At 31.3% G+C, this 139,970-nt stretch overlaps 19 protein-coding genes, 1 long non-coding RNA gene and 1 other non-coding gene across 25 annotated transcripts; 9 read left to right on the top strand and 12 right to left on the bottom strand.

Annotated features, from left to right (window-relative positions):
• Positions 1-532: 532 nt before the first annotated feature.
• On the bottom strand, positions 533-604 carry TRNAE-UUC (transfer RNA glutamic acid (anticodon UUC)). Its single transcript has one exon. It is a non-coding gene; the product is annotated as a tRNA-Glu (tRNA).
• A 636-nt stretch (positions 605-1,240) lies between these two features.
• On the top strand, positions 1,241-6,971 carry LOC137824410 (translation initiation factor eIF2B subunit delta-like). The gene is made up of 7 exons (XM_068630047.1): positions 1,241-1,860; positions 3,325-3,471; positions 3,831-4,180; positions 5,164-5,908; positions 5,999-6,095; positions 6,179-6,233; positions 6,618-6,971. The coding sequence occupies exons 1-7, from the start codon at positions 1,392-1,394 to the stop codon at positions 6,678-6,680; spliced, it is 1,926 nt and encodes a 641-aa protein (XP_068486148.1). The 5' UTR covers positions 1,241-1,391; the 3' UTR covers positions 6,681-6,971.
• Positions 6,972-13,502: 6,531 nt separating this feature from the next.
• LOC137827214 (protein CROWDED NUCLEI 1) lies at positions 13,503-20,332 on the top strand. Its single transcript, XM_068633470.1, has 8 exons — positions 13,503-14,010; positions 15,536-15,745; positions 15,897-16,150; positions 16,251-16,521; positions 16,607-16,690; positions 16,994-19,092; positions 19,205-19,373; positions 19,771-20,332. The coding sequence occupies exons 1-8, from the start codon at positions 13,798-13,800 to the stop codon at positions 20,014-20,016; spliced, it is 3,546 nt and encodes a 1,181-aa protein (XP_068489571.1). The 5' UTR covers positions 13,503-13,797; the 3' UTR covers positions 20,017-20,332.
• Positions 20,333-21,748: 1,416 nt separating this feature from the next.
• On the bottom strand, positions 21,749-27,951 carry LOC137825926 (probable disease resistance protein At5g43730). The gene is made up of 5 exons (XM_068631739.1): positions 27,795-27,951; positions 27,199-27,440; positions 26,560-26,646; positions 26,245-26,304; positions 21,749-24,489 (listed from the first exon to the last, which is right to left on the bottom strand). The coding sequence occupies exons 2-5, from the start codon at positions 27,404-27,406 to the stop codon at positions 21,776-21,778; spliced, it is 3,069 nt and encodes a 1,022-aa protein (XP_068487840.1). The 5' UTR covers positions 27,407-27,440; positions 27,795-27,951; the 3' UTR covers positions 21,749-21,775.
• A 1,448-nt stretch (positions 27,952-29,399) lies between these two features.
• Positions 29,400-33,822, bottom strand: LOC137825927 (probable disease resistance protein At4g27220). Its single transcript, XM_068631740.1, has 3 exons — positions 33,707-33,822; positions 32,932-33,015; positions 29,400-32,174 (listed from the first exon to the last, which is right to left on the bottom strand). The coding sequence occupies exons 2-3, from the start codon at positions 32,999-33,001 to the stop codon at positions 29,467-29,469; spliced, it is 2,778 nt and encodes a 925-aa protein (XP_068487841.1). The 5' UTR covers positions 33,002-33,015; positions 33,707-33,822; the 3' UTR covers positions 29,400-29,466.
• Positions 33,823-36,944: 3,122 nt separating this feature from the next.
• On the bottom strand, positions 36,945-41,643 carry LOC137823465 (protein NRT1/ PTR FAMILY 7.1-like). The gene is made up of 5 exons (XM_068628610.1): positions 41,368-41,643; positions 39,263-39,353; positions 38,930-39,147; positions 38,260-38,819; positions 36,945-38,139 (listed from the first exon to the last, which is right to left on the bottom strand). Exons 1-5 carry the CDS (start codon positions 41,641-41,643, stop codon positions 37,290-37,292), a joined length of 1,995 nt encoding a protein of 664 aa, XP_068484711.1. The 3' UTR covers positions 36,945-37,289.
• LOC137825928 (disease resistance protein RFL1-like) lies at positions 41,457-44,293 on the bottom strand. Its single transcript, XM_068631741.1, has 3 exons — positions 44,171-44,293; positions 43,230-43,294; positions 41,457-42,664 (listed from the first exon to the last, which is right to left on the bottom strand). The coding sequence occupies exons 2-3, from the start codon at positions 43,273-43,275 to the stop codon at positions 41,664-41,666; spliced, it is 1,047 nt and encodes a 348-aa protein (XP_068487842.1). The 5' UTR covers positions 43,276-43,294; positions 44,171-44,293; the 3' UTR covers positions 41,457-41,663.
• Positions 44,294-44,954: 661 nt separating this feature from the next.
• Positions 44,955-50,783, bottom strand: LOC137823966 (proline-rich receptor-like protein kinase PERK8). Its single transcript, XM_068629366.1, has 8 exons — positions 48,917-50,783; positions 47,613-48,026; positions 46,967-47,053; positions 46,591-46,661; positions 46,345-46,421; positions 45,951-46,098; positions 45,495-45,656; positions 44,955-45,404 (listed from the first exon to the last, which is right to left on the bottom strand). The coding sequence occupies exons 1-8, from the start codon at positions 49,011-49,013 to the stop codon at positions 45,162-45,164; spliced, it is 1,299 nt and encodes a 432-aa protein (XP_068485467.1). The 5' UTR covers positions 49,014-50,783; the 3' UTR covers positions 44,955-45,161.
• Positions 50,784-55,845: 5,062 nt separating this feature from the next.
• On the bottom strand, positions 55,846-57,926 carry LOC137825858 (protein trichome birefringence-like 19). The gene is made up of 2 exons (XM_068631650.1): positions 57,282-57,926; positions 55,846-56,681 (listed from the first exon to the last, which is right to left on the bottom strand). The coding sequence occupies exons 1-2, from the start codon at positions 57,750-57,752 to the stop codon at positions 55,908-55,910; spliced, it is 1,245 nt and encodes a 414-aa protein (XP_068487751.1). The 5' UTR covers positions 57,753-57,926; the 3' UTR covers positions 55,846-55,907.
• A 5,540-nt stretch (positions 57,927-63,466) lies between these two features.
• LOC137824047 (protein trichome birefringence-like 19) lies at positions 63,467-68,630 on the bottom strand. The gene is made up of 2 exons (XM_068629472.1): positions 67,946-68,630; positions 63,467-64,401 (listed from the first exon to the last, which is right to left on the bottom strand). The coding sequence occupies exons 1-2, from the start codon at positions 68,447-68,449 to the stop codon at positions 63,595-63,597; spliced, it is 1,311 nt and encodes a 436-aa protein (XP_068485573.1). The 5' UTR covers positions 68,450-68,630; the 3' UTR covers positions 63,467-63,594.
• Positions 68,631-76,000: 7,370 nt separating this feature from the next.
• LOC137826869 (uncharacterized) lies at positions 76,001-76,667 on the top strand. The gene is made up of 2 exons (XR_011083600.1): positions 76,001-76,279; positions 76,376-76,667. It is a non-coding gene; the product is annotated as an uncharacterized lncRNA (long non-coding RNA).
• A 6,611-nt stretch (positions 76,668-83,278) lies between these two features.
• Positions 83,279-89,920, bottom strand: LOC137824080 (protein FLX-like 2). Its single transcript, XM_068629533.1, has 4 exons — positions 89,083-89,920; positions 85,242-85,387; positions 85,043-85,140; positions 83,279-84,017 (listed from the first exon to the last, which is right to left on the bottom strand). The coding sequence occupies exons 1-4, from the start codon at positions 89,613-89,615 to the stop codon at positions 83,559-83,561; spliced, it is 1,236 nt and encodes a 411-aa protein (XP_068485634.1). The 5' UTR covers positions 89,616-89,920; the 3' UTR covers positions 83,279-83,558.
• Positions 89,921-90,935: 1,015 nt separating this feature from the next.
• Positions 90,936-100,926, bottom strand: LOC137825555 (cell division cycle protein 27 homolog B). Of its 2 annotated transcripts, none has more exons than XM_068631247.1 (16): positions 100,702-100,926; positions 99,683-99,755; positions 99,374-99,483; positions 99,034-99,080; positions 98,627-98,724; positions 96,746-97,047; positions 96,334-96,489; positions 95,709-95,916; positions 94,932-95,158; positions 94,723-94,788; positions 93,723-93,842; positions 92,866-92,942; positions 92,255-92,374; positions 91,946-92,165; positions 91,528-91,809; positions 90,936-91,341 (listed from the first exon to the last, which is right to left on the bottom strand). In XM_068631247.1, the coding sequence occupies exons 1-16, from the start codon at positions 100,804-100,806 to the stop codon at positions 91,291-91,293; spliced, it is 2,262 nt and encodes a 753-aa protein (XP_068487348.1). In that variant the 5' UTR covers positions 100,807-100,926; the 3' UTR covers positions 90,936-91,290. The 2 variants fall into 2 exon arrangements, with proteins under 2 accessions (XP_068487348.1, XP_068487349.1); XM_068631248.1 differs by having other exon boundaries at positions 98,849-99,080; positions 100,702-100,882.
• A 1,863-nt stretch (positions 100,927-102,789) lies between these two features.
• LOC137824390 (uncharacterized) lies at positions 102,790-107,465 on the bottom strand. Its single transcript, XM_068630026.1, has 6 exons — positions 107,222-107,465; positions 105,919-106,329; positions 105,359-105,504; positions 104,810-105,086; positions 103,931-104,203; positions 102,790-103,448 (listed from the first exon to the last, which is right to left on the bottom strand). The coding sequence occupies exons 2-6, from the start codon at positions 106,225-106,227 to the stop codon at positions 102,963-102,965; spliced, it is 1,491 nt and encodes a 496-aa protein (XP_068486127.1). The 5' UTR covers positions 106,228-106,329; positions 107,222-107,465; the 3' UTR covers positions 102,790-102,962.
• A 745-nt stretch (positions 107,466-108,210) lies between these two features.
• On the top strand, positions 108,211-110,834 carry LOC137826260 (uncharacterized). Its single transcript, XM_068632159.1, has 2 exons — positions 108,211-108,326; positions 109,818-110,834. Exon 2 carries the CDS (start codon positions 109,820-109,822, stop codon positions 110,537-110,539), a length of 720 nt encoding a protein of 239 aa, XP_068488260.1. The 5' UTR covers positions 108,211-108,326; positions 109,818-109,819; the 3' UTR covers positions 110,540-110,834.
• A 1,041-nt stretch (positions 110,835-111,875) lies between these two features.
• Positions 111,876-112,860, top strand: LOC137826262 (stress-induced protein KIN2-like). Its single transcript, XM_068632160.1, has 3 exons — positions 111,876-112,122; positions 112,234-112,302; positions 112,546-112,860. Exons 1-3 carry the CDS (start codon positions 112,066-112,068, stop codon positions 112,618-112,620), a joined length of 201 nt encoding a protein of 66 aa, XP_068488261.1. The 5' UTR covers positions 111,876-112,065; the 3' UTR covers positions 112,621-112,860.
• Positions 112,861-114,694: 1,834 nt separating this feature from the next.
• Positions 114,695-117,934, top strand: LOC137825785 (uncharacterized). 4 transcript variants are annotated; one of them, XM_068631572.1, is made up of 5 exons: positions 114,695-114,879; positions 115,764-115,954; positions 116,525-116,623; positions 116,733-116,884; positions 117,432-117,934. In XM_068631572.1, exons 2-5 carry the CDS (start codon positions 115,772-115,774, stop codon positions 117,817-117,819), a joined length of 822 nt encoding a protein of 273 aa, XP_068487673.1. In that variant the 5' UTR covers positions 114,695-114,879; positions 115,764-115,771; the 3' UTR covers positions 117,820-117,934. The 4 variants fall into 4 exon arrangements, with proteins under 4 accessions (XP_068487673.1, XP_068487672.1, XP_068487674.1 ...); XM_068631571.1 differs by having other exon boundaries at positions 114,713-114,879; positions 115,767-115,954; XM_068631573.1 differs by lacking the exon at positions 114,695-114,879 and adding an exon at positions 114,880-115,028 and having other exon boundaries at positions 115,767-115,954.
• Positions 117,935-121,502: 3,568 nt separating this feature from the next.
• LOC137823357 (proline dehydrogenase 2, mitochondrial-like) lies at positions 121,503-124,512 on the top strand. The gene is made up of 4 exons (XM_068628459.1): positions 121,503-122,358; positions 123,236-123,881; positions 123,971-124,211; positions 124,328-124,512. The coding sequence occupies exons 1-4, from the start codon at positions 121,816-121,818 to the stop codon at positions 124,365-124,367; spliced, it is 1,470 nt and encodes a 489-aa protein (XP_068484560.1). The 5' UTR covers positions 121,503-121,815; the 3' UTR covers positions 124,368-124,512.
• A 4,788-nt stretch (positions 124,513-129,300) lies between these two features.
• On the top strand, positions 129,301-131,829 carry LOC137823358 (S-adenosylmethionine decarboxylase proenzyme-like). The gene is made up of 3 exons (XM_068628460.1): positions 129,301-129,480; positions 130,169-130,318; positions 130,400-131,829. Exon 3 carries the CDS (start codon positions 130,541-130,543, stop codon positions 131,609-131,611), a length of 1,071 nt encoding a protein of 356 aa, XP_068484561.1. The 5' UTR covers positions 129,301-129,480; positions 130,169-130,318; positions 130,400-130,540; the 3' UTR covers positions 131,612-131,829.
• Positions 131,830-137,016: 5,187 nt separating this feature from the next.
• LOC137825892 (stress-induced protein KIN2-like) lies at positions 137,017-138,172 on the top strand. Its single transcript, XM_068631695.1, has 3 exons — positions 137,017-137,173; positions 137,727-137,789; positions 137,878-138,172. Exons 1-3 carry the CDS (start codon positions 137,087-137,089, stop codon positions 137,953-137,955), a joined length of 228 nt encoding a protein of 75 aa, XP_068487796.1. The 5' UTR covers positions 137,017-137,086; the 3' UTR covers positions 137,956-138,172.
• Positions 138,173-138,506: 334 nt separating this feature from the next.
• Positions 138,507-139,836, bottom strand: LOC137825951 (short-chain dehydrogenase reductase ATA1). The gene is made up of 2 exons (XM_068631768.1): positions 139,703-139,836; positions 138,507-139,372 (listed from the first exon to the last, which is right to left on the bottom strand). The coding sequence occupies exons 1-2, from the start codon at positions 139,753-139,755 to the stop codon at positions 138,547-138,549; spliced, it is 879 nt and encodes a 292-aa protein (XP_068487869.1). The 5' UTR covers positions 139,756-139,836; the 3' UTR covers positions 138,507-138,546.
• Positions 139,837-139,970: the final 134 nt, after the last annotated feature.

A 139,970-nucleotide genomic window follows, 5' to 3' on the forward strand; every position in this document is an offset into this window, starting at 1 on the left:
TTGTCAGCTTCACCATTACAATTTTACAGTGAAATAAATATGTATCAATCAGGTATAATCTTTCTATAATCAAACTCAATATACCATCTATGTTTTTGTTATGAAAAAACAGTTTATTTTAGTCTTTAACTCTCCATTTTAATATTATCTTTCTGAAACAGCTATCATTTTCAATTTTGAAGCATGATTTTAAAATAATCATATAAAATGTGAAATTTCTCACATTTTCTTCTATTATATTATTTTATTGTTACTCATTATCCATGTATGTATGTGTGATAAAGGAACAATATCCTCAAAGATAAATGTTTTCAATATTAACAATAAAAAGAAAATATAAACATGTTGACATCAATAGTAAGATTGTGTTGTGATTATGTTTTTAAAATGGCTTTTAATAAAATAATCAAAATTTAGGTTTTCATGTATCTGTTTTAAATTCCTCGTAAAATGCATAGCACTTCATTCATTGGTTAAATTAAAGTAATTACCTTGAAAAAGGGAAAAATAGAAAAAAAAATTAAAAAGAGGATTCCGTTGCCGGGAATCGAACCCGGGTCTCCTGGGTGAAAGCCAGATATCCTAACCGCTGGACGACAACGGATTTGTTGATGACTTTTGTATCTAATTTTATTTAATATAATATATTAATTGAAAATCAAACTAATTAAATGTTTTAAGATAATATTTATTGCTTTGTCATAGTAATCAATAAATAAAAATTCAAGACTGATTAACTTATTTGAATTTATAAAAGATATTAAAATTATGAATTTTTCAAATAAACTTAAACACCATTTAAACAAATTAAAAAACAACATGTAAAAACACACATCCAAATAAATATATTTTTTAGTTTTTTTCCTTTGTTTATTTAGATTAAATAAGAATGAAGCACTAAATCAGCACAACACATACCCTTTGTTACATTAGTTTTTAAAAAATAAAAAATACGTTTTTTAGTTTCACATTTTATCAAATATAATCAATGTTTTTATATTTGAAAATTAATAAATTTGATTCTCCAACTGTAAAATCACGTAAATTTAGTCGTCTGTTAATTTAAAATTAAGACAGAGTAAATCCACGTATTTTACAAAGTTAAAACGTGAGATTTATCAACAAAAATTCATAAAATGTTGAAAAACGTTTGGCAAGAATTAAAAACACGTTTAGAGCTAATAAACAAACAATTTCCTTCTTTTTTTTATTATTTGTCACTTTTTGTCATCGTTTTCTTGGCTGCTTCAACTTCAACTTTCAATAAATTTCCCAAGAAAAAGAGAAGAAAATAAAAGAAATTTTTCCGTATTTACTTTCCTTGCCTCCCAAACATACCCTCCGAATATTACTAGACCCAAACAGAACCTAACCTAATCACTTCTTCCGTCATGGACGCGCGTAGAGCTCCACGCGCCGTCATTGACCCTAAGGTCCGCAGAGTTGGGTTCTTCGCCCCGCCGGATCGTTCTCAGCCGGGTCCACCCTACCCGCTCTCATTTGATGTCTCTCCCGCAGCCAACTCCCTCTCGCCGGTCATGATCCCACCGCCGCGCCATCCGTCGGAGAATCTCAGCCTCCACGCCCGTCCCGCCGTCACTTCTCCTTCCGTTGAGGAATCCGTCACAGCCGAGAGCTATTCCAGCTCGTCGGATTTCTTCCCCGCTCCGATGTCTCCGGCGCCGTCCTCTTACTCGAGCAGGATGGTTGCCGACGACGGAGACTTCTTCGACGGCGGTAAAGTGGCGTCTTCGTTTCCTCAAGGCGGGTTTGACTTGACGACGACGAAGGCCAGTGGCGTTCCGGCGAGCGAATTAACCACCGATGAGGTGGTGAATGCTGATTCCCTTGCAATTCACGGTGAGGTTTTTCTATTTTTGCTTTCTTCAGTTATTTGAATCGGCTATTCGATATGCTTTCAGCTTTAAATTGTTTGTGAAAGTAAAATGAAATTGCAATTCAATATTTAATAGCTTTGATTACGTTTTGTGTCAGCACATTGGAAGCCATGAATGTTTTATGGTTTCATGCAATTGAATGGAATGAAGGCTTGTATCGTTGCTCTTTCAGCTTCCTTGTGGTCTAGATTTAACTTTCGATAGCTTATTTAGTGCAAGTCAACTCTACCGTGCATATCAATTGCGAGAACGTTTTACAGTATAGTGTTGCTTGTATCGTTTTACAGTATAGTGTTGCTTGGTCTTTATCAGATAGGCCCTTCTGCCTACACGCTTTCAGCTTGCGTATTGTATTTCCAAAGTGAAGCTGCTGAATATCTTTTTTTATTCTAAAGATCATTTGCATGCATTGACATTAAATTCAAAAGTAGTTCAAGTAAATTCTTTGTTCTTGTTATCTACTTCTCACAACTTGGTTACATTTTGTCATTAGTATATTTGTAGTTGCTTGAAGTTTGTTTGGCTGCTTAAAAGTTGAGATATCTATCAAGGGGCTATCCTCCAACTAACTAACTAATTATTCCTATGACTAACTACGGGGGTCAACTAGCACACAACCATGTTTTAGCTTCTCTGGTTGAAACATCGATTGTGGTATATCTTGGCCTGAATAATTCCTTAAATATTTTAATGTTTTTTTCATAATTAAAGTCCACTTGATAAAAAGGAGAAAAACTACAAACTAAGTTTTAATAGAAGTATAATTCAATGTCAATGAATAGCTTGACTTTTAGATAAGTAAAAATAGCCAAAGGGAAATGACAATAATTGGCTTCATGATAGTTGCCTATTTGTTGCTATCTAAATCTAAAAGGTTTCGCAAACAAAACTAGTTATTGCTTTTGTGGTGAAATTGGATTCAAGTCATGTCCAAATGAAACCCAAAAATATAAGAGTAAAGTAGAATGTTAGATTCAAGTACTTTATGTTGACTGAAGCTACAGTCGTACCTGATGCTGTGTATACCCTGTGGCTACTTTCCAGAAGTAGCCAACACTTCTTAAGTGACTCAAATTATGTTGAAACAAATTCACAAAATTCACCTAATTTTGTGCCATGTAAATCTTAGTTTTCTGGTTTTTGATACACTGTCTCTGATATTTACTAGAATAGATAGATGTTTTTTTTAAAAAAAAAAAGAGTTTGTGTCTTTTGCCATCTGCTATATTGTCCAGTTAGAACATATGAAGAATAATTGTTTTACCTGTTTGACTTGCCTGTTGTCAATGTTAGATGTTATCGTAACATGCTCTCTCTGGTTCTCGTCATCTTTCATTTTCTTTCTGGGATGTTTTTTTAAAGGAATCTTTGACAATCAGAAGTTATTATTTGGTATTTAAGCATTTTCTCCCTTAATCCCCTTTAGAAAGAGAGAGGGAAGACAAAGGTGGAGGATCAGCAGTGGAAGTGAAAGATCAAGCTCTGAATACTAAACCTAAGAAAGAAAAGACCTCAAAAGCTGAAAGACGAGCTCTTCAAGAAGCTCAACGAGCTGCTAAGGCTGTTGCAAAAGGTGTGTATTAGCATTTAGCTTGCTCTTGTTTGATTGAGATTAGTGCAATGTTGATCTTGTTATCTTAGGCACAAAAGAATTTCAGCTAGAGCATGTGAAATGTGAAGTTTCTCTGCAAAGTCAAAATTGAAATTTGTACTTGTTAGTTTGGCTGTCTATTTTGCATTTCCAGTTGAAATGTTGCACTTTTTTATTTTTGTCCTTGGATCTAGCTTCTTCAAACCCACTGTATAAGAACTGACTCATTTTTCTAGGAAGCCTGAAGTGGGAATTTATGATGAGATTTCACAGATCTTTTTTAATATTCATTGTGACTAACACTGCTCATTAGTTCGTCCTTTTATATAATGTTTTGTTAGCTGAAGGAAATAAGGCATCTGGAACTCTGGCTTCAGTGAATGTAAAACCAGCTAAAGCTGCAAAGCCCCCACAAAAAGTTGATAATGCTTCAGTTGCAGCCTCTGAGAAGAAAGAGGGTGATCGTCCACAAGAAAAAGATAGAAAGAAAGATGTTCCTCAACCGCGGATGCAATATGATGATAAGAGCAGAGTGGAGAAAGCCAAAAGGCGTGCCGTGGTAAAACAAACTGAAGCTAAGAACAGAGTTGAACTATTCAGGCATTTGCCACAGTATGAACATGGGAGTCAGCTCCCAGATCTTGAGGCAAAGTTTTTCCACCTTGACCCTGTGCATCCTGCTGTTTATAAGGTAGCTATGTTCTTCCACTGTTCTGTTTAATCTTGTTATAATTCATGTTTCTTATGTGGTTGAGTCAGGATCCATCGTTCATAATATATGATGTTCTAATGCCATTCTCATAGCCCAGCAATTAGATAAAACCACATGATAAATGGAGTTCGTTGCCCTAAATGAAGTTGAATCATGAAAACAGAAGACTTCAGTACCAAATTAATTTAATTTTACAGAATTTAATACAGCCTAGAGTGAAAAGGTTCATAAAACAATCATTCAGCATTTTTTGTATTGAGCTGCAACATTCCATATGTTTAAATCATTAAATGGAAATGGTTTTTTATGCCTAGCCTAATGTACTATATTAAATTCTAATAGTTTCATTTATACAATTTCTGGACTTAAGTCTCTTCCAACATTTAAATTTAGAGGTTTTGTTTTCAGCTTTTCATCAATAAAAACCTCATTGCTGAAATTTGCACATTCCTCAAACACACCCTTAAGCTTATTGGCAGTGTAATGGTTGAAATTTTGCATGGGGTAAATTCTATTCTATCTCCAAGCATTTAGGTATTTTACTTGCAGTTAAAGCAATTATTTATTCCATGGTTCATATGAGAACAAAGGCTAGGCAAGATGAAGAATATGAAATAGTATGAAGAGTTACAGTCCTTAAATACGTTCCACTCCTTACAGGGCTCAGAATGATTTCACGCCTCTAATGTTTTTTGCACTACTTTGTGGATGCCACTGTACTATTTGAAAGTTAAAAGTTCATCCTTAATGACATCTAAATTGAAAATAAATTGTATCTAGGGACCTATTGTATGCATGGAGCCACTATAAGCTGAATCATGAGTTCATTAAAAAAATTCTATGGTGTTGCTGCCGATACGGCATAGGTTAGTTATTAACACCTGGTTCAATTTGTTTTGTAAATTTGGCACTTTTTATATGTATTTTCCTTTAACCGTTGTGGTCTTAATGATGATCATCAGGTAGGTTTGCAGTATCTGTCTGGAGATATAACTGGTGGCAATGCTCGTTGTATTGCTATGCTTCAAGCATTTCAAGAGGCCATTAAAGACTACAGGGTTCCATCCGAGAAGACTCTGGTGAGAGACTTAACAGCAAAATTAAGTAGTTATGTTTCTTTTCTCATTGAGTGTCGACCACTTTCTATCAGTATGGGCAATGCAATTAGATTTCTCAAAAGTCGAATTGCCAAGCTACCTTTGACGCTGTCCGAGTCAGAATCAAAAACCTCTCTTCAATCAGATGTTGAGCGTTTTATAAATGAGAAAATTATACTTGCCAACAAGGTGATAGTCAAGCATGCTATCACTAAAATAAGAGACGGTGATGTTCTTCTTACTTATGGGTCTTCATCAGCAGTTGAAATGATACTGTTACACGCACACGAGTTAGGTAAACAGTTTCGAGTTGTAGTGGTAGACTCTCGTCCAAGACTTAGAGGGAAACTTTTGCTTCGTAGGCTTGTGGAGAAAGGTCTTAGCTGTACATACACTCATATAAATGCTGTGTCCTACATAATGAATGAAGTTACTCGAGTATTTCTGGGTGCTTCATCAGTGTTGTCTAATGGAACAGTTTATTCAGGAGTTGGGACTGCTTGTGTTGCAATGGTTGCCCATGCATTTCGTGTCCCTGTTTTAGTATGCTGTGAGGCTTACAAATTTCATGAAAGGGTGCAGCATGATTCCATATGCTCAAATGAGCTTGGTATGTAAACAATGAGAGATGAGTCCATTGTACTTGATCTCTTGCCTTATGTCTGGAAAAAAAGTTGATGCTTCTATGATTTTCTTACAGGTGATCCAGACATCATTTCTAGGGTTCAGAGTAGAGAGGATGTCAACCACTTGGAAGCTTGGGCCAATACTGAAAACCTGCAACTTCTAAATCTGATGTAAGGCATTTATATTCACTTTATACAAAACCAAAATTGTCATTTCATTACTCTGACCTTGGGATTTTATATATTGATGCCAGATATGATGCAACACCTTCAGATTACGTGTCCATGATAATCACAGATTATGGCATGGTAAGTGCTACAATTAAAGAAGATTTATTTAGTTGCTGCTAGCAAATACCTAAAGTGTGCCTTATTCCGGGCACCCCAACGTTACTATGGATTCTGTCTCGCTTTTTTTAGTAGAATGACACTATCAGAATTAAGATAACAATTTGGACTAAGAAAATCCAAGAGGATAAAAGGAAAAAAAATTACTTGCATCCTTCCTCGAATATTAGATAAAAGAGGCACATTAAAACAGTAGACGGCAGAATTTAAACTAGGTTAATCCTCATAATATAGCTCTCTTTTTTGTGGTAAAGTAAATGCATTTTTTAGTCTTGAGGAGCATTTTCCCTTCATCACTATTTACTATTACGAAAAATGAAAGATTTAACAATTTAACCTTGGCAGGTCCCACCCACAAGTGTACCTGTAATTGTAAGGGAATATAGCAGAGAACAGGTGTGGATATGAATGCTTCAAATGTGGATAATCTCAATTCTTGTATGCATGCAGAGACCATAATTTAGCAATAAAAGTTCTGTGAAGGCTGTGATGATGCCATCTTTCTGTATTATTATTTTCCTATACCGGAATAATGTAACGGTCCTTTTGTTCTTTTCGAAATTTTGGACGCTTCTCTGTATTCACCTGTCGCAGTGAAGAGTGCGGTTTGTCGCCTCTCCCGACAGATTTTGGCCATGCATTCTCACTTGTAACACTTTTTTAGCGGTCTTCAAATTTTGAACAGTTTTTGGTGTTTCATTATTCTGTTCCCAATATTTTTGGTTTCTTTGATTGTAAAAGACATCACGGTCACCACGCGTTACCGCGGAAGCTGCTACTGATTTTTTTTACGTGAATGCTGTAACCGGTAAACATAGAAAATTGCATGACAACGTTAACCAAAAGAGTCATTTCATTCAACTTAATCTGTAACCATAAATTTGTCTGTAATTGTTAGATATACCTACAGCCACAGTGGAATGTGCACATGTTTGAAGCCGCTGTAAGGGGATCCAAATCTATGAGACTCAAATATGCCTCTTACCTGGTGTGTGTTGGGTTAGACATACCTATTATCAGACATCGATACAGTAAGATATTATTGATAAAATATTTAATTCAAAATATATTTGTTAAATTTTTAATATTTTAATGATTCTAATATCATTTTAAAAAATATATTTATGAAATATTAATATACGTGTTCGGGTATCATTTGCTAAATAGATCCAAACCTGTTAAATTATCATGTTGGAAAGTTAGTTGCAAATGGAATGATTGTTATCGGAAAAGAGTGCATGTCCAATCGCTCTCTATCACAAATGGTCGGAGTCGCTGCTTTTATCCATGGAGGAGTGTGTCTGTATAAAATGGTTGAAGTTAAGACAATGGTGCTTTTTGTTTAAATGCCTAACTGTCCAGTTTTTATAAAGTTCATGATCTTCCTGCATTGAAAATTGTATTTTGAATTTCTATTGTTAAACAATTTACATCTTATTTTAATAAAAAATCTTTCAAGAAATTCCAAATAGCTTATTATATATATATTTAGACTTGATTAAGATATGTAATAATATTTTAATTTAAAAATATGTCAGTTACATGACTTTTAATAAATAGGTACATATGAAAATTTAATGACATTGAGTCCTCGCTTTTAGTTAATATAGTCACTATAACTTTTGTGAACTTCACAGTAGATTTATCTAATTTAACATTTTTTATTTTCATGTTTAAGATCAACATGAAGATTGACATTTACACTTTTTTTTATTTATTTTTTTAGTTTTTTTTTGTACAATAGGCGTAGGATATTGGTGATAATGTGTCATGTTCATAAATTTTAATGGGTATTCTTTGCTTAGAAGATGATAAATTTGCACCTAAAAAATAAATATTTGATATTTTTTAAGAAGTATCAGCAAATGTTAGAGTTTTATTTTAGTTAATGTTGTCTGAAGGTTAAAATTTAATCTTTACAAAACCCAACCATTTCATCGTTTAAGAGCTTTGTTCCCCCAAACTCGAACACTCTCCCTCTCACTGAAATAACTTCTTCCTCTTGTTTCTTCTTAACTGCAAATACTCTTTCTCCCTCACACTTCATAAACTCTTTCATCCTTCTCACCACCTCACTTTGCATCACTTGCAATCTTCCATCTACCAATTTTTTAATCTCCTCCACCAGTAGGTTTCTGTTGGGCCTGGGCCTTTTACAAAACCCTTGATGACTACTTCTTCCTGCACCTGTTCTTTTCTGATCGTCATAATTTTTTGCATTATAAAAATACTTTTCTGTAATATTTTGAATTATGTAATTTGTAAGTATTTTTTCAGATTTGTAATTAGCTTCTGGTAATTTATAAGCCTTTTTTATATGTGTGATTAATTTCTAAATTACATAATCAATAAATCTTTTTTCATATGATATTAATTTTCAAATTATGTAATCTAAATTTTTTTTTTCAAATGGATGGGATTATATAATTTGGAATACTATTTTTTTTAAAAATATATTTCTAATCCAGAAGTTATTTTCAAATTATGTAATTCATAATACTATTTTTTAAAAATATATTTCAGATTATATAATTCGTAAGTTATTTATGAATTCAATATTAGTTTTCAGATTATATAATCTGAAATATATATAATTTTTTTAAATTATTTTTTAATTTTATAAATCTATGAAAATAAATAAAAAAATATTTTCATATTTTATATGGTGTGATTGATAAAAATGTGAAGGTGTTGGAATAAGCCGTCATCCCTGAGATCTGACACTTTGTTCTTTCTGTTCTCTTTGTGAGTCAAAGGTTGATGTAGTCAAGTTTTGCAGTTGTAATCGACAATCCGATTGGGACTCTCTATGCTTCATTTTATGGTTTTCTTCATTTTGTGACTTTTTGGTTTTGTTCGTTTCGTGGTTTTTGTTTCTAATCATGTTTTTGTTCATTCTGCACCGAGATCGAGTTTGAGAAATTTTTCTCGTTTTTCTGGTCTTTTTTGTTGATTTGTTCTTGTACTTGTTCTTCCTTCTCTGTTATTCTCCACGAGACACAGATAAAATATAATTTTTTTTATTTGTAAGCAATAGTTCCTTGTACATACAATTCACACAATTTTTTAAAGCAACTATCATTATCACGTCTACACCCTTCAATAAAGTAACTATATATTTTTGTGTAAACTTATCCCCTTAGATATGCTTGCATATGTCATTAAGTTCATGGTTACTAGAGATGGAAAAAATGGATCAATAATGTAATTTTATTTCAAATTATTAAGGAATTACACAAACAAAATATATTCAATCTATCTATTAATATTTTTTTAAAGATAAATATTCAATCCATTAATAAAAATAATATTTAAAAAAATGTGAATCAAATTGAAAAATATAATTTTAAATGTTTTAAAAAAGGTAAGTTTGAGAAATATCCCATGAATAATTACAATAATTAATAATATTAAACTACATCAAACATTAGATACATATAAAAATATCGATAAAGAGTTTGATAAGAAGTCCAACAATCTATTTTAACTTAGAATAAAAGTTTTCTGTAAGTACAAATGATAGATAGTTTTTATACTTCTAGATTAATATTTAAACTTTTGTTAGTTCTTATACATTTATCTATCTGATTCAGTGTATAGTTTGAATATCTTAATCAATTATTTGAATTTAACATTTACATTACTTCTGATAATACCTCGTTATTTGTAACCATTGACATCATATTAATATATCACATATATACATATGCATAACATATAATCAAACACATTTAATGATTCACAACTTTTTATCCAATCAAATACATCATATCTCACACCATTAATTAAATATTATATCTATGTATACATAATATTTATCAATTAAATAATGTCAATGAGCAAAACAATCTTTATTAATGCTTTTGATATGTAGTTGCAAATTCATGTTAATATTTCGTGAAGATACCAAAAATTAAAAGCAATATTATAAAACAATATTTAATGTTTTTGATAAGTATTTATGAATGTTCTAAAAAAGTTAAGGAATTATAAATATTTTTTTATTCAAATATATAAATATACCCCCTTACAATCTTGTAATGTAATTTCATAAAGTTTTAATAAAATATTTCTCATTTTAAGTTCTTAATTAGTACCACCCCTTAGGGTGATCTTTCACTGAACAGTGAAAGCTGGAAATTAGTATGAAGATATAAGGGTGAATTTAAGACTCATATTCCTTAATAAGAGAGCAGATATACATATATTTAATGAATGTAAGAAAACTATCAAAACAATTAATATATGATTATAAATTCGTTTCAAGATTAAAAGAAGAAACCCAAAAACATAAAGCATTAATTACAAGAAAAAAAATGTTTTTTATGACAAGTATTTGTAAATATTAATCTTGCTCCCTTTTGAGAAAAGTATTAAATAAAATTAAATATTGAATGTGTAATACTTAATATTTACTATAGATAATGCTAAGTGTTTTAAGAATTATAAATGTTTTTCTTTTTCGATTTTGGAATGCACTCTTATACAATTTTTAATGAAAATATTTTGTTTTAATTTTTTTAATTAGTTTCCTAACACTGGTTAGAGTGATTTTGTACTGGACAGAGAAACTTGGATTGTAAAAGAAAAATTAAAAAAGAAAGAAGTAATTAATGCATTAATTGTCCGGAAATTATTTCCATAACATGAATAAAGTGGAAGTATCTTTGTGGTTTTCCAGTTAGGTAAATTTAATGCTGGAGCATTTAATGTCTTAAATTAAGGTGTAATTAAAATTGAATTAGTAGAATATTTTAATTGTTGTAACAGTACAGGTGTTTTTGTGAACACAAATCATAGTAGCAGCTTTCCATTGTGATCGTTATCTAAAGTATTCCATACTGGTGCAACAAGAAACCTTTCCCAAAAGACAAAGGGTGGCTTCCTAGTAAGTGTTACCTTACCAAATACATCGTTGTTGCTCCTTTTACCCAACAACGTTGTACACTTTTCTACTTGTCCCCGTAACACTCCCTACAACCCAACAACATTAAAAAAATACACATGCACCAATCCAATACATAATGAGTTAAATATATATATATATATATATATATATATATATATATATTAGGTATTGTTTCAATCTTAAGTTTGAGAGATAATATCGTTAGAGTTAAGGGAGAAAAATGTATTTAAATTGTTATTGACCTCAACTCTTAAACGTTCTTAGACTATAATGGACATACTAAAACAAACTTCACAGTCAAGATCTAAGGAGAATGAATTCCCCTTAGTTGAAGAGTTAAGAGAACATTTTCGTTCTTATAAATGACACCTGCATCCAAGTTATTGTCCGTTTTGGAGTTCAAAATTTAGTTAGGATTTTATTCTTAAATAGCGTTTTCCTGATTTTATTCTTAAAAAGCGTTTTACTGATTTTAGGAAGAAAGAAACTTTTGGACGAGTAATATAAAACTATATTGAAAGTGAAGTTATTAAAATAAGTTTCGTATTTTCTTTTAATAACAAATCAAACAAGAATTATATTATCTAAGTGAGCTATGAGTTACCTGAAATGTTTTAACATCTTAATTTACATAATAAAAAAGTAAAAATTTATTTTAATAATTTTTTACTACAATTATAAAAAAATCTTAAATTTGTACTAAAAATAAAGAACAGTTGTGTTTCATTTGTTGTAGTTGGTCATGCATTGGCCAAAGTTCCGTTTCCCAACGTCATAATAAACTGCAAAACGACATAAAAGAGACATAATCGTTTTTAGTTTGAGGATTCGGAAGTAGAGAAGAAAAGAGTAATTGTTGTGTGAGTGGAGCAGAAGGATGAAGTGTTGTAAGAGAAAAGGCATGCCAATTGGCTCATACAGCTCTACAACACCCTGCCATTTCCAACCGCATCTTCTCTCAAACTCAATACCCATGCATTTTACCCAAACACCCCTCACCAATTATCCATCATTATTTTTTTAATTAATTATACACCAATATCCAATATATTTTTATTCTCTTTATCATGTTCAAGTTTCTCTTTAAGTTTTCTAGTTTTTTTTTCTCAACTCTCAATCTCTCTCTAATTTTTAATTTGTTATTTTTGATCCCTTAAACATTATTTAAATCATTTTTTCTTTTATGAAAATCAGATCCTGTGTTTGAGAAAATATATGTTTAAATTAGTCCTTCAAATATGAGTACACTATTTGTAATTATTTTTTTTAAATCAACTACTTGTTTATAAATGGTATCCTTTAATAAATAAATAAATAAATAATATTTATTTATTTAATAAAATAACAATTTTTTTTTCTTTAAAAATAACCTTTATATATTTTTTAATATTATTTTTATAAAATTATATATATATATATATATTAAAATATATTATTTTTTCTTTTATAATCAATTATTGATAAAAACAATTAAATTATATATTTTTTAATGTAGTGAAAACATAAACCCATATAAACGAAACTCATGTTTTCACTAGTTTTTATATATAATTTTTTTTTAATTATTTATACTTGTATATGAACATTTTAATCCAACATTTATTATCAATACATTCATTTTCAAATATTAGTTTAAGGTTTTAGTCGTTTTTAAATTAAAAACCATATTTTATCCCCCACAAAAAATTATCAAATCTTCAATCTTATTTCTTATTACTTATAAGTTGTTAAATTAAGTAAAAAATTATACCGTTTGACGCTTTTTAAATGATTTCAATTATCAATAATAAAAATACATCACACAAATTTAGAATTTTATTACATTTCGATTGATAATAAATAATGCATTAATTTAAGATGGTTAAAAACAAATAAAATTTTCTATAATTTTGAACTTGCTCAACATTATTTTTCAATCAAAACTGGAATTTTACTTTAATAGTTTGTGGATTTTTTAATATTGTCTATTTTTACAAGTTATTAATTTAAAACTTCAACTCTAATGAAAAAAACATTGACAATATATATGAACTAAAAATTTATATTAATTTTTGCATTAAATAAAGTGTGTCTTTTTTGGCAAATAATTTTTTTTTCTTTGCTGTATTTTCAGATTTTCTTAGTCTACTACCAACAACTGGCCAAGGGTAATACCGTCACGCGAAAAAATACACGAGAACCCACGTTCCAAACCAAAAGGCGTCGCTACAGAATACCGATATTACCCTTGGGGAATTGGCGCAAGCGTGACAAAGGCAAGGGTAGTTTCGTACTCTCACCCACGCTCCAGACATTAAACGAATAAAATAAAAACAAGGAACGTGAGCGATCCGCGCAAAAGCAAAAAGAGGAGAGAGAAAGGGGAAAGAAGTAGAGAGAGAGAAAGAAGAGAACCGTTTGAGAATTTTAGAGACGTTATCGGACTTCAAATCCTCAATTCGCCGGAATTTGGGAACCGCGGTTGCGTCCGGAGGCTCGCCTAGTTAGGGTTTCCTTTCTCTTTCTTCTTCTTGTCGGTTTTGAATTTTCCCGACAGCGATGGTGCAGCAAGGCTGAGGTTGAAGGTTCGGGTCGTCGCTGTAGAGTGAAGAATTCGGGTGTGCTGGTGTTTTGACGATGTTTACGCCGCAGAAGGTGTGGTCAGGCTGGTCCCTGACGCCAAACAAGAGTGGGGTTCGGGGAGGAACCGGGTCGGGTTCGGATTTGGGTCCGAATTCGGGAGATGGGGTGAGCGCGAAGGAGCAAGGTATCGTCGCGGTTGTTGAGAATGGCGGGAACAACTTGGATCGCGGGGTTTTGGTTGAGAGAGTTTCCAACCTCGAGAAGGAGGTTAGTTAGTTGATTAGTTTGTTTTTTTTTTGCTTTTTTATATTCTTTTCGTTTTAATTTTGAGGGATTCCTTTTCCTTTTGCTGGGATACTGTGATGAAGTGTGCCTTCAAGTCTTAGTTAAGGGTTACTTTTTGGTTGAGTTTGTAGTGTTATTGATAGCTTTAGGTTTTGATTTTGAATTTCTTGGGTTTGTAATTATTATTATGGTGGAAATTGAGCAATTGTTGCGTAAGTGTTTTTTTTAAAGATTTAAATTTTTTGGATAACGTCTTGGTCCTTCGTTGAATTTGGAAAATATAGTTTTGTTTAGAAGGTTTGGGTACTGAAATTTGAAGATTGACTCTGGGGCGGTAACTTGGTATTTTTTGTTCTTAGAACGTGATTTGGAGATGTCAACTGTAGGGGATTTAGTTCTTAATCATTCGTTTGGATAATTCAGTTCGCATGCCTCGCCCGCATTTTAATTATGTTTTCTCCTTGTTCAAGAAACCTTTTGGCTATTATGTAATTGTTGAAGCAAAGTCACTTTTACTAAAAGCTTGGTCGTTGGATTGTGTATACTGCTTGCTTCTGTGGCCAATTCAGAGGAACAGTTTTGTTTTGTTCTTCTAGTCCTGTGATGATTCATATCAGGGCTTGACAATTATTCTATGTCCTAGATCCTCGGTGATTTCTAGACGGAGAGAAGTGCTTGAATTTTCAGAAGTTAAATTTCAGGTTTACATGATTCGTAGTAACATTTGAAATGGCTCATTTGGCTTCTCTGGAGTGCTTAGACTCTTGAAGGGTTTATTTGCCTTGAATTCTGAGAGTTTGGGGATTTCAATTTTGTTGTGTTTTTTTTTGTTCTTGGCTTGTCTTATATTTATTTTTATGTCCTTATTTACCTATTCTTTGTTACTATTATTTTTATTGTTCTGTCAAAGAAGGAAGGGATATTTAGCATTATTATAACCACGCTTCTCTATTGATATGGAGTATTTGGAGATTCTCATCATCGAGATGTGATGTTTTGGTTGAGTGAATGTGGCTGTGAAAGTAAATATAGAAAGGAAAGAGAAGCGTTTCAATCTTTTAGTTATATTTTACTGAAGTTTAGCATTGAGCAGATATGCTGTATGCATTGTTAAGATGTCTTGTCACTAAAACTAGGGTCAGCCTTCTATGTTTGGTATAACACTAAGTTTGAGCTTATATGTTGTTTGAATCTGTGCACTTTTATTTCAGAATAAATTATCTCTCAATTTTGGTTGCTCCGGGTGTTATTCTTTTATTTTCATTCACCCTGGGTTATCCAATCTCTAGATGTTGTTGTACTATGATAATACTGTTTGGCTTTAGGATGCTACAAGATATTAGGCTGATGTTAAAATGAAAATAAAATAATTAAAAGGGGAGCTTAGTGAATAAGGACATTCATAAGCAGCGACTTAAGCATGGGTAGCTGTGCAACCTAACTGTTTTATTATTTTTGACCAATTATATAGTGGTGTTTGACCTGATTAAAAGTTTTTCTGGGCCAGCTTTATGAGTACCAATTCAATATGGGACTTCTTTTGATTGAGAAAAAAGAGTGGACTTCTAAGTATACTGAACAGAGTCAAGATTTAGTAGAGGTGAAGGATGCTCTAGAACGAGAAAAAGCTGCACATTTAATTGCTCTATCTGAGGCAGAGAAGCGAGAAGAGAATCTGAGGAAGGCCTTGGGTGTTGAGAAAGAGTGTGTTCTTGATGTAAGTTTTTTGACATACATGTTTACATATGAATCAATTTCTCCCTTATATAAAAATGTTCAATTACTGTATGATCCGTATTTGTGGATAGTCTGCATCTGTATTCTTCATTTATTTCTTACTGATATCTGGAAATTTGTGATTCAAACAGCTTGAGAAGGCTCTGCGAGAAATACGATCAGAAAATGCTAAAATTAAATTTACAGCGGAGTCAAAGTTGGCTGAAGCAAATGCTTTAGTAGCTAGTGTGGAAGAGAAATCTTTAGAAGTAGAAGCCAAATTACGTTCTGCTGATGCAAAATTTGCAGAAATCAGCAGAAAGAGTTCAGAATTCGATAGGAAATCACAAGATCTGGAGTCTCAAGAATCTTCACTTCGAAGGGATCGATTATCCTTCATTGCAGAGTACTCATTATTTTTCATCGTCTTTTTAGTTTAAATATTTTTTCCGCTCTCTTTTAATTGAAATATTTGCTGGGCAGTCATTGATTTTGATTTGTGACAGGCAAGAAGCACATGAGAGTACATTGTCTAAGCAGAGAGAAGACTTGTGGGAATGGGAGAAGAAACTACAGGAGGGTGAAGAGAGGCTGGCCAAGGGTCAAAGAATTATCAACGAAAGAGAGCAAAGGGCTAATGAGAATGACAAACTATGCCGACAGAAAGAGAAGGACCTTGAAGAGGCCCAGAAGAAGATTGATGCAACTAATATAACACTGAGAAGTAAAGAAGATGACGTGAACAATAGGCTAGCAGATATAGCTTTAAAAGAGAAGGTAAATATTTGCTATGTCATATTGGTTACCTTTATTCTGTCATTTCTGTTGGTAGGAATTTATTGGTCCATGCCCTCTGCTGCAGGAATATGATTCTCTGGGAATAAATTTGGATCTCAAAGAAAAGGAGTTATCTGCATGGGAGGAAAAGCTCAATGCTAAAGAAAAAGTATGTTCTTATGTGTGTGTATATATAAATATTCATTTCCTTAATATTTGTTCTTGGAAATTATGACAATGGGTGGTCAATGGTCCTATGTAAGTTGCTGAATTTTATTGATTTATTTTTTCTGAGTTTTTGCAACTTTTGGTCATTCAAAAGTTAGCAGTGGTTGGATGTATGTTTCTGAGTAATTGTGTAATTGGAATGTTATGAAATTGTCAAATCGGCCATGTTTTTCTATAAAATGATTTATGCCAATAGTTTTCTGCTTTTTCTTTCCTCTGCTTAATACAGCTTGGCTCTTTGCAGGTTGAGATGCAGAAGCTTCTTGATGAGCACAACGCTGTTCTTGATGTGAAGAAGCAGGAATTTGAGGTGGAATTGAATGAGAAAAGAAAATCATTCGAAGATGGATTGAAGGATAAATTGGTGGAACTGGAGAAAAAAGAAGCTGAAATCAATCACATGGAGGAGAAAGTTGGAAAACGGGAGCAAGCCTTGGAAAAGAAAGCAGAGAAGCTTAAAGAAAAAGAGAAAGAGTATGAACAAAAAGTCAAAGCTTTGAAGGAAAAGGAGAAGTCTATTAAATCTGAGGAAAGAAGCTTGGAGACCACGAAAAAGAAAATAGAAAGTGAGAGAGAGGAACTGGTCACAGATAAGGCTGAAGTTGAGAAAATAAGAAGTAACAATGAGCAAGAGTTGTTGAGGATAAATGAAGAGATTGAACGTCTTAAAGTAACTGAGGAAGAGAGGTCTGAATATCTACGATTGCAGTCACAATTGAAGCATGAAGTTGATCAGTACAGACACCAGAAAGAGCTACTTGTGAAGGAATCTGAAGATTTAAGGCAACAGAAAGAGTCTTTTGAAAGAGAGTGGGATGAGCTAGATCTGAAGAGAGCAGATGTTGAGAAAGAGCTGAAAAGTGTGATTCAACAGAAGGAAGAAATACTGAAACTACAACAATTTGAAGAAGAAAAGTTAAAGAATGAGAAGCAGGCCGCACAGGACCATATAAAAAGGGAGTTAGAAACTCTTGCATTGGCTAAAGAGTCATTCGCTGCAGAAATGGAGTTGGAGAAGTCAAGCCTAGCTGAAAAAGCACAAAGTCAAAGAAACCAAATGCTTCTGGATTTTGAGCTGCAGAAAAAGGAACTTGAAGCTGATATGCAGAATCAGTTAGAGCAGAAGGAAAAAGATTTGATTGAGAGAAAGAACTTATTTGAGGAAAAGAGAGAGAGTGAATTAAACAACATTAACTTCTTGAGAGAAGTAGCCAATAGAGAAATGGACGAAATGAAGCTTCAAAGAAGTAAGTTAGAAAAAGAGAAACAAGAGACTGATGAGAATAAAAAACATCTTGAAAGTCAAAGGATGGAAATGCAAGAGGACATAGATTTACTTGTTGATCTCAACAGGAAGCTGAAAAATCAGAGGGAACAATTTATCGTGGAAAGGCAGCGTTTTATTGAATTTGTTGAGAAACTTCGGAGTTGCCAGAACTGTGGGGAAATCATCTCTGAATTTGTACTGTCTGATTTACAATCTTCTGATGACATTGAGAACTTAGAGGTGCCTTCTCTTCCAAAATTAGCAGGTGATATTATACTGGGAGATTCCATTGAAAATTTAGCTTCTTCAAGGAAAAATATTGGAGCATCACCTGCAACAGATCAAAAGTCACCTGTTTCTGCTGGCACTATCTCTTGGCTACGGAAATGTACCTCTAAGATTTTTAAAATCTCCCCAATTAGTAAATTTGAATCTGAAGATTCTGGTACTCTAAGAGATGTTATGAATTTGTCTGTTGAGAAAACTAACATGGACTCTCGCCATGAAAATGAAGCAGAGTTGTCGTTTGCTGTTGTCAATGACTCTCTTGATGGTCGGAGGGCACGATCTGGCAATGACATCACAGAGGTTGAAGCTGTGGATCAAGATCCATCAGTTGAAAACCAGAGCAACATTGACAGTAAGACACCAGAAGAATCAAAGGCTGAGCAGCAGAAATCCCGCAGGGGAGGGGGAAGAACTAGAATAAAGCGAACACACACTGTGAAAGCTGTTCTCAAAGAGGCCAGGGGAATACTTGGGGAAGCTGCTGAATTATTACCTGGGGAATCTGTGGATAATCATGAGACTGAGTTTCCAAATGGAAATGCTGAGGATTCTGCCAATGTGAATTCTGAAAGTCAGGGACTATCCAATAGAAGAATACCAATGAATGTCAGGAAGCGTAACCGGGTTCAAACATCTCAAATGACTGTAAGTGAGCATGATGGAGAAGCCAGTGAAGGACATTCTGATAGTGTCATACCAGGGCAGCGCAAAAAAAGGCGACAGAAGGCTGCTGCTCCACCCGCTCAAACTGCTGGTGAAACAAGATACAATTTGAGACGACCCAGAACGTGAGTATTCTGATTTAGAACCAATTTCCATTTTACTATTGAATGTGAGAAAATGCTTTTCTTTTTGCTATTTGCGCACTTACTCATATGGATGTGCACTGAATTGTTGTAGTGGGGCAACGACTTCGTCTGCCAGAGCTACATCTGCTGGTGGCAAAGAAAGTCAAGGAGAGGTTCATCGTGTAAAAGATACAGAAGAGGAAATTGTGGACTCAAAAATTTCTCATTCACTTTCGGTGGGCATTACCAATGAGGATGGTGGAAGCGTACATCTTGAGCAGGTAAGCTTGGTGTAATGGAAGTATTAAATGGAAACTCTAGACATTGTGAGAAAGAGAACTATAAATCATATTTGAATAGTTCAAGATTAAAAGATAAATGTACATTATTGTTTTCAGTGGTTAAATGATTTCTAACTTGTAATCTTTGACCATCCATATATGCTGTTATGACTCAGATTCATGTTTATCATTTCTCATGATTAAGAATTCTCATTACATAATACACATTAAAAATTGGGCACACAATCACACATTATGAATCGTGGAACTATTGAAAATTGGGAATTTGATGGTAATAGGATCCGGATCTCAACAAGTTTTGGTTTTCAGTTTACTGTCCTTTTACTCCTGGCGAACACAGTATGATGCTAATGTTAGTTGCATGTCATTATTTCAGTCTATGAAAGGTGTTGAGACAAGGGACGGTTATGGTGGTGATACCACAGGGACCTTCGCAAACAATATAACCTTGAGTGAGGAGGTGAACGGAACAGCAGATGATGCAGAGGAGAATGATGCTGAATATAGGAGTGAATCCCATGGGGAAGACGCCGGTGGAGTTGAGATCGATGACGATGAAGATTACCAACATCCCGGTGAAGCTTCAATAGGAAAGAAGCTTTGGAATTTTTTTACAACATAACTCCACATGCTTCTTGAGTCTTGACCTCATCAACTTTAGGGATGATGTCGGAAATGATCTTGTATTAACAATTGGATGTAGATCTCTAAATTATAACCACGAGGGGTAGTTCTTAGGAGAGGTGATTGGATTTCTCTAGCTTTTTTTGTGTACGTTTTCATGGATGTTTGGATGGAACATATGCTATTTGTTGATAGTTTTAGGCATTCGATAGTGTAGCTAAAGTTTAGATATTGGATTTTAGCTACCTCCCCTTGGAAATTGATTGTATCCAAATGTTGTATCTCTTCTGCTAAATGTGATTGTTTGAATTTAAGGAGGGTGAAATGTCTTTTCTATTTTATGCCATTCGTTAATACAAAATTTGTAGAGATGAAAAAGAATTTGACAAACATAGCAAGCTCTTCATTTTTTTTGCAATTATTAGTGTCAATCTTCATCAGGGCCATTCCATGATAGGGTAGCAGAGAAGCATCCCCATGGATCATTGTTGATATAATATTTGATGCAGATGTTGATATAACAGCAGCAGTGTGGGGCCATTCTGATACTATTAAATATTGAATATTCACGAAACAATCACAATAGTATTAGTAATCTACTGACGGTTAACTGAACCATTAATGTTATTCACAATCATTACGAAATTGAGAAACTTGCAAAAAAAAGTAAATAAATTAAAAATATAAAAATAACCACTCAAATTTATATAATATCTAACCTAATACTTTTTTTTTAATAATAACAAAATGGCCATCTATAACTTATTTAGAATTCAAATTTTAAATAAAGATAAATCTCAAAACTCAACCACACTACTTCCTCAATTTTAAAATAATAGTATTTGAACCTTATCACCCATGGTAAAAAAATGCTCAATTAATACAAAATTAGATAAAAATATTTCAAAATTTCAATTATTTTTGTTTCTCTCTTCAATTTAAGTAGTATTGTATTGATTTTTTATAATTATAAGAAGGGTATATAGAAAGGAATATCTTAAAAAAAATACTTAAGAACTATTGTTATGGAAAAAAAATATTTTTTTTTATTAATCTCTATCTAATTTATAGTTCTCAACTTCATACTAGTAACCTCCACACTGCAATTGTCTAAGGCTAAAGCTTTTCCCAAAACTTCTGGTTCAAATTTTCATGTAATTAACAAAGCATTTAATGCTTCTCAAATAATTCCATAAAAATAAGATGTAAGCTCTCAAAAGTGATTTCCTACAAAATGCTCAGACTTAGTTTAATGTAAATATATTGTGAAACTAATCTAAATCTCGTATATAAAATCAAATATAAGCTCTTGGGTTTAGAAATTAATTTTCAGTTGTATGCATCTGTCATCAGTTTGAAGAGCAGAGGCTTGATTAACGTGAGAATTTATCAATGTTTTGATAATTGTTTTTCTTTTAATTAATTAATTGAGCTATAGTATTATTTATGCTATTATGACGAAGACGCTGAGTTTTGTGAAATGGCAATTGTTTCAAAATGCTGCATAACAACTTGAATAGTCAAAGTGTAGGAATATTTTTGTTTTGGTTTTAAATAATTAATATATTTTGTAAAGGCAACATTCTTTAATCTGGAATTTCTATACCCAGATGTATATTCTTCCACAAACCTGTTATGACTGCTGCCAATAAAAACCATTATACTTTTTCGAAAAGTAAATTATGATTTTATTTTGTCTTTACAAGAATAATGAATAAAAGGACTAAGCGTATCATAATCTGAATCAACACAATGAATCATAAAGCAACGTATTCTATTCTGGGTTGACATGAATTGGGACAATCAGTGATGTACAAGTCAAGCCCAGATTTACAGACTAAAATCTCCTTACACACCATCTTTAATTGTGGTAAATTTCTTACTTCCAAAGTGGTTAACTTGGGGAGAGTAATTTTGATACCATCATCATGACCCTCTGCAAATATCTGTTCCATTGAATTGCAGTTCCATACAGATAGAAACTCCAGGTTTTGAAGTAGTGGCACTAAGCTTGGTGTCAGCAACGTCTTTATTCCAGGGCAGTCCCTGATATCAAAGCGTTTGAGATAAGAGAAGATTCCTCTCGGAGGAGACGGAGGTGGCATTAAATTTGCAATATCTTCCTTGCAGATCGCAGTTAAACTTTCCAAATCCCAAAGATGCAAAGATTGAAAGTTTTCGATATTAGCGCATAAGGAACAAGACAAACAAAATAAGCTCTTTAGGTTTCTGCATTTACTAACGAAAATTTTCTTCAAATGCTTAGGATGATTTGATGACAGAGGAGCACAAAAGCATTCCCATTGATGATTGTCTTCTACATATAATATTGCAAGGTCTCTCGGGAGGACATATGACAATTCTTTGCAATCTCCAATCTGTATAGTTTTACAATCAAATTTGCCAAGAGTTCTAATGGGAAAAAGAGGATTCCAATGCCCTTTGTCATTACAATCCTGATATTCGATAAGATAAGTGTGAGGTCCATAACCACTGTCCATGGTTTCTCGCACATAACGGTTGAGGTTATCCCGACCCACAAACGTTCCTGAAAAATATTCAAGCATAGTCATCCCCTCTACATCTTCTGCACTTATACCTGAACAACCATAGAGACTCAGGTATTGAATATTGGTCAAACTAGGGAGAAAACTTCCTGCTACCAACTTCAACTTGGGATTCATGGACAGATCTAGCCATTCCAACTTCATTAGATTTTCCAAACCTTCCGGTGGTGCTTGGATGGAACAACCTGAAATCTGCAATCTTAACAATGACTGTAGCTCCCCCAGGGGAGGTATATATTCCAATTTTGAACATTTATTGAGCGTTAAAGAAGTGAGAGACCTCAAGTTAGACAGCGAAGGAGGCAAACATGTTAACTCTTCATTTTGTGATAAATCAAGTATTGTTAGAGCATTCATGTGTGTGAAAAAACACCATGGAATATGTTTAATGGAATTGTCAAATAAAAGCAAGGTGGACAAGCGTGGACAATTAGGAGAAGTGCCCTCTGGAATTTCTTTTATTATGTTGTTAGCCAGAGAAACTGCTTCCAAATCAATTGTCCATTCCCGTATGTGAGGTATCTTTTCCATATATTTACTACATTTTACCATCATCTTACTGCCACTCTCCTTCAAGATATTCCAAGCCATTTCCCTCACCGAACCATGCATTACTGTCAGATAATTAGCCGACAATAAAGAATGGTTTATGAGTTTATCCAGCATGACATTCCCCTCATCAAATATTTCCTTCAAACTCCTCTTTCCATTCAACAATCCCCTCTCAACAAGCTTCATAATCAAATCATCTCTTTCCAAATCATTAGGTAGCAATGCACTATACAAGAAACATTTTTGCACGTCCTTTTCAGTTAAATTATCATAGCTTCGTCTTAGTACACTTAAAACTTCTTCCTGCATCTCCACTCCCATTTCCAATGTGTCAAGTTTATTCAGTACGTATCTCCACCAATGAATGTCAGTTTTTCCTTTCATGAATCGAGCAATCACACTGATTCCAAGTGGTAAACCATCACATTTCCTTACAATGTCTCTTGCAATATTTTCCACTTCAGGGGGAAGTGTTGAAGGTGTCCCACGGTGTCCATGTTTTAGCAAAAACAACTCCCAAGCTTCATCAAAATATATACTTAAAGGGCTCACACTTATCATATTAATTGATTGGCAATCCATCTGTTCAAACACATGTTTCAAACGACTTGTGATGATCAATTTAACACCCTTTACTTCAAGAGGAATTCCCACCTTTTCTAGATCAATATATTTCCAAACATCATCCAAAATAAGTACTATTTTTTTTCTTTTTTCTAACTCTGATACTAAAATCATTGCTCTTTTTCTCTCATCATCTCCGTAAAGCTTTACCTTTATTATTTCTGCAATTTGCTGTTGCAATTTGAAAATGGTGAAATCATGGGAAACAGTGACCCATAAGACATCATTGAAAGTTTTCTTTCTTTTTATCTCACTCTGCATGTAAGTTGCTAGGAATGTTTTTCCCACTCCCCCAATTCCATATATGCCAACAGTCAAAACTCTATTATCTTCCAGAAGCTCCCGAATCTTCCTAACATTTTCCCCAAATTCTCTGCCAATAAATTCATTTGACAACACCAAAGGCTTCTCTTCCTCGTACTCTTCCACTTCTTCAGTCAAGCATTCTATTTCCTTATGTATTATTTCAGCCAAATATATTTCTTCTTCTTGCGCATAGAAAAACCCAAACTCCTCAAGTGAGTTTTTCATATCAACAGCTCTTTGTTTCATGTCCTGCAGTCCGTCCAACCATTGATCAACCTCTCTCTTGCGCTTCTTGCCATGTGACTCCAACAACTGTAATTGTGTGTGAATGTCCTCTTCTTTACTAGTCAGATTGGATATAATTACATCTAACATACTTTGCAAAGTAGTTGTCGTCAAAGTACCATTACCATCCTCATTATCTGTTTCATTGTTTTGGGGAAACTTAAATCATTTAAATAACGATATATTTAAACAAAGAAAAAAAAGTACAAATATATCCTAAAGTACAAAATCTAAAATCTAATTAAACAGTATTTTATTTGTTGGCTTTTCCTTTTATTCAAATTTCGAATCGAAGTTTGAAATATATATTACTTTATCAAAATAATACATATATATTTTTGAGCAAAACTATTTAATTAAAATTATTAAATTTTATGCTTTTCTTCAATATATTTTTTAGTTTTTATCTTTTTACTTATTAATTTTAGTCATTTTTTTATTTTTATTCATCAATATTACTTCATGAGAGACTTGAAATGAGCAAAAACACTACAAGCACTACAATAAAATCATGAAATAGAAACCAATTTTTAGAGACTAAAATAATTAGTTACAATAGGAACTAAAATAGAGACCATTTTAGAAACTAAAAAAAAAAATGGTTTCTAAATTAGTTTATATTATTTTCTATTATTGTTAAATAGTTTCTAAATTGGTATCTAATTAGCAACTAAGGTGTTTTAGATACCAATTATTTAGTTTCTAAATTTGGTCTCTAAAACCTCGGTTGCTAATTAGATACCAATTTATAAACTATTTAACAATAATAGAAACTAATTTAAAAACCAAATTTCTTTTTAGTTTTTAAAATGGTCTCTAATTTAGTTACTATTGTAACTAATTATTTTGGTTTTTAGAAATTGGTTTCTATTTCATGATTTTCTTGTAGTGAAGAAAATCATGAAATAGAAATCTACCAATTATTTCTAAATAATTGGTAGTTAAAACCTTAGTTGTTAATTAGATACCAATTTAAAAACTATTTAACAATAATAGAAAATAATAGAAACTAATTTAGAAACCAAATTTATTTTTAGTTTCTAAAATGATCTCTAATTTAGTTAGTATTGCAACTAATTATTTTAATTTCTACAAATTGATTTCTATTTCATGATTTTCTTGTATAAAACACTAGCCTCTAAGAAATACTACTATTGATATAAAATAAGCAAAAGTTTAGAAATGATAAAAAAATCTCACATGATAATTAGCCCTGATAATTAATCAAAAACTTAGTTAGCCCTGATAATTTAAAAAAAGAGTAAATAATCTCTCATGATTGTGCTTTACAATTTCAACACACACGTAAATCATGAAATAGAAACCAATTTCTAGAAACCAAAATAATTAGTTGTAATAGTAACTAAATTAGAGACCATTTTATAAACTAAAAAGAAATTTGGTTTCTAAATTAGTTTATATTATTGTTAAATAGTTTCTAAATTGATATCTAATTAGCAACCAAGGTTTTAGAGACTAAATTTAGAAACTAAATAATTGGTATCTAAAACCTTAGTTGCTAATTAGATACCAATTTAGAAACTATTTAACAATAATATAAAATAATAGAAACTAATTTAGAAACCAATTTTTTTTTTAGTTTCTAAAATTGTCTCTATTTTAGTTACTATTACAACTAATTATTTTTGTGTCTAAAAATTAGTTTCTATTTCATGATTTTCTTGTAGTGATATGTGTTCACATCAAAAAATTTAAAAAATATAATAATGTTGAAATACTAAAATCTTTATTGAGTGAAATAATAAAATTGACCATTAATAATTAAAATAAGAAAAATTATATATGCTGCGTGATTTAAATAAAATGATAAAAATACTTGTGTGAAAAAAAAAGAAAAAAAAAGACAATGAAATGGTAAGTAGAATGCATACCTTCTAATGATGCATTAGGGTTAAGTGTATTATCAATCCTTCCTAGATCACCTTCAACCACTTCAATGCAAAAAGAGATGTAGATAAAATTAAAATCTATTCATTTTTTAAAATTTCAACTAAAATCAAGACAAAATTTACAATAAGGCTAGTAATTAAGGTAAGTTTATCAAAACATGTCTCCCTCTTAACACAAACAACATTAAAATTGATAATTGAAAAATAGAAATCAAACTATCTTGTATCACATAGAAAATACAAGCCCAAGAATAAAGAAAAAGAAATAAAACAATAAATACATTTAAAGTTGCATACCTCCTAATAATGTTGATCCTGTAACTGTTTCATGGTTAATTGAACCACCACCAATATCAGTCATTTCTCCAATCCTCCTTTCAGCCACTTCAATAAGACATGAGATGATTAAAAAAATAATATATATAGACTCGAATGATTATTTTTGTTTTTTTTTATAAGTTTTTTTCTCCTAAAATATTTCATATTTGATATGGTTATCTTTTATAAAAGTAAAAATTATATTAAACACTTCTATATAAAAGAAAATGTATTTTTAATCTGAAATAATAAATTATTTAACGGCGAAAAGGATAACAAAATGCTATAAAATAGTTAATATAGGATAAAGAAAAAATAGTGTTATATAAAACTGTAGCATAAAAGTATAATATAAGTAGTATAATTTGTTTGAAATAATTAGTATTTTCAAAAAGTATGACTGTATAATGTGACACTAAATTTTTTTATTACGTTGTAATGTTTAGAGGATTTCTTTTTTACATTTTGCTGCTCTTTCAGATTTTTGATGTTACTGTATGATTTAGATTTCTTAATCTTAAAATTTATTTCTTGTATTAATTAAATAAAAAAATTAATAAATATAAGATACAGAAGAAAAAAGAGTGGGTGTGAGTGAGAAATAAAAAATAGTTGTACCTTGTGATGCAGCAGTGATGACATGATTTGATGATGTGATATGGTTAGGAGGAGAGGAGCATGTACGGATGCCTTTCCCTCCATTAATATGTGCTTTAATTCTTGAAACTCCTCCTCTGAATTTTAGTCCACAGTGTTTACACTTCAACCTACCATCTTCTTCAACAGAAACTTCATCCCAGTACTTTTCATCTTTAGGCCTACCCATTATTATTATATTTCTTCCACCCACAAAATCAAATCTAATTCAAAGTGCCAAAGAAAAATCAACAACATATTTCAATTCACATTTCAAGCATTCTTTCAACGTTCAAAATCCTAATTGGTCCTGCACATGAATAGTTTCTATTGCGGTAGGGTTGAAGGGATATCTATTTCTATGGAGTTAAATTAGTTTAAATTTCACTCCAAGTATTTAAGTAACCATTCACACCATCCATTAACTAATTTACAAGTAAGTGAGTATCCAAGTATTATGAAATGCAAAATTAGATAAATAAGGAAAAATAGTTTTGCTTGGATCGATCATGGATAAATAATGGAAGACAAAGCAATAATTTTCATTGCAAAATCAGAGAAAGAAATAAGGGAATTACCGAATGAAGTCCTTGTTCTAGGTGATCGATTACTGAAGGCAATTACAACTTACTCTCTTTTAATATATGAAATTATGTTTGAAAATGTAAGAGTGATTTGAGAAAGAAAGAGCAAAAATGAGAGAACATGCATCTCAAATTGGTATTGAATTGAGTCTATAGGTGGTTCAAGGGTGGACTGAGTCCAGGGAGAGAAATTTCGTGGAAATTTCCACTTGCAGAAAAGTGAAATTTGACACGGAAAATAAGAATATCGGAAAGAAGAAAAAATTAAGTACATATATAAGAAAGTCCCCATCTCAATTTTTCAAAATAATAGAAGACCTGGTCTTTGCATACGAATTTAATTAAGCCTCTAATTTTTGAAGTTTTTTTTCTCTTTAATTGAATTTGCATTGATTGGGGTTTAGACAATGACGACTTCAGTTAGAATTTCTTTTTTCACCCAAAATTATAATTAATATTTGTTCTTGCAAATGATAATTTCTTAAAATTTAATTTCAAAAATATAGTAAATAATGTGTTCTTACTTTTTAAACAAATTAATTTTGTTTTAAATTGTATCAATCTTAAATCTTACTTCGCGAACATAATTTTTTTTTAAATAACAAAAAACTTATTTTCTTTAAAAATATTTAAAAAATAATAAATATTACTAATTTATCGTATAATCTATTTATAAACCATGATTTTTAATTAGTATTTATAGTCAAAGTAATTAGTATTTTAATTAAAATGACAATTTAAAACCTAATTAAAAGTTAATTTTAAAATTATATACCATAAAAGACAATTTAATACGAGTAAATATTCAGTTGATATGAAGAAAGAATTTTAAATAATTTCTTATATACCTAGTTCTTAAAAATCACTAAGAAAGACTCCAATTAAGGAGAATATGTAAACGGTTCCGGTCCACTTGCTTGATTCACTGTATTCAACTTACTTATGTATGTACCATTCATTTCTGATTTTTGTAAAGTAGAAAGTGGATTATGAATTAACTCATATTTTTCAGTACCTATCAAGATAATTGCAGTTTTCCACCCTTCTTATCATTTGTGGGTGACTGTTTTTCAGTTTTATTATGTAGTTTCTTGCCTCTAAATCTTGATATAATTGCAGTTCATAAAGGCATACTATAGTTCACTGGTATTTTAAGTTTTTTTTTTTAATTCTTTTGTTAAAACTTTTTGGTTGTTTCTTTGTAATATTTCACTGAGTTCTGGTTTTCATCAATAAAAAATTTGATATTCTAAAAAAAAGGCATAGTGGAGATTGTGCATTTACATATTAAACCTATAATCACTTATAACCTATTAATTTGTGTCTTGAAACTTTCCAATCTAACTTCCTTTTTCAAGGCATTTTAGGGATGCTGCTGCATTTGCACATCTCAATTTCTTCTGTAGGAAAAGATGTTAAAAAGAATGCAGAAAACCAAGGTTATTCAAGTGCAGCATCGTCTTCGCTCAAAAATGCAGAAAACCACTATGTATTGAAAAACAAAAAACGCGTATGAAAGAAGGAAGAAACTGATGCATAAAACCACAAAACAGAAGAAGAGAAAGGATAAATAGAAAGAAGATGAAATGTAAAATCATATTACATTTCAAAAAAGTATATTGAATATAAAGACTAAGCGTATCATAATCTGAATCAACACAATGAATCATAAAGCAACGTATTCTATTCTGGGTTGACATGAATTGGGACAATCAGTGATGACCAATTTAAACCCAGATTTACAGACTAAAATCCCCTTGCACACCATCTTCAATCGTGGTAAATTATTTACATACAAAGTAGTCAACGTAGGGAGTGTAGTTTTGATACCATCATCATAACTCTCTGCAAATATCTGTTCCATTGAATTGCAGTTCCATACAGATAGAAACTCCAGGTTTTGAAGTTGTGGCACTAAGCTTGGTGTCAGCAACGTCTTTATTTCATGACAATAGCTGATATCAAAGCGTTTGAGATCAGAAAAGATGCCTATCAGGGACGGAAGTGGCATTAAATTGGCAATATCTTCCTGGCAGATCGCAATTAAACTTTCCAAATCATAAAGACTCAAATATTGAAGGCTTTCGATATTAGCGCATAAGGAACAAGACAAACAAAATAAGCTCTTTAGGTTTCTGCATCCATAAAGGGAAATATCCGTCAAATGCTTAGGACGATTTGAGGACAGAGGAGCACAAAAGCATTCCCATTGATGATTGTTTTCTACAGATAATATTGCAAGGTCTCTCGGGAGGGCATACCACAATTCTTCGCAGTCTCCAATGTTTCTAGTTCGAGAATCAAATTCGATTTGAGTTTCTTCGCGGCTAGAAGGCTCCCAATGCCCTTCGTCATTCCAATAATGGATAAGATAAGTTTGAGGTCCATAGCCCCTGTCCAGGGTTTCTCGCACATAACGGTTGAGGTTGAGGCTATCCCGGACCACAAACGTTCCTGAAAAATATTCAAGCATAGTCATCCCCTCTACATCTTCTACACCTATACCTGGACAACCCCCAAGATTCAGGTATTGAATATTGGTCAAATTAGGATGAAAACTTCCTGGTACCAACTTCAACTTGGAATTCATGGACAGATCTAGCCATTCCAAGTTCATTAGATTTTCCAAACCTTCCGGTGCTGCTTCGATGGAACAACATGAGATCTGCAATCTTAACAATGACTGTAGCTCCCCCAGTGGAGGTATATATTCCAAATTTAAACATTCATTGAGCGTTAAAGAAGTGAGAGACCTCAAGTCACACAGCGAATGAGGCAAACATGTTAAAAAAATATTTTGTGATAAATCAAGTGTTGTTAGAGCATTCATGTGTGTGAAAAAACACCCTGGAATATGTTCAATCAAATTGTCAAATAAAAGCAAGGTGGACAAGCGTGGGCAATTAGGAGAAGTGCCCTCTGGAATTTCTTTTATTCTGTTTTTAGCCAGGGAAACTGCTTCCAAATCAATTGTCCATTCCCGTATGTGAGGTATCTTCTCCATATTTTTACTACATTTTACCATCATCTTACTGCCACTCTCCTTCAAGATATTCCAAGCCATTTTCCTCACCAAACCATGCATTACTAATTCTGATTCCCTATCCAAAAATAAAGAATGGTTTATGAGTTTATCCACCATGACATTCCCCTCATCAAATATTTCATTCCAACTCCTCTTTGCATTCAACAATCCCCTCTCAACAAGCTTCATAATCAAATCATCTCTTTCCAAATCATTAGGTAGCAATGCACTATACAAGAAACATTTTTGCACGTCCTTTTCAGTTAAATTATCATAGCTTCGTCTTAGTACACTTAAAACTTCTTCCTGCATCTCCACTCCCATTTCCAATGTGTCAAGTTTATTCAGTACGTATCTCCACCAATGAATGTCAGTTTTTCCTTTCATGAATCGAGCAATCACACTGATTCCAAGTGGTAAACCATCACATTTCCTTACAATGTCTCTTGCAATATTTTCCACTTCAGGGGGAAGTGTTGAAGGTGTCCCACGGTGTCCATGTTTTAGCAAAAACAACTCCCAAGCTTCATCAAAATATCTACTTAAAGGGCTCACACTTATCATATTAATTGATTGGCAATCCATCTGTTCAAACACATGTTTCAAACGACTTGTGATGATCAATTTAATACCCTTTACTTCAAGAGGAATTCCCACCTTTTCTAGATCAATATATTTCCAAACATCATCCAAAATAAGTACTATTTTTTTTCTTTTTTCTAACTCTGATACTAAAATCATTGCTCTTTTTCTCTCATCATCTCCGTAAAGCTTTACCTTTATTATTTCTGCAATTTGCTGTTGCAATTTGAAAATGGTGAAATCATGGGAAACAGTGACCCATAAGACATCATTGAAAGTTTTCTTTCTTTTTATCTCACTCTGCATGTAAGTTGCTAGGAATGTTTTTCCCACTCCCCCAATTCCATATATGCCAACAGTCAAAACTCTATTATCTTCCAGAAGCTCCCGAATCTTCCTAACATTTTCCCCAAATTCTCTGCCAATAAATTCATTTGACAACACCAAAGGCTTCTCTTCCTCGTACTCTTCCACTTCTTCAGTCAAGCATTCTATTTCCTTATGTATTATTTCAGCCAAATATATTTCTTCTTCTTGCACATAAAAAGACCCAAACTGATTCAGTGAGTTTTTTATATCAATAGCTCTTTGTTTCATGTCCTGCAGTCCGTCCAACCATTCATCAACCTCTCTCTTTCGCTTCTTGCCATGTGAAGCCAACAACTGTAATCGTGTGTGAATGTCTTCTTCTTTACTTGTCAGATCGGATATAATCACATCTAACTTCCTTTGCAAAGTAGTCAAAGTACCATTAACAGCTTCATGATCTGTTTCATTGTTTTGGTGAAACTTCATTTAGAGTAATGACATATTTAAAGAAAAAAAAATACAAATACATTTTTAAATACAAAATCTAATTAAACAGTATTTTTTTTGTTGACTTTTCCTTTTATTTAATTGTTGGATCGAAGTTTGAAATATATATTACTTTATCAAAATAATATATATATTTTTTCAGCAAAAATATTTAATTAAAATTATTAAATTTTATGCTTTTCCTCGATATTTTTTTTTAATTTTATTATCAATATTACTTGAGAGACTTGAAATAAACAAAAACTAGCCCCTAAGAAATACTAGTATTTGATATAAAATAAACAAAAGTTTAGAAATGATTAAAAAAAATATAGGAACTAAAATAAAAAATTTAATCAAAAAATTAATTTGCCCTGATAATTTAAAAATAAAAAACCTCAAATAGTTGTGCTGTATAACTTCAACACACATAAAAAAAATGTGTGGTTAATTTAAATATATATATATATATATATGTTCACATTAAAAAATTTAAAAAATATAATTAGTTTAAAATACATATGTTGAAACACCAAATTCTTCATTGAGTGAAATAATAAAATTGACCACTAATTAAGAATTAAAATAAGAAAAGGTAACATATCTCTAGAGACAAATAACATTAAAATTGATGATTGAAAAATAGAAATCAAACTACCTTGTAATAATACAAGCCCAAGAATGAAGGAAAGAACATAAAGACAATAAATTTGTAACAAAGTTACATACCTCCTAATAATGATGTTGATCCTGTAACCATTTCATGGTTAATTGAACAACCACCAACAGTATCAGTCATTTCCTCAGCCTTCTCTGACAGATTATAAAACATGATTAAAAGAAAAAAAATACATATTATATAATAAAATTGTAGTATAAAAGTACAATATAAATAGTATAATTTGTTTGAAATAATTAGTATTCTCAAAAACTATGACTGTATAATGTGACACTAAAAATACGTTGTTTAGAGGATTTTAGTTTATTCCTTCGGTTAAGTAAAAAAATTTATTCATGTGCTTTAACTCTTGAAACTCGTCTCTGAATTTCAGTCCACAGTGCTCGCACTTCAAGCGATCATCTTCTTCTTCAAAAACTTGATTCCATTACTCTTCATCTTTAGGTCTACCCATTGTTATTATATTTTCCTCTACCCAAAAAATCAAAGCTAATTCTTGCTCACCACCTCAATGACTGAGAGTTTAATCAAAATGTCAATGAAAATTCAACAACATGGTATTTCAATTCACATTTCAAATTCAAAACACTCAAAACTCAGTTGTAAAATCCTAATTGGTCAAGCCAAATGATACTTAGGGACATGATGATCCTGCACATAAATCGTTTATACTGCGGTAGGTTGTACGGTAGGGTTGTAGGTAACCATTCACAGCATTATGAAATACAAAATTAGATAAATAAGGAAAAATAGTTTTGCTGGGATGATGGATAAATAATGGAAGACAAATTTTCATTGGAAAAACAGAGGAAAAAAAAGAATTACCGAGCCCTTCTTCCAGGTGGTGGTTGATTACTGAATGCAGCAACTTATTCTCTTCTAATATATGAAATTATGTTAGAAAATGTAGGAGTGATTTGAGAAAGAAAGAGCAAAAATGTGAGAAATGCATTTGAAGTTGGGTATTATATAGGTCGTTTAGGGTTTAGAGGGTTCGACTCGCTTATCGTGTTTCATAATTTAATTTTTTTTTAAATAACAAAAATATTTTTAACTTTAATCATATTTAAAAATTAATAAATATTATTAATTTATTGTACAATCTATTTTTAATTCAATTTATCTAGAATATTTCATATATATTTTTAATATATTAAACTTGATTTAAGATGAGTTTCTTTTTTTATAAAAAAAGTTAGTTTTAATTCTTAAGCTTTATTTATGATTTTTTTTAAATAATACAAAATTATTATTTTAAAAAAATAAGAACATATTCTTTACTATAATTTTTTAAAGAATATATATTCCAATTACAAATAAATAAATATATATATATACTATTATCTTAAACCATGATTTTTATAGTCAAAGTAATTAGTATTGTAATTGAAATGATAATTTAAAACTTAATTAAAAGTTAATATTAAAATTATATATCATAAAAGAAAATTTAATACAAGTAAATATTCAGTTGATATGAAGCAAGAATTTTAAATAATTTTTATATACATATTTAAAAAAAATATTAATGATCATTTTTGGTAGAAGAGAATTCAAGTGACTAAAATAGGAAGGACTTTTCATATATCTAATTTTTTGCTGCGTTTGCCCATCTATGTATTTTTAATGTCAAAGCACCATTTTTGTAATTTTTACTTGTGTAAAGTGTCCACTCATTTTGATGCTCAATACAAAAAGGTTGCATAAACTGTGATTTTATGCGGTGAAGTATTACAACTTATACATGGTAACATGAATAAATACATTGAATAACATAATTTACATGAATAATTTTGTAATTTCAAAGTCCTCTTTATCAACTGCTTCACTCAACAAAGGCCGAGCCTACAAACAAGTTTTTCTTAATTATTAAACTCAGCAGTTGATTTATATTTGCATTCCCTTGCCTTGTTCCTTTTTTATAATCCATACAAAATGCATGTGATTTACAAACGTTCCTAAAAAAACATTCAATTATCCGAAGCTTGGCACATTACACAAGTTAAGGGCATTACCACTCCTCTTCTAAATAAGCTTGTTCTTGTAGGCATTCTATTCAAGATTATTCTCCAAGTTGTTGTCAGTACATTTGGAAAAGTTTTGGTCTGCCATAGGTTCTTGAAAATACTATTATGGGAACAACTAGCATACTTAGCTAGGCACTCATAAGCAGATTTTACGGAGAACTCCCATGATGCATCACTTACCCATGTCTGGATATCCTTAACCTCCTTATTAAATCGAACCTTAGAAATATACTCTAACATTTTCTCTTCTTGTGATGCTTTCCATTGAAACTTAACCCTCCTCCACCTAAGCCTCCATCTCCACTCAGAATCCTCCCACCCTCCTACCTCTTCCACATTCTTCCCTTGATCCAACGAAAGAGAAAAGAGCCCAGGATACTTGGAGATGAGTGTGACACCACCACACCAAGCATCCTCCCAAAATCTAGCCTTATCCCCACCTCCCACTTTCCACTCTATCGCTCCTCGAAACCAACCCTTTTCTTCATCCTCTTCGTAGATTTTACATAAATCTCTCCACCATCGTGACTGGTACTTCAAGTTAATCTTACTACAACTATACTCCACACCATATTTAGATATGAGGATATTTCTCCACTTCCCCTTTTCATCGCTCAAGAGTCTCCACTTCCACTTTGTCAAGTTCGAAGCCACCCATCAAAGACAAACACTCTATCCAGTATACTTTTTGATGAGTCGTTCGCTTTGAACCAAGTAAACTTCCTATCCACAATCGACAACTCTACCAAAAAGTTCTTATCAATAAAATTATTGAAGTCTCTGATCTCTTTGGTATGACTTCCTCTTTCACTAGTACCTTTCCTTTCATTAACACTTCTAACTACATTGAATTCGCCGCAAAAACACTAAGCCGTGTTTTGATTTGTACTTCTAATATTTGACAAATCCTCCCACAAAACGACCTTCTCATTCATATTACATAGTGCATAAACATTAAACATCAAACATCGCGCATTTCATTTTAGTTTTGAGATGTTGCCCGTACATAACAATAAAACTCCTTCCCTCCACATGACTATCACAACAAAAAGCTTCTTTATATATATAATCAACGTACTTTCAACTCCTTTTGTACATTCATATTACATTGTTATTGTTGGATAATTAGCCGACAATAAAGAATGGTTTATGAGTTTATCCAACATGACATTCCCCTCATCAAATACTTCCTTCAAACTCTTCTTTCCATTCAACAATCTTTGTCAATAAGATTCATGATCAAATCAATTTTCAAATAATTAGGTAGCAATGCACTATACAAGAAACATTTTTGCACGTTCTTTTCAGTTAAATTATCATAGCTACGTCCTAGTACACTTAAAACTTCTTCCTGCATCTCTACCCTCATTTCCAATGTGTCAAGTTTATTCAGTGCATGTCTCCACCAATAGATGTCAGTTTTTCCTTTCATGATTCGAGCAATCACACTGATTCCAAGCGGTAAACCATCACATTTCACTACAACATATCTTGCAATATTTTCCACTTCAGGGGAGTGTTGAAGGTGTCCCATGGTGTCCGTGTTTTAGCAAAAACAAGTCTCAAACTTCACCAAAATCATCAAAATATTCACGGAAAGGGCTCACACTTATCATATTAATTGGCTGGCAATACATTTGTTCAAAACACATGTTTCAAACAACTTGTCATGATCAATTTGATACCTTTACTCCAAGAAGAATTCCCACCTTTTTTAGATCAATATATTTCCAAACATCATCCAAAATAAGTACTATTTTTTCTCTTGTTACTAACTCTGATGCCAAAATCATTGCTCATTTCTCTTTTTCTCTCGTACAAACTATCATTAATTTTAATTAGTTATAGTCGCTCAATCATCAGTTTTAACCATAGTCATTGTATCATTAGTTATAAGTTATAATCAAACCAGTTATAGTCGTTCTATCATTAGTTATAAGTTATAACCAAATCAGTTATAGTCGTTCTATCATCGGTTATAACTAGTTATAATTGCTCTATCATCCTTTAAAGAATAGTATAAGAATGATGGAATTGAAAAGTGACTTTTGAATTTATAGTTTGATCCTGTCACATGTGGATTGACTTCTAAGTTGGGGACGATTACATAGAAACAAAGTTGTATTGATTTATATTCTATAGAACACTTTCAGTGGTTCATAGAATAGCTCAAATCCAAATGCCAAATTTTAACTGTCCAAACCAAAGCTGTAACGATTATGAAGAAAGCAATCATCCCACATACATTTTGTGAATTCTCTCCCAAATTGAGATGGTCATGCTTTGTGTCACTCTAGGGATCATCCTTGAAAAGCCTTATTACAATTACCTAGATAAAGAAATGCCTAGCAAAAAAATGAAAATGAAAAACAACTGAATCATCAAACCTTACTAACAATTTCCTTGTCTTGGTTTTCCGTGTCACCTTCTTCAATGTTCATACTCTTGTACCAGCGAGCACAGAAGAAGTAGAGCACAAAGTCAAGAGCAGTTAGTATTGCAATGAGGAAGAAAAACCTATCCAGGTGCCCCACATTCAAGTTATTGGGAATCCATCCTGGATTATCACCTCTTTCAGTGATTCCCGCGACCATGTACACCAGTGTGCTACTCACATAGTTTCCAAGGGAAATTGATGCCATGCAAAGTGAGCTCCCAAAGCTTTTTATGCCATCTGGTGCTTGCCCGTTAAAAAACTCCAACTGACCCACATACACTAAAACTTCTGAAGCACCAACCAGAACATACTGCGGAATTTGCCAAAATATAGTCAAAGAACTAGCCTTTTTCCCAGGTATAACGTGCTTGAGCCTTTCAATCTCTGTGACACCAGCTGCAATCATAGATAGCATTCCAATAATTAGGCCAACTCCCATTCTTTGAAGCTCAGTTAGTCCCCTAGGATTGCCAGTGAAACGTCGTGCCACAGGAACAATGATATAGCGATAAATTCCAGTGTTTAAAAGGACACTGCAGATATCAAACACTGACATGCTGGCTGCTGGCAAGTGAAAATTTCCAATCCTGTTGTCCATCACATCCCCTTGCTCCACAAAAAGAGAAGCCATTTGCGTAAACACCACCGAATAAATTATAGTACATAGCCAAACTGGTAACATTCTCAATACACACTTGGCTTCTTCAACTTGAGTTACGGTACAAAGCCGCCACTGATTATTCTTGAGATCATCTCCATCTTTCTCCGTTATCGTTGCTGCCTTGTCCATGAATCTGCTCAACATCAACCAACATGAGCTAAGGATGTTAGTTTGTTAGTTTCAATTCCACACAACCAAAAGTACTGTAAAGAACACAATCAAAATAGTTAGTTGTTTTACTCAATGACATCACCTCAAATCATTGCTGTGCATAATCTTTCTACTGCCTTTTATGGCAGATTCTGGACCATCAACCTCATAAAGTTGGTCTTCCGTGCTGTATTGAACCTTACACTTTCTAAAAGCAGCCACAAAAACCTGAGCTACCCTTATCACCGGATTCCCGTATGCCTTTACATATCTATATTTCTTATATCCTGCCAAGTACGAAACTAAAGCAATAATAGCTGAGGCCAAGGATACCAAGAAACCCATTGTCCACATCCCTGAATCCTCATAGTATACTAATATAGTATTGGAGAACAAAGATCCAACGTTGAGGGCAAAGTAAAAGTAAGAGAAGAAAGCTTCTCTCGAGTCCTTATGTTTTTCGTTCTTCTCATCGAATTGATCTGCGCCAAAGGTTGCTAAGGTGGGTTGGTGCCCTCCGTATCCAAATGCCACTAGATAAATGGACAAGTAGAACACACCAACACCCACCGATGATGGTTCCCTGCATTTTGTCTCTTCATTGCCACAACCAGCTGGGTTGATCAAAAATCGCCAAGAAGTCAGGGACAACAGCCCCAAGCCCTGTTCATTCATGTTCAACGAGCATATTTAAAATTTTGTAGTATTATTAATTTGTTGGTAATGGCAAAACAAGTGTTATATAGGAAGATGAATTCAAAAGAATGCAGTACCACAACAAAAATGATCTGAAAGATTGAGCAGGTTAAGTATCGACCCCAGTAAGAATCACTGAGAAAGGCTCCAACTAAGGAGAATATGTAAACGGTTCCGGTCCACTTGCTCACATTGTTGGCAGCCTCAGCACTATCTTGGTGAAGGACTCGTGTCAGAAACAAAACCAAGTTCACTCCAACTCCAAAGAAAGCTAGTGTGGCCAATGCTTGATTCACTGCATTTGTATTCAGTGCAATGTTAAAGTATTCAACTTACTTATGTTTTGCCATTCATTTCTGATTTTTCTAAAGTAGAAAGTGGATTACAATTAACTCATCATTTTTCAGTACCTAGCAAGATAATTGTAGTTTTCCACCCTCCTTTACACTTCTTATCATTTGTGGGTGACTGTCCTATGTAGCCATCATTTTCTCCACTCACCTGTTTTTATTTAGAAAGAAAGAAAACATTATAAATAACAAATTTAGCTCATAACCCTTTTGCCATTCATCAAAAGAAATCTACCTATCTATCTATGATATTATTGGTATGTGTATTCAGTTGTGACATGAAATATTTATGCAGAGAACCCTTCCCTTTGTTTTTTATGAAAAAAGAAACTAAACTTGATCGACTAAGAATAACTGACCTTGATTGGCTTGGCAGTGTGTGAATTGGCGATTCCCGGTTCCATCTGCGTCATGAAAAACTCTGTTTAATTCTTCAATAAAGCTAAGATTTCTCTCAAACACCTTATCTTTCAATAAGTTCTTCAGTTTTAAGACTTTCAAGTATGAAAATCCACTATCCTTGGTGTAGTTTGTTTCTAGTAGTTTTTAGAATCCTAAAACAAGATTTATTAGTTCGCTTAGCTAATTTGTTTATCTCCATAATCTTCGTGTTTGTAGATAAGAAACCAAGTGAATTATTAAGGATAAGAGAATCATTTCTCTTCAATTATGAATAAGCATAACAAAACAGGTGCTATATATGCTACTCTTCTTTAGAGTCACAAAGAAGGAAAATACATATACAACACCACGATCTGCATATGGAAACAAACAAGTGTTAGTGTTGTTGGCTGCCTTATACATCAAACAAACCGAAACATACAAAAAAAAAACTTCAATAAGAGCGTTTTACTTTAGAAAAAAAATTGAGTGCTAGAAATACTAACAATAACATAAAGTTGTATTGTGGTGTGATGAATAGTAATAAATAAGTAGAAAGTGTAACCTTTTACGGAACTTGGTGACAGAAAGAATGAACTGTTTAGGAATAGTGTCAAATTCTGGTGAAGGGGAAGAGCAATAAGTAACAACTACAAAGGAAAATGTTCCCGGAGAGTATGCCAGATTCAAATTCTTTGTCATTTATGGATCACAATCAAGGATGTCAGCACTTCCTTCTCTCAATCTAAACACTCATACACACAATGTTTATCAACACTGCAACTCTAGTGACCAAGAGATAGAGGGAATTAACACTGCACTATGGTCAGTAATGCTGTATTTAAACTGTATAGTCCTAGCATGTGTGGTGAACGCCAAAGATGTTAGATATACTGAATTACTATAAGCCAGGACAAATGATATGGTGGATTTGTTATTGTAACTGAATTACTAATTCAGGGACCAATTTTCTCTCCTCCTACCTCATTTTCATACAATTTCTGTTAAGATTTTTTTATTGGACTTGTTGATTGCTTAAATTGTTAAATGAATATCTAAAATTGGATTTATAATTTCTAATATCACTTATAACAATATTGTGCTAAAAGTAAGCAAACTGGTTATGCTAGAAGTGATTCAAAAGGGTGAATAATTTAAACCACTTGAATAAAATAGTGCTTTAAATAAAATTTATTTATCAGCATATTCTAGATGTTATAAATTTCCAGAAAAAGTTGTTAAGGACATCAAATATCTACCACCCTTGAAATATTAATTAATTAAAATCTTACTATTTTTTTTGTTGTTGTTTTTAATAATTCTGTTACAAGTTTGATTAAATTTCAATTTTGAATATGAAAAGTGTTTGATGGGATAAAAGTGAAGATGAACTTGAGGAAAAGATCCAATGAAGATGAACTGGAGGAAAAGATCCAATCACTTTGCAATATTTAGTTTTGAATTTAAAAATATTTTTATGTCTGTATTCCTTTTGAAATATAAAATTAAAACATTTACAAATATCTCCTCTCATATATTTGAATTTTTGGGATTTTTATTATTGATTATCTCTCTTCGCTCTTCCTCATTTTATCTTTCTTCTTTCTCAAATCTCGAAACTTCACTCACATGACTATCATGTTATATCTCACATACATACTCTTTCATTCCACACATTTCTTTATCCGTCCCAAAATACACTTCTAAGCACAGCAGATTCCTTATCACTCACTTCACTTTCTTATTTTTCTCTTCACGTTAGTATTGTAAGCCATTTTCCTCACCAAACCATGCATTGTTACGGTCAGATAATTAGCCGACAATAAAGAATGGTTTATGAGTTTATCCAGCATGACATTCCCCTCATCAAATATTTCCTTCAAACTCCTCTTTCCATTCAACAATCCCATGTCAACAAGCTTCATAATCAAATCATCTTTTTCCAAATCATTAGGTAGCAATGCACTATACAAGAAACATTTTTGCCCGTCCTTTTCAATTAAATTATCATAACTACGTCGTAATACACTTAAAACTTCTTCCTGCATCTCCACTCCCATTTCCAATGTCTCAAGTTTATTCAGCACGTATCTCCACCAATGAATGTCAGTTTTTCTCGAGCAATCACACTGATTCCAAGTGGTAAACCATCACATTCCCTTACAACATCTCTTGCAATATTTTCCACTTCAGGGGAAAGTGTTGAAGGTGTCCAACCTTGTCCATGTTTTAGCAAAAACAACTCCCAAGCTTCATCACAAAAATAGTGAGGGAAAGGGTTCACACTTATCATATTAATTGGCTGGCAATCCATCTGTTCAAACACATGTTTCAAACGACTTGTGATGATCAATTTAATACCCTTTACTCCAAGAGGAATTCCCACCTTTTTTAGATCAATATATGTCCAAACATCATCCAAAATAACTACTATTTTTTTTCTTTTTTCTAACTCTCTTGCCAAAATCTTTGTTCTTTTTCTCTCATCATCTCCATAAAGTTCTACCTTTATTTTTTCTGCAATGAGATTTTGTAATTTGAAAATGGTGAAACCATAGGAAACAGTAACCCATAAGACATCATTGAAAGTTTTGTTTCTTTTTATCTCACTCTGCATGTAAGTTGCTAGGAATGTTTTTCCCACTCCCCCAATTCCGTGTATGGCAACAATCGAAACTCTATCATCTTTCAAAAGTTTCCGAATCTTCCTAACATTTTTCCCAAATTCTCTGCCAACAAATTCATTTGACAACACCGAAGGCTTCTCTTTCTCGTGCTTTTCCACTTCTTTGGTCAACCATTTTATTTGCTTACGTTTTTCTGATATGTCAGCCAAATATATTTCTTCTTCTTGCACATAGGAAGACCCAAACTGATTCAGTGAGTTTTTTATATCAATAGCTCTTTGTTTCATGTCCTGCAGTCCATTCAACCAATCATCAACCTCTCTCTTGCGCTTCTTGCCATGTGACTGCAACTGTAATCGTATGTGAATGTCCTCTTCTTTACTTGTCAGATCGGATATAATCACATCTAACTTACTTTGCAAAGTAGTCAAAGTACCATTACCAGCTTCATGATCTGTTTCATTGTTTTGGTGAAACTTCATTTAGAGTAATGATGTATTTAAAGAAAAAAAATACAAATACATTTTTAAATACAAAATCTAATTAAACAGTATTTTATTTGTTGACTTTTCCTTTTCCTTTTATTTTCAGCAAAAATATTTAATTAAAATTATTAAATTTTTTCGATACTTTTTTTAGTTTTTATCTTTTTACTTATTAATTTTAGTCATTTTTTTTATTTTTATTATCAATATTACTTCATGAGATACTTGAAATAAGCAAAAACTAAGACCCTAAGAAATACTACTATTTGATATAAAAAAAAATTCGTAGAAATGATTACAAAAACTATAGGAACTAAAATAAAAAATTTAATCAAAAAGTTATTAGCCCTGATAATTTAAAATAAAAAAAGAGTAAATAACTTCGGTTATGCTTTACAATTTCAACACACATTAAAAAAAAGTGTGGTTAATTTAAATATATATATATATATATATATATATGCATATGCGTTCATATATTCCAAGAATGAAGGAAAGGACAAAAAGACAATAAATTTGTAACAAGTTGCATACCTCCTGTTGATCCTGTATTTGAACCACCACCAACAGTAAGAGTCATTTCCTTAGCTTTTCAGTCACTTCAATAAAACATGAGATTATAAAACATGAGAGGATTAAAAAAAAACAATACATATTATATATATATATATATATATATATATATATATATATATATAAACTCTGAGTGGCTATTTATGTTTTTCTTATAAGTTTTTTCTCCTAAAATTTGTCATATTTGATATGGTTATCATTTAGAAAAGTCTAAATTATATTAAACACTTCTATATAAGAAAAATGTATTTTTAATCTGAAATAATAAATTATTTAATGGTGAAAAGGATAAAAACAATGCCATAAAATAGTTAATATATGATAAAGAAATAATAGTGTTATATAAAATTGTAGCATAGAAGTATAATATAAATAGTATAATTTGTTTGAGAGGATTTTAGTTTATTCTTTGGGCAAGTAAGTAAAAGAATTTATTCGATCTGAAACTCATCTCTGAATTTCAGTCACAGTGCTCAGTTCAAATTCAAAACACTCAAAACCAGTTGTAAAATCCTAATTGGTCAAGCCAGATGATTAGAACATGATCCTGCACATCAATAGTTTATACTGAGGTAGGGTTGTAGGTAAACCATTCACATCATTATGAAACGCAAAATGTAAAAGAAGGAACAAAAATGTAGGAGTGATTTGAGAAAGAAAGAGCAAAAATGAGAGAAGATGCATCTGAAGTTGGGTATTGAAATGCACCCTATGCTATTATTATATAGGTTGGAATAACCAGCATCCATTAACTTTGATTTACAAGTAAGTGAGTTCCAAAGTATTATGAAATGCAAAATTAGATAAATAAGGAAAAATAGTTTTGCTTGGATCATGAATAAATAATGGAAGACAAAACAATAATTTTCATTGGAAAATCAGAGAAAGAAAAAAATAGTTACCCAATGGAGCCCTCTTCCAGGTTTGAGAATGTAAGAGTGATTTGAGAAAGAGAGCAAAAAATGAAAGAAATGCATCTGAAGTTGGGTATTATATAGGTCGTTTAGGGTTTAGAGGGCTGAACTCGGTTCAATATCGTGTTTCATAATTTAATTTTTTTTAAATAATAAAAATATTTTTAACTTTAATCATATTTAAAAAATAATAAATATTATTAATTTGTTGTATAATTTATTTAGAATATTTCATATATATTTTTAATATATTAAACTTGATTTAAAATAAGTTTGTTTTTTATAAAAAAAAGTTAATTTTAATTCTTAAGCTTTATTTATGATTTTTTTAAATAATACAAAATTAAATTTTTAAAAAAATAAAAACACATTGTTTACTATAATTTTTTAAAGAATATATATTCCAATTACAAATATATATATATATACTATTATCTTAAACCATGATTTTTATAGTGAAAGTAATTAGTATTTTAATTGAAATGATAATTTAAAACTTAATTAAAAGTTAATTTTAAAATTATATATCATAAAATAAAATTTAATACAAGTAAATATTCAGTTGATATGAAGCAAGAATTTTAAATAATTTCTTATATACATATTTTTTTAAAATATTAATTATCATTTTGTGTAGAAGAGAATTCAACTGACTAAAATAGGAAGGACTTTTCATATATCTAGTTTTTCTTGAGTTTGCCCATTTATGTATTTTTTATATCAAAGCACATTTTTTAAATTTTTTTTGAAAGTGTTACAAATCATACATGGGTTACATGAATAAATACATTGAATATCATAATTTACAAAGAATAGAAAGGGCCTCTGCAAGCAACGTGATGTTAGGAAAATGAGAACAAAAAGAGTAAAAATGAGATTTACACTATAGGACATGCTCCACCAGCAAACTTGTCTGTGTTGTGTGCATCAATCAAAATTTGTGCAATCCATGAAGAGTGAGTGAATCATGTGATGTGACTCAAACGTTCCAAGGTCCAGTTTTGTTTTGGGAAAACATTGTTGTTGAGTCCTGATCTCTACTCCTCCAGCTACTCTGAGACTCATTGAAGATACTTGAACTATCTTGGCTTCCAAAAGCCATTCTCCTAAACATTCTGATTTGTGCAGATTGCTGTGCAGAATCGAACACCGAACTCTGCCCAGGTTTCATTCCATTATTCAGATCCGTAAACTCGTCCAAAGAATCTAAAGCTCTCACCACCTGGGAAGCAGCAATGTGCAAACCATACACACTTAGCATCTTCAAAATCACAACAAATATACGTCTACATGCTGACCTGCATAAAATTACCTGACTCATGCGTGGCCTCTTCACCGACGAGTGGCGTACACAGGCGGCGGCAGCCTCAATCATCCGGAACATTTCGTTTCTATCATAGTTCTTTCCCAGTCTTGAATCCACCAAGATTTCAAAGTCCTCTTTATCAACTGCTTCACTCAACAAAGGCCGAGCCTACAAACAAGTTTCTTAATTATTAAACTCAGCAGTTTGTTTATATTTGCATTCCCTTGCCTTGTTCCTTTTTTATAATCCATACAAAATGAATGTGATTTGCTACTATTATGTGAAAAATAAAGTAAGTACAAGCTCTTATAATTCATCACTGCACAAAGAAACACAAGAAAAAATTGGGCTGTTTGGTTTGCTCTGTGTTTACATTCCCAGAATAGATATGAACCTTTCAGGCTTCAGTAAATTAAAAAACCTATGCATAATAACAATAACCAAAGCAATTATGTGACTCACCCATTCAACCAGGCTCTCATCACCAATTGGTTGAGATGCATCTACAGGCTTCCGACCTGTAATTAACTCCAACAGCACAACGCCGTAGGAATATACATCAGACTTTTCCGTTAATTTCCCACTTGTTGCATATTCTGGTGCCATGTACCTGTCAATTCAGACCATTATTCCCCTTAGGTATACTCACAATAGGCACAGTTCATACTTAACCAATATCCAAAAGACTAAAGATTTATATGTCATAAACACCCTAAAACAAAGGCATAATAGATCAAAGATCAATAAATAATATCCACACAAGATACAGTCTGAGAGAAAAAATTTAAGGGCTAATAATAGGATAAGATTCCACTGATAAACACTAAATTATAATATAGACAAAGATGTAACCTACCCAAAGGTTCCCATTACTCGTGTTGTCACGTGTGTATTTGAATCTAGTGCCAATTTTGCAAGCCCAAAGTCCGAAACCTGATGATCAAATCATACAATAAAAATGTCACAACAATGAAAATAGTCTAAGAAGCTGATGTAGCACAAGCTGACATTTAAGTGTGAATCAATTTATTTAACTAACTTCATAAAAAAAAAAATTCAAAATGTACTCCCATCAGAGGTACAGGTTAAAGAAGTAGCTTACTCGAGCTTCATAGTTGAGATCAAGAAGGATGTTTGACGACTTAATATCTCGATGAATAATGCGTGGATGGCCTGATAAATTAATTAAATTGAAATAAGAAGATAAACAATTTATTATGCTAAAAAAATCAGACACATAAAGTGTAAAGAACGTAAGTATTTATGAATGTGCAATCAACAATAATGCAACCATGTCTGATGAATAGTGGTAGCAAAATTTCTAAAGATTCAACGTACTTCTTTTAAAGAAAAATATATATTTTAAAGTAAAGACTCCAAGCATTGAAGGAGCATGCAGTATCATGGAAAGAAACACCTTGTGTTCCATGGATGATAACTGTATACTCGAGAATACTATGAAAAAAGAAGGAACTTACAGTCTTCATGCAGGTAAGCTATTCCTCTAGCTGCACCAGCAGCAACCTTCATTCTGGTAGGCCAATCCATAACTGGTCTATTTTCATCTGAAAAAAGAAATTAAATTTACTGGTCAAGTTTTTTATCAAAATTTAGGTGAACTATAGACCACATGATGATGGGAACTTACTCAACAACCTAATTGAATTGTAAATTCAGGTGCAACCACAATGGTGATAATAATAAATTCATGGAAAAACAATATATTAAACGTTTCTACTGGCACAGTAAATACTTAGATTAGATATATTATCCAATATTTTTCAGCATTTTTTAACTTTGCTACTAAGCAAATTAAAAATAATATCAAAAAAGGATTTAAATCATTTGTCATCAAACAAATAAATGATACTTATCTCATAGCCCATCAAAAGGGATATCAAACATGTAAACTTCACAAGGCAGGGAAACACAAGTAGAAATTTGTTTATAATATAGTAATCAAGGACTTTTTTCTTTAAAACTTTTGAATTATGTGTGGGCTGTCTATGTTGTACAAATTTAAGAAACAACTCTAATTGTTCACACCTTGTTTTCTACACCCCTTTCTAAAAAGGGGTGTCAAACACTCATTCAAACTATGCACTCAATATGTATTTATCTTACCATGGAGATGGTAATCAAGAGTATTGTTGGGAACATAGTCATATACAAGCAATCTCTGATGCTCAGATATACAGTAACCAACCAAGGAAACCAGATGACGATGATGTACACGGCTAATAATCTCAACTTCTGCCCTGAATTCACGTTCCCCTTGCCCACCACCAATTTTGAGCTGTTTCACAGCTACTTCTCTTCCATCTACGAGCAAACCTTTATAGACACAACCAAATCCACCTTCTCCCAGCAAATTTTGTGCCGAAAATCCATTTGTAGCTTGGATAAGTTCTTCATACGTGAACCATGATCTTGAGCTACTTACTCCACCTGGTTCTGATGGAGAATACACAAAATCACTACCAGAGCCACTACCTGCTACAAAGTTGGCTGGAGAATGTGGCCTCAAGAATAAGGTACCTAAAAGAGAATACCAATGATTTAATACGTAAAATTGTAGCTGAATTAGGAAGTTATTAGAAACAAATACAATTGCTAAGTGCCATGCAATTTAAACATAATGCAACTAAGCAAAACTTTTCAGAACAAAGTCAAACATCAAATATCCTGCTTAATTATCTTGATCAGCTAAAATTTGTTAAAAATAATGTAGAAACCAAACTTGCCCAGACAGCATGGAAGTTTGAACCAATAAAAGGCTTCAAACCTCCCAAAACTGTCAGTCTGTTGCCACTACCCAATTCTTGTGTCATGCAACTGAGTTTACGGTTCAATTAATGAAAAATAAAGACATTGTTAGTGTCATTGATTTCATTTGAACTGGCAACAGAGCAAAAATGGAACAGTATAAAGGATTGCAGGGTAAAAATGGCTGCTATATAGATCAAGATGCAATTTCACCTTTATAGACAATTGAAAAACCGTAAACTAAAACCACCCCTTTTCAAGCATCAGATTAATCGTATTTCCCTGAAGATGGAAAGCTACAGTATAATACGTAAAATTATTGATACATAGATTTGCAAAATCAAATAAATGAACTCCACTGTGAATTAAGAGAAATTGGTACATGGTAATGAATATTGATACATTAACATCGGAGTTGAGGTTTTGAGTCTATGATGAATATTTTAAGAACCAGAGTTTGGGACTTCTCTAATTCATTATTGAAGTATCCAGGAACCAGAATCCATTATATCTGAATTATCTGATTCAAGTTTAACGAATATTGGGGAAATCCTTTCGTATTTATCTCAATAAAAACAATCAAGGTAAACAACAAACAACATGCAAGAACCAACAAGATTATATTCCCAAACCCTAACAGTTTGTAATACATAATGCAATACCTGAATTGTGGGATGAGGTAAATGGAGAAGGAGCAGCATAACCACCTCTTGATCCTTTTTCTTTCTTCTTTTTCTTCTGTACAAACCACACGGCCATAACAAGAAGGCTGAGGACAAAAAAGCCAACTACAATTCCAATGGCGACGGATGCTCCAGCATTTAACCCTCCTGAATCTGAAGGTGTGTTAGTTGTAGCTATATTGTTAGAACCATCATTAGTTGGTCTAGCAGTAGGTTTCTCAGTTGGAAGAGACGGCAGTGGTACCGGTGGACCCCCAGAGGCTGTTCCATTGGTTGGGGGGTCAGGCAAAGAAGCTGGAGGTGAAGATCCTGAAGGGAGTGAAGGAGGAGTTGATGGCAATGTGGATGGAGGGGGAACATCAGAAGAAGGAGGCTTAGGAGGAGATTGAGAAACTGGTGGAGGGGGTGCATGTGAAGGAGTAGTTTTTGGAGGACTTTCTTTCTGTGGAGGAGTACCGGTGGATGGTGGCCTTGGAACATTTGCTGGAGGAGGAGGAGATTGTGAAATTGGTTGAGAAGGAGGGGAAATTGTAGCGGGAGGAGATTGGGGAGGGGGGGAACAGTTGGTGAAGCTGGTGGAGACGAAACTGGAGGGGAAGGTGGAAGCTCAGCTGGAGGAGGAGCAGTGGTGGTGGCTGGTGGTGGGGGGGAAGATGTTACAACTGGTGGCGTTGGAGATGCTGGTGGTAATGGTGGTGGAGAATCTGGTGGGGAAGGAGGGGGCAGAGTTGGTGGTGATGGAGAAGATGGTGGAGGAGAGAGTGAAATGGAAGGAGGAGGGGTTACAGGCACTGCCTGAGGAGGTGAAGGAGGTGGAGCTGAAGGGTCAGAGGGGGATGAAGGAGCAGGGGAATCAGGTGTTTGATTGGGCTGGGAAGAATTGGGAGGTGATGGAGGGGTGGAGGAATTGGTTGGAGAAGATGAAGAAGGTGGTGGTGATACAATACCACCAAGTACTGGAGGCACTGCAACAGGGGAAGCATTTGGAGAAGGGTTGGTTGAAGACATCACTGCACAAATCTTCCCTCAAAAACAAAATGCACTAGCTAAACACTTCCATCACCCTAACATTCCAAATTCCTAACCTTTCCAGAAACAAATTCCAGATCAAGCACCAACTTAAGATCTCAATTTTCAGAACAACCCTTCACAAGCAATGCTCAAATTTCTTCAGAGAGAGAAAAAAAAAAACATAACCACCAAACCCAAACCCTTAAAAAAAAACACTTAACTTAGGCAAAGAACAAAAAGTCAATACCCTCAAACAACTTTCAAGAAAGCTACACTTTAGTGAGGTACAACAGCTGACAAAAAGCAAATTCACAGTGGGGAAAAAGAAGTCCAGCGCATGAAACAAAACCTTTTTGCAAATCAAGGAGCATCTTCCTGCATTATGACCCAGATGGGTCACTGGTCTAACCCACTTGAGAGAGGCCAAAATACAGCATACCCATCTCAGCAATGAACTAAAGATGCAACCTTCAGCGATATCTGGAAAGAGGGTGCTTGCAAATTGCACGTATGGTTGGACATGCGCAACGAAGGGAAGGTTCAGAACTTCATAGGAAAAAGTTTATTTTGTGGAATATGAGAATAGTGGCACACATAAACAGACACAGAAAGAACACCCCCACAATAAGTGCAAAGGAGAACGTGGAGACGACTTTCAGAATTGGCTCCGTTTCACACACTCTCTATGTCACTCCTTCACTCACCTCACATGCACTGCAAATGGGAAAATGTGGTGTCCCAATAGAAAATTCACAAAACGCAATCATTAAACCATGTGATGTTATTTTGTTTTCACTTTTTTGAATTCGAGGGACCAAAGTGCTTCTGACGTTGTACGCTGTCACTTTATTTTATTAAAGAGAAACCCCACTAACTCATTGAATTGGTCAAATTTATTAAACCTATTACATCAATTTACATTCCCTTTTTATTTTTAAAGTTTCTTTTGTAATTTATATTTTAATAAATTTTAAACAATAATAAAAATATACTAATAGCATTGTTTTAACACTTTTGATACTTTTTTTAATTGCACTCCTTTATTAACAAAAATCATCATAAATTATAAAATAAAAGATCAAACTTACAAAACTTGTGACTTTTAATAATCAACAGTTGAATGAACATTAGACTTTGTAAGAAAGAACTTGTAAACTCTTCTCTTGATATCATATTATAAAAAGTTTCCCTTTTTAGGTGGAGTTTCTCATTGAACAGTTCTAAGATTCTTTACTATTTTGGTGAAGACAAAATGTCCTCTTATGCTTAGATTTTTTCACTATGTTGGTTCTAAGAATAATACTTCAACCATATCTCTTTTGATGGACTGAAAAATTGAAAGAGTATCTCTAAAAGCTTTTATCTATAATCATGAACTAATCAATAATTTTATTTTTTTTGTAATTATTAATTTTCCCTTTCAGCACTATTGTAACTTTTTCATTAAAAATTTTCATCAGAAAAATGATTTGATTATATATAGTTGGAGAGTAGTGGCATGGAATGTTGCAGTTATTGGGTGTGATTGAGTTATGGTTGGCATTAAATATTAAATATTAAATATAAATTATAGTAAGGGAAAAGAAGAAGCAAAGCAAAAGTATTTATTATTGTTGGAATAGTCAGAAGCTGAAGTTTATTGTATTGAAATGTGGTTGTTTGTTGGATCACATTGTTGTGAAGCTCATCATTTCTACCAAAATCCATAGACACTGCAAGAGTGGAAATAGTCTTAACAAAGCACAAAATTCTTCAAAGCTAAGTTTATAGTTTGTTGAGCTGAAATATTTTAAATATATGAATTTCTTGCTTCTTGTCCCATTAAAAAGATGGTTAATGGCTTAGACTTAGTTGCTCTTTTGCCAACTTTTCAATGTGTATAGAGAAAATAAAGGAAATAAATATATTATTACTTAATCTATAGTACAGTTTTTTTTTTCATTGGATTATAATTATTGTGTAAATAGATAGTCAGATTTTTAATCAGTGAGATAAATTAATTGGATTATAATTTTTTTTTCTTGTGGACTAAAACACACACCCAGTCCAATTTGGGCTACACCACCAAAACTGAATTTTAATACAATTTATCAATTTAGGATATTTCTTCCTGCACTCCATTAATTTCTCAAAAAATATTATTTTACTTTTTAAAAATGTTTTTGGATTATTTTTTCAGAAATTTATAGAATATCTCTCTCCAAAATTCATGAAATGTATTTTGAAAAATGATTTTAAAAAAGGAACATAATATTTGGAAAAGATTTTCCAAAAAGATTTTCAAAATAAATTTTTTGAAACATAGGTGATATAGAATATTTTTTTATCCTTTTGTTTCTTGATTAAGGGAACATGGATCTTGTTCATTAATTTTGGATATTCTAATTTTCTTTCTGATATCATATTACGAAATGAACTTTAAGCCTAACTTAATCCTATAAAATTGGCTCATGAGGTGGTTTGCACCCACTTATATACAATGAAATATCCTAATCTCTAATAGATGTGAATCTCCAACATTGTTTATTATTTTTAATTAATTTTTATAGAAAATTATATATTTAATTAAAACATCTTTAGTTTTTATGTGTTTATGCAATTTTTTTGGTTTGTTTGCTTTCTAAGTTTTTTATGATTAAATGATGTGACTTTGTATAGTATGAGATGTGAATTGTAAAGTTAAAATCAAGACATGGTATTTTCAAGAAAGGAAATACTGTTAAGAAGTGCATTGACTAGTAATGCATTTAGAAAGAGGTATAGTGACTCGATTGATATAATGAAATCATATCATATTCAGGTGTTAAGTGTTGAAGGAGGTTCATGCGATTCTATCTAGGGCTTGAAAAAGAACTTGTTCTTTCCTAGATTAATTTTGTCATAGGAGGTGAGTTGAGATATTGAGATTTTTATGTGCATAAATGTGTGAATTCACAATGAGGTAATATGACATGTGCAAATATTTGTTTTTAAGTTAATACACGAGTCTTCAAAAAAAGTAAAATTGGGTGAGGGAAAGTCTGATGTTGATTATGAAATTTAATAGACCAATTGATTTCTTTATATGAGTATTCATGAATTTATGTGTTTTAATTGAAGTTCTATTTATATTAGAAGTTTTAAAAATATTTAGGTTATCATTTAATCAATATGATCCGTACAAAACAAATAATCATCGTACAAAATAAAATATGATTCGTTATTAATTAAGATTTTATTAGTCTTAAATTATTTACCGTTAGTATTGCATTAGAAATCAGTTTAAAGGACATTTAGTATTAATAGTTTATAGCTTACAATAATTATAATTTTATTATATATATTATTGAGATAAATTAAAATGTACATATCAAATTAACAGTTTTGCAATATTATTCAATTACGTTCAATCACTTTCTCTTATATTATTTCCTTCCATTAGTTTCTACATCCAGTTTCGGGAAGGCATGCAGAAGACAAGTGACTTTTCTTTATCATACCCTCTTTTCCCTTCTTTTCACACTAAGCTTGTCCCAGACTTTAACGTTTTTCCTTTTGACTCACCTCTCTCACCAATTCCTCTTATTACTACCAAATCATGTTTTCGGTTGTTCAATTGTATAAATTAAATTAATAATTTAATCAATGTGATTATCGTACAAAATAAAAGGTAAAAAGTAATTAAAATTAATATGATTCAACTAATATGGTCATCATACAAAATAAAATATTATCATACTCCTATAATGAATAGAAAAAAAAAATAGTTTAAAGATCATATGATTTTTGAAAACTAACCATAGCATTAAAATATACTAATTTTGAAGAAAAACTATTCTTCTTAAAACGTGGAGATAAAATTACAATCTAAAAAAATTCAAAATAAAATTATAAAGAAGTTTATCCTAAAATATTTATGAAATTTATTTAAACAAAAATAGTTGGTAATATCTCATCACATCTATATGGTTCTCACCAACTTTGATATAGTATATTAAGTTTTTAAAGTTATTAAAAATTAATAATATTTAATTACCTGTTAAATTAGTCAAGAATTTACATATATTTTAAACACCTTGCAATTTATTCCTACAAAGTTGACTTTACTAAAAAGATATTTTTCATTAAAACATGAGAATATTCCAACCAATCTCATTTTAAATTTAAGCAATATTCTAATATCCAAAAATAAAAAATAATATATATATATTTTTTTTTGTGAGTTAAATTTACAGAGTGTTGCTAAATTGTGAGTTAAATAATAATTTGATAGAATAATTCTATTAATAAATAAATTTATAATCGTCGAATACATGTGTAAGCCTGCTTGCGAGTTTTGTTTTATTCTCGCAATTTGACATTTCCTATTCGCATTTATCTTATCTCATTTACTTTACATTCTTTAAAAATAAGTTGACAAGAATAAATCATGAACTTTTACTTTCATTTCAAATTTGGTATTAACTTTATAAAATATCTTAAAATATTTATGACTTTTACTTAAAGATTATTTACTGGAATGAAGTTCTAAATATTCTGTAACGACAAGTTTTGCTATTTTTTTAAAATGGAATGGATAGCTATCATTATCAATTCTTCCCCATAATACAGCCATTATAAAAATATCTTATTTGTTTAACCCACGTGTTTAGCTATTCCAATTTAAGTACTGTGATGTTAAGTTTGAGTACACATAAAATTAATTGTAAGAATATCTTGTTAAAAGAGTTTTTTTTAATATAATACTGATAAAAAAAATTATAATTGAAAAGTATTACTTATATAGTCGAGTATTCAGAGCACATATATATATATATTAAATGAATATTTATTTTTTAATACTTCATTTCATATTTAAAACAATATAATTAAAATTGAAATCTGGAACTACTATCTCTTTTCTTAAATAGTTACATTCCCTTATAGCTTTTCTTTGGAACTTCACATTATTTTGGATGCCAAACAATATTTTTCAATTTTTTAATTTGAGAAGAGGAAAAAGGAGTTTGGGAAAATCGCAGCCCTTATTCAGACCAAGATGGGCCGGCCCAGGATCCTGGTTTGCGCTTCTGAAGTGAAAATTTCAGGACATTTGCGCTATATAATTTGGGCTGTTTCTTCCTGCACCCTAATAAATGTCTTCCTGCACCCCATTTTGAAGAAGATTGTTTTATTCCTTTTAAAAATGACTTCCATAGTGTTATAGAAATCCAGAAATAAAAAAAATGTGTTATAAAAAAAAATATTCTGGAATAATTTTTTGTCTTTCGAATTTCTTATTTGAGAAACACCCCTTATGAAATCTATATTCCACAATCATTCCAAAAGAGTAATTTTGATATTTCAAAAAATGTAAAGTTATAGAGAAGAGACTCCCTATTATTTGGGACCTGCCCTACACAAATGTTTTAAATGCTCAAAAATTGAAATTTTGATTTGAAATGGAGTGTGAAGATTGGTTTTAGAAATCTCAAAATGATTTTAAAATGGAAAGCAGGTTGGAGATTCCAAATCGGTTAGAGATTACGATATTTCATTCTTTATAAGTGAGTGCAAACTTTATCTTAAGCCGATTTTGTGAGGTTGAATTAGGTTCAAAGTTTACTTCTTAACCTGATATCAGAGTTATTTAAAGTCTATCACTACGAAAGCTTGTTAGATCTATTGTATCACCCGCTAAAGATTCTTATTGAACCATCCATAATATATATTTTCATGACACGACGAGTTAGTGAGTTAGTAGTCTCAAACGTGAGAGGGTAAAGATTAGGACATGAGAATTTGGCTCACAAATTTGGATTTCTAGGAGAATTTTTTTGAAAAGACTTATGAAGGTTTCTGTCATTTTATCAACGTTATATAGTGTATGTTGCAAAGTGATATTGTGCAGGAAGCAAAACCCGAATTCGAGACATCCATGGTCGAAGGCTATGAGAAATAATATACCTTTTTGTAAATCTAATGTATCCTACACAAATCCCTACGATGAAATAAAAGATTTGTGATGAGTTTTCAACTGATAGAACAAAAGCTCATTCCATGTGTCAATAGGACCAGGCAAGCACCAATGAACACAATCACTGTGCGTGTTCTTCATTTCATGTCCCCACACATGGTTATTGGGATGTCCATCAGGTCTACGCAGCATCATTTCAGTTGTGTTCAACATCAAAAACTTCAAACCCCTCTTCCTTCCTTCCCTTCTCGCTCCTCTAAACTCCTCCACTTGAACCTTGTACGTCTCAAAAATGTAACCATCAAACTTCATTTCCTCCTTCCCATAAGGCTTTCTCCTCTCACAACTCCCTCCTTTGTTCCACTCAGAATTCTCGAAGTGTGCAGGGGAGAATGTTCTCAAAAAGGTCACCCCCTTGTACCCTTTCATCTTTACCATGGTTCTCAGTGCAGTTCGGAATGCTTTTCTGTATCCATAGTAGTGACTCAGCTCTGTGATGTTGCGTTGCTCACACTTGTGGCACCCTACAACTTGTCCTTTTTCGTAGAACAATGCTGGCCGAAAGAACCACTGCCCAGCTGAGATAATGACAAAATCGAAGTTTTTCACCTCTCCACTCCACGATTCATCTGCCTTATCTAGATACAGATTCGTGAGGCTGCTGTGGACATCGCTGCTTCTAACCAAAAATGGGGACCATAGTGTTACAACTGTAAAGTTGTAATCCGCATAGAACCACCTTCTGAAATATATGGGATCTGTAGCATATCTACTTGAAATATCCTCAGGACGAGCAACCTGAAAGAGTGAATAAATCTTATGGAATCAAATTCTGATGAGGATTGTGACTTTTCTTTGCTTCAGATATGCACGTTTTGTGTGGTGAAATATGTACAACAAATATGTTACGTGGGTTATAACAAGTGAAAGAGAGTAAAAGTGGATTTGCCCAAAGGAGACACAAAAGCCTCTTTCTCTGGTTTTTGTTCCTCAAAAGCAACTAGTACTTTTCTTGTTCGTTAGGAAGTAGTTTTCATGCACTGGTCACACAGTAACAAGTATAATTTGTTAGTAGATTGTGATTGGAGAGATAGAGTTATTATGATATAATAGAAACGGTTTTAAGGATTTTATCTTTACTTCTTTATATAAAGAAGGTTATCAATGTCATTACGAGCTATAGAGTTACTATTAAACTTTTCAAGTCACCTGTTCTGAAGTTGTTATCGAACCATCACAATAAAAGGTTTAAGCAGCTATCGAGTTAGTATTAGACTTATAAAATCATTCGTTGTCGAGTTGTTATCAATCATCCATAACATAAAGGTTTAAACAATGACTAGATATAAAAAATCAGCAGAATTTAACATGTGGCATTGATTGATTGGTGATACTTACAGGATTTAGGAGGCACAACAAAGAATTCATTTGATTTCTTCCCACGGAGTCTCCAACAAAGGCCATGGACTTTCCTCTGACAATCTCTAAGAAAAGGGTTGCATCGAAGAGTGGAAGCTCGCATTCATCAGGTTTCCACCTCCATTTGAGGAACTCTCTGTCAGGTCTCCCAAACTTCATGCAGTTTTGCTGGTCTATTATCAAATCACAGGTCTCATTGTCATAATAAGCTCCTTTACTGTACGGAACCCACTCCCCAGAAAACACGTTGCATCGTTTTATCTCTGTCACGTTAAAATCATAGCTGCTTCTACTAACATACACCTCATTAGGAGAGGAAAAACTAGAGTTTATCGTAAGAGAAAACGGCAACATGAGAATGAGCAGGGTGAATGGAAGAAGGATAACAACACTCTTGAGAAGGTTTAGGTTTCCTTGTGCATACTTCCCCTTCCCATTCAGAACTTTCATGGCTGAGATAAAATCTGCATTCGAAGCTTTGTGAGATGGTTTATATATATGTGTTCATCTCTTGTATTTTGATGTGTGGTTAGCGTAAAGATAAAGAAACTGAGTAGCAACTATAGTGGCTTGGAATGTTCATATTGTGGATTTTATGATAGGTCATAGTTTTTGGGATAGAGTGATTATTACACATAGTGATAAACCCTTTAATTAAATAAATCTTTTTTTTTGTTAATTTTTTTTAATTCATTTAGGATAAGGTAGTAATATTTATTAAAAACATAAACAATAATTGTTGGGTTGGGTGACTTTTATCATTTAGGAAATATTTAATTATTTTCTTGGCTCCATTGAATATATATTTAATATTTACAGAGTTTAATGAATTGAATGGATATTTTTATGGTAGTAAAATACAGGTCCAAAACCTCAACAATAAAGTATTAGTTATTTTATTGACTTTTTTTAAGGTGGATATGAGAAGTTTTGATTAATCTAGGGAAAACTTGTCAACTATTTATCAAAATATAAATACTAATTATTATTTTGGATAATTTTTTACCATATAGTAAATATATTACTTTAATAGGTTCAATTCTCTTGAAGGAATAATTCAAAGCTTCAAAACCTAAGAGTGGTGATATTTATTAGAAGCAGAGCTGGCATGACATATTGAAGTTGTAGAGTAAATTGAAAAAATACCAGGTTCTTGTTTTCTTATTAAGGTAGGTGTGAATTGAATTTTTAATTAATGCAGTAATTATTTAATTAATTTTTTTCCTCTACCAAGGTTAGACTAGTTCTTATTATTTTATTTATTTATTGCAAAGTTTTGATTTTATTATCACCATTTTAAATTATTAAATTTTATCTCTTAATTTTCTAAAAAAATCAGCATTGACCTTCTATCTACAAAAAAATGGGAAATTACAAAGTCTTCATTTATTTATATATACTATATTTTTAGAAAATAGCATTAATATTTACTTTATATTATGTTAAGTAGTTCTGTTATATTAAAGTTAATTAGTACATTACATTAAATTAATGGTAATGAAGTAATTAAGTTCAAATGATCATTATTGTTAATATACTTTATCAACATAATATAATTTAATAATTTTATTGCCACTACTATTAGTAAGTATATTTCTTTTCCGTTAAATTTTTTATTTACTTTTAAATAAAAATTACTAAACTCAACACCAGCACTGAAATTTTTATTTTTTTTATCTTTAAAAAAAATGTAATTGTAGATTAAATTAGCTTTTCACTCTTCCTATTTATTTAGTCTTTTTTTTTAAATTGTTCAAAATTATAACGGCGTAAATTTAATTTAAACAAGTGAGTATATAGAAATTTTAAAAAATCAATTAAAGACCAAATTGAGTTGTTTAAAAATGGAAGGACAACAAAATAATTTTACCTTGCATTTAAATTATATATGCATTTTTTGTACTCTATAAGAGATGAAACATGCAAATGTGTTTGATGATTGAAAATGTGTTCTTAACATTTCCTATGATGTTTATAATTATTAATTACAATATACCTTTATCTTATTTTTTATACGGTTAATATAGTATTACATCATTTAGAAATCTATATAAAAAACAATTTAAATATTATTTTTTTCAATTTATTAAAAAGTAAAATCGTAATAAAACAAGTTTCAAAACAAACCATACTTCAAATTCAATAACTGATTTTAACATAGAGTCAAAACAATTTTATGTGTTTTTTTATAAGCTCGAAATATAATTTATAAAACACATCAAATTATTAATATGAAAGTTAAGTGATAGAACATCCCAAATCTCATAAAAATATTTATGTCTATAAAAAAAGGGTTCCATTTTTTAAAGGTTAGTTACTTTCTTTTGCAAGTCTTTGTCGTTGTAATGGTAGGACATGGCTGGTAATTCTGGAAGCAAAAATTAAAACAAAAAAGAAATGGACATAAAAGAATAACCATGTGACACTAGACATCACCATTGAAAATGAAACATTAAAGCAAAATAATAATTTTTATATATTCACATGACAACTACTTGATAACAAAATGTTAAACTAAATAATAATTATAATACAAATAATTAACAAACATACTACAAAAAATAGTTATAAAATACTTGTATTGAATAATAAGTTGTCAATATAATAATTCAACATTAAAAAAGATGGCTGAAGAATTAAAGGAGTGTGGGTTCCAAAATTTCGACATTCATATAATTAAAAAAACTATGAAGACATATATAATATAAACAAGATATTAGCCTTAATAATTTGTGCACTCATTGAAATGAAATGTTATAAATAATAAACATAATGATTGGACCACATGAATAATTGGAAAATATTATGAAAAATAATTTGATTTACCATAGTTGAAAGTGTGTGGGTTCCTCTTGCAGACAGTAGTCAATTTATTGAGTTTCAATTTCCATATGGCATTAGTATGAAAGGAGTGGGTGCTTAAAAAGTTGAAAGAGATATTTAAAATATTATTATTTATAAAATTATTGTTTAACTAATTGAGAAGAAGGTGATGGAGTTGCCAGCTAAGGAAGAATAATGTGCAAATCAAGCCAAAATCCTAAACACAACTTAAGTGGTCCTCCATGCACAACAAAAACTATATCTTTATTTCACAAAAACTTCCAAAATGACAACCTAATTTCATTTAATTTATGTTTTTAAGAACAAATATGGTCGGATTTTGAAGGTGGAATTCGATTCAATCTTTTTAAATTGTCGTTTTTCGATGTTTAAATATGATAATGAGAGACGTTTCACCTATTGATAAGACTCTGACGATCAAGTTAGTGAGAACATTTAAAAGTATGAGTGTAGTGTCTATTGCGTGAAATCATGCTTACCTTTTGTTCGGGGTTTGAAAACCCTTTTATAAAACTTGTAGATCCCCTTTAACAACGACATAATAATTTGTTAATATATTCTCTTTATTGTAGAATTGTTGATATACAAAGTATTGTCTCCGATTATTTATATTTTTATTAAACTTGTGCCGATAAAAAACTTAAGTTATGCAGTTATATTAAATATTTAAGTTATTCTTTATTTCTTGTTATTTTAGCATGTGACATTAATATCTTCATTATCTGTTAAAAACGATTTCTTTAAAAATTAAAATTATCGGATTTGGTCTTGTTTGGGTCGAATCATGTTAATTGAGATCAAGTTTAGTAGACCGAAGGATCAGCACTAAACAATACAATTTACTTCAAAAAAAAATATTTCAAAATTAATGTTGTTGCATATAATTTAAATTAAGCCATAGTTTTTTTATTAGTTTAATCAGGATTAGTATGAGATCTTAGAAAAGTATACTAAACTTTACAACAAAATATTATTTTTCTTATTTAAACTAGTTCAATGTTTATAAAATGCGATAATTATTTTTGTGGTGTTAAAGGAGACACCTAAATTAATATTCAAAATAAAAAGTAATTAATTAACATAGTACCTGCAAAAAGAAAAAGTGATGGTTACTCCACATTTGCTTAGTGTGGCACATTAATTCTTCTCATATATAGCAATTGATATGATAAAAGTATTTGTGATGGATGCATTTGAAGGGGTTCAATCGATTACATAAAAGAAAGTGCCACGTTTTTGTTGTGGGTCTTCTTCTGTTATTATCAACCCAAAATGCAATCATGCAAAACTTGAACATTAGCCACTTGCTTTGCTTGATTTTATTGCACATCTACCACTCAATTTATGGTCCCCGTATTATTAATATTTAATATCCCACTTTATACTAAAACGCTATTAATATTGCTTTATTTTACAAAATATAAGTTTAACATCAAGTATTTATCTAACTAACCATATTCAATGACATGGAAAATTACTAGAAAATTATGAAATAAAAACTAAATTTAGAATTAGTTGTTATAGTGACTAAATTAGATACTATTTTCATATACTAAAAAAATGTTTAGTTTCTAAATTTGTTTCTAATTTAATCTCTATAACAACTAATTACTTTTTGTTTTTAAAATTAGTTTCTATTTTATGATTTTTTTAGTGATAGTTTTTTACCCTTTTATTCAAATTGGTATACGACATACAATAATTATATAAACAATTTTTTTTCCATTCTTGTAAAGTTTCAAATCATTTTAGTTTCTATAGTTTTTTATATCTATGTTTAATCCCCGTTTATGTTCCTTCATCAATATTAGATTATGTGAGTTTTTTTTTTTTTTTTTTCCTTTTATCATCCATTTTTGGTTTTCCGATTAATATGGATAAATAAATAAAATAATGTATTGACACTATAAGAAAATCATGAAATATAAATCAATTTTAAGACGCCAAAATAATTAGTTACAATAGAAACTAAAATAGAGACCATTTTGGAAACTTAAAAAAAAAAATTGGTTTCTGAATTATTTTCTATTATTGTTAAATAGTTTCTAAATTGGTATCTAATTAACAACTAAAGTTTTAACTACCAATTATTTAGTTTCTAAATTTGGTATAAAAAACATTGGTCGCTAATTAGATACCAATTTAGAAACTATTTAACAATAGTATAAATTAATTTAAAAATCAAATTTCTTTTTAGTTTCTAAAATGGTCTCTAATTTAGTTACTATTGCAACTAATTATTTTGGTTTCTATTTCATGATTTTCTTGTAGTGTGAGAAATAGATTTTTAAAAAAAAATATAGACCAGTAATTTAATAAATAAAAACATTTTTAAACTAATAGTATTTTTTAAAAATATGTTGACTCAGCTTGTACTTTCTAATAATTTCTCATGAATTTGTGAGGTTTGACAACTTAGTCTCGTAAAATATTTCAAATAGCTATGCTTGGCTTTTTTTTGGCCGTGCTATACAATTTTGAATTTCATATTTATTGTAATGCTATATATTAATCTGGTACCATGAAGTTCTCTCATTATGTTATCATGCTAGAAAACATTATGTAGTTCATTAAGAAGTTAACAAAGTGAATGATAGTTAAGTTTTTTAAACTAAAAAAATTGTGTGTACAGAAGATTTTATTGAAAACATAAAATTACTTTGGTGATCTATGTTTGATATCTAACTATTAATCATGCAATTGAAACATATATCAATATAATAAATAATGTTTAAGTAGTTGGATGTGCCAACTACCAAAGACTTCTTTAATTTGGGATCAAATTTAATCTCTTAAAAATATAAATTTAAATATAATTCATTCTTATAACATATTAAGAATTAAGTTAGGAACGTAACTCATCTTATTAAATTAGCTTGTAAGTGAGAATTATTTTTAGTTATATATTATCAATTGATGTTATCTTTAATTTATGTAAAATCTTTAACATAAAATAATTGATTGGTAGAGATGAATCTAGAATAAACTTTTTTACATTTACGAACAAGTATAAACTTTTTTAGTTCTACACTTTAAGCCAATTTTAATCATTTCTAATATATATCCTTTATTGTTTACACTGATTTGTTGCTTTTTTTTACATAAATACTGTGCATTATTCTTCATGGCAAGTATATATTTGCTTATTGAGGATCAAAAGAAACTAAGAAACAACTAAAACTACAAGGCAACATCTTTGAGTTTGTTCAAGTGGTCCTTCATTCTGAATTGTGCGTTCTGTCATTCAAATGGTCCTTACATTCTGAATTGTGTAAAGAATATTTCACTCATTTATGATAAACACCAAAAACATATATCAATGAACAAAAGGGGTGATCAAATTTGATCTTAATTTAAAAAGATTTACAATACATGTGCGCAATGAAGTTTACAATTACAAGCAAGGTTGCATAAATATCTGATAAATGTATGAGATAAAATTCATTTGTCAATGTGAACGCATATGAAGCCTCTGTTCTGCTGATCTCACACCCTCCATCTTCAACATTCCTAGCAGAAAATCACTCCATGTGTCTATAGGACCAGGCAAACACCAATGAACACAATCATTGTACAGTGTCACATTTTCATTAGGCAAATGACCATATCTACTTGGGTGACCATCTGGTCTCAACAATGATGCTTGTGTGATATCAAATAGCCTATATTTCAAGCCCTTCTTTCTGGCATCCTTTTCAGCAATCTTGAACTCCTCTAATTGAATCATATAAAACTCCAAATTGAGGCCCTCTAATTGTGTCTCATTGCTCCTAAATGGCTTGGTTCTGATGCAATTCCCACCCTGATTCCACAAGCCATTCTCAAAATGAGATGGGGCAAATGTCCTAAGAAACACTGTTCCTTTGAAGTTCTCTAATCTATTGATGGCCTTAAATGCAGTCCTGAAGGCCTTTCTGTAGCCATAGTACATGGTTAAGTCAGGGACATTTTCCAAGAGGCAGTAATGGCATCCAACAATTTTTTGATTCTCATAGAACACCATTGAACGTGTAAACCAATGTCCTCCATTGAGAATCACATAGTCAAAATCTTCAATTTGGGTTATCCATTTCTCATCTGGTTCATCAAGGTAAAGGTTGCATAGGCCAGTTGGGCCTGGCCCCTTTGAATCTGCTTCTGTGGATCTCACCAAATGAGTTGTCCAAAAAGAAGCCATGGTGAAGTTGTAACTTGGGTACCTCCACCTCATAAAATAATCATCTCTTTTATATGATACATCAATGGGCCATTCAACCTAAGAAGTTCAAAGAAAATGGTTGGAGAATGCTTGCACTAACAACCAAAGGAATATGTGCTACTTTGCCAAACAAAATAAAAGCAAACAACAAAGTGGTGAATGAGATAGCTTGTCAAATATACGTCATTGGCTACCAAACAAACATCAAGTGTCGTTTCTTTGAAATTTTACTATTATTTTACAATAATGCATGACGTGATGCGTACTTAATTCATATGTATTTTTTATTCATGTGGTAATCATAAAAACAGCAATGTATATATTCTTCTTTTATCAGCTTAAATCATGTACTCTGTCTACAAACAAAATTTTCAAACCAGAATAACTGTTATTTATTCAGATGCATTAACTAAGTGTAACGCTGTTTTTATTCTGAGAAGAAAAAGGTTTGTATTCTGAGAAACTATTGCAATATTGTTTGAAGTCGAGCCACATGCACTGCAGAAAGTTTTCACTAGCAGAAAAACTTAAAAACGACGGCTATTTCAAATGTAAAATGACAACTTTTTAAATGTTTTTTACCAACGTGTAATTTTATGTCCAAAAGTAAAGAAAAGTGCTATTGAACTGCATAACAAAGAGGATGATTATGGTAACTTTTACACTTCCTTATATTAATTTATCTCTTTGTGACATCTTGGAACTATATATGTACTACTAATTTTAAACTCCCAAGCAATTGCCAAATTCTGAAATTATTCTGTGTAACATCACCTTTAGAGGCATTCCTTTTAGCCTCCTTTATTATCCTAAGTCATGTTTTGGTGTTCCCAGTGAAAAGAAAGAACCCTGCATGTTACAAACTGGGAGGATCCAGCTCATAGGTGTGTTGTTTACATGTGAACTTTTCCGCAAAAGACACACAAATCGATGGCTAATCTCATTAATAATGCATTATGATATATTCACTTTTGTATTTGGGGTAAATAAAATAATTGAGTGGTCCCATCTGGTCTCTCATCTTAGATTCCCTTCAAACGCAAACTAATATGAAATTTTGTCCATGCATGAATATATGGATTTGGTTGGCCAAGCTTTAATTTGCCATTAATTTCATATTCAACCAACGACTTAGCCCAATGCCAAGTCTTAATGTTATCAAAGAGTATTTGACGTGCACCAAAACATCACTAGTTTTTCTAATTTCAGAAATGTGACCTCCCAACAAGATCTATTATTTTGGTTCAGCTTCAACAATTATTGAACTCTGCAGAACTTCTCCTCTCTCTCTTTTCTCCCTATCTTTCTTTCTAATAGTGGATAGAGTTTGGTGTTACAACTTTAACCTATAATAGCAACTCTTAATTGATTCATTTTGTTCATTTGTTCGGTAGAGGTTAAAGAATGATTATGTTGTTTTGTATAAGAGTTGGAACACTTTGAAACATCATAAATGATGAGTTAGGATACCGAAGTGTCCTTTTTACTTTATTTATTTTTTGAAAAAAAACTGCTCATTTTGTTACTTCTGTAACTACACTACACACAAGACCTCCATTTGCTAGAAACTTTTCAGAATTGTAGTACATCTCTACTTAAAAGTATTGTAAAAAGAAGAAGGAATATTATAAAAGAGGATCAAGACAAACTGAAAAGATTTTTTTTATAAAAACAACCAAAGGTAGTATAATAGTTATACTGATTCAAACCACCACATAGCTAATAGCCCTATGCAGATTGGTTGGAATGTCAAAAGACAATCTGACATAAAACAACAAGGAGATGGGGCACCTTGTGTTTTCCTTTTCCCTGTGTCACACAGGAGAAACGCAAGCAGATAGTACCCTTTAACACACACTCACCATAATTAGGTACATTCTATGTGTCATACACCAAGTTACAAGTTCTTATGTATTCTTCATTTGGTTTTCTTTCACAACCTAATAATTAGGTGTTAATTAACACCATCTTATAATTAAACGTGAAAGCTCAATTCTCAACCATTTCTACTTTTGGGTTTGGCAGGACGTGGAACAATTATTGCAGTCTGAAGTGCAACTTGACATAATACTGGTGTGTATATCTCAATGCAGAAGCAGATAGAATGTAAAGTACTGCTACCATCAACAGTGACTTAAGTCTTTTCTTGTTGAAAGTGTGTGACCAAGTTATAGCTTCCCACATAGGGTTATGGGGTGAGTACTGTTGAGTATCACAAGTATATCTGAGACGTCAAAATTTTCTATAGTGATTATACCGACACTTTGTTTCTGTATACAATGCTTAGTCTTAGAAAAACGAATTGCTATGAGTTGGACTGATAAACTTGGATGATTTTGGAGAATTTAGCAACACTAATCTAAGGTTATTATACATTTTTTTTATGTGGTAGCTAGAGCAGAAGTGGAGGAGTTGAATTGAATGTGATTGGCACAGTTTCCCGGGAAAAGATTCGATTCCTCGGCATGCATGCTCGTTGTTTTCACGCATGTTACTTTCCTTTGATCATTTACCTAATCCTTGAATTTCGTAATGGCTTAGGTGAACTAACCAGGGACAAGTAAAAAGTACAAGGTATGTATAATACAAATAGTATAAAAATGTGTACTATAAAAAAGAGAGAAGATGAAAAAAGAAAAAGATATTTGACAATTGTGATAAAAATGGTAATAAAAAGTGTTGCAAAATATTGTTATATGGATAACAACTCATCGCAGTGAGGCTGGGATAGAGACATTTGGAGAAAGAAAACCAAATACGAGCTGATTAATTGTATTACACAGCTTTCAAAAATAGTTTATAATTATTTGAGAAATAATTAAGATGAAGATAAAGTTAAGATAGTGATTTATTTGACTAAAAACTTTATTGATGTCTAATCTTCACGAGTCTGCAGACATTAGAAGAACAGTAGTAATTATGTCTGCTCATAGATTTGAAATCTCACCTTCTCCACTTCAAATTTTTTTAACTTAAAATATCACAAAGTTTAGATTTCCATAAAGGAAAGGAAAAGGCTACTATTATTTACTAATTATTAAGATATTTATTATTTGTGGCTCTGAATTTTAGGTAAGGATAAAGGCTTGCAATGTAATCAGATCCAAAACTATTTTTAAACTCTAGCTTTTCTTTTTAAGTATTATTTTGTCTGGTAGAAAAGTAGTCTCTCAAACTAGGGTCAAACGTTAAAATGTGATCCTTTCCACTAATATTTTAGTTCTTATTTTCAATTACTTATATAAGAAGTTATGAAAACACCAAGATAATAAAAATATATAATATCTTTATAAATTTAAATTAAAAAATTCATATTAAAAAGACTAACTAGCTGACAGGCTAAAACTTGCATCAGAATACTCTTGCAAAAGCTTAAAAGTTATTAATTATGAACCAATACTAAAGCATATATTTAGCAGAATACTCTTGCAGAAGGTTAAGAGTTGTTAATTATGAAGCAATTTAAAGCATATATTTGTGTATATATATGTATATAATCGGTTTAAAATGGTGGAGAAAACAAAAAATAGAAAATGGAAAAGAAAAGTAGTTGTAGATAGAAAGAAGCAGCTAATGTTCATCTGAGTAAAGAGAGACTTACCCTTGATAGGAGGCAAATCATGGACTGCATCTGGTTTCTGCCAACTGAGTCTCCAATAAAAGCCATGGATTTTCCCCTCATAATCTCAAGAAACTGGAAAGGGTTGAAGACAGGTAGTTCACATCCATTTGGCTTCCACTTCCACTTCAAGAAGTCAGAGTCTGGTCTACCATACTTCATGCAGTTTTGGTGCTCATGAATGGCCCAGCATGTTTTGTTTGTGTAATATGGAGCCTTTGGGTTTGGGAGCCATTCTCCAGTGAAAATGTCACACTTCTTGATGGAAGTTGAGGGTAAGCTTGCAGACTCATTCAGATCATCAAATGCTGAGGATGGCTTGGATTCTTTGTTCTTCAGTGATGATGAAGAGTATCTGAACAAAGGGTAGGACAGTGGTGTGACAGTGAATAGCAGTATGGCAAACACTGCAAGTAAAGTCACTTTTGGTATCATTTGTTTTGGGGTGCTTTTGCCAAAGAGAAGCTCTATAACTTGGAACTTCATTTTGGAAGGAGGGAGAAAGAGATGAGAAGAGAAGGGTAGGTAACAAACACATACAAACTATAGAAGAATGGAGAAGTTTTGCTTATATATAAAATATCTGTCTCTCCAAATTAACTTAGCTAGAGAACTTTATTTTATTCTTTTATATTTGGATTATGAAGTAAGAGGCTCGTATACTCCTCCCGTATAATTCTTGTAAATAGGGTAAATACTCTCTTTCTGTAGAATACACGTATCAAACATATAACACTTATAAGATATGTATGGTTAAAATATCAATTCAAAAATACTTATTGAATTTTTGATAATTTTAGAACAATTTTATAATTTAAAAAGAAAAATATATTAATTTTTAAAAAAATCAAATTTATTATATAAATTTTTATTATAATTATAAAAATAAAAAATAAATAATTTTAAACATATTTTTCTGATAAAATAAATTTAACTTATGTACATAAATATTTATTTTTAATTTATATATGTATCACGGGTGATTATGCAACTCAAGAAAGTTTCTCCATGATTAAGACTTTCTAATTACACTTAATTAAATTTTTCTATAGTTAAATACTTATTTTTCACATATGCATGAGATGTGTTTTGACAAAAAAGTTTTTGGATTTTTGGTTGTCCTAATGTATCATCCCATGCGCTATGCGCAATGGTATATAATATTTGGAATTGTCTTTTTCTTTGTCCTACTATAAAACGTTATTAATTACCCAAAAACTGTTTATGGTAATTAATTTTTATAAACAGATAGTGTTTCTCTTCAATCAAACCATACCCCTTATTTCTAAAACAAAATATAATAGACATATTGAAATGTGTTCTACGTCCGTACCAAACCAAATAATAATTAGATGAGCAGGTAAATAATATCATTATAATATGTTCCAGTGTTGACTTATTGTGCTTTGCTTAGCTAATAAAAATCTGAAATCCGTAAAAGTGGGTGGAGAAAACAAGAGAAATAATTAATTAAATTAATTAATAATAAGCAACATGTAGTAAACAAAATATGAAAAATAAAAATAACTAACATAACTCTAAAAGAAAAAAATTAATTTCTCTGTAGGGTTAATTAATTTGCATTTACAAATTAATTACATAACTAAACTACATCGAGATTCATCATTCATCAAATCCCATACTTTCATCAAGGGTAAATTAGATAATTTAGTTTCTTAATTTGTTCTAGACATTCGAAGCATTTGACAAGTGACAATATATTCATCAGGAATATAATCAAGCTTGCAGATCAGAGTTTTAGATCCAGATCTGTATTTTTTTTTACATAATGAATTATAAATTCTCTTAATTTTATTCCATTGATTTTTTTTTATAAATATTGAATGGATTTTGTATTTGTTGGAGATCTCACATCGATTAGAAATTATGACATTTCATTGTATATAAGTGGGTACAAACCTCATCCTATCCTATGATCTGGTTTTATGAAATTGAGTCAGTCTTAAAGTACACTTTATAATATAGTATAAGAGTTATTTTTGAGTCTATACTCATTAACTTTATCAGGTTATCAGTTATTGAACTATTATTTACGTAAAATTAAATATATTTACTTTTGAATTTGATTTTTTTATTTTATTAAATAGAGGAAGATCACAGATTTTCTTTGGAAATTATGCAGGAAATCTTCTGCAATTTTTGCTGTAAATGTTATTATTAATGTTATTCTTTTTTGTATTTCTCCTAATTAATAATTTACACGACAAAGGTCAAATAGACAACCATAGATGATGAATGAGTTAAGAAATAATGGGTTCGTTAATCTTTGTCCATGCAATCATAACATATCAGAACACATGCACGAATCACAGGTCATGACCATAAACAATTATGCATAAGCTTGTATAGATGATAAAAATTTAATTTAATTAAAATTAAATGTTGATACTTTTCATATACGATCCTGAATGATAAATTTATTAATCAGTTTTACAATAACTATTTTAGAAACTTTCTGTATAAAAAAAATCACACAACTTTTCATTTAAAATCAAACTGTGAAAAGATATTAAAAAATATTATTCTCCAATCATTTTCCCTATTTTTTGTAAAATTAAGTGGGGACTAATTAATTCATAACTGATTTCATATTTAATTAATTGAACAATAACCTAATCAAAGCCAATTCCCCTTTATAAGCAGATCCAGTCATATAATTAATGTTTTATTAATTTGTCTATTTTTTTTATTAGAAGATGGAAATATAAGTAAAAACAGGTTTAATTAAATATTTGAAAATAGGATTGAAGACACAAGATTAAAAATATAGTGATAACTTTTGTAGTTTTGTAATATATTACAAATATTCTTCATTTAAGATACTGTGTTTAAACTAAACAAGATTATTATGAAGTCAAAAACAACTTTTTAATGGACTTAGACAAACAATTGAATTTTTTTGGTAATATTTTTTCTCTTTCTCTTACTTTCTTAACATTTAAATTTTAACTTTAATTGAGACTACATCTATAAAAGATTTTTTGACGTTCAAAAAATATTTAATATTTAAATGCAGTTAATATTGTAATAATGACGTATATTTATAACACATAATGAATTAAATCTAAACTAAGACACATGTGTAGCAATTAACATTTATATTATTTCATTTTCATACGATTTAATTATTCTTAATACATATTTTAATTAATACGTTTAAATCCATATTATTCATTATCAGTACCGACATATTTTAGCACCATTCGGTGATGATAATATAAACAAAACATATGCTTAAGAATATGAGTAATTTAATTTGGGAGTTTTGGAGTAGCAAAGTTGAAATAAGATAGTAATGGATATAAAAGAAAAGGAATGCACAATTACCTTCAATTCAATTTCCTCTGTAATTGATTATTCCCTTTGAAGTTTGTGTTCATCAATGGTGCCCAAGTCGTGTACAATTTATTACACCCAAACAAAATGGAAATTGGAAAGAACATGATTTGGATGGAAGAAGACATGAGTGTTTGGTTAGGTACTAGGACTAATCACAACACAATGTTTTACTCCTTTTTGTGACAACATTAATTCAAACAATAATTGGTGTTAGTAATAGCATAATCCAGGTTTAACGAACGTAGCTAGCTAGACAAGTACACTTGAGTTCAGTGCATGCACTTTCCAAATATTTACTTATTCAACTCTTTTTTTAATTATATTACAAATTTAAAAGTATAAGAACATTGCATGAGAGATAACTAAGCTATATCACAAAAATTAATACTTGAACTTTGTAAAAAAAAATTCAATCACTACAAGAAAATCATGAAATAGAAACCAATTTTTAGAGACCAAAATAATTAGTTGCAATAGTAACTAAATTAGAGACTATTTTAAAAACTATATAAAAAATTAGTTTCTAAATTAGTTTTTTGTTAAATAGTTTCTAAATTGGTATCTAATTAGCAACCAAGGTTTTAACTACCAATTATTTAGTTTTTAAATTTGGTCTTTAGAACTTTGGTTGCTAATTAGATATCAATTTAGAAACTATTTAACAATAATAGGAACTAATATAGAAACTAATTTTTTTTAGTTTCTAAAATTGTCTCTAATTTTGTTACTATTGTAACTAATTATTTTTGTCTCTAAAAATTGGTTTCTATTTCATGATTTTTTTTAAGTGAATCAAATATAACATGAAAAATAAGATTGTATGACTTTTCATATATATATATATATATTTAGTAACAATTAAATAAAATATTATCAAATATTGAGTATGATAAAACTTTTGTATTGAAATAAAAACTATAAAAAGGTTTTAAAAGTAAAATTTAAAAAATTTAAATTAAGACATGTAAGTTAACACTACAAGAAAATCATCAAATAAAAACCAATTTTAGAAATGAAAAATAATTAGTTGTTATATTGACTAAAGTAGATATCAGAGACTAAAAAAAAATTGGTTTCTAAATTAGTTTTCATTGTTGATAAATAGTTTCTAAATTGATATATAATTAACTACCAAAGTTTTGCTACAAATAACTAATTTAGAAACCAATAATTTTGTTAATCTCTAAAATGATTCTTAATTTAGTCACTATAGCAATTAATTTTTTTTCTTCTTTAAAATTAGTTTATATTTAATGATTTTCTTGTAGTGGAGTTTTAAAAGTAATTAAAAAAAAATCAAATTTAACATTCACATTATTACAATACAGGTAATTGAATTTTTTTTGTGAAGACTTTTATGTATTTCTACAAAATTTATATTTAAATTTTTTTGTCCTGAAATTAATGTGGAGAAGGGTAGCAATAATTGAGTTGAGAAGGAACATGGTAATGAAGCTAATAATTAATGTGAGAAAGTTTAGCTTTAGACTTAAACTAAAGTACATGTTACCTCTTTCATTTCATGTCTTCTTTTTAGAGCCTTTTACGTTGGAACTCTTCAATATTCCATTGCATTACTCCTTTTTTTCTCACATCTTACCATAATCATTGTACCACCTTTTTCTTTTTGGTTTAGCTAGGAAGAAAGGATAAGGAAAGATACTGAAAAATAAATGACAAATAAAATATAAAAAAATTAGATGACTTTTAGGTTATTTAATTCTATAACATTTAAGAAAATTTTACTATTGTAGATGTTATTTTGTTGCTTGTATTGTAAAAGGATAAAAGGATCCTGAAGTATCCTATATGTTAATTTATTATGTTGCAGATGATTTTTTTTTACTAATATATTTCAAATAAAATTACATAATAAATACATTTTTTTTTATTTTTACACTCAATTAGCTTAAAATGAAACAAAAATTCATTTATTTATCATCCATTTATTTTACCTATAAATCAATTCATGTAATAGATTTATTACTAAGAATCATATTCATCCATTTAATTTTGTAAAAAAAATTATTCTTATATTATTTTTCAATATTTAATAAACTTTGTTGTCAATAATTGACAGATTAAAATTAACCCATCAAATTTTCATGATATTATATCTTGAAAAAATTAAAAATATATATATTTTCAAAATTTTTAAAAAGAATTATTTGTAAAACTTGTTTCAGAGTTTTTTTTTTAAATAATCCTAATCAAATATTTAATGTGTTGTTCTCTTTCTCACAAAGTCTATAGAACTATTTCTATCACCTTTTTTTTCATTCACTTTCTTCAATTTTTCCTTCTTTACTTTTTTTACTATAGCCAAAAATTTTATTTCCAAAGATTTTGAACCAATATTCATCCCTTTTTCATTTTCCCAATCAGCAGTAAGGGCTTATGTTTCGAACATTTTTGTCAATCTTAAAGTGATTTTTTGAACAATTTTACCACCATTCAAGTCTTATATTTATCTACGTGTTTTTATAGAACAATGTTTAGTAAATTTGTGTGTATTCCTAAACTCATGGAATAAAAATAGAATAAGAGAAAGAGGATGAAAAGAAGAGAAATTCATTAATCTATTAAAACATATTATTTTTTGATCCTGTGCATGAAAATCAAATCATAGCATCTTTATATTATACTCTAATGATATTTGAGTCACTTTATCTTAAAGTTGGCCTAAATATCATATTATCTTAATGGAAAGAAATAAGGATACACAAACTTTAAATAAAAGAAAAGTGGTGAAAGAACTTTAATTGCAGTAATTTAAAAATTGAAAATGGATTTAATTTGAGAAAAACGTTCTGAGCAATAGAAAACCATATAAACTGGTTCATCTATTTCAGTCCACATATTACACATACTAGGCCCAATTGTTTTTCAAATGGGCTTCATTTCATAAGGTCACCATCCACATGGATCACAAGTGAATCTTAACTCTATAAAATTCTTAATTACCTCTCATTCATTTTTTAATTGATTTATTTTACATTTTATAAAGTTTATTTATATACCAAAAATGTTTATTTGATTTATCTATAATCTGTAATATTAAAAATACCTCCATTTTTTCCATCATCATTAGAAAAAAAAATCATATCGTGATTAAGTTTTTTCTCTACAAACATGTAAATAAAAATTCCCCCTCCTGTGATACTATCATTATAATAAAATTCAAATTTGAATACTAATCATGTGATCACTATATTTTTTTTTTATGCAAATTATGCAAATTTCATATAAGATAAGTTTTTATGAGATTAAATTAGACTTAAAATAGAGTTTTTAATATGATATCAAAGTTATTTCGAGCTAACATTTATAAAGAATGCAAAACAGTTATACTTAAAGTGCATTTTTTTTATATGATTTGATATATATATATATTATTATGACATAAATTTTCATTTGATACTATGATTAATATATAAAGTGTAAGAATCCTCTTTAGAGATTGGGTGGTTGTAGGTCAATAACTCATCCTTATCTTTGATTATTCAAACTAATTAACCTATAAAATACTGAATTTATGATGGTGACTTAACTACAAATCACACCGAATTTAATCTCCTATTTATAATTATGAATAATTGCCCACACTTTATAAAATTAAGAGCTTAATTTATGTATTAATCTGTTATTGTAAAATAATTTCATATAACAAATTTTTTATCATCATGCTGTATTTTAATGAATAAAATAAAATAGTTAATTTTTAATACATATATTTACAAAAATCTGTCACACTGATAGTATATATAAATTAAATTCTAAAACTAACGATTTTTTAAGAATTTGATAGTTAACCTTAATCTTTAAGATGTAGACAAGCAAACAAATGCCTTTTTTGGTACATATATAAATTTTAGGATTAAAACCACATATTTAAAGTATAGGAATATCCTTTCTACACAAACCAACACAGTCGCCTTTTTGACCACTTAATTGAGAGAGTTTAATAACTTAGATAATTATTTAAAAATACATTTATTTGATAATTTAATTATATAATAGAAATAAAATAAAGCAAATAAGAGATTGTTCATGTATTAAGAGACATTTTATTTTCAATTAAATTTTGTATTCTATCTTATTCTTTATCCACCTCACAACCTTTCCATCTACTTCTCCATGTATTTTTATATTAATTGTAGAAAATTTAGTTTTAACCTATTTAAAAATTTGAAATAATAGTAAAAAAAATATAATTTTACTTTTTTAAATAATTTTAGCTGCACTCTACTCTCGTATCTCTTTTTAATCCTATTATTTGTGTTCTTATAAAATCGTAATTTTTATAGAGTAATTCCATCATTTAAAATATATGAAAAGATTAATAAGAATATTCTTTATATTTGACATACAAAAATAAATTGTTTATGTGACTTAAAAAAACAAAAAATATCTCAATTTATCTTAATCACCAAAATTCAACATAAATCATCACACTTTCTAACATAATTAGAAAAATATTATTAAAATTAAAAAAAAAAGTATGAAGTTGCAATATTTGTCTCATCATCTTTTTAGGAACTTATTTGCATCATTTAAATATTACAAATTTTGGTAAAAAGAAGACTACTAATCAATTAAAACTTTTTTTAAGGTTCTGAATAATGATTAGTTAAATTATTATGCAGAACTTGAATCCATATATATATATATATATCTTGACTGCTATATGCGTGGTTGGCCTTTCATGCTCTTAATGCTTAGCATTCCACACCAATTCTCACATTCACAACCAACCCCTTCAATTCATTCATTTTCCTTTTCCTCACTTCTTTCCTTTCCCCTCCAACACACAAACACACACTGTTTCTTCATTATTCCATATACCCTTTTATTCTTCTTTCTACAATAACTCTACTTTTCTCTTTTCAATCTTTTTCTGCATTCTCCACCAAGTGGGGTGGAAGTGTTCTGATATAAAACAAACAAGGCCACAAGGTTTGTTTCTCTTCCTCACCCTCTTGTTTTTTTTCACTTTTTCTTTGTGTTTATCAGCAGTGCTTAGTGTTTTTACATTTCACTGTTTTTGAGCAGAATTAATCAGCAAAGATGGTGATGATGGGTCTGGGAAGGTTGGTAGGGACTCTAAAATCCAAAATAAGGTCTTTGAAACTGAAGAAACCTTATGATAAGATGGAGAAAAGTGAGAGCATGAGAGTGGAGATAAGAAGCAGAAAGGCAAAAAAGCTTATTGAAGAGACTCTCAAAATTGCTGATTCACCAAAGTCCAGAACCTTCACCCTATGATGCTATGCTGCTACACTTTGTATTATTGTTCAGTGTATGTAATGGTAAAACTCTTCAATAATTAAGGTTCTTCTCTTCATATACATGTCTTTAACTCTTAGCCTTTTTTCCTTCATGCATCCACTAATTAGAACTAATCATGTTATGCATACAACTCTAGAACCTTTTTCTTGTCTTAGACTGGTACGAAGCATGCAAAGACTTTGCAGAATTAGTATGAGTTTGTTTTCTGAGGCACTTAGATAAAAATGGAAGGTGGAAAAGCAACAGCAAAATGGATTAGTATGAGTTTTTTAGGTCCATTTGCATAGATAAAAATGGAAGGGGAAAACACAGCAACAAAATGAAAATAAAGGTAAAAACTTAGGAGAAAAATATCTGTATTTATGCACTGTGTAGAAGATTTTCACTGAAGCTCCTTTCGTTTTCAAATTTATTGCTTATTAACATCAGGTCTGTTTTTAGGTGGCCCATCCTATAGATGAGTGCAGGCCAATTATGTCACCTTCACTTTTTTCCCTCTTGTTTTAAATGAACTCAGAAATTTTAAAGTATTTTACAAATAAATTTAAGAAAATATATATTTTCCATTGTGATCCAATTAGTGATTCACATGTTTGATATGCAAGTGTTTACATGGTTCAATCAAAAGCAAAATTTATATACAACTTTATGGGTTTTAATTATGTATTTGATGTAAAAGTTAAAAGATAAAAACACTATCAATCAAAATTCAAACGCAAGAAAATCATGAAATAGAAATCAATTTTTAGAGACTAAAATAATTAGTTACAATAGTAACTAAATCAGAGACCATTTTAGAAACTAAAACAAAATTTGGTTTCTAAATTAGTTTCTATTATTGTTAAATAATTTCTAAATTGGTATCTAATTAGCAACCAAAGTTTTAGAGACCAAATTTAGAAACTAAATAATTGGTAGTTAAAACTTTGCTAATTAGATATCAATTTAGAAACTATTTGACAATAATATAAACTAATTTAGAAACCAATTTTTGTTCTAGTTTCTAAAATAGTCTCTAATTTAGTTACTATTGTAACTAATTATTTTGATCTCTAAAAATTGATTTTTATTTCATGATTGTCTTGTAGTGAGAGTAAATTTACATGTTAGTTTTTTTATAGTATTTACCTTAAAAACCACACATATCATGAATTTTGACTGGTGAAATTTTTTCATCAACTTATGTTCAAAATGTAATTTAACATATATAGGTAAGCTTTAATTTCTTTAAATAGAAAGAGTATATATTGGGAATAAAAAGCAGTCATGATTGTTAATTAAAAAGTTATATAATTATGATAAAATTAAATAAAAATGTTTAAATGATAAACTTTTTAATATTAAATAAGCATTAATGTTTTATTGAATTTATCCTCTAAAATAAAAGAGCCAAATCCGTGCACGTATATGGACTTTCTAAATTTAATGGCTGAAAATTTAGTTTCTTAAAAAGTATGGTGAGATTGATAGATAACGTGTAGCCATTCATTGAATATCCTACAAAGGATATATCATCTCGGCAGTTTTGTTAGTTAAGTGGATTTTTTTTTTCAAGAGATAAGGTAATAAATTTAGTGTAAATATTTAAACCATTGAATCCATTTTATATTTGATAAATAACTAATTATTTTTAGAAAATTTGTTTGAGAAGTTAAAATAACAAGAGTTTAATATATATGCAGAGTAAAAGTTTTCAATGGTAGTTTTATTTTTCCAAGAGATTTGTAGAGTGTGCTTCTGAAATCTATGCATAATAAAAAAGTTTAATGGGAGAACCCTTGATGTAGCTAACGTCCAACTAATAGATAAGATAACCCATCAAACTCAACCACCAATTCCCAAAAGGAAAACTCAAAAATAATTGTATATATAAGTAGACCCAATAGTTCTATAACATAGAGTGTTACAAAGTGAACTTTAAGTCTAAGTCAATCCCATACAACCTGTTCATAAGGTTAAGGATTGCAACCACTTATATACAATGAAATGTCTTTATCTCTAATCGATGTGGGATTTCCATCAATAAAAAATTAAGAAGTCAAGATTAATAAGAGTTTATATAGATATTTTTTTAACCCATCTTTTTAGAGATAAATTTAGAGATAAAACTGTCACTGAACTCTGAATTTTAAAATACACAATACTCTATTTCAACGAACTTTCGGTCTGAATCATATATATATATATGACCTATACACTGAAATATTTAAAGGACACCAAAGCATGCATTTTAACTTTAAAAAAATGGAGAATATGTCACAACTAAACACATAAGAAGTGTTTTATGAATATATAAACACAGAAGTTGAGTCAGCTAAAACGGTTTATTTTGACTGTAAATTGAAGTTGAAACTAAAAAAAGTGTTGAAGTAGTGTTTGTCAGTGTCTGGAATAAAATAGTTCTGAGATTTGTGGCGAGAAATAGTATATTAAATCTGTAAGTAAAACTGTTTATTGAAATGGTGATGTTAGAAAATTAAATAGCCGTGTTAGTAAGTGCAGTGGGTAGCCACCAAGAATAAAGTTGAAGGGTTTGTGATGTGGAATTTGGCTGCACGTGAATCATGAGATGTTGGTGTGACGAAGGAGAATGGATAGTAATTGAATTGCTTATGATTTGGCAAATGCTTGCCCATTAAAATGCCCTCTACAAGGACACCTTCCAAAGGAAAATGACTAAGCATATACTTCTTTTTTCCAAAGACTAACTCCAAATTTATACCAACCACAATCTTTTGCATTTACTTCCACCACTCCACCTCAACCCCTTCTACTTTTCTCCACTCTAATCTTATTCACACCTTCCCTTATAACAAGCCAAATAGTGTCAAGTCATGCTTTGTACAACATATTAAGGTTTCTTAAGTTGTGAATTTCTCCTTAATTTATGGAACGACCAATGAATCTTGATAACTGATTTATTGAATATATTTAATGATGGTCATTCCAAAAGTCTTGAAATTGTAACTCTCTTTTGAAAATGTGATAAACGTTAATTATCCACTATATTTTTTTAAAGAAGTCTTTTTCTCATTCTCTATATAAATGAGCAAGAGCAACATAGAGAGAAATGATATAATAGATATTCACTGTAGTGTGAGATTCGAAATCCTAGTGAGATGCAAGAGAGACATTGTATTACATCCTTGTTAGGTGAGATTAAGTGTTATCCTCACAGACTAAGAGAAACCAGCGTTGTAATCTTACTTTCATAGTGAAGACATTTTTTGTACTAGGTTCCGTAGGTTTTACTTCTCAAATTAAGAAAGTTTTTTACCTTAAAAATTATCGATGTTATTTTCTATTTTGCTATATTTTCTTCTATTTGTTTATTGTTTTTGTAAGTACCCATTTTGTATCTACATTAAAAAAGGAAGAATTAGTTCTGATGACTTCACTTTTCTAATTCTAGGACTTCTCAATGAGTGTGTTTTTCTGCCTTTCTTCTTCAACTTCTTTCTCTCTTGTGCCATTGTAATTATGAACCCTGAAGAAACAAACAGTTATAGCAAAACAATCAGCAAAGAAACAGAAAAACCCAAATCAGGAACCAGCAGTGAACTAGCTAATAAATGACAGGGAAAGAAAACTCATTTTCATTGTGAATGTTCTCTTGGGATAGTGGGGGCCATGAGACCCAACCAACATGTTCTCTTGGTTGGAATTTGGATCATGAAAGCACAGCTCATGAAACAACGTTGGATGTGATGTAACTAAAAGGGATATATATATGGATATGATCACACAGGAATTCACACTGCTCCAACCTCAATGCATTGAGATCACACACTGAGATTAGTAATCAGACTCAAAACTAGCAACAAAAATATGCGACAAACATATACATCAAGTAGGAAGATTCAAACATTGAACATTTGGTTACTCCTTGTAACTTTCCTAATGCACCTTAGTTCTAACACTTTCATATGAGTAGTGATGTTAACATATATATTCACCAAAATATTACCTAACATTTTGTAAATATCAATTCAATCTTATAAAATCGACTTATAAGATGTTATTTGTACCTATCTATAAAATATTTTTATTTGTTTTTATCTTTAATCGATGTAAATCTCCTAACTCTATAATTGTGATTCATATTTGCATGCATCAGATTCAGACACGTTGGATTAAGTTATCCATAAAGATATTTGATAGATTTGACAATGACAGAACATTAAAAACTCTTTAGTGAGAATCTGTGCAGTCTGAATGTATATTCTGTGCCTGTTATATATGGGCATGTACTTGAACTGAATAACAATCACAATCAATTGGAAGAAATCCTTATCGTAGTGCTCAAATGAAATTCAGTTTAACAACTCTTCCATTCATGTCATGATTTGCTTAATCTCATAACTCGAATACTCCAAACTGAGTTTCACAACAAATTAGAGCATCAGATTAATTAGGTACATCATGAGAGAAGCATAATGATGCTGCACACTTGTGCATTCATCATCTCTCATCAGCAAAACACATTTTCTCCTTAATGGATGACAATAACATTGCTGCTGTAGGAAAAGAGAAATCCAAACAACATATTTTGTTATGGATTAAACTTTAAGTAAAGTTGACCAAATTACAGTTTTAGTCCTTTTATAAGAACTTCACCAAATAATAAAAGAATATTAAAGGAACTATGTTGCTGTGATGAAAGAAAATATAATATGTTGTTGAAGTATCTTTTCTAGATTCTTCCATGTTAATTGCTAACAAATGTAATAAAGCTTATAACCTACTATATATCAATTCAGGGACCATACCTTACCTAAAATACAGCGTATATTTAAAGTGACAGATGCCATATATCATATCATGCCCAAGGTACAACACTGTTCATGTTGGGTTTATTTATGATTATATGCTAATTTTTTGGTTTCGCATTTAGGAGTTGATTCTAAATTTAAAACTTATTTTGGTGTGTTTATATGGCTGTTTAACATCTCCTATTCGCCACCATAAATGTCTCTGTTGGAAGCTTCAATCAAATGCATGCATATGCAACTTGCATCTAAACATGTGGTAGCTTTGTTAATAATATAGAGAAATTATGATAGATTTTACAAAGGCTCTTCCAAATCCACTCATAACGTTGAATGAAATGTCATAATCAGAAGTTGCCAACAACACATGTATAACTAAGTTATGAACATGCTAAGAACACCTATAAAGTAGGTGCTTGAGTTAGATGGTATTCTGCAGAACCGGATGCAAAGTGGCGTTCCTCCTCTCGATCTTCGGTGTCTCGGTCTTGCGATAAAGGTAATTACAATTATATTTTGATGTATGGGTCGAATAAAGAGTATATATAAGAGTAAAATGTCACAAATTCAGTATCCTTTAACCTTAGAGCGTATACCGATTTGTAAAGATTGTATTGGGCTCCTGGATTATTAAGCTAGATGATGTAGGTTCAAATATCAATCATAACTTTCTGGAATGTTTACTGTTTTATTAATTACGTTTTTTTTATTGAAAATGAAAATTAATTTTGGAGTCTAATTCGACATGCACAAGATGTTTTCAGAAAATAAGCTTTTGAGTTAATTTTCTATGGGAGTTAGAAGTCAACCTGAAAATGACTCTCTGATACTTAAGTAAGTAAGAAGACAAAGATGATAAATTCTTTATTAGATAATAGTTAAGAGTATGAGATAAAATATATTGTATTTCTTAAAGAGTTAGTATTTATAGATTGATCAGGTATGAACTATTATGAGTCTTTTGAATTAACTATATAACTATTATTTAAGATTAATTGATTAAAATTTATAACAATTATTAATGGAAAGTAAAGACTCGGTTAGATCACCCAAACTATTGATCATTACCAATTTATAGGCGAGCAAGTACAACACTACTTTTATTAATTACGCTACTGAATCATTAGTCATGAATTAGTCACGGAATTGGCCGAACACCGAAGAGATTTGGTAATTTCAGGAACCTCGGTGGGACAAATGTGTTTCATAAAAATTAAACTAATGATTAAGAAGAATCATACAGGTGAAACATCTTATGCTTATTGTGGTGCTAAAGTTGTTTAGTCTCATCGGTATTTAAAAAAAAAGTAATGAAAAAATACTTTATGAAAAATTACTGTATATATTATATAATGGTAAAACCTACTCGAAATATATAAAAAAATTAATGAAAATAAATATCACTATTTATTTATATTTACACGCAAGGAAGTTATATTAATAATAAATGGGCATAAATATGAGCAACGTTAAATAAGTCCAAATTATTCGAGAATCTATTGATATTGTTACGTAGTTATTTTGATAACCTGTTACGTAGTACGAAACGAAATGGTTCTGATCTATAAATAACTCTGTTGACCATAACTCTGGAAATGTTCTTTGGACCAATAATTATATACACAACATCCAACTCGGGATGTCAAGCTCCCTATTAATATAAAAAAATCCATATTAGACATTCTAGAGCTGTATTGCAATCTTAACAAAACATTCAAGTAAAAAAATTACACAAAATTCCCCAACCCAAGCATTGTAACTTTTTTTAAGGCAATTAGCTAAAATATAAAAAAGTATAATTTAAAAGGTAAAAAAAGGCTTGAAAATTGAACAAAAGTAGACAGGAATATGCATGAAGTAGATTGAAAAAAAAAAATTGAAATCATTTAATCGAAGGTTAAGGCAAGAAGTTAATAAAATTAAACCATCCCAAATAAATATATAGGCAAGTTAGATTGGTACTCTGTTACCAATTTCATGTACAGCAATTATACGCTGTGAGAATGCATTCCCAATAATGACGAACATTTGTTTCCCCTCTCGTCCACTATGCACATTACAATAAGATAGGACAAAACCAAACGTTCATGAGACAGACAGATGTTCCAACCATTCAGATTTGAATGACACTTTATAATTTTGAGTGCCATGAATGGCGTCTCCCAGACTCAAGGTCATCATCTCCTACCAGGGTTTACACCTCGAGTAGCTTCATATCCACCTCCACTACGAGCAGGCGGTGTTGCGGATCCATAGGGCATATTGTTCACCGGTGGAGCATGGCCATGAGGACCACCAACCCCTCTTGACTGTGCATCATAGCCAGATGCTCTCGATGAATCGTAAGCAGGTCCTCTCTGCATATCATATCCTGAACCTCTCTGTGGATCATAGGAAGTTCTTTGAGCATCAAAAATTGCCCCCCTCTTGGAATCATAGGTAGATCCTCTAAACGCGTCGTAACCAGTCAGCCTCTGTGTGTCGTAAGTAGGCCCTGCAGATGAACCATAACCAGGTCCTCTGGGAGCATCATAACCAGTCCCTGCAGGAGCTGGACCAGGTTGAGCTCCAGCAGAAGCAAGTGTAGTAGCACTGCCACCACCACCCCCACTGGCAACAGGGAGGGGACCACGTCCCTGTAAAACAAAAGCATTCGAATTCAAAAACAGAATCAACCTAAGAAAATGGCCCTCCTAATTAGTAAATCTTACATTATCAGCCACGTTTTTTGATACACAACACAGACATTTCAGATCAGTATTGGAACCGGAGTTTTATTTTTTGGCAACTCTATCTATAATTATCCCCAATTCAGGGCACAAATGCAAATGACCCTTCACCATAAATATGGATGCCTAATGCAAGATTAGGAGCTACAATATATTTATTTTAATAACTGGTTGTAATATAGAATTTGCATTCATGATTTTGAATCTACATCAGATTTTAATATCAATTTGAAATTCTAGTTTTATACCCATTGCTTGTGCCCAATCTAAATGCAAATTAAATCTTTCAATAGTTACACTATATTTAGCACTGTTTTTAGAGGAGCAGATGTTAGAATGTAGCAGTTGAACACAAAGCATCTATTGCTACCACTATATTATTCCAATTTTGTCTGCACACAAATAATACACTAATACATTCCCAATTGTTATCATGCAAAGCACCTACAGGCATGACAACGAGCATGATAATCCTATAGATTTTGAATTTCTTTATCATGGTAACAAAAGCTACTGTTTATGTTAATTCGGTACCATCAGAAAGGTGATTATCATAGATTAATGAGTAACAAAAGCATAGAGAAATCAGATAAAAGTTTTTGAATTCAGGTTTCTCCGTAATGTAGGAGACAAAATTAAACTCTAGCTAGGCATTTAGTTCAAAAAGTTCATCACACAGGTAGTGTAATAAACCCAGGAACACCTCATTACTTCCTGATACAAGAGGCAGATACTAATCAATTACCATTTGCAAGCATTATTTTGTTTACTATATTTAAGAACAAAGAGTTTAAAAAATAAATAAAAACAAGAAAAATCCACAGATTAATTTTATTAAAAGATTTGAAAATTAATAATATTAGAGAATGAACAAAATTACTGCACTCCCCCAAGAAACCCAAAGCAGCGTAACACAGGGAGGCATCACACACCTGCATAACAGAATAACCATCTTCATAAGCATTTTGTCCCACAGGAAGACCAGAAGCCTCGTTCTCATTAGTTCCAGAGGTGCCACCATATGGCCCACCTGAATTTTTATTACCAGTGATCAATCCACAAATCATGAAAAATTGAGGGCCAGGGGCTCTATTCTAACACAGAAAACAGGTATGAAAAGGAGATACGTACTAGTTCTCCGATCCACATTAGCAGTGTTTGTAAGCTCGGCTCGAAGTTTTTCCACTTCCCTACTCATAGAAACATAGTTCTTTTCCATCACCTGAAGTGACTCAAGGTGATCATTGTATAATTTTTTTTCATAGTCAAAAGTGGCCCTGCATGACCAGAACAAAAGATTATCAAGGGCACTAAACATAGCGGTCTGACACTATGCCAACATGCTGTAAGGAGAGAGTGGGAACAGAAATCAAATTGGTTGGCTTTGAAGTTGTCTTGAGAGAATTATGGTAAAAAGAGGCAGATTGAAAGTTCAGAGTAAATCTATGGTAAGAATCGACTGGAAATGATAAATGGGTTGCTGTTGGGATTCCAAATAGAAAGGCATGAGAATGGAAGCTTCACGATCAACCAAAACAGGAACCTACAGCTGCCAAACCCGTTTTTAACATGTATGTATGCCTACCACATCCTAATCACACTACCTGAACCAAGCCGGCCTAAAAGGTTAAGTATGGCTAGGTGACTCAGTATCTCTTGGTTGAGTAAATGCCCTGGCTAGTAGGTTGCTAGGCAAATCCATGGATATTGCTATTGAAGAGACTCCCAAGAGTGTCAATCAAAAAAGACAAGGGAAAAGACCTCAAGATTCAAGTTCAAACACTCAGTTCAAAACGAAATAAAACAAGCATTGTCTTCATTCATAATATACAGATTCCAACTACGGAAGTCATGCCATCAGAATCTATACTCAAGAAATTAGGATTTTCAGTAAAACAGTCTCCCGGATAAATTCAAACTAAAGAAATGTAAGGTATTAATATTGACTTTAATGAGATCCAAAGTACTCAGCTTCGATTAACAAAAAAGAAAATTTACCAGAGATATAAATTACACTGAGGAAAACTTGGGGAGAACTTTAGTGACTGATTAAGTTAGATAAAACAGACTGCAAAAAGGATGCTCAGTGACCAAGTCTCCACCATCATATGGATAAATGAAATGGAAACAGAAGGTAGATCAAAAGCAAGAAATTAGGTATCAACCTAGGGTTTGATTGTAATATACAACCAAGATTTATGGCAGATAAATAATACAACACATCTTGGAATAAAGTATTGCACCCTACTAAAATAAATCCTAATCTTATAAGAATTGAGTGAGTTTGTTTTACAAAACCACATTAAATTCCCAGGAATCATATTTCCTAGGAATATTATAGCTAGGAATGTTTTCTAAAATTCAGAATAATTTAAATTAAAATTCAGAATAATTTAAATTTAAAATAAGAAAAGAATGAAAGTTATAAGTATAATAGCAAATAAATTACCATATTCCCATGAGAATATCACTTTCCCAACCCCTTTATCATAGGAATAAAAACTACTAAAAACATGGAAATACAGGTTTCCTGAGAATAAATAAATTCCTAAGAATCACTTTATAACCTACTAACAAATATGGGAATAAATATTCTCACATTCTTATTCCTGGGAATAAAAGAAGCAGTAAAACAAACCCCCAAAGAGTAGCAGGGAACCCATTTCTAAAAGGTTGGATTCTTTAAACAAGAAATTTTATTATAATCCCAGCTGATGTGCAATCCACAGACATGAATCGAATCAGTTAGATTGGAAAGAACACAGCAATAATAAACAAACCAGGCTCAAAATTAAGGGGACACACTCGATGTTATTAAAAAAATATAAACTCCAGTTTTAAAAAAGAAAGGCGTACTACAGTTTATGAGGAGCTCAATGTAGCACAATTTATGGATAAATAAAACTATAAGAGAAAATGACTGTCATGGGCACATCTTAATCACGGGGAAATGGAGGAGATGAAGGATGACATGAAAGGAACACTATAAGATACACATACTACAAGATTACCTTATAAAAACAACAGAAAGGAAAACAATAATAGCAATACACACTCATTGGAGTGCATGAGCTGTCAAAGCTCATTCAAAGTCTGCGGAAGCCAAAGACAGATGACAGAGCAAAATCCATGAAAATATTTAGTTAATCATAACAACTGTAAGGGTAACAGCCCCATGAAAAACATAAGCAGGCATCGTAAGGTTTTTCTGTGCATTCATTTTTCTTTTTGATAGAACAAATTTCGCAAAGAAAAGAATCCCTCTAAAACTGATAAGAGACAAGGTTAAATATAAAAACAAAACTCTTAAATTAGTCAACATAATTACTCCAGAGTAAGGGGACAAACAATAGATTAATAACAATATAAACACATGTTCAAAAAAATAAAAAAAAATAAAAAATGAGCTATAGCACAATATATAGGAGCAGGGAGCAAGTGTTAGCTGGCATACTAAACACACATTTCAGGATAGAGGCTTTAGGAAGTCTACAAGCCTCTTTAATATTACTAGTACTAATCCCATATTCTTATTATGTACCACAGTTCAAGCAAAAAAGACTGCACCCTTGAAAAGTGAGAATTGATTCCTGAATGTGGTACAAGCTACAAATACGTTCTCTAGACAAATACATAATAACATTTTCAGAAACCATGTTAAAAAGACCCGAGGCTCTATCCACCTTTGTGTTGGATCTTCAAAGGGGAAACACCAAGGAGAGTCGCATCAATGAGCTATGAGTCAACCCATAAAGATACTGTAACATCACTTCCTACCCAAAACCGTAAGACAATGAGTTTGTGGGTCTTCTTTATATATTGCTCAACTTTGCATTTCATCTCAATGTAGAACTCAAACTTTGGTTCCCTAATACTTTGGACTACCACCTACAATGAATCTTCCAAACATGTACGTGGCCAGATGTAAATATCGAGAACAAAATCTCTATTGCTTTGGGGCAGGAAGCTTAATGATAAGTTATAATAATAGAGTTCTAAACATTTGACAGAGCACAAAGCTTCAATCATAACACGAGGACCACTATTGCATGTGGCCTTTCACTTATCTCTGATTTCAAACATGGAAAACCCATCATGAGTTAGCAAAAACCCTCAGACATCAAAGAAATGTTTCTATCCTTGTAAACACAGGCAAAACAAGATTTTGGAGGAAGGAGAACCTTTTATAACTGTTAGAATAGGTACTAAATGTAGTTAGTAATTGTATTGGAAAACAGCTATTTGATGTACCTATAAGTTATTTACTTATTAGCATTAATTACCTAGATATTGCTGATGTAATTTTTTCTACAAATAACAAAGATCAGCTGAATGATAATCAATCTCTTAAGCTCTTCTTCTCGTATTTTAAGTCTTAAGTATAACATTTTGGTGTAACAAAACCTGTCCAGTTCATTGGTTCCTTATATTATTACCCATCTATCAAATAATTTAAATGATATTCACTTTCTCTAATAATCCCAATTCCTCCATTTGCTACCACTCTTCACAATATTTTCCACTAAAGAAAGTTCACACAAGGAATTTCCCATTTTAACTACCTTATTTGTTTTTTTTTTCACTACTCCAAAGATATGTTATGTTATCAGGTTATATCTCCATCAAATGTTTATAAATGTTAAACAAATAGACACAACTACCTCTAAACTTACCAATTGCCACATCTCTACAATATCCCACCCTCCGCCACGACTAACAAAGAAACAAAAAACCACATCGTGAATTTTACAGGCATAATTGCATCGCATCCCTTATAGAGACAGCTAGCATTCCAAACCACCTAGTCCGCAACACAAGAAGAGATGTCTGTATAGAAAACAACATTTAACCAATGCTTTCATATACGTAGTCGCTTCTACACCATCATCACAACACTTTTTCTAAGAAGACCCGTTACACACCACAGCATAACTACACATCTAACCCTAAAAAAGAGGCAGAAGAAGGATACCTGCAATGCTGATACTCCTGTCTGAGGCATTCAAGTTCAGAGATAAGCGCAGGGATCTGAACAACATCAGCATGAACCCTCTGCAGTTCCTGAGTCAAGTGCTGCGCTTTTGAAACAAGCTCATCCCTCGACACAACAAGGTTCTGCGCCTCCCCACGGGCCTGTTGCAGCTCCAGTTTCACGCCCTCTGCGCTCTGCGCCTCGCTCTCCATCTTCGAGATCTTCTCCAACTGCGCGCGCACCTGCTGCTCGCGCTCCCCCTTCATCGCCGCTACGTGCGCGTGGAGCATCTGCAGCTCGTGCTGCGCGGCCGCTAGCTCCTGCCGCAGTGCGCCGTGCGTCGCTGCGAGCCGCTGGTTCTCCGTCGCCAGGCGCTGCATCTCCGCGTGCTGCGACGCAAGCTTCTGCTCCATCACCTGTGGCGGCGGGAGTAGATCGAACGGCGACGCAAGCGGGTGCGGCATCAGGGCAGGACCCGTCGGGATCGATCGCCGCAGATGCGGGGGCGGCGGCATGCGGCCTTTGCTTCCCATTGCTGAAGATTACGGAGTGATCGTGAAATTAGGGCACAGAGAAAATCGAATATGAAGAACTAGGAAATTGAGGTGATGAAGAATTGAAAAAAGGGAAATGGGAATAATGAAGAAAGATATAGAGTGAGAATAGGGGCAGAGAGAATGTGAATCGAAGAGGGTTTCGAAATGAAAGAACCGCAAAAACCCTAATCCAATTACGACAAAGGTATTAAGCAAGATGGTTTGGTCACAACAACCGGCCTCTACGGTGTGGCATGGTTCCAAATTTTCGCTTTCATAATCCACATTTTATTTCTCAATATTTAACTGATTAAAATTTTGTTTTTAATTTATAAATAAAAAATTATTTAAATTTTAAAAAAAATATATAATTTAACTCTAAGTTAAATTTGAGAGATTAAAATAATTTTTAAAAATGATTTTTTATCCTTCAAATTTTCTCTATAAAATTAATGAAAGAGATTTTTTTCTTTAATGTACATAAATTCTTTCCGTTGTAACATTTGAGTAACTGCATTTTAAATTAAAATAGTTGTCTTTAAAAAAACAACAACTTACAAAAAAAAATTGTCTAAAAACTATAAAATATATTTAATATTATTTTCACAAAATTATATATTAAATTATATTATTCTTAAATTAATTATTTATAAAATTAATATAATTATATTTTTTAATATAATAAAAATGTAAATACACTAGCAGTGCACGTATTTTCCCTAAAATTTAGAAAATAAATTATATTATTGTTAATTTAGTCAACTAAAATCATATTTTCCTATTTAAAAGACTGAAGATTATAATTAAATAAAAATAATAATTATTTTTAAATTTTTATATGAATCAATTAACTCAAATTTTCCCATAAACCGAAACCAAAATTACTTATTTATTGTCTGTGGATGATTAATCAATCCTTAAACCACTTGGTCAACCTAAGGCCTGTGTCACTAATAAAGTAAAAAATCTATCATAATGTACATAATAACATAAATAATGTACATTTAACAAAGTTACATTATAATTATTGACTATAACTAAAACATAAGATATTATAACATAAATTTCTACGTGTAAAATCTAAAATGAAGAGTGTCAATGACTGAATAAGTAGCACGCTTTTTTGTTCAAGTTTAGTTTAGAATGTGTGCTAATAATAGGACATTCTGTATGTAAATATGTTAAGAAATATCATTTTCTGTCTTGGAAAATGTACCCATTGAAAGCGATTACTTAACTGATATACTTTACCCTACATTTTGCAATTTTTAAAAATGAAGAAAAAAAAACTACTGAATTTGCTGAGAAGTAACAAAATGGCAGTCCAAAATGAACATTGATTTATTAACAAATGAATGGATTGACTAAAGATACATGTAGATTTCTTTAACACAACTATTCGTACACGTTAAATAGGAGCTTCTTGGCACCTCTGTTACATCATGTCATCTCCTTTTAGTATGTGAATCTCGCACAAAACTCTGATCACTTAGAGAGATCCTTCTTTTGGATGGGCGAGATGGCTGCATTTATAAATACTTCTCAAGTAGCTGTACTGCTTCAACGAACAATCTTGCCGAAAGCACAAGCACAGCCAGCCAATTCCTTGTATCCAAGGATTCAAATGCAGGGTAATTTACACAAGCTAGCATTATGCACTTCATACATCTAGCTACAAGTTGTCTTCCATCTCGTCTGGTACATGTAATTTCTCAATGGCAGCCTGTTAAAGATGAAGTTTCCAGTTGCATAAGAAAATGTGACAGCAAGTTCCAACAGTGTAAGAAAAGAATACAGACATAACTGAATTTTCGCCCAACCAATCAGAAAGCATAAAGATAAGTTAATGCAAATGTAGAAGCTGTTGACCGGTTTACAGCAAAACTATTGATATTAGAAGCTAAATCACCTTGATTGAAGCAGCATCTGTTGCAGATGGTTTCAAATCCAGAGATATACCGTAATGAAGCATAGCTCTCTCATGCATGTTACGCCTTTTGTAGATCCTGCCCATCAAAGCATAAACACTGCTTTCACGAGGTGCGTACTCTTTAAGCTCCTCTAGGACTTCCAATGCCTCCTCAAACTTTTCCAAGCTCAAGAGTATATTGGCCTTCTGATACATTGGAAGGGGATTCTTTTTATCCGCTAAAATAGCCTTCTCCATTATCATCAGTGCTTCTTCGCTTCTCTGTCGAGCATACAAACAGAACATAATTTCAGAGTTCTCGAGATACTACAAGATACAAGCCAAGGACAAACGGAGTTTTTATTTTTGTATGTACTAAACCCTAAACCCTAAGATCAGTAGAATAAGAGGCACTTACCTTCAAAGCATGCAAAGCAGTACCAAGGTATGACATTATTACAGACGAACGTTGATTGATTTGAAAAGCCATTCGAAAATGATGTTCGGAGAACTCAAACTTTTCTTGGCGTAGATATACCATTCCAAGTCCATACCAAGCATTATAATGCCTTGCATCAACCCTGAGCGCACTCTGGTAGCATTTGATTCCATTCTCAAAATCTTCTAGTGCAACATACCTGTAAGTAGCGATGAATTAGAAGACCACAAAGAGTTGCAGAAGTTACTCAGACTTGGGATATAATGTAAACAAAAGCACTGGTCATACTCGTGTCCACAAAGGGTGTGTGCATACGCAAATCTGGGATTCAGTTGAACAGCTCGCTGAAAATTCTTCAGTGCAGTTTCATGATCCTTTTGCAGGCTGTAGCAATTACCCATTGCACACCTGCCAAAGCATTCAACCACAATTATAAACCCAGATAAAATGATAATAATCATAATAGAAAATCCCAAAAAAGCAGAAACATCTACACACTCACGGTTGTCAAATAGCAGGCAATGACAATAAGTATACTTCATGAAAAGGTTTAGAAAAAACATAGGTCAGGTAAGAAAAATAGTGATGTACACAATTGGGCTAGATATGGAAGAACTCGTATGTCAAATGGAAGTAGGTAAGAATATAGATGCTAAAGTTATCATATATGTCTGAAATGTGGCATAAGCCGACAACAAATGCACTTGCAAACATACAGCAAAGTTTTCACTCACCTCACATGGACATTTGCCTACACAAAACCATGCAATTTAAAGCATTCTGATAAAGTAAACATGGATGATAGCAAGTAGAAATGACTTCTAAAGGAAATAATTTAAAAAAGAAAAATATATAAACCAGTACATTTTGAATAATCAGCAAAAACATATGAAGCCTACCAAGACTGAGGAGCTAAACGATCAGTGGATATCAGTTCCTGAGCCAGGTAACTTAACTTCATATCCTCCTTTAGGTGCTGCACCGGAAATAACTTAGTCACTTGGTCAAGCAATAGGCATAACAATTAGACATTAAATAGAAGCATGAAGCTAAGGAAAGACAATAAAACAAAATAGCTCTAGCAGGCTGGCTATGTCACACAGTAATTTCCATGGTGCTTTTGTAGCTCCTAGATGAGTGCCATTAAAACAAGGAATTGTTTATATAAATAGCCCATAACATCAGAGAAGCGTTAGACTAAAAAATTCGCAGCATAATTTTACTGCAGGCTGATATTATTAAATATAATACTTTTCTCCAAATGGTGCATCAGACTAGTAAGCAAAATTATCTCTCTTTGGATTTCATCCTCAGCTCCCTAGTATCGTGAATTTGCTATCACTAATAGTGGCATATTTTTCTACCAAGAGGCTCTATTAATTGAACCACCTACTAATCCAAGTCCCAAAGGCAAGAGAGGAAATCAAATCACATGCTTTATTCATACTAGAAACTTAGAAACTGAAAAAACGTCTCATTGTATAATTATTGTACCTTGGTATATTTTAGATATATCAGATAATCTCTCAAGAGTGATTTTCATATCTATCTTCCTTATTTAAGGATTGGGATAATTAGCATAAATATGGGTTAGTATATTACGTTTTGAAACACACCACCATCATTCAGATTTTGTTCTGGCTTTTCATTCTTCTCCTCCTAAATCCCTCCAGGTTCATCAATTCAAAGAACATCTATTATTATTATTATACAATATATGATATTACAGAAACTAATGAATGTAATATAAACTCACATAAAGAACTGTTGAGTATACATCCATTCCTTCCAAACTATAAGGCATAATCTGACGAGCAAGGCCAAAGGCCTGCTCAGCTTCTAAGTAATCAACCAACTCAAAGTACACTTTTCCAACCTGGTTAAAACATCCAAGCATCATATTAGGAATAGTTAGTAATGTGCACCGTAATAAAATATGAAAAAAAGAATATGATAAATCCCTTGTGTATATTGAACACAAACGGTTATATTTATATAGAAAAAGAAACATATGGGCTAAACCCATTACATAAATAGAAATATCTAACAATATCTATAATATCTCCTAATATCTAATAATAAGAACCTCTAGATCAAAAACCATCAAGAATAGAGCAGGTCTGGGCTTATGTTTCTGAAATAGATGTGTTTGGTTTGCAGATGTCAACTGAAAATTATGCATCTTGTTGAATTATCTCAAACTGCCGTTTCATCATTTTCAAGATAAAAAGAATGTGTTTGAGTTTGTATTTATCAATACATCCAATCTCATTATTTATCCCTTTTCCTATTCTCTTACTTTTTTTCCAACTAGACCCCAATTTCAACATTATTTAACAACCTTGAAAATATCAAATAGTTCAAGTGCAATGAAGAACTACGCCAGTAAAGAAATTGATTGGAACAAAGAATTTAAAAGATGCTACAGAGCACAATCAGAAGGAAAACGAAAATAACTATGAAGAGAGTATAACTTTAGCCAAAATTTTACTCTATTTGAAACCTAATTTCCGGTATATTCTACAATATGTCAGAAAGATTACAATCTCAACGACTGTGGATGAGAATATAAGGAATCTAGAAAAAAAAAATTAGTTGGAAAATGGAAGTAACTCCATGAAGGAAAAATCTTTCTTTTCTAGGTACAGCCAACAAAACATTGGAATATAGCTTCATAAATCTGAATGTTGTATAATGCTAAATCAATACACAACCTATAAAAGACCAGCATTTGCTAGCAGAGCAACCAAAATTACCTGGGAAAGAACCCACCCAGTATTGTAATGCTTATGTGGAAGTTTCATGTAGGTATCCAGTGCATCCTGTTTCACATACAAATGAACATGCATTAGAAAACTAGTTCTTCTATCATTATTCCTTTCTTTGTAAAACCTAATAAAAAAATTAACAAATAGATAAATACAAATTTATATATCTTTTAACCAAAATGATAATGAATTAATACCTGACAACTATATGAGTAGGCAAGTCTACAGCCTTCACCAAAAATTCTGAGAAGGGTCAGAATTTCTGAAGCACCAGAAATGACTTTTGAACCACTCACTGTTTGTCCACCAATTGGAACATTTGTTGCTTCTTGTTCATAAGATTTAGCATCCATGGTAGGAGTAGAACTAGGTGTTGATGATGTGACATTTAAACGAGAATCATCAAGAACATCGTTTCGAGTTCCTAAAGATAAAAAGGAGGATATGTTAATATTAGCAGTTCAAAAATATTTTATATATAAGAAAATTGGAATTAACATTATGTAAGAACTTGGGAGTCATACATTAGGAGAGCAAGTATAACCAGTACAGCATCAGTACTAGTAGAATAAATAGTATTGTTACCATTTTATAATAGATATAGCATATAATACCTGAATGTCACGATCAATATCATTATTTAATTATCTATATCTATACTAATTCAAATTTGGTAATTATTAATTATTGCACAGTATACTGGTATGTCTGGTATTTGGTGTAGCCAGTGACCAACTATAGCCCTTTTGGGTTAGCCACTCTGAACTGCTACCAAGGATTGCCAGCTATGCTTATAAATTTTTGAAAAGGCAATAGCATAGAAGAAAATTGCATAAACAAACACAAAATCTTTAGCCGGGTTGCATTTCTTCATGAAAAAATAAGTTCCACAGTTTCAAAACAATCATCTTCACAAAGGAAAACGTAAATACAATAGAAAAAGTTGTCTTCTATATATAGAGGCTCATCATTACCTTCGTCAGCATTTTCGTTGGCCCATGACTGCCCTTTACGAACTGCCATAGAACGAAAGGCCATACTGCTAAGCTTTGACCCTCCAAGATACTTAGAAGAATTACCAGTTCCATTTCCAGATACAACTGTCGCATTAGCATTTAAACTTGCATCACTGGATAGTCTTGAGCTACGTCGACCAGAATCATTAAACAATCTTCCCGAAATCTGAAACAATTAAAAACAGAAGAACAAAAAATAAAGTACTAGGAACAGAACAAAATGGAAAAAAAAATAAAATGCAATCTATAAAACTACAGCAAACAACTGAGAGTTTTTTTTCTAGCAAACATAAAAATTTCTTTAACACCAACAAAATTATTTATTCCATTAACTCACATCATGTCAAATATACTTAGAAGTCTACTATTACATAAAAACTAGAATGTATAATATAAACAATAGAAAACATAGATACTGAGGAGTTGCAGATAATTTAAGCAACCAAATCACGTGCATGCTTGGTTTTTATTATGTCAGACTGGGGGTGGGAAGTGTTTTGGTCAAGATCTCTTAACATGTTCTCAGTCAAGTGATGCACAGGAAGCAGACAGCAGAAATCTGTGTAGCAATAAGGTCCCCAACCTTACGTAGTTTTCCTTCATCCACAACCTTTCTTCGAGGGACTTGAATGATAGAGTTCACCAATGACTTAGGAGAACTGTCAGTATTAAGTGTGCTCAGATTTTGGCCATTGGGCTGCATATTCCTACACAAAGGGGGTGGAGCAACACCTGACAACTACAGAAGAGGTGAAAAAAAATATCAAATGTTGTAAAGAAAATTGGGCATGAAACACATTCAATAAACCAAGAAACATCCATTCATATTTACAGAATAACAGGGCACGTTTTTACCAATGTTTCTGATTCTGACTTATTAACTAACCATTTTCAAAAATCAAAATTACAACAATGACTCAAAAAATTGGCAGTTTATCCAAAATATTGAATAAAAATTAATATGTATATATGATATGAAATTAGATGCAATTTACCTGTGTTGCCATTGGAGATGGGGTGTTATAAAATGATATGTTGGACAGACCACTATTTATTGGTTGAGAAGTTCCTCCTAAAATAGATGCCCCATGATGATTTCCAGGAATATCCTTCAGGCCCTGCATAAGTTTCAGATGCCTAGGACTTGTGTCTTCTGAGGCAGAGTGTTTAGTGTCAACTACATTACAATCCTCGGCTGATGACTGCAACTTAGGGGTGGTCAAGCAATGTAGGTATTGCTTTTGTACACAAAGAGCAGCTGCTTCACCAAAAACTGCAGTCGCATCTTCAGCAGCACCTAAATATTCAGAAAACAGTATAGTGATAATTGATGAGGACAATAACATAATTAAGGACAAAAAAAGACTAGAAGTCTACAACTCAGATATATTAAAAATTTAATATAAACAGACATTAAGTCTAGTTTTGGCTTTTAATTAGATACAATCAACCTTTACAATTATCCATTTGTAGTATTTTGCATCATCACATAGAAACTGTGCAGTTTTTAGAAAGTTATAGCTATTCCAAACTAGTCCAGAGTGATAGGTAATTTGGTAGCAACATAAACATTAGTCAACTTGAAAAACAACCTTTTATGTGAAGTTGTGAAGTCACATTCATCACTAAAAAAAGTTTAAGAAAAAACAGAGAGATTCATTAAATTTCAAAGTAAAAAAAATCAATCCATCTAACAAATTATAGTAGCCAGCAATTTGCAAAAACAAACACTTCCAGACCTGGCAAAAGAAAGGTAAAAGTAAACTTAAGTTTGGCCCAAAAAAAGCAATTAAAAACACAAGTAAATGCATTTGATCAGAAAAGTGGAAAATTTATTCATTTGCTAAGTTTAAAATGAAAATCAGAGTGTTATTTATTTTAGAAACATATTCATGCTTGCTATGCATATATTGTGAAAAGTTGAATAATGTGTTAGTACCAACCTCACACAATCTAGAATTCCTAGGCAAGGCAGTGGGGTATAGATACGCTCATAAAATCAATTATAGCTATCAGAAATCAAATAATGAATAGTAATCATTTCAATGCAAAGCTATACTATTGCAATCTTTACAGCAAAAGAACTCTAGAAAAACATTAAAACTTCAGTTTGAATATCAACATAATATTATCTTTATGATTATTGGATATCACTTGCACACAAAAACTCAAATTTGAAAATTTAAGTTTATATATACACACATGCACACAGATTAGTCCACAAATGTACAAAAGGACGCAGGCAATTTTTTTTCTCACAATTATTTAAATATCTAATCTAACAATAAAGTTTAACAAAAATATTTACCACTAATTTTAGGGGTAAAACGAGATATTGAACCACCACCAGAAGGAAATTAAGCAAACATCAGCTCAAAATTCTATTTTTTAGTTTTTGTTTTCTTCAAATTTATATATATATATATATAGGTCTTGATGAAGGGAGACAAGGTCCACACCTGCCCCCCCCCCCTTCCTTGGATCCATCCATATATATAAATATAGATATATAACCCGGAAATCTTCCAAAAAGTAATCACAAGCAGTTCTGCCCATCAGAAACATCTATATATTAGAAAGTGCATAAAATTGACAGATCTCAAGAGTCAAAACAAAGAGCATCAAGGTGGCACTAAAGAACATAAATACATTTTTAAGTGGTTATGTTGGAAAAAATCAAGAGTTAAAAGCAAAGTGGGATATAATGATTTCTAAAGCATTAAGATTCCAAGGCCACTTTTTCTAGGTTTCCAGATCATCACATGAACAGAATGCTTAAATGATAAGCATTGCGTTATTCTGATACCATATCATTGCCTATTTAAAGGAGGGTGGCAAGCTTTCCCAGAGAGCAATTTGAATATAATAATACAGACCTAATATGCACAACTCCTCATAAGCGGCCCACATTAGAGGATCCATTGATAGTGCCTGCTTAAAATGATGAATGGCACTTTTCCTTCTGTCAGTGTATCTGAAAAGAAGAGTACCAAAGAGAATTTAGAAGGGTGAACATATCAAATGTGGCATGCTTGCACATACAGAGATATGTGAATCATACACACAACTATATAGATATGCTTGCACTAATCTTGTACCTTTTGCATAAGCCACAAAGAGGCAAGATGTGAATATAAATTTCAATTATGTCTGCTTTAATGTTAAGGATGTACAATTATAATCTGCTTTAGCCAGGATCAGACCATTCCCTTTTAAATAATATAAAAAGAAAATTTCAGGTAAACTGATAAAAACTATATGGTAAGTAAGACTGGTTAGCAACCTGTAAATCAACCCTAACAGATAATGACCAGCTGCCCCATTTGGAACCTACAAAGAAAGCAACATAACATAAGAGTCATTCTACTTCTCCTAGCAAATGTATTATTGACAAATTATAAATAATAAACAACTTAAAGCCAAGCAGCATGCTATAACTAACTCATACACGAATAAAGAATTCAAGAAAAGTAAATTTGATAAGGAATACACAAAAATAAAAAAGATAAAAACATAACCAGTGATTTGAGACAAAAAAAAAATGCTAAGACCTCAAAGACACCATTAAAAAAGTTTGGAAAATCATTCTCAATTTAAAATATATTCTGAATAATGTTTTGTACCTCTACACTGGGCTCGCTAGCAGGACATAATGCTGTTTCAGCTTCACTAAGAAGATCCATTTGAAAGCAAGATATTGCAAACAAGTACCGGGATTGAGCCATTTGTGCCCCTTCAAGCATTAAGACAAAATGAATAACAAGAGATACATAATGAGAAGCACAACTATGAGGTGATAGCAAAATGAGGTAAGAAAACATTAGCTATTAAAAAAATCGGGAGAAAGACAAGGAATGATTATATTTCAACCTAACAGGATTAGGAATGAGATTCCAAAACTGGTCAGTGCATATATATTGAAAGAAACATACCCTTTAAGATGTGATATGCAGAATAAGCTTGATTATTCTGCAAGTAACATCCCGCCAACAACTGGAGATTTGTCTGTACAGTATCCAAAAAAGATAGTTATCAAACAAAACTATGAAGAGTAACAATATCCTTCCGAAAGCAACTTTGAATATATACGCACACATATTTCTAAAGAAAGGACCACAAGTAAACAAGAAGAAACACTTAACAAAGTTAAAAAGATAAAAAAAAACTTCAGTTGAGCATGCCCTATGATTCTTGGGCACAAAAAATAAGAATACACATCAATTCAAAGTGAACAAAGTCTAAACATCGCACTGGGACATACATAGATATAAATATAATATAACACATAACAAGAACCAAGTCCAAACTTCATAATGACTTTTTTCTATTTAACTAATTTCTGCTTCAGAGTTATTGTAAGGTAAGCAATTCAAGGAACAGGTCTCAGTTCGTAAGGGCAGCACAAAATATCTCCTCACCCTTAACCCTTTCCTAAAACAGCTACACGTAGTAAACAGTCCTCACACGAAAAGAAACCCTTTCACTGTTACCAAACAGAGCGAGCACACACGCAACTTCAAACTTTGGAAAAGGGAAAGCCATCATGTATAAATACACCACTCTCACAAAAAAACATCAAGTATAAAGTATAACGAAGAGCCAGATAAACTATAAGCTTAGAATTACCAACGCGAACCCAATTTAATCGTACTAGTGCACTGTGAACAAGGAGGGAAAATTTTTGCAGTCCACATAGATCGTGAAGCTAAAAGAGGAAGTCGAATCCAAATCCAAATTCCACCAAAAAGAACCAAAAAACCAACTACCACTACATAAACTACAAAATGGACTTGAATCAAATAAATAGCTAGGCATGAAACCAAGAGTCACCGATCTCGGAGATTACAACGGTGAAGTTTTCGGAGCTTATAACAGAAGTAGAGAATCTTCCATTTCCCTTTTCTGGAATTTTGCGAGGAAATTTGAAGGAAAATGAATAGGGGAAAGGTACCTCGGTGGGGAACTCGGCGCAGAGACGGTGGCAGAGGAAGATGGCGTTGGCGGGTATGAAATGCCGAAGACTCTTCTGCACGCAATCAACTAGTATCGCTTCCATGGCAGCTTCCGAATTCGATTCAGAGAGAAAATGGAGGAAACTAAAGGGAAAAAAGAGAGGGTTTTGGTTTCGGTTCAAAATGAAACGAAATGAAAATACGAAATTGGTAAGGCACGTGCCTTGTCTCCGATTTCAAAATAGGTCACGTGACGTTGTTGATTTCAAATGTTCCGTTGCTAACAGAAAAAAAAAAAACAAAAAAAAAATGAATATAGAAAAAATAAATAAATAGGAAATAGAATGTTAACGTTTGAATGGATGGGTGTGTGATGTTCACAACCCAATTAATTAATTATTAAAGGTTGGCACCACAAAAGATAATTTTGGACTGCACTAAATATATATAAATAAAAAATCAAAATATTCTTAATGAAATGAAAATTAGGATTTAAGTAAAATGTGCACTCAACTCACACCCAATCCAGCAGTATTACATCTTTTTTTCTGTGATTATTGTGAGAAGGCAGCGCGCAGAGAAGGAGACTAAGCCACCGGAAAAGGATTGAAGCGAGCACGCGCTCCCTCCTAATAGTGATCACACAAAAAAAAGGTGCAATATTGTCGGGTTGGATGTGGGTTGGATGTGAGTTGGGTGCACATTTTACTAAACCCTAATTTTCATTTCATTAAAGGTATTTTGGTTTTTTTTTTATGTATAGTGGGTGCAATCCAAAATGATCTGGTGCAGATAGAATTTGCCTTAATGATTTACTTTGCAGTTGCTTTAAAAATAAATTTGGTGACATTAAAAAAATAAAACAAAAAATAAGCTCATTATGTTGATTATTCAAAGCTGATAAAAAAAATTAAAAAATGTTGTTTATTCAGTAAAATAGTGCAGTTTCATTTGTTTATTACCGCAATATACAAATAAATATTATTTCTTCTGCTGCCTTAAATATGATTTTCACAACTTTATCAAAATGATTTCAATTTAAATACTAAAATATATATTAAAGTTGTATTATAATTGAACAACATATAAATGTCACCATCACAACATACAACTATTTTGTTTTTCTCACTCACCCACTTTTTTTTTCTGTATACAAAGAATAAACTTCAAGAGTAAGAAGTCTAAATCATAAAATCCCAAAGAGTAGAAAAATGTTATTGTTTTTTTTAATCATCTCTTTCAGCCACTTCAATTGATCATGGCTTCATCAAAATCATAAAGAATCATCAAAATCATGGCTCACATTTATAATCATGGTTCACACTTATAATCATGGCTCACATTCATTTATTAATCAAAGTTAACAAAAAAATAGTATATACTATTACATTAAAATCAACATTTTAACAATGGATTGGATAGTATCAGAATCACAAAATTGTGTTAATTAAAACTTAATGTATAATGTAATAAGTTAAATAAAATAATATTTTATTTTAAATTTGTTTATAACAATTAAAGAAATTGATAATTTCACATTAAGTCTTTAAAACAGTTTGCTAATTAATGTTTTATTTACTGAGAATTGTTTCCAATTTTATTTTGACCAGGGTTTGTACTAATTCGAACCAAAACACTCATTGCATTTTTAGTACTTTTCAAACCCTGCACTTAAAACAACAATTATGTATCACCTAACTAAATAATTCTTTAAGGAAAGTTTCTTCATGCATTTGAAATATCAAAATTATTCTTTCACAGTTTTAAGTGATTCTAGAATAGGAGTTACATAAGTAAAAAAATATTTCCAGAATAGATGTTAGAGTGTTTCCAGAATCTGGAAGACAAAAAAACCATTCCGGAATATCCTTTCCGGAACAGATTTTTTTGAATTCTAGATTGGTAAATCCAGAATTAATAAAATGTGTTTTAGAAAATATGTTCCAGAAATATCCCCAAAAAAACAATCCGAAAAATATTTTTAAAAGGGATAAAATAGTCTTCTTGAAAAATGATGGGTGCAGGAAGAAATTTGTTAGGATACAGGAAGAAACAACCTTCTCTGAGTCATCCAAGGGCTAAACCTCTAATTCTTAACCCAATATACTCATTTATAAAGTCCACACCCTTTAAATAAATAAATAAAACTGTTTATGCTGAGTTTACATTGTTTTCAAAACAAAACTTCTTATTCTACATAGCATAAAAGTTTCTGAAATCACTAGATGTCAGTGAGAGAATAACACTCCTAAGTTCATGGCTAAACAGTTTCCTCATCTAAGCTGATGAATTTCTTTATGATTCCCATCATTTCTCCCCCAGGGAATCGCCCCAGACACCCTCTTGCAGCTGCCACTTCATTTAGCTCATAAACTGAATCACCACTGTGAGGTTCACAACATTTGTCTCTTCTCTCCTTTGTGTCTAGATCATTAAGCAAGTCTTCACCAGACCTGACACTGGGAATGGGAAATGGGTCAAGAGAAGTTTTCTGAATAGTTGATTCCCCAATAGCACCAACAAAATCTTTCAGCCGACATATGGTGAATGGAACTGATTCAAAGCTGTGATCACCATATTCTACTGGAGTAGAGTGATCTCCTGTGACACAAAGGGAAAACTGATATTCTCCAGATTTTTCTGTTTCCCAGAGAAGCCTTGCCAGCTGCCCCACTGCTGTATCCACAGCTTCTAATGCTTTGACCTTGAGGATGCTTGCCTTGTCGTGGCCAGCATCATCTATTGCCTACAATAACACATAAAGTCTCATCGCATAATCCAAAAAGCTAGAACTAACTATGGCTCACAACAGTATAAGAACAAGGAGAAATGAAGGAGCAATGGCAAAAGATAGAAGATTTAACTCTGATATTGAATTGCTGTGTGATGTAGTCTAAGAGTCTAGGAATGCTTAATATTTGTATTTTCACTTAAATTTTCCTGGTTTCAACACCATCTTTCGATAGTTTTAGCCTTCATCCTTCAAGAGGAGAGCATGCAGCAGCAGCAGCACTAAACAGGAGGTATTTTGTTTGCAATATGCATCATACCCTTTACATTAAGCTGGAGATTCAATTACAATAAACACTTCTTAATTTCTTTCTGCATCGCAGCAAAAAGATGGTATACAAAACTCCCCATCTATAAAGTGGGATTCTGGAACAGATAGGAGGAAAATTGCTGAAAAGTAAAAGCAGATAATAAAAACAAAACTAGAAAATTTATGACCTTAATATGAAGAAATCCAAAGTCATAGCCATCAGAGCGACCTGCTTTAAACTCATCCTCCCCAGGTACAAACACTTTGGGGCAGGACTGCAGAGGAGCCGAGAGTGCCTTAGCTATTGCAGATGCTTTTGATGTTAGTAAAGTTCTATAGTCCCCAGTTGCTCCAGGGGCATCTAGAATATCAATTCCGAGTGATAAGCCCAGGCCAGCGATTATTTTCGTCGGAGCTACCATGCATGGCCGCAGACCATGTTTGTTTAAAAATGGTGTAACCTGTAATATATAATTTAAACTGGTAAATGCATACAAATGGACACACATTAGCATTTATGACCTGGATCCAAGCTCATCGTTTTTTTATCAACAAGAAATAATAAATAAATATGATTTACTTAAGGGGTGACCCAACCCTGTAATATATACGATGATCCAAGCTCATTGTATTATAGTTTCTGCTTATTGTCTCAGACAGGATATAATCAACAGACCAACTGTCATTTAACTTTTTGTCCAAGTAATAATGAAGACTGTAGCACATTCAAGGAATTGAATAGAGCACTAGAGTTAAAGAAAAAACCCACTTTAGTGGCCAAACTCAAAAAACATCACAATTGCCTCCTTCAGAAAGTCAACAATATTTAAAGACTGAAAAGGCAACATACTACAAAAATAAAAAATGAAGGAAACTCAAAACATACAAGTCAATATTGTTATTTATTTTATTTCTAATGATTCTTTAATGATTGCCACATATTTGATGGGCTTTCCTTTAAAGAAGCAGAATATTTAAATGGATTTAGATGTACCGCTTTTTCTATGCATCACTTTAATGATTGAAAGATAAATGAATCAACTATGAAATAAACTGAAAGAGCAGACCTCAATTCGAATGCCACAACCTCTTAAAAGGACTACATTTGCTATATTCTTCCCTTCTGCAAAACGTTTAGCATTCACAGGATGAGAAACCAGAATTTTTGTTATTTCCTTGGACAATTCATTAACAACAGCAGCAGTATTCCTTGCTTCATGAGAATCATCTAAAGCTTCTGCTTTCAAAAGTAAGCGGTTGTCTTTTAATGGGTCCGTTCCTGATATATTTCCACTCAAATTTGGTCCTTTAACAACTACTCCACATCTATGTTCTGTTGCATACCTAATAAAGGAATAGCCAACACAAATACAGAACTGTTAATTCTTTTGGTAGATAAGAATCATTAAGTTAACTATGCAAAAATCTTGAGTTCCCCAACTTGTAAACATTTAGTAGCCAATTTTACTTGGAGTTTTTAAATTTGGGAAGAAATCTTCAAGTCAAATAAATTAGAGCGCAACAACTAACCCTTGAAAACTTAATTACCCAAGATAAGTGGTAACCTACATTAACAATTAACCATTAAATGCTAAAGCAACCTTAGGCATCTTCACCTGACTCTGACTTCATATTGAGGGAAAGATGGCAATTTCAATCCATCCAGGGCAGCACAAAGTACGGGGCCTTCTTCTTCAAAGTGCCTGTCAGCTCTTCTACTGGTGACTATTCCAGTTTTCTCATCAAGAGTAGCAAAGTTTGACTGCAGGAAAATGTTGTATGAGTGATTAACACGAAATAATGCAAAACAAAATCACTTTTAGATAAGGTTAAGAATTAACAACTTCAACATAACATAGAAAGAAAGCACAATCTATGAAACAAATTTATCAGTAATTTTAGAAACTTGATCAGAATACTGATGCCAACAAACATTGTATGGTAAAGCATTTTGATAAAGCTGCAAAACTTCAGACTATTAAGGTCTCTCCTACATTATCTTTGAAAAGACATGAAGTACCACCTTGTACCAAAAAATAGATTTTGAAGTAGAATGTCAATATGAAAAGTTAGGTTTCCTAGCTTTCCTAAGAATTTAGAGGACTGCACCCACCATTATATTCCAAAAGAAACCATGATTAACTTAGAAAAAAGTGAAATAGGGTTCTTAACCAACCTTAAAAGCAATATCACCAGGTGACATGGCCAATCCTGCCCCCATGGATTCAAACGCTCCTCGACCGCGATAATAAACCCTAGGATCATAACCTAACAAGGACAGATGAGCAGTGTCACTTCCACAAGCTAAGCCAACCTCAACAGGGTCCATTAGTCCATTAACTCCAGCAGATGCTATGGCATCCAAGTTCGGTAGTTTTGCGGACTGAAGAGGAGTCTTGAATCCAAGCCTTGGCAGTGACACATCAGCCAACCCATCAATCAGCACAAATGCCACTCTTTTCTTTGGCACCTGTGGACTGCTCATTCTGCTCCTTTTTTCCTTGCTTCCCTCAGGTTATAAATAAGTAGGGTTAAACAGCAAATAACAAATCACTCCAATGATGTCTTCACTGCCAATGCCAAATCCCTGCGACAATAGTAAGTACCATATACACAAACATTTAATTTTTCAGCAACTTGGCTTGACAACTCAACCAATAACATTCAACCATGAGTCTTTTCTTTCTCTCAAAAGGGGAAGAACAAACTTTGTGATCTGCTATAGAAAAACAGGAATAAAACCCGAGACAAAAAGAGAAAAAGAAAAATCCAGCAACAAAATTGAAACTTTATTTCAGTTTTGTGTTCAATGTTCAAATTGGAAACTTGGACGCATTCCCTATTCGTTTCAAACATTAATAAGTACAACTGCATCAATATCACACTTATGAACTTGTCGTGGTGGACATGCAGAGAAATGAAATTCAATCACTGAATTTTTATTAACTCAAATTAATCTTAATTTATAAAGAACATCTTTTACAAATATTCAAAAATTCGTCCCAACATTATAATAACAAAATAAGGGGTTCAAGTGTCAACAGTTTCCATAACAAATTTAACTAATTAGAATATGAGTATTAGAAGTATATAAGCAAACTAAAATATCATTTTACTGTTTATGTTTTTAGTAATTTCTATGTTTAAAATTTTTGTTTTGATTTTTTAAAAATTAAAAGAGAGTTAATTTTATGTTCATCCAATCCAACTAAAATGAGTCCTGATCCAGTAGCATTAAATGCATTCCCAACAAATTAGGTTGTGAGCATCCAGCGTAGGGTTGAAGAAGCCCAGATAAAGAGAAGAAGAAAAGGTAGCGAGATATTGGAGGTGGCACAAATCAGGGGCAACCCAATAGCAAAGAGGCATAACAGAGTGGAAATTTGTAAGCTTTGGAGCAAACAAAGGCGCAGATAGGAAGAGAGTGATCTACGATTGAAATGCGAAAAAGAATAATAAGGAAGGAAAGAAGAAGGAACCTGAATACAAAGAGAAAAGTGGGCAGAATCAACAGGAGAAACGCTTTTGGGAGATGAATTGAAGAAAGAAGACGGAGACGAAGATCTGACAGTGAAAGCCTAAACCTTAAGCAACTGAACCGAATCAATCAAATTCAAAGTTTTTCTTCCCTTTCTGATTACGCACCGTTTTGATGCCTCCTTCTGAATCTTCTTACCCAAGATACTAGTAGTTCTATCTACTGTTATTTTTTTTATTTTTTTTGAATAATAATAATAATGTATAACAACTGAATTATAGAAAATTGGTTTAATAGAAAACAAATAATGATTTTAATGAAGATGATAGCAACATTAATTGCATTCTTTTAGTAATTTGCATGTCACAGCCTTAAAAACGAGAGGTAATAATAGAAAATTGTGAAAACTATATTATATTAATAATTAATTATATATAATTGACTATTGTTAATCTGTTTTTGTTTAAATAAAAAATAATTGTTTTAACAAAACAAAAGATAAATGTTTTTTTTATGTTTTTGTTTACTTCCTACCAAACATACTTGGTTAAATTATGTTGTCTTTAATTGACGTTATTATGTAACAAGTAAGTTAATTTCAGTATGTAAAAAAATTAGATATTCCAGATTTTCGGATAAATGATTATTTTCCTAGATATAATATTTTATTGAAATTTAAATTAAATAAATCTTATCATCGTTTTTTTCATCAAATTGTAATACATGAATGCTATTTTAAGTTAAAACATTCACTTGTTATTATTTTATTAATAAACTTGATAATAAATTTTTAAATGAAACTATTTTAATTTTATTCTTTTCGTATCGACTATATAATTTTTTAAGAATTTTATTACAAAATTTTAAAAATTATGAGATTTAAATAAATTGTTCCATTTAGTAAAGATAAAATTGCTAATATACAACACAACCAGTCATAAAAATATATTAAAAATAGTTTTTCATTTTTTTTGGATAAAATCAAAAAGGAATTTTTTGGGTGAGTTGTTATAAACATAAAAAAAAATATAAAGCTTGAATATCTTTTTCTGCACTTTCATTCTCCATTGATGCAGAGTAGCAACCTTATTCGTCCAACCAAGCAGGTAATGAATCAAAACCACCTTAACCAACCATACTTCACTATTACTGTCTCTACCCACTTGCTCCTTGCTGACGAATTTCTTAAAAATCTCTACTTTTTAATGTTTTTCTTCTTATTCTGTAGTTTCATGAGCTGCAAGAGCCCAAAAGATAAACCCCAATTTTTTCATCTGCTGAATTCCTTAAACTTCCAGGGTTATCTTCATTCTTGTCTGTGTATCATTAACTTAGATTATGTTAGATAGTTAGAATAGGAAACAATTGTTTGTGCTGCCTAACACTCTCAATCACTGGGCTCTTTTTTCATCCTCAATTGAGCCAATGAACTATCCGCACCTAACTAGACTTGGACTTGGTATTTTTTCCTTTATGTAACCCTTTATGAATTATAATTGGATTTGGACTATTTCATTCTCAGTATAAGGTGTTCATTTTCTAGCTGAAGAATGTGGGAGGTGTAATGATTCGCAATTAGGCATATTCTGAGATACATCCTGAGTGTGATTAGTCCAGCAAAATTGTTGCTTCGAAGTTATAACAGGCAAACATTTCTTTTTCATTTCACCATGATTTACAGGCACTGGTGTTTTTAGATAAAAAAGATTTCTAGTCATACTGTCAGTTTCAGTATTGCCTGGAAAATGAAAACTGCTTGACAGATGCCTTATTATGAATTTATTCTGCTGCTTGGAGTTGTAACTGTGTTAGATGTTATTGGAGATCTCATAATAACTAGGGATATGATCAAAATGGTGAGTAATTGTGTATAAGTAAGGGAAGGGAAATCTTCTCTTCAAGAGCTAGCTTATGGGATTGAGTTAGGTTCAAACTCAAATTTTATGATAGTATGAAAGTCTTTCTTAGTGATTATTGTTAGGCTTATTGGGTCACTTGTTATTTGACCATCATAAGTCCATTTACACATGTCTGGTCTTGTAAAGTTTATGCTCGAGATGCTTAATCTTTGATGTGAGGGGAGATAGTAAAAATAATGTATATAAGTGAGGGATAACCCTCACCCGAAGAGCTATTTTTTTGGATTGAGTTAGATTGAAACTCGAATTCCAAGGAGATGTCATTTTGGCTGCAAATTTTATATTGATTTTCCTGCCGTGCTTATTAACTTTTTACTATTTTTGGAAACTGATGGTGCGAAGTGCTGCATTAAAAGTCCAGGTTCATGGTTTTCTTGATTCAGGACTAGTGTTTACACTTAGGGAATTGCATATGTATTTACTCTTAATTGCAGCGTGTGTGTGTGAAATCTGCTGAGTGCTTTCTTACTGAAGCAATTCATCAAATCTCTAGTCTTTAACTGTTATGTTCAAAAATTTAATAAGATCCTCTACCACGATCCATGCAACTTTTTTAATTTTCAATTTGCTCTTCTGAAAAGTATTATTCATTTCAAAATGTGAAGTACTTTCATTTTTCAATGAACCGTTTGAGTAATATAATTACTGACATTGTACTTGCTAATTTTCTGTTATAAGGAATGAGTCAATTGCAAGAATCTTCTTCACTTAAACGCAAACGACAAGACTTGGCTTTGGTGTCGGGATCTATGACAGATGGTGAACGTGTACTGTATAATCTCATACATAGCAAGAAAGACATGGGAATCTGGACAGGAGACATGAAAAGAGAAACGAATCTACCTGACAGCATAGTAAAAAAATCCTTAAAGTTGCTTCAATCCAAGAATCTGATAAAGGAGGTTGTTAACATTCAAAACAAAGGTAGAAAACACTACATGGCAGCAGAGTTTGAACCTTCCAAGGAAATCACTGGTGGGGATTGGTATACTCAAGGAAGTCTTGATACTGATTTCATAAACCTTGTAAAGGAGGTGTGCTTGAAGTGCATTTTCAGGCAGAAAGTTGCCACACACGATGGAGTTTTGGAGTGGAGCAGAAAGAGTGGTGTCTTCACGGTTGAAGTCACAGCACAGCAAATAGATGAGATTTTGCGAGCTTTGGTTTTGGATGATGAGATTGAAGAAGTGAAGAGCACTGGATTAGGGGATTTTTCATCTGTTCCTGTTGGCAGAATTTGTTACAGATGCAAAAGTAAAGGTGGCAACAGAGGGGAACAGAAACCTGGTGCCATGGCTTCCATTCCATGTGGAGTTTGTCCACGAATAAATTTCTGTACCCCAGATGGCATTATCTCCCCAAGAACTTGTGTCTATTATCAGAAATGGTTGGATTTCTAAAGGATTCAAACAACAATTCTTAGGTTAGATATGACCCTCCAAGCTTTCACTCTCATCTTGCAGCTGTTGTATTTGTATTGTAAACTTGTATCAAAGCTCCTGCATCAAAATCAAAGCCTTCAGTGAGGGTTAAAAAGTTCTGCATATAAGGAGTGTATTGGTTCCTACAATTTTCTGAACTCATGAAAAACAAAACAGAGAATGAAAATTTGATCATTAAACCTGTTTGTACCAATTTGTAAGCATGTTATAGTTCCCCCAAGCAAAAGGGTGTGTTTTGTTTTGTCCACTATAATTTTGATTCATCTTTCTCTCTGTTTTTATTTGTTAATAGTTGTTCAGAAGAAAATACATGGTGTTTGTTGGTTCAAGTAATAAGGAGTTTTTTTTTTCTTGTAAGCCTAACATCAAGTTCAAACTTTGGCAGGATGTGTCTGAAATAGTTGCTGAGAATTAGATTATTACGATCGACAATAATCCTTGTCAATTTTCTTTAGGTAATTTTGTTGAAAATTATTAATTATGTTTAGATGCAATAAAAAATCTTTTTTCACCTGAGAAGAAAGTATACATTAAACTAAAAGAAAAAAAGGTTAAAAAATAATCATAAATTATAAAATAAAAGGTTTAGATTAAAAAAATTATTTAAGAATTTAATAAAACTTTATGCAGTAATGGAATCTTTAAAGAAATCATTAAACAAACAAAAATCTACAAGATTTCAATTATAACATCTTAAAATATCTTTTTCTATTTTAATTAAGCAGTCATGCCAGATTGAGATGATTTTATTTTGATGTTTATATATAGTGCACCCATTCATATATATTAATGTGTTCATGATAAATCAGAACAACAATGATTGTTACTAAAAAAAATACATACAAACAATAATTGGAGGAAAAAGAAATAGCACAATATACATAACATAACCCTTGGTTGGTGTATTATATCTTCATGCATAAACCCATAACTTCCATTGAACGGCAACAAAAAACTTCCACATTTTAACTAGAGAGAGTGAAGAAAATAAAGTGAAAACAAGGAGATTTTGTTATGCACTTCTATAAAAAAATTCCCACATGCACCCAAATTTTGATTTGAGACAGTTTAATCCTTAATATTTGTACCAAGTTTCTTCAGCTAATTGAATGTTTTCTATTTGCTTGATTAAATTGCATTTTATCAGGAGAAGGTACGTTTAAACTTTGTCCTTGAAGTTCATGTACCTTTGCACATTCAACAGTTATATGCTTTCTATTTAGCACCATGGATCCATTCCAATTAGCCTAAGTTTTAGGTTCCTGACTAATTATGGTTTAACTGTCAATTTCAGAAGCAAATGAAGTGCCTGGTCTTGAGCCAAATGTTTCTCACCTAAATGGTGCATGTCATTACATGTGTTAGTTTGAGCCACTATATATACATGCACCCCACCATTGTAAGTTACATCTCATATTAAGAAGTATTTGCTAAATTACCTTCTGCTTTTTCAAGACCAAAACTCAACACAAGCAAACTGAAAAATGGATCAATCTCAGAACTTGAGCCATCAAGCTGGTCAAGCCGTGGGACAAGCTAAGGTGAGTTTTGCACTTATACCATGTGTTCAATATATTCATATCCTTAAATTTTTGCAGTACTTTCTCAATATAGTGGCATGACAACTGGGAATAATGTTATTGATGATTCAGGAGAAGGCAGGTAACATGATGGACAGTGCAAGCAATGCTGCTCAATCTGCCAAAGAATCATGCCAAGAGGTGAGAACATTTGTTTGAACAATTCAGTTTTGTTGTCTGTTTATAATAAAGTATAATCAGAACCACTCTTGAAAAGCAGGATTGAGGTAATTTTATGTTGGTGCAGTCAAATTTATTTTACAAACAGTTTGGTTTTTTATAGAAATAACTGAAGTTTAAGAAAAAAGTTTTCCATGATGTTGGATTCTTTAGAACAAGCTCAAAATTATGGAGGATTTTGATGAAACTGTTATGGTGTTGTAGACTGGCCAACAAATGCAGGCAAAGGCACAAGGAGCTGCTGATGCTGCAAAAAACGCAGTTGGGGCTAACAAATGAATCTAATGAAGATCTCTCCAAGTGGCTATTTATGTCTTTCAAAATGTGGTTTTTTGGCTTTATGTATTTATTTTCTTTTGCTATCTTTTGCTTTTAGCATTTTTTTTTCACTTTGTAGAGGGAGGAATAAGATTGTTTGTGTATCAGCCACTTGAATGAAGGCCTTTTTGTTTAGAATAATATTTTATGGTTTATAGACAACCATTTTTCAATAAAAAAAATGCAGGTTAATGCTGTTTCTGTCCCATTTTTTCCTTCAAAATTCTGTTCTGTCTAACTCTATTCCAATGCTATTAAGATGAGATAGCAGATTTTATCCCAAATACATGTAAGAAAATCAAAGAGTTGGTATTGAGATAAAGTCAAATAACATAAATAAATTTAAACCTCATCTCACATACCAATTTTGTATTTCATTTCCTAACATGATATTTTTTAATCATTGAAAATAGATATTAAAATAGACCAATAAATTACTTAAAAAACCCATATTATAAGTCAAGTTAGAAAAACAAATTAAACAATGTAATTCCTTATGGGAAAATAGTTTCAAAAATAAAAGTACTTTATATATGTGTAAAAATGACATTTATTCATTATACAAATTCTTAAACTTCTCAAAAATGAAAATGCATTATATTTTTGGTAATTTCCCACGGATTTATTTTGTGAAAAACATTATAGTCTTTCCCAGGATGTTTCCCACGGATTTGGCCTAATAAATTCTCACTTTGCCAAAAACAAATCCATGGTAAACATATATATTTTTAAAATAAATCAAATAATAAAGTTGCTAAATTAAGAGAGAATATCTTCAAATACATAACACCATTGAAACATTTGACAGTAACATATTAATAAAACTAAATTATCAAATCACTATTTTTTTTCTATATGTCACCACAAAAATTTATATATTATAGGTATGTTGGATCTAGACCGTATTTATAACCGATTTAACAACTTAATTATTTTTTTTAGTCACGCTTTTTTTTTTTTTTTTTTTCTCTTTAGATTTCGATTGATAATGTATTTCGATTGACAATGTATCGGTAAAAGGTTTTCCAACAATCAAACAAGTGTTCCGTATTTGAGTGTGATTAATTTATTGACTAGAACATACCTTATTTGAGTGTAGTATAATAAAGTTTATAATGGACTCTATTGTTAATGGACCGTATTAAATTTAATACGTATCATAACTTATCAAACAGTTTCCGTTAACAAGTGACGGTGATCCAACCTATATATATATATTGTTTAGTATTAATATTGTTGTGGTTTTTGGTTGCATGTAAATGCAAATAATAAGTATGCATTATTTCTGGTATCTACTTCTCCTTGGAGTTATAAGAAGGGTTCGATGAACCAAATTAATATCAATTGCTGGAGTGAAAAATGAAAATTACAAAACAATTCACCATAAAACATTGACATGTATATTAATCACCAAATTTACAATAATACCAAACTCAGCATAACATAACCGATTTTACGCAGGAATAAAAGAACATGAAATGATATGTGAAACCAAAATAAAAAATGAAAAAATAAGTAAGTTTTATGAGTATTTTTCATTTCACTTTATTTTTCTTTTTAACCAAATACTCTTGGGAGTACGCAGTGAATTAATATTTCAGTTTTTGTCATGAAAAAGACCTTTTAATTTTACAGCTCATTTATTTTTAAAATTATAATGTTCTCTAAAAAATATATAAGATCCTTTCAAATTCTATAAATTTTTAAAGACTTTCAAGAATTTTTACTATATAAAATGTTAAAATTCAACCAACGATATTATAATTTTTTTCAAATAAAAACAGATTAACAATTATCAATTATATATAATTAATTATTAATATAATATAATTTTCACATTTTTTTATTATTACCTCTCGTTTTTAAGCTGTGACATGAAAATTACTAAAGGAATGCAATCAATGTTGTTATCATCTTCATTAAAATCATTATTTGTTTTCTATTAAACCAATTTTCTATAATTCATTTGTTATATATTATTATTATTATTATTATTCCGAATAAGAAAAGACGGTAGAATACTAGTAGCTTGGGTAAGAAGATTGGAGAAGAGATCAAAACGGTGCGTATTAAGAAAGGAAAGAAAAACTTTGAATTTGATTGATTCGGTTCAGTTGCTTAAGGCTTTCACTGTCAGATCTTCGACTCTGTCTTCTTTCTTCAATTCGTCTCCCAAACGCGTTTCTCTTGTTGACTCTGCCCCTTTCTCTTTCTATTCAGGTTTCTTCTTCTTTCCCCTTATGATTTTTCATTATTCTTCTTTTTCGCATTTCAATCGTGGATCACTCTCTTTCTCTCTGCGCCTTTGTTTGCTCTAAAGCTTACAAATTTCCACTCTGTTATACCTCTTTGCAATTGGGTTGTCCCTGGTTTGTGCCACCTCCAATATCTCACTACTTTTTCTTCTTCTCTTTATCTGGGCTTCTTCAACCCTACGCTATCATAAAAATAAAACGACCCTTTCCTCCTTCGTTTTATGTTCATCTCATTGTTCAGGATTGTTTAACGTGCTACTGATTTAAATCCATTATTTTCAAACGGGTATTACTAATCCCCATTTCTCTACCTTGTTTGTGTTTGTCAATGTTAGGGAAGTCACTAGAAGTTCATGCTGTTCTTTCTTAAACCCCCGTGGAGCACTGCGATAATAAAATAAATGAAATTGTTGTGTTATGTTTATTCATGTTTCAAACATCGGTATTTATTTGTGATGCTAGCTAGGGTGGGACAGGGTTTGCGGTATCAACAAATTGGGAACTTGGATAGGTTGGGAGAGTGAGGTTTTGGTTACCCCATGATTTAGCAGACTGTTGTCTTTACATCTGAACTGGAATGGATCTTGGCATTGGCTTGGCTTGTTATTTTTTAGTTGGATGTTTTCTTCATGTCATGAGACGTTACTCTTTTGTACTTATTTGATTTATTGCATCAAGTGGTTATTTATCTTCTACTTTTTGGCGGCTATGGTTGTGTGGCCTATGTAACCACAATTGCAGCTGGAGAGTCTAAAAATATTGTTGATGAGGCTGATATTGCAGCTGTAGACTCCATAGAATCTAGAAAAAAGATATTTCTGAGTTCTGATTGTATGCTTTTTTATGTAGCAGCAAGAATGTATAATAATGTTGGGATGCCACCGGGGGCACCTCAACTGCATCCTCAACCTCCAACGAGCTCACAACCTAATTTGTTTGGGAATGCATTTAATTCTGCTGGATCAGGACTCATTCGAGGTGGATTGGGTGCATATGGAGAAAAAATATTAGGGTCAAGTTCTGAGTACGTCCAAAGCAATGTATGTATCGTTCTATAATTTTTTTATTGAATCATTTAATTTGACATTCTAATTCGCGGTTGGCAAAATTATATTTGATTTTGTTTCTCTGTCATTTCAGCTTTTTGTATGTTTAGTTTCTTTCTTGTTTTGCATCGTCTTCCTTGCATCTAAATTGTGTGTGGAAAACTGCTTTTTGTTAGTAAACTTAGAATACCTCTTTAATACAGTGTTTCTAAGCTGTTTGGTATATCATGTGAACAATGCTTATCTGCTGATGATCAGAAACATTTGTACCATACAACTTTGCATCTTAATATTTGTATTCCCTTTTAATCTTTTTGTAGAAAATTTCAAATGTTCTGCATTATTGCAATTCAATTTTGAATCTATTTCATATATGGCATATCCTCTCAGTGCAATAATGCTTACATTTCAATCAAGTCAGGTTCCTTTGATTTTGGAGAAGAAACCCATGCAGCTGAAAGATAATTTGAAATATCCTTAGTTAGCATGTTAACTTAATTATAGATATTATATGTAGTTGTGAATTCAAAGGTTTTTTTAATATATTTATTTGTTTAACTACAGATAAGCCGGTATTTCTCTGATCCCCAGTACTACTTTCAAGTGAATGATCACTATGTTAAGAACAAATTAAAGGTTGTTTTGTTCCCATTCCTGCACCGGGTAAGCTGCAATAGTGTCACCCTTTTTCACATATATCTAGTTGAATTTTCATTTCATTATCTTATTCTATCTTCTTGCTTGCCCTTATCTTTTTTTTTCTTGTGTTCAGGGTCATTGGACTAGAATTACTGAACCGGTGGGAGGTAGGCTCTCTTATAAACCACCAATTTATGACATAAATGCTCCTGACTTGTACATTCCATTAATGGCATTTGGTACCTATGTTGTTCTTGCTGGCATCTCACTTGGTTTACGTGGAAAGTAAGTATAATATCTCCTTAATCTTAATTGCTGAAGTGATCAAATGTATTTTCCCTCAAACTCAAATTTAGCTACCTGGCCCCTGCGTGAGCTTATTTTTGCCTGTATATACTATCTCACTGTTCTTTAAAAGGGATTTTTGCTTGTTGGTGGTGACGCCATGGGAAATACAAATGGTTATTTACCTTGTGCAATAAAAAAATGATACTGTATATTATCAGAGTTGAACATTGGCACCTCCCTTTTTGTCTGCGGTTGTAATAATGAGTCTTTTTCCTTAAAGAAATTCAAATCCAAAAATTATCTTTTATTCTTGTGTTCCAAACTAAAACATAAAATTTGATTACAACTCAGACAAGTAATTATCTTCTATGGTATGAAGATTACTAATTTAATTTTCTTGATTTTTATTTTAATAATTACATAGACGGATATTGAAAACTTTCACTGAGAATTTAGTTTGGTTTGTAGTGCTGAGTTTGTTCCATCTCCACATGCTTTCTAGTTTGTCATAGTTTTTCAAACATGCTTTTTTCTTTGTGGGCAGGTTTAGTCCTGAAGCTTTGAATTGGCTATTTATCAAGGGACTGGTTGGTTGGTTTATGCAAACAGGGCTGCTTAAAGTTACTTTACTTTCATTGGGCACTGGAGAAGCACCTCTATTGGACATTATAGCATATGCTGGGTACACTTTCACTGGCTTGTGTTTGGCTGTTTGTGGAAGAATGGTGTGGAGTTACTCCTACTACTTTCTGATGCTGTCAACCTGCTTGTGTATGGCAGTGTTCTTGGTTAAAACAATGAAGAGAGTCCTTTTTGCTGAAGTAAGGAGTTATGATTCAAGCAAACACCACTATCTCTTGCTCTTGATTGCTTTGGCTCAGTTCCCATTATTCATATGGCTTGGAAACATTACTGTCAATTGGGTAATATAGTGATATCATTTACAATGTACTTAGGAGTTAAGAAAGAAGTACTTGGTGATTGTTTTGACTGTTAACTTTGGAGAATAGTAATACAAAGTCTTTTCTCTCTTTATTGGATATCAAAGATGCATAATTATGGCATTCCCCTTCTTCAGATGTATTATATGATTTCTAGTACCTTTTAAATTTTTATTTTATAATTTTTTTTAAATATATTAATAAATAACTAAATTTATTCTACTGCTTCGATTGAAACAACTACAAACTTTCTTTCTTCACATTTTTCACTTACTTTCATTCAATTCAAACAATCTTTCTTTAATTATAATCATATTTATTATTAAATAAAAAATAAAGTGAAATGAAGATTACCCTTTTAAAAGTTCTTTTTATAAAACTTTTCATTAGTGTATATTTTAGTTGAATAATATGACAAATTGTGATTTTTTTTTGTAATTATTTATAAATAACAATAAAAGATGGTGCATTATGATTTGGAAGGAAAAGAATGAGAGAAAAAAAATATATTAGTTCTTTTTCAGATTTTATAAGTTATTATAATAGTATAATAATAAATAACAAGGTGATATAATGTCTGTCTCTTAAAACGCTGATGAGATAACTGTGATAGTTTGTTAAGAATCATATATTTTCAAGTAAGAAGCTGATTATATATGTCATAAAAGCAATATTTTATAACATAGTAAATTAGAGTACAAATTTTTTATTATTTATAAATAATTGACAAAGTTTAAATTATGTGATATTAAAATGTTCCTAGAACCTAACCTGATTGTGTTAAAAGGTTGTTTTTGTAAATAAATGATGGTCTGTGAAATCAAATTTTATATTAAATTAAATTATTGACAAGTTAGAATTGATTACAACTACATTATTTTTTAGTGAATCATTGTGATATTTGTTTTTACAAAATAAAATATTGCATAAACTTCTTAATATAAGAAAATAATTATTTTAAATTAATATTTAATCAATATTTATTAGATTTTACTTATTTATTATTATATATTTTAAATTAGTTTTTTAAAGCCTAATTTAAATATCAATTTAAGAATTATTTTATAAATTTTTATTAATAATAAAAATCTACTCTAAATATAAATATTTTTATTAATAATAAAAAACCACTCTAAATATAAATAAAAAATATTATGAACTTCATTTATCCAACTAATAATTTAGAGTTTTAATTTTTTCCATTATTTAATTATACATTATTTATTATTAAATTGCATCATTAGATTCTAAAATATACCGTTGACCATATATTATTTATTACTGTTTTTATTAGCAAGACAATAATCTTAACAGAAGAGTGTAATTAATATCATTATTTATTTTTAAAAGTTAACAAAATCAATTTTAAAATCCACTTCGTCCCAATAAATTTATTAAATAGACAATAATTTAAATATAAAAATATCAATAAAATAATTTATAAATGTAAAAGCTTCTGTAAAACATTTGTAATTCTAATTACAGTGTATACCTTCAATAAAAAAAATAAGAGATAGTGAGGTTAAGGCGTTTTTATATTAATATAAATTCATGTATGTTCTATTAATTTTTTATTTAATTTGAAATATATATTATTTACTTTTATTCTTTCATATTTCTATTATTTAGTTTAATTATGGTTTTTATTTATATATATTTATTGCATTTAATTTATACCCAGTTACTTATTATGTTTATTAATTTATAATTATATGATTTACTTTACAGTTACACATTAGTTCTGATTTTATTTATATTTATATAATTTAAATTATTTCCAATCAATATTGTTTTTTTAATTTTTTAATTATGTTATTTAATTTTTTATCTATGACATTAATTTTTTTTATTAAATTTATAATTATATGATTTAATTTATTTATATACTATGATCCTCTTTATTAAAACCATAATTGAATTATTTAATTTATCTTATCATTATGTTATTTATTATGTTACTCAATTTATCTCCATTTACGTCCTATTAATTTGTATTTTTGTTATTTTGTTTATTTGAGATGTACTTACTCATATATCATTATTTATTCAAAGTTTTTTTTATCAGCATTTATTAAAGGTCTTAATTTAAATTTTATTTAATTTTGTATAATTTAAACATCATTTTTTATCATTTGAAGAAAAAAAATAAAGTAATTTTTTTTATTTAATGAACTTGGATAAAAAAAAGTTAATTATATATTCTATTATTAATTTTATATTTTTTATTTGTTTGAATGATGTTATAGAATATTAATTAATACATCCCATATTTTATATAGTTATCATAATTTGTTAGACTAAAGAATGAAATGAATAGATCATATTAGAGGGTAAAAAAGTATTTATTACGTAGGTGAATATTTTGATAATGCATAATAACATTTTGAACTAAAATATTGATACATTAAATTTGAGATTATCTAAAACATCATTAAGGCTAGGTGAATATTTTGATAGTTGATAATAACATTTTGAACTAAAATATTCATAAACTAAACTTGAGATTATCTAACATTTGTTCAACATCATTAAGATTAGGTAATGATTATATATATTTTATGGACTGATAAATGACCAATATTTTTTAAAAGATAATTATATTTTTTAAATATTTTTAATAAAAAATATTTAACTATTTAATCATCTTGAAATAATTTTTTTATATTTATAGTGGATCATTAAAAAGTGAAATATGAATCAAATGTTTAATAAATTGAGATTCAGTTTTATGATTGTAGGTCAAGTTTCAATTATCTATATTCTATAATTATCTATATTCTATGTTAATTTTACTAAAATTAATATTTAAGGCTTACCAAAGTTTTCATGCATAAAGAAATAATAGTAAGAGTTGGTTGAATTTTTGTGGAAATTCTTCACTAAAATATTGTCAGACTCCTGAAAAACTTGTTTTAATGCTCTTAAAATATATTAAATATATAGATAACCCTTTATCCAACACCATGTGTTATTTTCTGCCAATAACTACATAAAAAAAAGTGCGATTAGTTAATGGAAAAGATTTTGTTGACATCTAAAATGTAAAATACATACAAATCATTATAATAATATAATAATATTTTAAATTAAAAAATAAATTAAATATAATTAAAATATTAATTTATTTGTTTGTTAAGTGTATGTTTATTATTTTATATAGTTTCAATATATCACCACTTTTAATTAATAGGTTAAGTTTAAATTTAAGTAGTAAATTGATAAGAAAAAAAAAGAGAAAAGTTTCTTTAACCTTATCAAACATACATTTAACAAACATTTATAATAATATTTTGAATTAAAAAAAAACAAAAACTAAATAAAATATTAATTTATTAAAGTATGTTTTCAAATTGTTGAGAAATGATATTTGACCACCATAAAATTATATACATTTTTATGTGATGAATTTAAATATAAATATAAATATATATATATATATAGTAAAGATTAAATTTATAATTAAATAATATAGAAAAATATTAAAATAATAATATTAAAATTTATAATATGTTCGTATCAAATATATATGGATTGTGAATAATATATATTTTAATTTTAAGAAAAATTGGTGAGAAATGAAGAGATGAGAACAGATGGCAGAGTACGTGTTGAGTGATGAGAAAGAAGAGATAATGAAGATTGGTATAAGGTGGATCTGTGTCAGCACCGAATGTGTCTGAAATATTTGAGGCTTTCGTTTCGTTCCTACAGTTACGGTCACTTCAGAAGACTAAGAAAAACACAAACACAAACGTGTGTGGTTTTACGAAAAATAGGTACTATGAAGGGAGGAAGAGAAAGAGCACGTTGCATGGTGAGAGTCCTATAAAAAGGAAGAGAAAGAAGAGGAAGAGCAGAAGTAACATTTAGCATCTCACAGGGCTTAGGAGTCCCAAAGAAAGAGAGAGAGAGAGGAACCAAACACAGGGAGGAACAACCCAACACCAACACCAGCCCCAACAAACACCGTCTAACGTTGTTTGTTACATGGCCACCCGTGTTATTCCACCAAGAATCCTAAGGAACCTCCGCTACAACACTGCCACAAAACCCCTCAAATCCGTTCAACCTCCTCTCTCCCCGTCTCTCTCTCCTTCTCCTTGTCTCCCACCCCCGACCTCCACCGTCCTCCGCCCAGCCGCCACCCCTGACCTTAACTTCCACGACGTTGAAAAGCTCTTTTCCCACGTCCGCACCACCGCGCTCCTCCGCTCCGCCGCCGTCCTCCACGCTACCGCCGTCGAGCCCTTAGTCGACTTCGGCTCCTGGCTTCTGCGATCCAACCTCGTGAACGTCCCCGGCCTCCGTGAACTCATATTCGCCACCGTCCGCGCCACCTTCTACGACCACTTCTGCGCCGGAGAAGACGCCCCCACCGCCGCCTCCAAGATCCAAGAACTCAACCACGCTGGCCTCCGCGGCATGCTCGTTTACGGGGTCGAGGACGCCCTCGACAATGACGCCTGTGACCGCAACTTCAGAGGGTTTCTCCGCACCATCGACGTCAGCCGATCTCTTCCCCCTTCTTCGGTAACCCCTTCTTCGTTTTTCTCATCCTTCGCCTCTACTTTTATTCATTGAAAATGTTTTTCACTAGACCAAAAATTATACGAATCAGCATCAATGCATACCCGTGATCTTGATCTATCTTTATACAGAAGCCCCTGCAATGTATGTAATGTTCTACCATTTCTGATGCATTCAACACTTAACATGGTCTTTAGCTTTTATTTCTGTCATGTGTCACGTTGAGATCATAAAATGTTCTGGTTACTTATCGTATAAACAGGACACCGTTTTCATTACACCAATTTCATGCAATAGATTGTTTGACAGATTGCATAAAATCTATAAGAGCAATGTTTTTTCTTCTGTTGTTGTTTGTTTGTTTGCTTGTTTGTTTTTGGGTTTTTGCATGTAACAGATGGGCAAGAATGGTGTGATCTGGAAGTGACTGACAAATGTACTAAATGGCATTGTTGAAATGAGAAATGGAAACGGTTGCTTGATTGGGGTCCTATCTTTGCTCGTGAGCTAGCTAGCCTTGATGTGATGACGTACATGGAATAGGAGTGAAATCTAGTAGCACTACTGTTAGATATGATGTTATTGGAGAGGGAGAAAAGATTGGTGATTTCACTGGTGTCACAGTTGCGCGGTGCTTGAAATGGGGTAGAGCGGAGTGTTGGTTTTTCTTCAACAACAGCGTTGATCGACTTGACTACTAAGCTACTGTCTAGAACCATCGGATTTCCTTGTCAATTTCCTTTTGGTACCACCGAACAAGTAGACCACGCAAATCATGTGGCTGCTTGTGCTTTTTCCTTTCTTTTCACGTGGAATGTGGTGTGTTTTAGATGTTGAGTGGGGATGATGATGATTCTAATGAATTTGTTTGATGTGACAGGTGAGCTTTGTGATCGTGAAGATCACTGCAATATGTCCAATGAGTCTTTTGGAAAGAATGAGTGACCTGCTTAGATGGCAGCACAAGGATCCTTCTTTCAGTTTGCCATGGAAGCAAGATTGCTTCCCCATTTTCTCTGAGTCAAGCCCTTTGTACCACACAAGGACTAGACCCGAGCCTCTCACCCCTGAGGAAGAGAGGGACCTCGAACTTGCAATGCAGAGATTCCTCGAGCTCTGCCAAAAGTGTGCACAATCCAACATTCCTTTATTGGTTGATGCTGAACACACTTCTGTTCAACCTGCCATTGACTACTTCACCTACTCCTCCGCCATCGTGAACAACAAAGATGATAACGCCATTGTATATGGCACCATTCAGACCTACCTGAAGGATGCCAAAGAGAGGCTGCTGCTGACAGTAACGGCTGCAGAGAAGATGGGAATCCCAATGGGGTTCAAATTAGTGAGGGGTGCTTATATGTCAAGCGAAACAAAATTGGCTGAGTCTTTGGGGTATCAATCCCCAATTCACGACACCATCGATGACACACACGAGTGCTTCAATGCCTGCTCATCTTACATGCTCGAGAAGGTTGCTAATGGCCCGGGTGGAGTTGTTCTTGCAACTCACAATGTTGAGTCAGGTACAATACATCATCAGTTATCATTCATTGAGTTTAATGTATATATGTCTTTTTGAAGAAAATTGTTATAAAAAATAATAAATGTGTAGGGAAACTGGCTGCTGCGAAAGCTCATGAGCTTGGGATTGGAAAGGTGAACCACAAGGTTGAATTTGCGCAGCTGCATGGCATGTCTGAGGCTCTTTCCTTTGGTCTAAGCAATGCAGGGTTTCAAGTGAGTAAGTATATGCCATTTGGACCTGTGGAAACTGTTATGCCATATCTCCTCAGAAGAGCTGAAGAGAATAGAGGATTGTTGGCTGCTTCAGGCTTTGATAGGCAACTGATGAGGTGAGCAGAAACTAAAATAAGAGTACTTTATTTTAACCACTCTCCATTGTGGCATATACACAAATATTTGGTTGGTGTTCTTCTGATCTGGCATTCATGTTTTGCTTTATCTGCAGGAAGGAGCTGGGAAGGAGACTAAAATCTGCTGTCTTTTAATTTCAATTTGATGGGACGAATACTTGGGATGTTATAATGTATTGCTTTTAGACAATAGGATTTGTTACATTTGTGTACAAATTACAGAATCCTGTTATCCTTTTTGAAATGTTACTTCAAATCAATGAAAAGTACATTTAACTTTGATTTTGTATTTTAACTATATTCCACTAGTGTGCCAAGACTGAAGTTATTTTTCTTAAAGAAAACACTAATAATTCAACAACTTGACAACAAAACCATAAACACATCAGTAATATGAAAATAAGATAGCAGTTACAGCCTGAATTCACCAAATGGCAGCTATAACAGCCTAGTGTTTAAAGATTTAAATTGATATGAACATCAAGTAAACAAAAAGTTACTCCACCAGCAATGATTCCAACACCAAGACAAGTTGCATATTCAATTTGTGTGCTGTTCTTGTCACTTTCAAATCAAATTGGTCCATTTCATTTGGGAAAAAAATGAAGGGGAGATAATAATTTGTTTCATTTGCTAGGAAGAGTCCAAAGGTGCTTTCTCAAACCATAATAATTACAACTTGTTCACTATCATAATCTGATAGGTAGCTATAGACAACCATTTAACCAATCAATTGGGCAAGTGTCAAAATCAAATTCAAGGAAAATGACACAAGCTCAAAAGTAACCAATGATAAATTTAAAATTGAATTATAAGTTAAAGATTTCATGGCCGCTATTATGAGTTGGAATCCATGGATGGGTTTAGGGTTTAAGATTAAAAAAATGATGAGTTTAGAGTTTAGAAATAAACAAAAAAACCAATGTTTAAAATTTGAGTTTGCTATTTTTTTTTCTTCCGTGATGGAACTTCAAGATCCTAATTAATTTTGCTGTTTTTTTTTCTTACTATATTTTCTTTATTTGTTAAAAAATGATTATTCTTGACATATTTGAACATTTTGATAGTTTTAATATAATAAATATTGTTTGAATAGTGTTATTAAGAATTACTATTGAATTAAAACATGACTTGTGCAAAAAAATTAAAATAGTAATATAATATTAAGTAAAAATATATATTTTTATTGATGCATGTGTATGAATGAAGTTTTACTCAAATAAAAAAATGAAATCTTTACTCTCTGCTTAAAAGAGTTAAAACCAAGTTTAGAACTCAATTTTTGTGGACTATTTTTTCAATTGAAATCCTGAAGTTGTATTTATTTTTTAATTGGTCTATCGATATTCGTTAAGGAAAATTAATGATGAAAACTTAATTTAAAAAAACAAAGGAAAATTAATGATTAAAACTTAATTTAAAAAAACAAATACATATTTGAAAACTCAATTTAAAGTGTTATTTAGAGACTAAATTAATATTTTAAAAATAGTTTATAAATCTAAGTAATTTTCAAATTCTTGTAGGACATTTTCAGAAAATTTCTTAAATATTTTATAAAATCTCTAGAATTTGAAGACTATTAGTTAAACTTAAAAATATATATAATGTACATACATAAGAGTGTATAAAAAAAACCGGGTCAATATATTTTTTTTTAAAGATTTTTTCTTTTAAAAAATCTTATATTTAAACTGTTTAGTTTGAGGCAATTTCTTACTGCAACTTCATAGTTTCTTCCTGCACCTCCATAGGTTCACATAGCACTTGAAAACGAACCCCAACGAGCAAAAAAGAAAACCAAAACGAAGAAAACCATAAAACCCTAATTTTTGCAGCAGAAGATGATGAATCGGTTCACATGAAAACCAAAAGCGAAGAAAACCATAGAAAATCTAATTTTTCCAGCAAATGAAGAAGAATGAATCGGTTCACAGCACTTGAAAACGAAACCCGTCGAGCAAAAAAGAAAATCAAAACGAAGAAAACCATAGAAACCATAAAACCCTATTTTTTTTTCCAGCAAAAGAAGATGACTCGGTTCACATAGCACTTGAAAACGAAACCAACCAAGCAAAAAAGAAAATCAAAACGAAGAAAACCATAGAAACCATAAAATCCTAATTTTTACAACAAATGCAGAAGAAGAAGATGAATACACACATAGAAGTTGAAAATGAAAAAGAAAACCAAAGCGAAGCGAAGAAGATGAAACGAAAGAACAAAACAGAAAAAAAGAAAGAAAAAAAGAGAAAACATTGCGGAGAAGAGCCATGGAGTTTCCACAGCCATAGAAGCCCTAATGCAGAAGAAGATGAATAGATTGGGCCGAACTCTGGCCCAACCCACCAGAATGAAAATGCATCAAATGATACCACGTGTCCAAGCATGAATACATGACACGTGTCCAAATTTCCACTTTAAGTAAATACGATTTTAGGTTTTTATAGATATAGATAGATTTATTTTAATAAAATTAACTATTTATAATAATTTAAATTATTTTATTATTATTAGTTAAATTTGGACAAAATTTAGGTGTTGGGTGACAAGTCAGCAAAAATAAGTAGTTATTTGAATTTTAAAGCATAGTTACCTAAAACATAAAATAGTGAGAATTTGTCTACGAGTTAAAAAGAAATAGTTAATCTGTCCCTTATTAATATTAACTAAAATTAAAATTTATTAAAATTATAAGAGAATTTCATAAATCTATAATAACTTAAATATTAACAATAAATTAAAATAATTATTATTATAAATTTATAATATAATAATATTATATCAATATTTAAAAAATGAGAGGAGTATAGTCTTCTCTTTACATTAGTTTCTTTACTTGTTCCACTCCTCAAACAATTTTTTTTTTATATTTGACCATTTAGATTACACATTAAATTAAAATAAAATTCATTAAAAAATTATAATTTTTAATAAATTGAAATCAATAACAAAATGTTAAAAATAGTAGTATTGAAGTATATGAAGAGAAGGTCTAGAATAGAAGAATGATCATGACTATAACTTACACATTTATTTCTCTACAATCTCATTTTTCTTTGTAACACCCCTCCATAAGTTCTAAAAGATACTTTATTTTGAATTATATAATTTAATTTTTTTTTCTAACATTAGTAATCCAAAAGTAAATTATGGTGGTGTAACAAGAAATATATAGAGTATTAAAAGAAATAGACGAACTTAGACATACAATAAAATGAACGGCCCAAAAGGGACTAGGCCCACGCCCACCTAAACAATGAACACGTGCTTTTGCTTTTCCTAGTTAAATGTTAAAAGGGGAATAAAGGAAATGTATATCACACAACAAACTAAGTGCTCTATAATTAAATATTTCTTTTATGCAAGGCATATTCCTTCTATATATTTTTATTACTGTAACAACTTTCTAAATAAGATTTATCTTATTATAGAAGGTGAATCCCAAAAATTTAATTTTATCTGTTTTCTAAATGGTACCCAAAAAGAATATAATAAAACTTTTAAAGTAGATGTTTAGATAGAATAAGTTGACTTAGACAATGGTGAAATTTTATCTGTTGATTAGTCAGATTAGAAGAAATGAATTGAGAGAGAAGGAATGGTGAAAAATATATAGAGAAATGATATGAAGAGAATGGAATATTAAGTGATGTGGGACATGTAGATGCAGACTGTGGCAGGGATAAAGGATTCAATCGAATTTAGAAGTGAGAAAGAAGAAACAAAGGCGATTCGATGTGGGGCAAATGGCAGTGAAATTTGAACGGAGGGGAGGTAGCAGAGGCAGAATAAAACATCCAATTCCCGCACAAGAATATGAATATCAAAAACCAAAACCACTTTTCTTCATTCTTTTTATGTGACTTGCGTTTCGAACATCCTTACGCACACGTACCCGCCCATCATCCTCTTTTCAAATCGCATCTTTCCTCTCTTTTTCTTCTTTCCATTTAACTCCCTATCATCTAATTAATATTCCTTACCCTATTTTTCTAAAACATATGTATAGAAATTATTGAAGAGGTCAAAAATAAATACCATAGTGACCTTTTTCTTTTTGAATAACAATGTTTTACTATTATTGTTTTTTTTTCTTTATTTCATTTTAAACCTAAAACATTTAAAGTATATTCAATAATTGCAAGGTACAATGGGTAAAAATTCAATTAAGTCAAAAGGCCAACAAGTGAACACTATAATTAGGTGATCTACTTAAGAGGTAGGTAGAGTGATTTTTATCTGATAACTAAACAAATTGTTTCTGACTTTATCACTAAAGTTCCTTGCAGGTACACACCCACCCAAGAATAATCACGAGCCTAAAAATCGAAAGTTGAAACTGACCAAGCACACAAGTGAGAGTCCATATCCAGCAACTAAGAACCAGTCCAAGCCTAAACCATTAGATTCAGTAGCTGAAGGACCAGTACAGTAGCGAGTGCCTGACAGACCAAAAAGAGAAGAAGAAGATCCCAAGCCCAAACCAGTGAATTTAGTAGCCAAAAACCCAGTATAGCAGCGAAAGTCTGAGAGACCGAGAAAAAGAAGAAAAATTGTTTCTAAGATTCTCTAAGAACATTTTAGTATCCACGTGAAGTCGAGAAGCAAGTTATTTAAAGAATAATAATTCTTTCTAAGGCCCGATATATATATATATAAAATAACTTATTATATATTTTTAATGCAATTATTTTAATTGAAATATTATCATTTAGCATACCTTAAGTATAATATAATTTATATATTATTATAATCTTCATTTGTATTGAATGTAAAATACTGGGTGAATTATATTTTAAAAGGAAAGAATAAAATTACATATTATAATGTGAATTTACTAAAATTTAAGATTAATAAGGCCTCTAAAAAGCAATGTATATATTCTATAATTAATGAACGATAGAATTAAACGCAGTATTACTTGTTTAGCACGTAAGCTGAGATTCTTTGCCAAAATTGACGGAGGAGGATAAGCGAAATAGAGAAATAGAAAATTGAGAGGGCATTATCGTAGTTTCCTATTCCCCTCGGCTCCTATATAAGTTTCATCTCTTCTCTCCGTAACAACCCAAGGATTTTCAGCATCTCAAGAACCAAAACCCTCTCTCTCTCTCCAAATTAACCTCAGCATAATCGTTTCCCTTCCTTGAAATTGTTCTGAGATTATTTCAATCGGATTAATTTAGATTCGAAGTTCAATTTCGGGAGGGGGATATAAGACAACTTCACTCGCGTATATATAAATGTAAGCACCAAGTTTTTGTATTCTTTTTTTTTAAGATTCTTGTTTATGTGTCGAGGTATACACCTGAATATGGTTCCATTTTTATATGAAGTAGTGAATTGAAAGAGAGAATTCGCAATTAGATTTCTGTTCTTGGTGTTGTGTTATTGTTTCCAAACTTTTTCCGGTTTGAAATTTCAGGTAAACCTTTTGTTTTAATCTGAATGTGTGTTTTTGCTCATGTTCTTCAATTATGTTATGGGGACTGGGACGAACATTTTTGGGTTTCTGGTTTTTAACAGTGTTAATGATTTTTTATTTATTTATATTCTCTCCAGCTTTATAACCTTTCCAGAATGATCAATGCTCTTGTGTTTTTTAAATTTGTTTTTGAATAAAAAAGATTAATGATCTAAAAGAATATCTCAGATCATTGTTCTTGTGTTTTTTTACACACAGTCTAGGCATGATAACATACCTCATTTTTCCCTTGTATGAACTGATTATTGAATTTGTATCATCATTTGTATTTATTTGTTCAAGATATTGAGAGGTTTCGCCACCTACATGGTGAATTTGTTCAAGATTGCAATTTTCCCTTCGTCGTTTATATATAATCATGTTCTTCTCACACAAAAAAATCTAGGATTCATGTTTGTATAGCGATTGCTAACATTCTGTCATTGATTTTGCTTTCTTCTTTTTGCAGAAAGGTCTGAATGATCTGATGGAGTCAAAAGGTGGCAAGAAGTCGTCTAGTAGTAAATCCTTTTCGTACGAAACTCCTCTCGGTTACATCATTGAAGACGTTCGCCCACACGGTGGAATCAAGAAATTCAGATCCGCTGCTTACTCCAACGTAAGTTTTTATGTTTTGATGATTAAATTAAGACATTTAGTATCCAAAATTGTGTTTGACACTGGAACTTGTCTATTGCAGTGCATCCGCAAGCCATCCTGAGATTCCCCTGGTTGTGTGACATAGCCCCCGTCTTCATTTTGTCTCCTCTTTTTCTTTTTCTCTCCCTTGTGTTTTTGTTCTCTTCCTACACAGCAAAACTTTCGTTCATTTCTAGTCAAGATGGCAGGCTCAGCCATTGGTTTTGAAGGTTATGAAAAAAGACTTGAGATATCATTTTCTGAAGATGGTGTGCTTGCTGGAGGATTGGGTCTGCGAGCATTGTCCAGGGACCAATTGGATGAGATTCTGAACCCAGCGGAGTGTACTATTGTTTCGTCGCTTTCAAACGATTATGTTGACTCATATGTTCTGTCGGAGTCAAGCTTGTTTGTCTATCCTTACAAAATTATCATTAAAACTTGTGGGACTACCAAATTGCTTCTGTCCATCCCCGTCATTCTCAAGTTAGCTGATGCTATTGACATTTCTGTGAAATCTGTGAGGTACACCCGCGGAAGCTTCATTTTTCCTGGTGCACAGACTTTTCCTCATCGTAGCTTTTCGGAAGAGGTCTCTGTTCTCGATAGCTATTTCGGGAACCTTGGTAATGGCAGCAAAGCTTACGCAATGGGCGACCCTTCAAAGTCACAGTTATGGCACATCTACTCTGCAAGTGCACAGGCAAAAGAATCACTAGACTCGGTCTATGGCCTTGAGATGTGTATGACTGGTTTAGACAAGGATTGCGCTTCTGTATTTTTCAAAGAAAATACATCTTCAGCAGCTTCGATGACTGAGAATTCTGGAATTAGATACATCCTTCCACAGTCTGATATATGTGACTTTGAATTTGACCCTTGTGGATATTCAATGAATGGTATAGAAGGGAATGCAATATCCACTATCCATGTCACTCCAGAAGATGGTTTCAGTTATGCAAGTTTCGAAGCTGTTGGCTATGACTATGATGACAAGACTTTATGCGAACTTGTGGATAGGGTTTTAGCATGCTTCCGTCCAGCAGAGTTTTCTGTTGCTCTGCACATTGACATGCATGGTGAAATGCTTGACAAATTTCCCTTGGACATCAAAGGTTACTGCTGTGGAGAGAGGAGCTTTGAAGAGCTTGGAGTGGGTGGTGCAGTTGTGTACCAAACATTTGTCCAAGGCGATGGTAGTGCGTCTCCCAGGTCTATTCTGAGATGCTGCTGGAGTGAGGATGAAAACGAAGATGAAGCAAGGGAGATATAATTATTTTTGGTTTTTATGTTTATCTTTACTGTGTGTTTTCATCTAAATAAACTTGGGGGTTATGATGTGAAAGTGAAGCAATAATCGTGCTGTGCTGCTTCACTTTCTACTTTGTTTTGTTTCTGTGATTTTCTCTTTACAACAGCCAACTCATATGATGCTGTTGCAGCTGTTTATTATTAAAATATAATAAATAAATAAATATATTTTTATTGTAACTATAGTTATTGTAGTTATTAGTGAGACGTGCTCAAATCTGTTAAATTAATGTACTTTAGTATGTTTTTATTTGGATTTGCGATTTTAATTTATACCATTTCCTGATAAATAATAACGCTAAAAAAAAACAAAGTTTGAAAGAACTTGGAGTATTTTATTAAGGTCATATTAATCTCCGATAAAATGCTAAAATATTTTTTTTTTTAGTGATATAATGGTGAAAAGAAATGAAGAAAATTTGAAAATATATTGTTTGATTATGTTATGATGTAAAATTAAAAATTATTTTAAATTCAGTAAACTAATATTTTAATAATACTAAATTAATATTTTAATAATACTAAATTAAGGTTGTATTAAAAGTAGATACATATTTCTAGTTAATATGGTGCAACGTACTAAGATTTAATATTAAAAATGTTTTAAGTAATAAATTTTAGAATGTTAAAATAAACTAGATTTAAGTAATAATATTAGTAAAAGACAATGAAACCAGCTAATAGAAAAATTACTCCGATAAATATTATTTTTTGTTTAAAAGAGTATTTAAATTTATATTTTATGATGAATGAGTAAAAATAAAAAATGAATTTGAAACTAGTCTAATTATCTTCCCCTTCTACTCTGTATTTCCATAGGCAAATTCTTTGGTGCCATTATATTTTAAGGGATACAGGATTTTTTCTTCTCATCTCTTATTTTTTTTTAAATATATAAAATTAAAATTTATTTAAAACCATGTGTGCCGACGACAACATTCCTTTTTTAGTTAAAACATTATAGAAAGTACGAATATCCATGTAAAAGAAATTTGAAATTTATGTACGTAAATATATTTTATATATATTGAAATTAAAGACAGTTTATATATATATATATATATTTTTTTTACTCATCCAATTTATTAAAATATTTTTTAAAAATAAAATCATAACCAAAAAGAAAAAGTAAAAGGACAATACATTAAAGATGTAGATATCAAAAGTTTGACATGGTTTGATTTGGTCTTAGAATATGTTGGTTGTTGGTTAACAAGTGTTGAATCTTTAATTTTATTCCTCTTATGACATGACATGTGTCAAAGAAACCATGGAAATTAAGAAAAATTCAATCTGAAATAGATCCCAAGAAATAGGGTAAAACACGTGTTAGGCAATGTAGTGTTTTGAGAAACTGTATAAATCTGAACAGAGTTTGCAAAGTTATCTGCATCTCAAACTCAACAATTCTTCATTTTTTTAGTTCATTCACTCACAGTTTAGAGAAGAAGATATGGATTCCCAGAATGCGAGTTACAATGCTGGAGTGACCAAAGGCCAAACTCAGGTTTTCTTTCCTCTCAGTCTCCACAAATTTCTGCATAACATCTTTTCAAGTTTTACAATTTATAAGAAAAATATCTATTTTATTGCATGTTCAAGTTTTCTGAACTGTATATCAGGACTAGTTAATAAGATGTTGTATAATTCTTATGGCATAAGATTTTTGTTGTTGTTTTTAGTGCTTCCAAATTGTATGTGGTTACAGGAAAAGTGCAGCAACATGATGGACAGGGCTTCCAATACTGCTCAGTCAGCACAAGACTCCTTGCAAGAGGTATTATAAATTTTGATTTTTAGATTGTTAATGTAAGTTAAAGATTGAATATTTCCTGCTTTTTTATGTTTTAATTTTTTCATTCTTTCGGTGATTCTTTTGATATCTATGTGAGAGTAAAATATTTGTAAAGACACTTCAACGTTCAAGTCAATCGAATTGTTTATCTAGTTTGTAAGTTTATGATTAAAACAATCATTACTTCTTATCATATAGTCTCCTCTTATTTATATTTTTCTAATCATTACTTGTAAGGACGAGCACAAACTCAATTATTCCTTAATAATTTTTTATTTCTTAATTAGATTTAATCAATTTAATTTGCAAATTAACATGGAACTCAGTATGGTCAAAAGGTCGTGTTGCCGCACAAGGTGATAGACCTTTCGGATTCTTGATTTCTGCCACCACTAATAAAGAATAGAATTAAAAACATTTTATAATATATAAAAAACATAAAAATCTTATTTTATAAAGTTGAATCAAAATTATATTTTTTTTATATAGATGGAGAATAAAATAAAACAAGTTTTCAGTAAAATGTATTTCATAGTGATTGAACCTTAAAATGGATATGAACAATTATGGATTTTATTTGATATTTTGCAGAGTGGTCAACAGATGAAAGCTAGGGCAGAAGGAGCTGTTGATGCCGTGAAGAATGCAGTGAAAAAGTAAGGAGCAGTGGCTGATTTTGGTGGATTTGGTTTTCCTTGACATTGCTACTTCAATTGTAGATTTATACATTTCAAGTATTTCATTTCATACCAAATGTAATGAGGACAAAGTTTCAAATTCCAATTACATAAATTATCATATTAGTCCCTGCTTATGAGTTATATGAATCTTCTACAAGAAGAAAAGAGACAATTTTCATTTGGTTTTGTTTTGCATGGTCTTGAAGAAGGTAAACATAGAAATAGTTAAAAAAAGTATTAGTGATTATGAAAACTAAAAATTTGAAAAAAAGGAACACTATCAACTCCATAAGTAATTTGAAAACTATAGCTTCTAAACAAAGATAAACAAATCATTACAGAAAAATTATACTATAAAATTTATATAAGACAAAATACTTCCATTTTAAATTTATTCTATCAATATAATAATATATTAATAATTTATATTAAAATATAAAAGATATAATTAAAATAATAATATATTAAATCTTAAAGTGGAAGTAATTTTTCCATCAATGCGCTCATCATTAAAATGGTGACCAGAATTTAAGTTAAAATTGGATGTTATAGCATAAAATTAGCAAGCAAATAAATATTTAAAATATTTTTTTTTGCTTATAGAGAACACTAAAAGAAGTAAAAATCAGTTAATATTTCTATTATAGGAGTTTAATCTTATAATCTTCTACTAGAGAAACATTTTTCTTTCAACAAAAGAAAAAATTAACTCATAAATTAAAGTGAAAAAGTCTTCTAATACTAACAAAACAAAAATCATGAACAAATTTTGAAAATATTCATTTTAAAATACTACTTTACTCTCTTTTTATTGCTAGAAGATACAAATAAGAACAAAAACATCATTAGTTATTGGACTGAAAAAGGTTTAAATAGTTTTTTTAATCATTTAAAAAGTTTCTTTAAAATTGACCGAATTATTGTTATATAATTTATATTTTTTAAATATATATAATTACAAAAAAATTAATTTTTAGAAATTAAAATAATTAGTTGCAATAATAACTAAATTAAAAATCATTTTAGAAACTAAAAAAAAATTAGCTTTTAAATTTGGTCTCTAAAACCTTAGTAAGATATCAATTATTAGAAACTATTTAACAATAATAAAAATTAATTTAGAAACTAAATTTTGTTTTAGTTTCTAAAATGGTCTCTAATTTAATTACTATTGCAACTAATTATTTTGGTTTCTAAAAATTAATTTTTATCTCATGATTTTTTTTAGTATATATATATATATATATATATATATATCGTTACAATTCAAAAAGTTTTATTTTATTTATAAGAATATATTTATCATGTTAATGTGACATTAAAAGTGACGTATTAATCTTTCATATATCTTTATTCGTAGACATTAAACAAGATAAATCCTATAAAAAAAATACTAAATATATATGAAAAATAAATACAGAATTTCCTTTTAACCACGAATTAATTTGCTTCCGTTTTTACCAAGAATTAAATCATGCTAAATAATGTATGAGAACAAGGTTCGACACATAAAAAAGGGAGAAAATATAAGAAATTGGAAAAACAAGACAAACACTTAAGTGTGTCAAGTGTGTTTTACTGGGTGTTAAAAAAAAAAATTTCCAACACTTAATTAGTTTACACTGTTTTTTCATCTTCGGATCTCAGATCAATTTATACAACGGAAAAAAAATATTTCACACCCTTTATTAAATAAAAAACCTGATAATTTATTTTAATAATATAAAAAAAAAATATTAATAATATTTAATTTAAAAAACAAAAAAATGATTAAAATACATTGATGTATTTATTCGTCTTTTTTTTATTATGGGTTATGAAAGTAGCAATACTCTTGTAGAAATTGAAAACAAACATATTTAAGTATTCTGCTAATCAATAATTTTTAAATTTTTCATTTTTAAGATATAGAATTAAGTGCTAGTATTTTTTTAGTGATCATACTTTTATTTTTCGGATCATTAGATTTATTTTCAGAAAAAAAATTAAATCTATAATTTTATAAGATCTAAGTACTTTTTTTTTATATCTAAACACTTATTAATACTTGATTGTGCCACATGTTTTTAAGATATATTACGTGATTTAAAATATGATATTCATTATTACATATATTTAACAGTAATTAATCAATCCCATCTACTTTATAAAACTGTTAAACTGTGCGATAAGAAAATCATTAAATAAAAATTAATTTTAAAGATGAAAAATAATTAGTCACTATTAGCTAAATTAGATATTATTTTAGAAATTAAAAAAAATAGTAGTATCTAAATTAGTTTCTATAGTTAATAAAATTTATAAACTAGTTTCTAGCAACCAAGACAAGAATCTAAAATAATTAGTAGTTAATAAGATATCAATTTAAAAATTAATTTATAAATTTTATTTTAATAGAAACTACTTTAGATACCAATAATTTTTTTAGTTTCTAAAAATAATATCTAATTTAGTTAATACAGTGATTAATTATTTTTTTTCTCTAAAATTAGTCTCTATTTAATGATTTTCTTATAATGTATATCTCCATCATCTGGTATGTAATATAGTTTTATAAAATAACTTTTGCTTATTTTAATTCAAGACTCACTTCATTTCACTTATCTTAATTAACTACGTATGCATGGATTCCAAAAATGCATGCAATATCACACTTTGAATCATTCTCTTGTTATGAGAATTTGTCCATGCATCAATTCAGCAACCACCTTCTGAAAATGGCACTGAATAATTCTCCACAACTCCTGAAAAATAGCACAACCCAAGAATCCTTCTAACATAAGCAAATGTTAGGAATAATCCACGTGGCATTAGACAAACCTCGTGAATAACGCAATTCTCAACCAAACTTGCATATAAATATGAAGAGTGTAGGAACTAATCTTCATCTCAAACTATAATCATTCTTCATCTTCATTCATTACATTCAATTCATTCGTTAAAGTTCATTACAGTTCAAAAGATGGATCCTCAGAAGAGGAACTACCAGGCTGGAGAGGCTGAGGCCCAACAAGCTCAAGCTCAAGCTCAAGCCCAAGGCCAAGCTCAGGTTTTCTTACTCCTCATGTAAATTTAGTCTTTTGGACTGTTTCTTAATGCACCTCCATATCTTCTTTTCCCACCCCATATTTCGAATTACATAATCCAGAAGTTAATCTCAGTTTTGGAAATAGCTTACAGATTATGTAATCCATAATATATTTTTAAAAAATGGTATTCTGGATTATATAATTCGGAAGTCTGGATTTGAGAGTAGCTTCCAGATTATGTAATCCAAACACACATTTAAAATAAGGTTTATATGGATTACATAATCCAGAAGTTAATCTCATATTAGAAAAGACTTCTGGATTGTGTAATACAAAAACTAATCATGCATCTGAAAAAAGATTTTCAGATTTTGTGATCCAGAAAACGAATTACAAATTTAGGAAAACTACTTTCAGATTACGTAGTCTAAAATATTGTATAAGGACATTTTTAGAAATATTAAAATTTATGGAGTGCAGGAATAAACAATAAACAGTTGTCTTTTTGGATGTGCTCTAATTTTGTATTATGTAATTTAAAAACCATATTTTTTGAATGTACAATGGGAAAAGGCTAACAACTTGATGGACATGGCTGGCAATGCTGCTCAATCTGCTAAGGAAACCATGCAAGAGGTTCCAATTTTGAACTCATAAAATTGAATGCTTTGTTATAAACTACTCAATACATTAATGTACATGTTTTTCTTAATTGTATATGCAGGCTGGTCAGCAGATGATGGCATCAGCACAAGGAGCAGCTGAAGCTGTGAAGAATGCAACTGGAATGAACAAAAATTGAATTAATTAAGAGGGAAATGCACGGATCCTGATCATCCAGTTTCACTTAGATTTTGTTTTTCTGTATTGCTTGTTTCTTCTTGCTGTGAGAGAGCATTGTTTAAGAAATGCTGTAGTTTGGTTTTTGTTTTCAGTGTACTCCTTTTTATGAGAACTCTATGATGTAGCTCTCATTTCATTATTCAATAAATCTTTTAGCATAATTTAATACTTCTAAATTTCCCTCATGATTAATGAGAAATTACACATATGGTTATTCCAATAGTTGATTATATAGCAAAAATCAACATAGTGTTGTTAGCACAGCTTGTCTGAATTAAGTAAGTCAGAATTTAGCATCAGTGGTACAATAACGTTCGAGAACGAGTGACCTGATAAGTCCAACAATATCATATTAAGAAGTGAACTTTAAATTTAACTTAACCTCATAAATCGACTTATAAGATGAGGTTTGCATCAACTTATATATTATGAAATGTCCTAATATGTAATCGATGTGACGTGAGATCTCCAATAAATATAGAATAAAAGTAAAATTTGATAAGAGGCTAATTCAGTTCATTGCATTTTCTTCTTAAAAATGACTATTAGATTAATTGGTAATTATGTTCTCTTCTGGCTTATGTTGGTACATGTAACACATTCTACTATCAGCAGATGTGTATCCTCCATCTACACGAAGATTGTGTGCTGTTATGAAGCCAGACTCATCACTAGCCAAAAACAGAGCAGCATGTGCCACATCTTCAATGGTTGCACCTCTCCCCTTAAGTAAACTTGCCCTTGTCCCAATATATTCATTCAAACATTCAGGGGTAATGTCAACATTAGCAAACCTTTTAAAGGCAGTGATAAGCATCTGAGAGGGAATCCCATGTGGGGAGATGCAGTTAACACGGATCAAATGCTCTCCCAGCTCACAAGCAGCACTTCTCACCAATCCATCTATTGCTGCTTTTGTCATGGTATAGCCATGCAAGGCCAAACCACCCATGACAGCTGCAACACTAGAAGTGCATATGATGGATCCTCCTCTTTGGCCTTTGATCATTGCCCTTGCAGCATGTTTGATTCCATGCACTGTTCCATGAAGGTTGATGGAAAATAAATGCCTCACTTGCTCCATGTCAATGGTTGTGATGCTTCTTCCCTCAGGGCCTCCAATTCCAGCATTGCTCAGCATGATGTCCAGATGGCCCTTCCACGACACTGCAAGGTTAATGGCTGATTCAACATCATCTTCCTTTGAGACATCACAGTGTATGTAGCGTCCCCCTATGGACTCTGCCACATTGGCTCCTAGATCATCAAGCACATCAGCAATCACCACATGTGCTCCATTTTCTGCAAACAGTTTAGCTGCAGTTGCACCAATTCCTCTTGCACCACCAGTTACTACTGCCACCTTATCAGCTAGCCTTAACAACAAATTAAAAACATGGTTAAATTACAAACATATTAAGTGGACCGAATGACACGATAACTGATAGTCTGATAAGTTTAACAAATAGTTATTAGGATAAAGTCGAAAATGACTCTGATAGCATATTAAGAAATGAATATCTGATATCATATTAAGAAGTTGACTTTATGCCTAATTCAACCTCGTAAAACTGGTTTGCACCTGTTTATATACTATGAAATACTTTTATCGCTAGTCTCTAACATAACAAATCTTATATTTAGTTTAACATTATTATCGATTTTCTGAAAAAAATGTACGATGTACAAGATAACAGTGTGCTAACCTTTTTGCAGATGGTTTGGGAGTTTCTATGTTCTGAGTCATGTGTGGTTCCATTTCATTGATGTATTGTTTTGTGGATCTTTGTATGATCAACACTTAAATATTGATCAGTTTGTGTGTAGAAATGCTTTGGTCCTGGCGTAAACATGCTTTTGCTACCTTATAACCACTACTCAACTCACTTTTTCATATTCGTAATTTATTCTCTTCATGTATTCCATGTTTATGGTTCAGCTAATTTCATTCAGATCTCATGTTTCCAAGAAGAA

Source organism: Phaseolus vulgaris, chromosome 8, assembly GCF_000499845.2.
Source record: "Phaseolus vulgaris cultivar G19833 chromosome 8, P. vulgaris v2.0, whole genome shotgun sequence".
Lineage (NCBI taxonomy): Eukaryota > Viridiplantae > Streptophyta > Magnoliopsida > Fabales > Fabaceae > Phaseolus > Phaseolus vulgaris.

Excerpts from the sequence above, each read along its gene's own strand:
- LOC137826262 (XM_068632160.1), top strand. The coding sequence starts at position 112,066 with ATGGATCAATCTCAGAACTTGAGCCATCAAGCTGGTCAAGCCGTGGGA. Across the intron at positions 112,123-112,233 it reads AAGCCGTGGGACAAGCTAAG|GAGAAGGCAGGTAACATGAT; the intron begins GTGAGTTTTGCA and ends TTGATGATTCAG. Across the intron at positions 112,303-112,545 it reads CCAAAGAATCATGCCAAGAG|ACTGGCCAACAAATGCAGGC; the intron begins GTGAGAACATTT and ends ATGGTGTTGTAG.
- LOC137825892 (XM_068631695.1), top strand. The coding sequence starts at position 137,087 with ATGGATCCTCAGAAGAGGAACTACCAGGCTGGAGAGGCTGAGGCCCAA. Across the intron at positions 137,174-137,726 it reads AAGCCCAAGGCCAAGCTCAG|GCTAACAACTTGATGGACAT; the intron begins GTTTTCTTACTC and ends CAATGGGAAAAG. Across the intron at positions 137,790-137,877 it reads CTAAGGAAACCATGCAAGAG|GCTGGTCAGCAGATGATGGC; the intron begins GTTCCAATTTTG and ends TTGTATATGCAG.
- LOC137823465 (XM_068628610.1), bottom strand. The coding sequence starts at position 41,643 with ATGGGAGTGGAGATGCAGGAAGAAGTTTTAAGTGTATTACGACGTAGT. Across the intron at positions 39,354-41,367 it reads CCGTAACAATGCATGGTTTG|GTGAGTGGAGAAAATGATGG; the intron begins GTGAGGAAAATG and ends AAATAAAAACAG. Across the intron at positions 39,148-39,262 it reads AACTACAATTATCTTGCTAG|TGAATCAAGCATTGGCCACA; the intron begins GTACTGAAAAAT and ends ATACAAATGCAG.
- LOC137825858 (XM_068631650.1), bottom strand. The coding sequence starts at position 57,752 with ATGAAAGTTCTGAATGGGAAGGGGAAGTATGCACAAGGAAACCTAAAC. Across the intron at positions 56,682-57,281 it reads TGTTGTGCCTCCTAAATCCT|GTTGCTCGTCCTGAGGATAT; the intron begins GTAAGTATCACC and ends TCACTCTTTCAG.
- LOC137827214 (XM_068633470.1), top strand. The coding sequence starts at position 13,798 with ATGTTTACGCCGCAGAAGGTGTGGTCAGGCTGGTCCCTGACGCCAAAC. Across the intron at positions 15,746-15,896 it reads AGAAAGAGTGTGTTCTTGAT|CTTGAGAAGGCTCTGCGAGA; the intron begins GTAAGTTTTTTG and ends TGATTCAAACAG. Across the intron at positions 19,093-19,204 it reads AATTTGAGACGACCCAGAAC|TGGGGCAACGACTTCGTCTG; the intron begins GTGAGTATTCTG and ends GAATTGTTGTAG.
- LOC137826260 (XM_068632159.1), top strand. The coding sequence starts at position 109,820 with ATGAGTCAATTGCAAGAATCTTCTTCACTTAAACGCAAACGACAAGAC.
- LOC137825555 (XM_068631247.1), bottom strand. The coding sequence starts at position 100,806 with ATGGAAGCGATACTAGTTGATTGCGTGCAGAAGAGTCTTCGGCATTTC. Across the intron at positions 95,917-96,333 it reads ATGAAGGAAAACTACGTAAG|ATTTCGGGAAGATTGTTTAA; the intron begins GTTGGGGACCTT and ends TAATTGTTTCAG. Across the intron at positions 92,166-92,254 it reads CACACCCTTTGTGGACACGA|GTATGTTGCACTAGAAGATT; the intron begins GTATGACCAGTG and ends CGCTACTTACAG.
- LOC137824047 (XM_068629472.1), bottom strand. The coding sequence starts at position 68,449 with ATGAAGTTCCAAGTTATAGAGCTTCTCTTTGGCAAAAGCACCCCAAAA. Across the intron at positions 64,402-67,945 it reads TGATTTGCCTCCTATCAAGG|GTTGAATGGCCCATTGATGT; the intron begins GTAAGTCTCTCT and ends TGAACTTCTTAG.
- LOC137823358 (XM_068628460.1), top strand. The coding sequence starts at position 130,541 with ATGGCAGGCTCAGCCATTGGTTTTGAAGGTTATGAAAAAAGACTTGAG.
- LOC137823357 (XM_068628459.1), top strand. The coding sequence starts at position 121,816 with ATGGCCACCCGTGTTATTCCACCAAGAATCCTAAGGAACCTCCGCTAC. Across the intron at positions 122,359-123,235 it reads GATCTCTTCCCCCTTCTTCG|GTGAGCTTTGTGATCGTGAA; the intron begins GTAACCCCTTCT and ends TTGATGTGACAG. Across the intron at positions 123,882-123,970 it reads AACTCACAATGTTGAGTCAG|GGAAACTGGCTGCTGCGAAA; the intron begins GTACAATACATC and ends ATAAATGTGTAG.
- LOC137825951 (XM_068631768.1), bottom strand. The coding sequence starts at position 139,755 with ATGGAACCACACATGACTCAGAACATAGAAACTCCCAAACCATCTGCA. Across the intron at positions 139,373-139,702 it reads CCCAAACCATCTGCAAAAAG|GCTAGCTGATAAGGTGGCAG; the intron begins GTTAGCACACTG and ends TTTGTTGTTAAG.
- LOC137823966 (XM_068629366.1), bottom strand. The coding sequence starts at position 49,013 with ATGGCCGTGTGGTTTGTACAGAAGAAAAAGAAGAAAGAAAAAGGATCA. Across the intron at positions 46,662-46,966 it reads AGCTTACCTGCATGAAGACT|GCCATCCACGCATTATTCAT; the intron begins GTAAGTTCCTTC and ends TTAATTTATCAG. Across the intron at positions 45,657-45,950 it reads ATGAGAGCCTGGTTGAATGG|GCTCGGCCTTTGTTGAGTGA; the intron begins GTGAGTCACATA and ends ACTTGTTTGTAG.
- LOC137825928 (XM_068631741.1), bottom strand. The coding sequence starts at position 43,275 with ATGACTCTTACTGTTGGTGGTGGTTCAAATACAGGATCAACAGGAG. Across the intron at positions 42,665-43,229 it reads AAATACAGGATCAACAGGAG|ATCATGAAGCTGGTAATGGT; the intron begins GTATGCAACTTG and ends ACAATGAAACAG.
- LOC137824080 (XM_068629533.1), bottom strand. The coding sequence starts at position 89,615 with ATGGGAAGCAAAGGCCGCATGCCGCCGCCCCCGCATCTGCGGCGATCG. Across the intron at positions 85,388-89,082 it reads CAGGAGTATCAGCATTGCAG|GGCCACTTTTGACTATGAAA; the intron begins GTATCCTTCTTC and ends CTGGTCATGCAG. Across the intron at positions 85,141-85,241 it reads TAATGTGGATCGGAGAACTA|GTGGGCCATATGGTGGCACC; the intron begins GTACGTATCTCC and ends ATAAAAATTCAG.
- LOC137825926 (XM_068631739.1), bottom strand. The coding sequence starts at position 27,406 with ATGGGTAGGCCTAAAGATGAAAAGTACTGGGATGAAGTTTCTGTTGAA. Across the intron at positions 26,647-27,198 it reads CATCACTGCTGCATCACAAG|TGGCTGAAAGGAGGATTGGA; the intron begins GTACAACTATTT and ends GTCTTATTGAAG. Across the intron at positions 24,490-26,244 it reads CCCTAATGCATCATTAGAAG|ATAATGAGGATGGTAATGGT; the intron begins GTATGCATTCTA and ends ACAATGAAACAG.
- LOC137825785 (XM_068631572.1), top strand. The coding sequence starts at position 115,772 with ATGTATAATAATGTTGGGATGCCACCGGGGGCACCTCAACTGCATCCT. Across the intron at positions 115,955-116,524 it reads CTGAGTACGTCCAAAGCAAT|ATAAGCCGGTATTTCTCTGA; the intron begins GTATGTATCGTT and ends GTTTAACTACAG. Across the intron at positions 116,624-116,732 it reads TGTTCCCATTCCTGCACCGG|GGTCATTGGACTAGAATTAC; the intron begins GTAAGCTGCAAT and ends TCTTGTGTTCAG.
- LOC137824390 (XM_068630026.1), bottom strand. The coding sequence starts at position 106,227 with ATGAGCAGTCCACAGGTGCCAAAGAAAAGAGTGGCATTTGTGCTGATT. Across the intron at positions 105,505-105,918 it reads CTGGTGATATTGCTTTTAAG|TCAAACTTTGCTACTCTTGA; the intron begins GTTGGTTAAGAA and ends ATTTTCCTGCAG. Across the intron at positions 105,087-105,358 it reads CAATATGAAGTCAGAGTCAG|GTATGCAACAGAACATAGAT; the intron begins GTGAAGATGCCT and ends TTCCTTTATTAG.
- LOC137825927 (XM_068631740.1), bottom strand. The coding sequence starts at position 33,001 with ATGACTGATACTGTTGGTGGTTGTTCAATTAACCATGAAATGGTTACA. Across the intron at positions 32,175-32,931 it reads ATCAACATCATTATTAGGAG|ATCATGAAGCTGTTAATGGT; the intron begins GTATGTAACTTT and ends ACAATGAAACAG.
- LOC137824410 (XM_068630047.1), top strand. The coding sequence starts at position 1,392 with ATGGACGCGCGTAGAGCTCCACGCGCCGTCATTGACCCTAAGGTCCGC. Across the intron at positions 6,096-6,178 it reads CTGCAACTTCTAAATCTGAT|ATATGATGCAACACCTTCAG; the intron begins GTAAGGCATTTA and ends TATTGATGCCAG. Across the intron at positions 6,234-6,617 it reads TAATCACAGATTATGGCATG|GTCCCACCCACAAGTGTACC; the intron begins GTAAGTGCTACA and ends TAACCTTGGCAG.